The sequence below is a fragment of the Pristis pectinata genome, chromosome 14 (assembly GCF_009764475.1).
Source record: "Pristis pectinata isolate sPriPec2 chromosome 14, sPriPec2.1.pri, whole genome shotgun sequence".
Classification (NCBI taxonomy): domain Eukaryota; kingdom Metazoa; phylum Chordata; class Chondrichthyes; order Rhinopristiformes; family Pristidae; genus Pristis; species Pristis pectinata.
The window spans coordinates 33081759-33212743 of NC_067418.1; the positions used below are offsets into that span (position 1 = coordinate 33081759).

General features: G+C 42.2%; 1 protein-coding gene across 2 annotated transcripts; it reads left to right on the forward strand.

Moving 5' to 3' along the window:
• Positions 1-12661: 12661 nt before the first annotated feature.
• Positions 12662-82130, forward strand: syt8 (synaptotagmin VIII). Of its 2 annotated transcripts, XM_052029518.1 has the most exons (10): positions 12662-12813; positions 15975-16022; positions 36102-36261; positions 43703-43866; positions 48117-48206; positions 49655-49822; positions 55060-55227; positions 59099-59216; positions 70692-70825; positions 77018-82130. In XM_052029518.1, the coding sequence occupies exons 3-10, from the start codon at positions 36138-36140 to the stop codon at positions 77252-77254; spliced, it is 1203 nt and encodes a 400-aa protein (XP_051885478.1). In that variant the 5' UTR covers positions 12662-12813; positions 15975-16022; positions 36102-36137; the 3' UTR covers positions 77255-82130. The 2 variants fall into 2 exon arrangements, with proteins under 2 accessions (XP_051885478.1, XP_051885477.1); XM_052029517.1 differs by lacking the exon at positions 15975-16022.
• Positions 82131-130985: the final 48855 nt, after the last annotated feature.

Here is a 130985-nt window from a genome sequence, read left to right on the forward strand (position 1 = left end):
CAAAGAGAATACCCAGGTGGACAAAGGTTTAAGGATTTGTCAAAGCCTCCTTCTGAAAGCTTAACATTTCCATTGTCTCTGAGGAATCTCTGGCCCATGATTGCTCTAAGTGGATCCGGATGGTGTTGAGAACCATCTTAGCTTTTTCAGGAGTCGTCTCTCTGCAAAAGCAGACATTGATGCTGAAATATACTATTGCCTTCAATGAGCGAGCCTTTGGCCGATCAAGGAAAAGTGAGTTTGAAAATCAAGGTCTATGGAAGAGATTCCCTACCCTCCTGTATATGTCTGACACCTGGGCTATTCACATCAGGCACCTCAAGGCACTAAAAAAGTTCCTCCAACAATGACTCTCCAAAATGCTCCAACAAGAAGGATGTGCACCAACATCAACATCCTATCCCAGGCCAAAATCACCAGCATTGAGACCCTAAATAAACCCAGTCAGATCTGTTGGGTAGGACAAATTATTTGCATCCCTGACACTACTAGACTGCCAAGACAGACACTCTACTCTGGGGTCTGTTGTAGCAAGAGATTATCAGGTGGAAAGAGGAAATGATTCAAAGGTGTGCTCGAAGACTCTGAGAAAATGCAATATCCCGACAGACTCTTGATCTCAGAAGGAGCATTCAGGATGGTAATGAGAACCTCAAGGCCGCGAATCAGGAGCTTATGACCCTGTGTAAGTGGCAGAAGGAGTAGACTACCTCAAAAGCTACCCACCAACCTGCCCTCTCATCTACCACCTGCCTTGCCAGTGGAAGAGTCTGAAGTTTCCACATTGACCTCATTAGTCATTTCATATTCCACAAAATTGCCCTGGAATTAATTCATCCTCGATCCTAAAGGAAAGGACTGTTTAATAAGAAGTGTGTGCCCAGCTGCCTTGGAGCAAGACCTTGCTCTGTCACTGAAGGCCAGTATGCAAAAACAATACACAATTGGGAAGGCAAATAGTATATTAGCCTTTATAATGAGAGGGTTTGATTACAAGAGTAAGGGAGTCTTCATGCAATTGCGTAGCACCTGGTGGGCCATACCTGGAGCACTGCAAACAGTTTTGGTCTCCTCAACTAAAAAAGGATATGCTTTCATAGAGGGTGTGCATTGAAAATTTACTAACTAAAGAGAGTATGACTTTGATGTGTTTTGCTTCACTGCAGCCACTGATGGCTTGGTACAATAGCCTTCAAGACTGGAGAGCCATATATCATACAGCAGAGAGCAAAGGAGGATGAAAGCAATGGTTCAAAGACTATATTCACAGAGGGTGTTCAGCCTTCTCCAATGGCAACTGAAGGATCTGGCTATCCTTACAAACAAAATGAAAAGAAGTTAACAGATGGGCATGGTAAGCAATGGGTAAGGAAAATGGTTGTAATTGCATAGTGCACCATACCTGGAACATTGCACACACTTTTGGTTTTTGTACCTATGTTACGTGTGGCATCAGTTACATTGGTTGGGAATAATCTGAGCTGTTTGAAGGATCTATCAGGTGGCCAACTGTTCTCTGGATTGTTGAAAGATTTCGTAAAGTGTCTGAAGCTGTCTGCCTTTGTGGAAGGAAGCTACTGAAAACTTTCTTTTCATTTAATAGCGTCCCCAAGTGGTTGACTTGAATTACTATTTTCCAGAATCTTAGAAAGAAATACAGAGAGACTGCTAGGGAAGGATATTATTGCCTTAGAAATGATGCAGTAAACATTCACTAGATTTATTCCTGAAGTGGGTGAAGTAGGTTCTCCTATGAAAAGAGGTGGAATAGGATAAGTATTCTCTCACTGGAGTTTGCAAGAATGAGATGTGATTTCCATAAAGCTTGTAAGGTTCAGAGAAGGCATTGACCATTTCGGACTAAAGTGAGGAGAAATTTCTTCTCTCCAAGGGCTGTAAACCTGCGCAGTTCTCCACCACAGTGAGTTGTGGATGCGCAGATATTGAGTGTATTCATAGCTGAGATCAGTAGATCTTTAGTTGAAAGGAATCACAGGCAAGAAACTGTTGACATCAAGGGTCAAACACAAAGACAATTATTTATTAGTTATAGTTGTTTTAAAGTGTGTACTTTTAGTATTATGGTGTAAAAAAATCTTATTTTTAACAAAATTTTTTCTTTATAAATCACAAGTGCTATTGAATGCTTGTAAATCTCAAAGAAATTCACAAGCATTTAGTAACACTGTTAACAATAACAGCTTAGATAGGTAATGAGCTAGGAGACAGACTGCACTGAATGTCAAAGGTGTTCTGTGAATATAGCCGGCTGCCTGTTCCAAGACAGCTGCTATACGGCACTTTGCTGTGCCAAAATATTGTGGGATGGGCTCTCAGCTGAAGAAGGGAACAAACACCATGGCCAAGTGACTTCAGGGCAACAGAAGAGCCTGTCTCGGTATTTCTATAAATAATAAACAAAAGGGTTCAAAGAACATTGTCTTTATGACGTACCTCTTGGGATGCTGGTGGTGGTGTATGAGAGATTAAGCTTTGGTTCAAGGACAGTCCATGCTGAGGATTGGTGGCCCTAGACTTATCACAATAGGCCAGAATGGCTTGCGAGATCAGCCAAATCTACAAACCTTCTTCGCATGTGCAGCAGCTGTAACTTTCAGGACAAAATTGTGGCATAGTAAGTCGAATCATACAAGAACCATAAATTACTCTGTATATAAAACCTTTAAATCAATTCCACTTCAAATGGCTGCCTTAGAAACAGAGAAACATAGAAAACCTACAGCACAATTCAGGCCCTTTGGCCCACAAAGCTGTGCCGAACATGTCCCTACCCTAGAAATTACTAGGCTTACCCATAGCCCTCTATTTTTCTCAGCTCCATGTACCTATCCAACAGTCTCTGAAAAGACCCTGTCATATCCGCCTCCACCACCGTTGCCGGCAGCCCATTCCACACACTCTCCACTCTCTGAGTAAAAAACTTACCCCTGACATCTCCTCTATACCTACTCCCCAACACCTTAAACCTATGTCCTCTTGTGGCTACCATTTCAGCCCTGCGGAAAAGCCTCTGACTATCCACCCGATCAATGCCTCTCATCATCTTATAAACCTCTATCAGGTCCCCCCTCATCCTCCGTTGCTCCAAGGAGAAAAGGCCGAGTTCCCTCAACCTGCTTTCATGCACTGCATTCCAGGCAGCATCCTTGTAAATCTCCTCTGCACCCTCTCTATGGCCTCCACATCCTTCCTGTAGTGAGGCGACCAGAACTGAGCACAGTACTCCAAGTGGGGTCTGAGCAGGGTCCTATATAGCTGCAACAATACCCCTCAGCTCCTAAATTCAGTTCCACTACCATATACACCCTCAGCGTTGTTCTGAGCTGAGGAAATGCTCAAGAAGACGGCACAAATCACAATGATCCCACATTAGTATTTCCTTTAATTTATTTGTGCTCTGAACTTCTGATATTTTTGACAGAGGTATGCACGGTCATCCTCAAACTTTAAAAGAAACTAGGGTGCCTCAAATAACAGTGGAGATCAGGTGAAATTGGCCTCTGTATAATTTTCCACTCTGTTATGCCTCGCCTTGAGCAGAGCAGAAATTGGGACAACTCACAGTGTATGGGACAGACAACAGAAAGACATGTTCTCTCACCATACTAATCCTGGATAATAAGGCATCCCAGTGAGATTTGTCGTATTCTGAAAGTACAATCCTGAAGTGCTTTTAAATCATTATAAACTATCATGGACTGTGTGTGGACTGTTGCAGATTTGGATGAATCATGCATTGGTAAATCCTATTCTGGCTATGTGGTTTGATTGCCATCAAGTGGTCATTCATTGGAACTACATGAGAAGTCAGATGAATAACAAGGTTGTGACAGCAAGGTTTTTAATGAAGAAATTTAAAGTGTGGGGGTTCCAGTCACATGCTGAAATAAATATAATCATTGATCACGTAACTGGCCACGGATGTAGGCATTTTGAGGCAATAATTTTTTTCAGTCCTTCTTAGAAATGGTGGGCTATTTATTGGGAAAATCAAGACAAAGCACTTGAGTCAGAAATGAACTAATAGTGATTGTTCCAGACAGGAAAATATGGAAATTGGCTGTAGGGTAATAGCAGCTGATGTAAATCCTACAGATATTCTACATTTTCTGAATGAAAACACAAATACTCACCTGCAGCAGTTTGAAAGTTATTGATTGTCCTGCATGTTACATTCAGTCTTTTTATCATGGCCATGGGAAGCTGGGGTCTCTAGACTGAAATGTGTAAGTCCTGCCTACAAAAAAGAATGCTAGATACCTCAGAAAACTTCTGGGAATAGATCTTGTATTCTGCACTCCTCAGTGAAATATTAATTTGTCATCGTCCAATGAGAGCACAAATCAGTCAATCAAGGAAGTTTGGATGCATGGGGTCAGTGGAGAATTGTCTGTGTGGATCCAGAACTGGCTTGCCTGTAGGAGACAAAGGGTGTTGTTTGAAGGGACTTATTTGGACTGGAGGCCTGTGAGTAGTAGTGTTCCACAGGGATCTGTGCTGGGATCTCTGATGTTTGTGATGTACATAAATGACCTGGATGAGTATGTTGATGGATGGGTTAGTGAGTTTGCAGATGATAGCAAGATTGGTGGAGTTGTGAATGGTGTAGAAGACTGTCAACAGATACAGCATGATATAGATCAGTTGGAGATGTGGGCAAAGAAATGGCAGGTGGAGTTTAACCCAGATAAATGCGAGGTGTTGCACCTTAATAGCACTAATGTCAAGAGGCAGTACACTTTTAAGGGCAAGACCCTTAATAGTGTTAAAGAGCAGAGAGACCTTGGGGTGTAAGTCCATGACTCATTGAAAGTGGCTGCACAGGTAGACAGGGTGGTTAAGAAGACTTATGGAATGCTTGCTTTTAATAATTGGGGTACTGAGTATAGGAGTCAAGAAGTTGTGATACATCTCTATAGAACTCTGGTTAGGCCGCATTTAGAATATTGAGTGCAATTCTGGTCACCTCACTATAGGAAGGATGTCGAAGCTTTAGAGAGGGTGCAGAGGAGGTTTACTAGGATGCTGCCTGGATTAGAGGGCATGTGCTATCAGGAGAGGCTGGACAAACTTGGGCTCTTTTCTCTGGAGCGGCGGAGGCTGAGGGGTGATCATGTTGGAAGTGTATAAAATTATGAGGGGCATAGATAGGGTGGACAAGCAATATCTTTTTCCATTATTGAGCGATCCGGTACCAGAGGGCATGCATTTAAGGTGATAGGAGGTAGGTTAAGAACAGATGTGAGGGGTACGTTTTTTACCGAGTGAGTGGTGGATGCCTGGAATGCGTTGCCTGATAGGGTGGTGGAGGCAAATTCATTGGGGGCTTTTAAGAGGGGCTTGGATGGACACATGACTGAGAGGAAAATAGAGGGATATGGGCATTCTGTAGTTAGGGGGGAGTAGCTATGTCGGTACAACATTGTGAGCCAAAGGGCCTGTTCTGTGCTGTTCTGTTCTGTTCCAATGTCAGAAATACATATAAATATTTAGCTATCTTACATTAACACTAGGGCTAACCTTCTGAGTAATACATTAATAGTTTAAGCATTCAAAATTCCCACTGGAAAAGTTATCTGTACATTGGGTGTGAGTATGAACAGACTTTAATCTGTTGTGATAGCACCCTCATGTCCGACGTACAAGAACCTTAGAATCTAAACCAGGTGGTCAAGTGATGGTGAGGACTGAATAAATCTGAGAAATGAATGAACGAACTTGTGGAATGAATTTCTGATTTTAATTGAGGAGGCACAGTTAGTATCTCACACCAATGGGAAGAAAGGTGGGCACAATAGACAGTGGAGACAAGGCCTACATCAGACAGAAAATTCTGGTCCTTAACTGATGTTAATGGTCTGAGTTTGAACTACACCATCTCAATTCCATTCTGACCTCTCTGTCTTGGATGTCCTGTACTCTTCCAACAAAGCCCAATGTAAGTTCCAGAAGCAGCATCTGATCTCCTGACCAGGAACGTTACAGCCATCAGGACTCAACATTGAATTCAGATAACCTGCCTTTCACTTTTGTATTAGAACTGACCAGTACTGATGAAAGGTAATCAATTGGTAACATTAACTCAGTTTTTGTTTCTCCACAGACGCTGCCTGATGTTTTGGGTGTTTCCAGTATTAGTTTATATTTCAGATTTCCAGCAACTGAATCTCATAGTTCCAGCATTGCATTCTCCCTCTCCCTCTCCCTCTCCCTCTTCATTCATCTTCTACATCTCCTTCAGTCAGATCATTTGCAGTTAACAAGCCTTCACCACCCCTTCTCAGCTGGCCGTACCACCATTTGCACTGCAGTCTCTCTTGGTCTCCATTCTATCACTGCCACTTCTTTTCTCCACCCCCCAATTCTTTCTGTCTAATTTAAAACAAATTCAGTTTCTATTCTTCCTAATTCTGATGAAAAGTTAATGAATGGAAATGTCCTCCCTGTTTCTCTTTATGTATTCACTCTGGTAAGGGAGGGGTGACCCAGTAAATTACTAGGAGTCATCACCAGGCCATCAGGGGATTAACCACCAAGGCAGCCATTAGTACATAAAGTTAAGCTAGAAAGAAGGATACAAAGAGAGAGGGAGACAAAGAGAGAGAGAGACAGAGAGACAGAGAGACAGAGAGAGACAGAGAGAGAGATTAGCGAATACTGGTATTTTCAGTCCCAGCACTTTGTGAACATAGGTGGTTACAAGGGAAGCACTTGTTCTACATATGTGGTAGCAAGTTCCACAGTATTATCTCTTTCTGAATAAAATTTTTCCTGCTTTCCTTATTGGATTTCTTAGTGGCCATTTTATATTTATGGACCCAAGTTTTAAACTCCTGTACAAGTGGAAAAATCTCTGCTTTTATCCAGTTGAACTCTTTAGGGTGCTTCTTCAGAAACAGCCTTTGATTAAGCTTTGTTTTCATAATCATTCTTTGTTTAGTTCTGTTCAATTTTAATCATAGTCATAAAATCATACAACACAAAACCATTCCTTTGGCCCACTGAGTCTACACTGACCATCAAGCACCCATTCACACCAGTCCTACACTAATCCCATTTTATTCTCCCCACATTCCCGTAAATTCCCCCCAGATTCTACCACCCACCAACACTAAGGGCAATTTACAGTGGCCAATTAGCCAACCAACTAGCCAGTCTTTGGCTTGTGGTAGGAAAATGGAGAACCGGGGGAAAACCCACATGGTCAAAGGGAGAATGTGCAAACTCTACACAGACAGCACCAGAGGTATGGATCAAACCCAGTTTACTGGAGCTATGAGGCAGCATTTCTACTGGTCATTATGCCACCTTATTTTATTTGATGATGCTCCTGTGAAACACCTTGAGATGTTTTACCATGTTAGATTGCTGTTTCATTGTTGGTTCTTCTCAATTTTCTAACACACAAAGGCTCTGGGAATCATCTGCTGCCTCGTATATGTGATCATTTTGCCTTTATATACCTTGATGGCATCTTCAGACAATTCTGTCACTGAGGAGCAGAATTTAGCCCACACCAGTTTTTACAAAAATTCATATTTGAACTTTTATGGTGAGGACCACTGAGTTATGACCAGGAGCCCTGGCTGACTTTAGCCTTTCTAGTCATTGGCTACTGAATTAAATTACAATTTGACATTAATTTAAGGATTGAATCTCTGACCTTGACAGTTACCAAAAGGAGGGTGAGACTGGACAAGGCCAAACAGTGCTATGAAGCCAAAGACGTGGAGATTCTGCCATATTTAACAGGAGATGTGCCAAGAAGAGGAAGAAGGCACAGAAGGCACCACCCAAGAGGCAATGGGCCACAGAATACAAGAGTACTGAGAAGGAAGGGATAATGCAGCAGACGGGCCAGCAACCTCTCTTCATCGGAGGACAAAGGCAACATGGGAAGCTGACGATGGAGGTAGAGGAAGCGTCAAAATGGAGGGGACAGAAAGGAGGAGGAGAGTCAACAGACAAGAACAAACAAGGAATGAAACCCATCCATTGCCCCCCAGCTTTAGGAGACCGAGAGCAGCGCCACCTTCGACACACCCCAGCACTGAGAGATGGAGGGAACAGAATGGTCAGAGACAAGAACAGGAATACAAACTGATCTCCCCCCAGCGACACCACCAGCTTTACCACAAAGGACCCCACACCCAGGGGAGACCGCTCCCAGTATCTGAGCTCAAAATCGGTGATGCAGTTCACCAAAGCTGTGGGCATGAGAGCCCAGGACAACTGACAATGGACTGTGTGATTGTGACTGAATTCCAAAATAGCCTTGGAGATTAAATTGTCATCGCTGAATGTGTGCAGTGTGAAGTGTACCGCGCGATGTGTTAACGCCTTGCAGTTCCTCACCAAGGTCAAAGCAGATATGCCTTTCCTGCAAGAATGTGGACTGCTGCACCTCTGTGGCTATCGGAAATGGTCGTGATGATGGTCCCATGGGTTGACTGTGTGGTAAGGGGGCAATGATGCGCTTCCGGCCTGGGGATTCTGCTGCGGGGAGGCAACTTCTCAATCACCGAAGTCAAAGAGGTGGTTTGTGGGTGTTTCCTTTCAGTAGGCATAATGTACCATAACACTCCGCTCTGGCTGATTAACGTGTATGCTTCGCCCATGCGGAGTGAGTAGCTGGCTGTCCTCCAGCAGCTCCCATTGCTGCTGGTGACGTCCTGGTCAGTTGTTCTGGCTGGTGACTTCAACTGCATCATTGATGTGGCTGGACAATCCGGCAGTGCCGACAGCAGACTGGACAGCACCTCCAGACTCCTGATGGAAACAGTTAAAGATGCCAAGTTGCGCGACGCCTTCAGTCCCCCTGCAGGTGGAGCACAGCCACAACCCACCTGGTTGAGATCAGATTCCTCAGCCCGGTCCTAGATAGACTTCCTCTTATGTCAGAGCCAGTCACGGTCAGATCCATCGACATCATGCCGGTGTTCTTCACTGACCACTGCCTCCTTCGAGCCTCCTGTCAACTACAGGAGGATCAGAATGCAGGCAGGGGGCCGTGGAAGTTGAATGACAAGCTGCGGACCCCAGAGTACTTTGAGGAACTAAAGAGGGATTATATAGGTTGGAGAACCGTGAAAACCCTCTTTGACTCCCCTGTGGACCGGTGGGAAGTGACCAAGGAGAACATCAAGGGGTTCTTCATCCTCAAATAAAGCAACACAGAGTCAGAAGGAATTGTGCCAACCCCAGACAGACTTGCGGCAACTTCTCCTTTTGCAGTCAAAGAGCGTGGATGTGAACTCCGAGAGGTGAAAAGCTGGCAAGCCCAGCTCTTTGCCTCAGAATCCTCCAAGATCATCTTCTGATCCAGAGTCTGCTCCGTGGAGCAGGATGAGATATGCTCACACTTCATCTTCCAAAAGGTACACAGGGGGAGCTCAGTGATCCATAGCCTTAAGGAAGGGGACAGCTCAGTAATATCCTCAAAGATGGACATGTCAGGGATTTGCTGTTCCTTCTATGCTAGTCTGTATGGCAGAAAGGCCACAGACAGCTCAGCCTCCCTGAACTTACTGAGGTGTTAGACAACAGCAAGCAGGAGAGTCTGGACCAACCACTGATCTTGGCTCCATCCATTCCTTTGATTTGAATAAAACTCCCGGAAGCGATGGCTTACTGGCTGGGTTGTGCTCAGCTCTGTGGAACTGGATGGGTTCGGACCTGCTGGAAGTGTACGATGCTATGCTTCTGGCTGGCAGCATGACAGAATCCATGAAGAAGGGCATCATTACCCTCATCTACAAGCAGAAGGGGGAGAGGTATGACATCAGGAATGGACCATAAGACACAGGAGCAGAATTAGGCCATTTGGCCCTTCAAGTCTGCTCTGCCATTCGATCGTGGCTGATTTATTTTTCCCTCTCAACACCATTCTCCTGCCTTCTCCCAGTAACCTTTGACGCCCTTACTAATCAAGAACCTATCAGCCTCTGCTTTAAATATACCCCATTACTTGGCCTCCACAGCCGTCCGTGGCAATGAATTCCACAGGCTCACCACCCTCTGGCTAAAGAGGGTTGGAGACCCATCTCACTGTTGAATGTAGATTATAAGGTCCTGTCCAAGGCCATCGCCAACAGGGTCAAGTCTGCTCTGGGACAGGTGATTCACTCAGACCAAACCTGTGCTGTGCCTGGCAGGAAGATCTTTGACAGCCTTGAGCTGCTTAGGGAGACCGTCACCTATGTGTAGGACAGTGGGGTGGATGCCTGCCTGGTCAGCTTGGACCAGGAGAAGGCCTTCAACAGGATATCACACATGTACACAATAGACGTGCACTCCAAAATGGGGTTTGAGGAGGGAATCAGGAAATGGATCCAACTGCTCTGCACAGACATCCATAGTGCAGTCTAAATCAATGCGTGGGAAACAGATAGCTTCCCTATCAAGTCTGGAGTCAGGAGGGGTTGTCCACTCTCCCCTGTCTTGTTTATGTGTTGTGTAGAAGCCTTTGCCGAATCCATCAGGAAGGACGAGAGCATAAGAGAGGTGATGTTGCCAGGCAGTGGAGGCACCCAGGTGAAAACCTCCCTGTACATGGATGATGTCACCGTTTTCTGCTCAGATCCACGGTCATTTCGCAGATTGATCAGCATCTGCAACCAGTTTGGGTTGGCATCAGGGGCCAGAGTCAACCGCAAGAAGAACAACGCCATGCTCTTCGGCATCTGGCCTGATTGATCTAATGTCCCCTTCATGGTGAGGTCTGACTACCTGAAGGTGCTGGGGATCTGGATCGGAGGGGCCGAGATGTGTAACAAGAATTGGCTGGAGTGGGTTGGGAAGGTTAAGAAGAAACTGGGACTGTGGGAACAGCGCTCCCTCTCAATAACTGGGAAGAAGTTGGTCATCAGGTGTGAGGTGCTCTCGGGGCTGCTGTACTTGGAGCAGGTGTGGCCAGTCTCCGCCCTTCTGGCTTGGAAATTACCCGTGAAATTTTCCGGTTTATCTGGGTATCCAAGTTGGAAAGAGTCCAATGGGCCGTAATGCACAAGTCCCTGGACAATGGGGGCAAAAGTGTACCCAATGTCACCCTCACCCTGATGACCACCTTTGTGTGTGGCTGCATCAGGCTGTGTGTGGAACCAAAGTACGTGGGCCCCAAGTGTCACTGTGTGCTGAGGTTCTACCTGTCCCCGGTGTTGCAAAGGATGGGTCTGACCCTGTTGCCACGCAATGCCTCAGTCAGCTGGACGTTGCCACACTACCTGTCCTTCGGGGAAAAGTTCTTCCAGACCAACACCTTTGACCACAAGTCCATCAGGCAGTGGTCAGCATGGAACATCCTGTGGATACTGCAGGATAAATACTCAATGGAAGTTGTGGGCTGGTTCCCTGAGTAGATTGTCCAGACCATCTGGCAGAACGCATCATCGCCAGAACTCACCAACAAGCACCGAGACCTCGCTCGGCTGGCAGTGAGAGGGGCCCTCCCAGTTAGATCCTTCCTGCATGGTTGGAACATCACTCCCAATGCATGCTGCCCCTGGGATGACTGTGTTGAGGATGAGATGGTCGCCCACCTCTTTACAGACTGTGGGTTTGTGAAGAGGGTGTGGAGAATGATGCAAAAGTCCTTGTCACGGTTCATCCCCAGCAGCTGCATAACAGAGAACACTCTGATGTATAGGCTGTTCCCTGGGACACACACTGAGACCAACATCAACTGCTGCTGGAAGATCATCAACTTGGTGAAAGACGCTCTTTGGTCTGCCCGAAACATGTTGGTCTCCCGGCACAGCAAGATGTCTGTAAGGGAATGCTGCTGTCACGGGGACGCACTGAAGCTCGGTGCAGCCAACGGGCTCAGTGGGGAAAGACCACAGTCTAGGCTCCTTCCGCTACTGCACATGGAGGGCTGAACTGGGTGGGTAAGCCCCTTAAATATTGTAATGGTGTATTTCTCCAGGGCGCCACATGAATGGCAATGGTGCTATTGTTTTAAAAAATAAGTTATCACTACTGAATGCATGGTCCACGAATGTAAAGGTTTTGCATTGTTTATTCCTGTATGTATTTTTTATTTTGAAATTTTAAAAAATGGCACGACACATGACCTATTGCCTTAAAATGGCAGAGGTCATATACACATGGTGGTTGTGTCAGTCTCCACCTCACTGATCTCATGCTCGTTGTGGAGGATAGATTTAATATTAAGGCTTTCCTAGTTTCTAAGAGTATGATCCACATTACAAAAACATTAACTCGGTGAATTATTGGAAAGATATTAAGTACTTCTAAACTAAAACAGAGCTCATTTTCTTCAAATTGTTAATAACAGTTAGATGGGACAGATTGTCAGTGAGAAACTCCATGTTGTGAGACACCAAGTGGTCTTTTAAAGTTATTCCACGGATTTTGCGCATAAATCACCGAGGGGTTGTGTGGACTAAATTTATTTTAAGTACATTTGTGTCTGACCAAATTGCAGAGGTTGCTTTTCCATGTAAGTAAGCCAGTGGAATGTTTCCTGTGACCAGCTGTGTGGGGGCAGGGACAGGAATTCCAAAAGGCCAACATACTTTATGATTGTGGGTGTTCCCTTTGTGGTGCAGGTACATTTTTGTCATATAGGTGTGGCCAGCTTTGAGCATTATACTTCTCCATATTACAAGAAGAAAAGCTAGTCTGGCGTCTTTCACAACCTGTGGTTTTCATAAAAGGGCAGGTGAACTAAAAGATCAGAAACAATGAAGGAACAAGCAGCAGCAAGGTAGAGGTACAAGGATCATATCTGGGTTTAATGACTGATTTCCTGACATCCTCCATGAAAGAAAAGTGAGTTGCTTCAAACTTTGTTTATTACTTCATTTAAGCACTAAGCAACAAAACAGCCAAAATGTTTTTAGTGGTAGTTAGGAGCAATGTCTCATAGTAACCTTGCAGTTAGCGTTGTTTGGTATGTTCTCTTTCTGTTTTTAACCTTAATTTGCTGCCTTTGTGTTTCACTGTGTTCTCATTACTCTGGCGATAGCTGTCTTTCAGGATCATATTGGCCTACATATTCCTGATTGGAGAGCTTTCATAATATTGCTTTTTGATCATGGAGGTCACGACACTGTAGCCCTGTGCAGTTGATAGCTATTGGGAGCGGAAATCCTGCCCATATTTCTCCTCCCTAGCATAGCAGCACTGAATCAAATTGTAGAACTAGCCTGGTCTAACTTTATACAGTCTCCTTTTGTAGTTCCAGGTAGTCTTGTAGAGCTGGTGGCATTTGGGAGATAATTTGTGTGAGCCCAGAGTGTGTATTGACAGCCATTGAAGCTAGGTGTGAATTTTTCTAATGCCAACATATCTGCACACACATCAGGTGAAGGAGGGGGAGAGGATGGAAACTCAGACACCTCTCGCAAAAGCAAAGCCTGTTTTTTGCTGCATACTTAGATCTTATGGTTCTAAGATCCTGAGGGGTTTTGACAGAATGGATGTGGAGAGGATGTTTCCTCTTGTGGAGGATCTTTAACCAGGCATCACTGTTAAAAAATAAACAATTGCCCATTTATGACAGAGGTGAGTTGATTTTGTTTCCTCTCAGAACATCATGAGTCTTTGGAACTTTCAAGGGGCAGAGGAAGCAGAGTCTTTGAATATTTTTAGGGCAGAAGTAGTTAGATTTTTGAAAAGCAAGGGACTGAAAGTTTACTGGAGGTAGACTTGATTGTGAAAATGAGGTTGTAATCAGATCAGCCATCATCTTATTAAACAGTAGAATATGCTCGAGGAGCTAAGTGGACTGTTCCTTCAACTCAAGACCTTAATATGCAATCCATCCTTATCTTTTTTATAACTGCTTTGAAACTTACAGTGTTGTGGTCACTGTCTCCAAAATACTCTTCACTGACACTCCAGCCATTTGCCTAGCTACATCCCCTGAGCTTTGGTCCAGGACTGCCCTTCTCTAATTCTTTTCTACCTACTGTCTCAAAAAGCTCAACTGGAGGCGCTTCAAAAATTCCACCTCACCTAAGCTTTTCACAGTAAAGCCATCCCAGTCAATAGTGGAACAGTTTAAATGCCCTGCTCCTATAACCCTATTAATTTACATTCTCTGTGATTTCCCTACATACTGTATCTGCTCCTCCATCTTCTTCTGACTATTAAGAGGCCTAGCGTATACCACCAGCAAAGTATTTGCCCCCTTTTTGTTTTTAAGGTCTATAACATTTGGCCTTATTTGAAAAGTCTTTTCAGAGATCCTCCCTCATTACTGCAATAATGAATTCCTTAATTAATGTTGCAATGCCACCTCCTCTTTTATACCACCCTCTTGTTATGCCTGAGAATTGTATACTTTGGAATGTTGATTTGTCAGTCCTCCCTCCTTTCCACAATATCTCTGTGATTGCAACAATATTATATTCCCATGTCATAATTAAAACTCTTGGTTCATCTGCCTTACTACACATTCTCCTTGCATGAAAATAAATGCAGTTTGGTTTTGCATATCTCCCACGTGCCTTATCATACCAATGAATGCTTTGCCTAGTGGGTTGACTTAGTTTTCCTTTTAGACTTGATCCCTTTACTGAACATCTACTTTTTGTCCCATTACTTTCCCAACTTAGTTTCAATCCTCTCCAACAACACTAGCAAACCTCCCTGCAAGGACGTTGGGTCCATTCCAGTTCAGGTGCAACCTGTTCACCTTGTACGGGTTCCACCCTCCCCAGAAACAGTCCCAGTTATCCAGAAATCTAAAGCTTTCCCTGCTATACCATTTCTTTGGCCACACATTCATCTGACCTGTTCTCCAGTTTCTATACTCGCTAGCATGTAGCACATGATAACGTTGCAGAGGGAAAGTTGTGACAGAAAATGGGAATAGTGATATCCATAAGTTACTGTGGGGACAGATGCTGGAATCTGGAACAACAAACAGAATGCTGGAAGAAGTCAGTGGGTGAAGCAGCATCTGTGCAGGCAAGAGATGTATGTTGATGTTTCAGGTCAAGACCCTGCATGAGAGGGAAGAGGAAAGATTCTCACACCTTTTGCCTCCACAGATGCTGCTTGACCCACTGACTCCTTCCAGCATTCTGTTTTTTATTATTTTGGGCTCTATATCTGGTTTTGCAAACTGGCAATTAATTTAGATGTATTTGGCAACACAATCTTGTGCCTAGAATGTGCTGCCAGAGGCGGTGGTGGAGGCAAATACGATCGAGGCATTTAAGAGGCTTTTAGATAGGCACATGAATGTGGGGAGAATGGAGCCATATGAACATTGTGTAGGCAGAATGGATTAGTTTAGTTAGATGTTTAATTACTAGTTTAATTAGTTTGGCACAACATCATGGGCTGAAGGGCCTGTTCTTGTACTGTTCTATGTTCTAATCATTTGCTTGGAATGGGTGGATTAATGGTGGACCATACAGGTGAATCTGAATTTTTAATGATGCTGGTATTTAAACCTTTTTTATCTGTGACAAAATTATACCAATCCTTAGACAAAATACTGAATTGAGACACCTTGTCATATGTGTGCTGCAATATCCAATTTTAAAATATTTAACTTTAGGAGATATAAAAGAAAATGCGTCCATTTTCTCCTGGCCTGCTGTGGATATAGGACATCACTCCTATCTTAACTGCGCTAACAGACAATGTGGTGCCACATCTTTTTTGCAATTTGTTCCATTCTCCAATCTTTATCTGTCCGAATGAGTTTCAGATCCATTTGCACTCCCTCTCCACCACATTCAGAGGTGCAGACTGGGTTATGGTAGTATAGGTTGGCTTTAAGTGATACTGTCCACTTTAGAGATACGCATATAAATACATACGGCACTTTCCATTTTTATTTCAGATTTATTGCATTTGCAGTTACTTTTATTTTCAAAGCTGATAGAGGAACTGCAGTAATTCAAAGTGTAAGATTCTTCATCGTTTTCTGTACTAGAAACTACAGTAGTATTCTGGAATTCCTTGTTCCACAGGCCTCACTGAGAATTCTTTTCACAAACATTAGAAGAGAGAGCTCCAAGGTGAGTTCATAGTTCCTGCCACACACTCAACCCAACCCTTCTGTGTACAGTATGATCTGTGCAGATGGTTAGTATGTATTTTGTTAATAATTAAACTTGCCTGATCTACTTCAAACTTTTTCTTGTAAAGTATTCTTCCAGCCTGTGAAAGTTGTAAGATCCAGGCTTTCTTTTGTAACATAACTGCATAATAAATAATTATACAAATATTAGCATGAGAAAATAATCTTGATGTTTTAACAAAACCATAAACAGTGTTTCTAGTTCTATTTTACTAATCAAAGCATTATTACTTAACAGACTCAGTTTTTCATTGAGTTTCAGCATATCAATTATGGCAATTTTGGTTTACCCACTATGTGCAATGGTCACAAGATGGGATATTTACACTTGTAAGACAATTTCAGGGTAGCACAGTGGAGTAGTTAGTAGACCTGCTACTTCACAGCTCCAGCAACCAGGTTCATTCCTGACCTCTGATGCTGTCTGCACAGTTTGGATGTTCTCCCTGTGGCTGCATGGATTTCCTCCAGGGGTTTCAGTTTCCTAAAAATTAATTGGCTGCTGCAACTTACCCCTTGTGAGAATCAGGGAGTGAGTGAGGGCAGAGTTGATGGGAGTGTAGGCAGCATAAAATGGGTTAGGGTAGGAATAACATAGAAGTGTGTACTTGATGCTTAGCGTGGTCAGCGTGGGCAAAAGGCCTATTTCTGTGTTGTACCTTTCTTTGGTTTTATGATATTAGAGAGAGAATGAGAGAACCACGGATACAGACAGAGAGAGAATCACTAATGCATAAAGGAACAGAGAAAGTCACAGATGTACACATGGACATAAAGAGAGAGTGAAGTTCTGAGAGAGAGAGAGAGAGAGAGAGAGAAAATCACTAATACAAACAGGGAAAGAGAGAGCTACAGATATGCATTGGGAAATGAGTAGGAGAGCCACTAATACTAACCACAAAGAGAGCCTGCGATATGCAGAAGAATAAAATTGGTTTTGATTATGGTAAAGACATCTGAATGAGCTGTGTGAAAATATGCTCACCATAATTTCTGCCCTCGGGTTTTAACACTTTATTACAACAAAATTTGACATGCTCACATCTGCAAACCAAGTAAGAGAATAGGTGGCAAAAAATAAACTGCTGGAAGAACTCTGTGGGTCAAGCAACACCTGTGGAGGCAAAAGGGATGTGTTGTCAAAGAGGATAGGTACCACTGAATTCTTCCATCAAAAGATGCTTTTAAGGTTTTTCTATCTGTTGCTTATTGTTATCACTCATTGCTGAATGTATAACATGGTTACGTTTTTAATTTTTTTGTTGAGTGTTAATATTTTCTGAGAAAAGCAGCTGATAGATGAACCAAAGTTCTAACATTCCCGTGAGATATTCAGATCCTGAATAGCCATGTTTAGCTTGTTCCTTTTCAACCACTAAAATAATGTCCACAAAACTTATGAACAGCTGTGGGGTAAATCCCACCATGCACTACATTGATGAGAGCATTAACACAAGCACAGCCAGCATCGACTTGATGCATGCAGAGCAAGTAGATTGTTGCAATCAGTGTGCAACATATATTTGATGCCAGTGTTGCCAGTTTGGAGCTCAAAGCTGTAACTATACATCACACAGTGAGCATGCATTTAACAACAAGGATGATGCCATTTTCCCACTATTCAAAAGGATCATCAATTACTTGCAGATTAATTGCTGGTTGATCTCTCCTGGCTTTTGCTACAATCATACAAGTGTTTGGTGTATCCCCTAGATGGTTTAAGTTGCAAAGGTCTACAGGAAGTGTCATAGGAAATGTTAAAGGACTCTTCACTAAATTTCTATACAAACCGATTACTCCAAAACTTGGGCCATTGGTAGGCATTCCCTTCAAAATACAGCATACCTGTGAGAATGAGCAGAGGGCTTGCAGACCAGGACAGACGGCTGGCAGAGGGAGAAGGAGATGGAGAAAAACATGAGTTCAGGGGCAATTCTTCTACCTGAAGCCTGAGAAAGGAAGGATATGTAAGCTATTTGTATGTCAATAGGGACAACTTTCTGCACCTCCTTAGGTCACATCTGCAACTTTAGCTCAGAGAAAGACCATATTGTCAACTGCTGGAAAGCTGACTTACTGATGAACTTGACGCATTTGGCTCCTTCCAGGCTAAAGCTGGTGATGTTTGGAATCTCTCAAACTTTAACATCCACCTCTATAGCAAAGCACACTGATATTTGATGAATTAGAAGAGAGCTGATTGAAATTCAATCCCTCTTTCCACAGTCAGTGGGTGCAAGGTGCCATTGACTGTATGCCTGCTAATTTGTGCATACTACATGTCAGCTCTAAAATAAAGCACAACTGAAAGAGATTAAACACCCTCAACATCCAGCTGGTGTGTCACCAGATCCATTAGCATCATGCAGGTCAATACTTGCTGCATGATTCTTCAGTGGAACACCACAATGAAACAAAGGGTGGCTACTGAATGAGAATGAATATCTGCTGACCCTATGGCTTAAGACTTTTAAATTTCATGTGTAACCCACATAGTGGGCAACAGGTAGTAGATGCAACTAATGCTGCCAAACAAAATGTCACCACTGGTGTGCTGAAACAATGATTCTACCTCTTCGACCAAATTGGCAGAGCAGGAGTCAAGATTCATGGTGGTTTGTTGCATGACCTTGTCATCGTGCAGCATCAGCTTTTGTCACCCATACAATGAACAGATGAAGAGGAGGAAAGGAGAAAGCAACCGAACCAGCCACCTTCTGACTGCTCCATCCTTGATCAACGCATTCAACCACAATAAACATAGCCCCAATTACCCTTTCACCATCAGTCCACAGCTAACCATCCCCGACTGTCATTATTTTCCCATGCAAAAAAAAAGCCAACACAAAATAAGTATCCTAAACCAAACTTATATATCAAAGCCTGATAAGCTGCATAAGAAAACAAATTAATCAGTTTATATATTCCCTCATTCCACTCTTGCCCTTTCGTGACTCAGTGCCTCCAAAACATCCTCTCCTTGTGGCGGCAGCATGGCTGGAAGATAACTGATTTTCACAGGAGGAGATTGTGGATGGTCTCAGAGGATGATGAGCTGCTTCTGGTTGTAGAATATACCTTATTACCTACCATGAGTGCCAAAGTTTTAGGTTGACTGGTTAACAGGTAACAGCATGTGCACCGGTAAATGGCAGTGCTGAATTGTGAACCTTGTCAACATGAGAGAGGACAGGAAGTTAATGCACCATGATTGCACGACCATTTACCCCATGGCAATGTTTTAGGAAACCTAGTTGTATTTTGGTGAACTGATTGATGGATTGCTCTGTCATTTTGCAAGCCCATTTGCACGCCAATGACTACAGTCCAGATGGCAGTAGCCTGTGTGGTTGCAAGAGCATGTGCAGCTCACATGCTCAATGCAACACTCAAATGTTGGGCGGCTTCTGCTTGGAGGTGAGACATAGTTGAAACTGGAAGTTTTTGCAACCAATTAAGTGTGGGGCATAAATGCTAAATGTACAAGGGTGTGGTGATGCATAACAATGTTAGGTGTAGGTCCTGATTGACAAAGATTGTTGCAGAGAGCTCTGCTGTGCATTGAGAAGTGTCTGACGCTATTAGTGAATTCAGTGGGAAATGGGATTTGAAAATGCATTCACTGAACATTTTATCACGTGTGTGAGGTCATTGAACTTCTTATGATACTTCATCCATGTCCTAGGATTTGACACTTGGCACTGCTGGCCACAACTGTTTTCTCTCACTCCTTTTGCAGATGTAAACTTCCAAGCCTGTTGTGGACACGGGATATCTCTCCTACTTTGCATAACAAGTGCATTACCAGATATCATCGAGCCACTGTTTTGCAAATTGTTCCATTCTTTAATCTTGATCTGTTTGAATGAGTTTCAGAGTCCCCTCTACTCCCACCCTTCCTCCCACCCCTCCGCTATTAAGTGCAGACTGGGTTTTGTAGTGTAGGCTGGCTTTAAGTGATACCGGAAATTGAGCTTTCTGGTGGAGTGAAAAGCCAATGCACAGCATTATTCATGCTGGCTCCACTCAGGAATCAAATAAATAAAAGGCAGCACGGAGTTTGCATGTTTCATACAGAAGAGGCAATGGATGTAGGCTAATTTCATTGCAATCCCCACACTATTTCAGGGGCTATACAACTGAATTCCCTTTGTTTTAGAGATGGGGTAGGAATATATTGTAGCTCATACAAAAGAATTGAATTTCTAAAGCAGAATACAGTGGGCAGAAGCTGCTATAACGTGTACTTAGTGCAAGTGGCCATGATGTTAACATCAATTCTCCTCAGGTCCCACTTAATATAGATCAGATGCAAATTAAAACTACTCCAACAGTGTACAAAAAACAAACTGCTGGAGGAACTCAGCGGGTCGAGCAGAGGGACTACAACCAGAGTGCCTCAACCTCACTTAAGAGGAGTGCCTTCTTGCTGTCCCAGAAGAATACTTTGAACATAGAACATCGAACAATACGGCACAGGAACACTCTCTTCAGCCCACGATATTGTGCAGAACTTTGCATCCTAACTGTTCTGTAGCTTTTTGAGAGTCTGTCAGTACAGGATCGGGAGCAAATTCTGTTTTGAGCTCATGCCCAGCAGAAACTTAATTGGAAATGTAAGACAGTACCCTATAATAAGCACTATGTCATTTTCCATCAATGAAATGTAAGGAGAAAATATTTGCTTAACAGAAGGAAAATGATATTAGAACAATATGATACTGAATAATATCTGATAAGCTTCAATCAGTTGTTTTTTAATATTTTCAAATTATCCTTGGATTTCAAACTTGTATTATTTGGTGGAGGGAGTCACGGAAAGTAAATGGGCTTGGTAAATATAGAGGGAAAACAGGTAGAATCAATTGGAAAATTCAAATTACTGGCTGAGAGAATTGTGCTTAATAGGCTTCCATAAACCACAGCTTTTTGGTGCAGAAATGTGTTTGTTTTTGTAACAAATTATACCACTGTTCAATAAGTCCTGTTTAGAAAGGGCAGGGACATGTTGCTTTTGCGAAAACGAGGTGAGGCTCAAAGTCCACAATGTAAAGACAGAAAGAGTAGAAGCGAAGGTGAAGTTAGTAGTGCTCAGGGTTTAAAAGTTTGCAGCTTGAAGGAAAGAATGTGGGGTCCAGTATTTGTGGTCCTAGGAAAGAATAAATTGAATTCTACTACTTGCTAATTCTCAAATTCCATGCAACATAATTTAAGTGTATGTTTGTGTATCTTGAAATCACTTTTATCTCAGCAGTTAAGTAAACCCCAACCACTCAGTCTGCTGGTACCTCCCTACACTGCTGGCATAGCTGCAGCTTTTACTATTCAATCACAGTGCCTGTTTGAGTTATTTGGTTAGATTGTCTTAGAACCATAGAACCATACGGCACAAAACAGGCCCTTCGGCCCACCATGTTGTGCCATCCATCAAACCACCCTCACACTATCTAACCCTTTCCTCCCGCATATCCCTCTTATCTCACATTCCTCCATGTGCCTATCCAACAAACTCTTGAGCCTGTCCAATGTATCTGCCTCCACCACCACCCCAGGTAGTGCATTCCATGCACCAACCACTCTCTGGGTGAAAAACCTCCCCCTGACATCTCCCCTGAACCTCCCACCCATAACCTTAAAGCCATGCCCTCTTGACTTGAGCTTTGGTGCCCTGGGTAGCCCTGGGATCTTTCATGATCCCACACAATATTATGGGGAACTGGTAGAGATCGAAGGAAAATATCTGCCATATCTCCTAAGCTGCCCACTATTGATGTCCTCATCCCTTTCCTCACTGCTGTTGTAACTTCTTTCCATCTCACACATGTAAATAGTGGGAAGGGGTTGTGGGGAGTGAACTCCCTGGAAGCATGGGGACGTGGCTTCATGTAGGTTTCCTCCATCTTGTTTTACTGCTGCTTCCCAGACCCATCATGGAAAGGGTCATTGTAGGCTCCAGGGAAGTTGCAGTAACAGTCCTAAGATGCACCTGTAGAAAGGGACTTGAGGAACTTGTTTCATATCCTTCCATTTTGCTTCCAATACTTAGCCACAAATACCTTTGACCTTGGCTATGGATTTTAGTGGGACACTTGGTCCGATCGCCAGTGTGAAACTTTAAGAGAGTTACATCACAACTGCTGCTGTGGTCACAGTCCCACAGCAGCACCAGCAGGATTTTGCTCCCTCTGCTGATGAGTCTCATATCCATCTTGCAGCTTTAATGATCCCAACCCAAGTAAATGAGCCAGGATGCTGGTGGTATTATTGGAAGGGGAACTCCACCCCACTGGAATAATAATAACAGCCCCAGGAGCATTAAATTACTGATGTACCAATAGGGACCACCTCATTGCTCTGGATGTACTAAACAAAATACTTGGCTGGTGACAAGACTGAAGTCCTGGGTAAGGGATTTTCCAATGGGTCTTATTTCCCTCTAATAGTGTTGAAATTGAAGCATTTAACCAATCAGGATTTTCAATGTCCAAACTTGGCTCTTGCTTTGGCAAAATCATTTATCTTAAATTCAAGGGTACTGATGAGTTATATCCAATGCTTTATTGGGCCATGTTTCAACATTAGGTGATGCCATGCTAGAGTACAGAGAGAGAAATTGAGTGCTATGGAATGCCTTCCCATGGTAGACCCTAACTGGTAGAGTCATCGAGTCATGCAACACAGAAACAGGCTTCTGCCCACCAGGTCTGTACTGACCATGAAGTACCCAATTCTGCTAATCCTACACTGATCATATTTTCATTCCCCCGCCTCATTCCCATCAACTTCCCCCGGACTCTACTACTCATCTACATACAAGGTCAAGTTACAGCAGACTATTAACCTACCAACCTGCACATCTTTGGGATGTGAAAGGAAACCTGAGCACCTGGCGTTGTTTTTTGGGAGAAGTGCAGGTTGGGAAAAGTTTGGGGCATTGGTCAGTTGGGGGATGGAGAATTTGATGGTTAGGAGATAGGATATAAGCATGAGATGTGCAGGGTCAAGACTAGTGAGTGCGGGTGGTTCTGATTGGATGGGAATCGGTGTTGCAATAGAATGAAGGTGCCCAATATCTAGTTGTGTTGGTACAACCCAGAGGCGAGAAGTTCTACTGCACTAGGAAAGGTGGTTGGATGTGGTTTATGTCAGGTCAGTTCATGCTTCATTATAAGGATCTTTCAATGCAAATTTCTGTTACATGATGATGCCTAAGGGGTCAATTGCAATTGAACAGACTTTGCACATATAACTAGTTCAAGGGCCAAGGAAATGACAGAGTGAGCAGAGGTGAATGGGTGGGCTGCAGGTATGAGTTGCCAGTCATGGGATTTGGGGGAAGGTTGTTTCTGGGTGAAGTGCTGGTTGGGAAAGTGTTAAGGCATCAGTTGGGGAATGAAGAACTTAATGGTTGAGAATCGGGATGTAGCAGGAGGTGTTGGGGGACAAGACTAGTGAGTGGAGGTGGTTGTGATTGGATGTGCATCAGGATTCATATGTGTTGTGGCATCAGATTTGCAACTGAATGAAGGTGATAGAGGGATGAAAGTGAGAAATCCATTTTCTTTTAACCTAAAGGGGCTCTTGCCTGTAATCAGCATCTAACAAAGGTCTATTTCCTCATGATATTCAGTTCATCTGTGGACCAAGCATATGCAATTGAATTTTGGGGAAGAGACATCCCATACCATTGCATGGTAATATAGCTACCTTCACAAGTTGCGGCAATACATACATGGAGGACCCAGACACCTGAACTTTGTGATGGAAAGCTGTAGGTGCCCGATTATGTAAAACAATCAGTTGGCAATGACATTTTAGTGATTTGCTCAGATGGTTGTTACATTATGTGTTAGAACGTCTAGGCCGGGGAGAGAATAATAATATCCCTTATTGTGTTTATGATATAGTCTTCCATGTGACTTCATGTATGTATTCACTGTCTTTAAGAAGAGAACCTGATCTGCACTTCATGAAATTAGTCAGTTTAACTCAGTGAACTGACATTTTGTGTTTGTGTTGTTTTCATTGAAATCCAAACAATTTCCTGCTATCCCATGACAATGTTCCATGACAGCAGCATTCATGCAGGATCTCTAATTCATCTTAATTTACAAAAAAGTAAATTATGTATTTACCATTTATACTATTAGCTCACTGCTTAGTTCATAAAATATATGAAAGTCTAGTGACTGCCTGGAATTGCAGGCAGCTAAAGCAACTCCTGAAGCAGTTGAATAATTTAATTAAATCATGGCATGTCAGAGTTTAATAACATTGTACTATGCCTTTGAATTTATCATACAATACTTTCCCAATATGCATCACATCTGGTTACAATATTATCAGCAATGGAAAGAGTATATGGTGGTTAGTTCAGTAACTGCCATATAATCTATTTCTTGTAGAAGAAACACACCCAGCTGAAGATTTTAGTTGGTGGAATGAGTCATTTTAAAAGAATGCAGAGGTAGACACCGAGAAACTGAAAGAGTCATTCAGAGGATCACACCCTGTCAAGTATGAATTGATGAGCTACTGTGTGATATAATTTAGGAGGGACAAGAAAAACGGCAGGACAAATTTTTGCAATAGAGTAATGGTGTGGGAGGGTTGGGAATGGTGTTTATTTTTATCCAAGTTACAGCTTGTAGAAACCAGCAGGCAATTTTCTTAATAAAAGTTACTTAAAGACGACTCCCATGATGAATGGCTCAGATCGTTGATAAAGTCAATCTACATCAACTAGAAGAGTTCTGGGTGATCCTTGACATGTGCAGAGATAACAAATCCACTAATGGAAGAAGTGTTACCATGGTGTTCAGGATTACTGAGATAAGCTGATGGAAAATTGTTGAGAATCTTCTCTTCTGATCCAATGAACCAATTGGAAAGTTACATGTGAACATTGGGTGGAGGGATCAGGACTGGCTGTGATTCCTTCACCTCAGTCCAGACCAATGTAACTGCATTATTTCTGCATTAGAGTTATCCAATTAGTCCAACAAATGTACTCTTTCCCCAAATTTTACTCAATTTTTCCCTTCAATTATTTATCCAGTTCCTTTTGAAAGTTACAGTGGAATCCAGTTCTACCACTTTTCTCAAGGTGGACTCAGGATCATGGGATCTCATTAAATTATCTTGAGTGTGTTTTTTTGCTCCTTTTGGTTACCAGAGTGACTGGGTAAATCAAGTCCAACATATGTGGATCTCAACAGCCTCTGCAATACCTTGCCTGAATGAGATGTTCAAGACTCTTCTATTTGTCTCCTGAGATAATCTCGTCTTTAAGACTGTCCTTTGAATTCATGATCACTGTTCCAATAAATTACTAAGGGCTAATTTGCTTTGTGGACCCCATGCTAGCCGATTTCGTAACAGTCTTGTTTCCGCTGGACTGTTGCCCAATCCTTTCAAAACCTTTCTCTTCAAAATACCTAACCCTGACTCCTATGTCCTTATAAACTATAATTAATTGGGCAGGCACGGTAGTGTAGCGGTTAGCATAACGCTATTACAGTTCCAGTGACCCGCATTCAATTCCAGCCACTGTCTGTAAGGAGTTTGTACATTCTCCTCGTGTCTGTGTAGTTTTCGTCAGGGTGCTCCGGTTTCCTCCCACATTCCAAAGACGTACAGGTTAGGAAGTTGTGAGCACGCTATGTTGCCTCTGGAAGCACGGTGACACTTGCGGGCTTCCCCCAGAACACTCTATGCAAAAGGTGTATTTCACTGTGTGTTTCAATATACATGTGACTAATAAAGAAATCTTATCTTGTCTTATCTTAATTTTCAACTTCTCCTTCCTTGGTAATGCAATTGTTCTGAAACCTGGGCTCATTGTTTATGTAGCTCCATACTTGAAAGTCTCCAGTTGTTTTCATCCCTGGAACAACTCTAATAAAAGCCACAAACGATATCATCTTCTCCTGTGATACACTTTCTATGCTATTTGCCAGTACCTCAGATTCATAACTTTGCAGTTCTCTTTAACCCAGAAATGAGCTTTCAGCACCAAACCTCCATCACAAGGTACTATGTATTCCCTTCTACAAAACATTCCCATCTCTTTTCATGCCACTCTCATCTGCACTGAAACTTTGATCTGTTCTTCTGTCACTTGTAGGCTTTACAGTTCCAATACCTACCCTCCTAATCTTCAACCTCTGTAAATTTCAGCTCATTCAAAATTCTACAGCTCTTATCCTACACTGTACCAGGTGCCACTCATCCATCTTCCCTGTTATGTTGACCTACATTGGATTTGGCTCCTAAGTCTCAACCCCATGTTCAAATGCCTTTATGGTCTTGGCCTTCCCTATCTTTATAATCTTCTCCATTCATGCACCCTCCAATAACTTAATTCCTCAAACTTTGTTCTGCTGAAACCTACTCATCCAATAATCACAAGTTGAATCTTTATATTACCTTCAACACAGAAGGGTTAGCAAAGAAAATGTGATGGTCCACATTAGGAGGTATTGGAACAGATGACAAAAAGCTTGGTCAAAATCAAGGTTTTAGGGAACCTTCTAAAGGAGAAGGAAGAACAACAGATTCAATTAAGTTTAGAGAGTGAGCTCCAGTGCTGAGGGTCAGGAAAACTGAAGATATCACTGCCAGTGGCACTACAGCTAACACCAGGAATAAGCAAGAGAGCAGAAATGGAGGACCTCAACAAAATGGGAGAATTGAAACCGAGATATGGAGAGGTAAGATCACAGAGTAGTATGAAAACTAATGCATTCTTGGACTAGGAGCTAATGTTGGTCGGTGAGCATTTGACTAAGGGGTAAAGAGGGCAATGGCTAGCAGCATTTTGGATGAAGTCATTTACATCAGGTACAAAATGGGAAGCTGCCAGGAGAAAGTTGAAATAGTCAGGTCTAGAGACAACAAAGGTGTCCTATCATTAGAATGAACTGTTAACCCCTAGAGTCACCTTAGGGCTCAAAAAGGTTTTTTATGATTCTCAGAAATAAAGCATAATTCATCATAAATCAACAAGGTCAACTGAAAAGGTGTTGCTATAATCATTTGTATCACAGCATTATTTAACCGTAATATTTTTAGAACGTGTTACCAATGGTACAGATTGTATTCATGTTACAAACATTATCCAATCTGTACTGTTGGTTACAAGTCCACAGGGATCATCCCACCTCAGCTTCTCTTATATGCTGTTGACGTTAAAGCCTCAGCTGTTGTCTCTTAGGGGGTAAGTTCTTTTACCCTACTCCTTCTAATGCTACTGTTTTCTGTCTTGTTGGTTGAATGCATTCTTCCCCTATGGTATCACTAAACTGCTTGGGAACTTTCTATGAGGAGTGGCTATAGTTGGCACTTACATTCAACTGTATTCTACGACCTTGTTCCCAACATTTGGATTGCAGCCATGATCCAACTGGCAGAGATTTCAGCAATCCTGGCCACTGCCACTGCCACCTCCCCACAATGTAACATCTTACTCAACACTAACCCCTCCCACCCCACCCTCATCCTTACCATCACCACCACTTTCCAAACAGGGCTGCCGTAAGTTCTGTAAACCATAGTTTGAAAAAGACAATGACTCTGGCACTTTTTATTAGCATGTCACAAATCCAAAAGTTCTGAAACAGGCTACATTCCATTGGATCAGAATAAATGTGGTGAAGCTATCAATAGTAAATTCTAACACACCAGTTCAGATGAATAGTCTCGTCCTAAAATGCCAACTGTCCATTTCCCTCCACCGATGCTGCCTGACCCGTTGAGTTCCTCCAGCACTTTGTGTGTTACTCCAGATTCTAGCATCTGCAGTCTCTTGTGTCACCAATAGTAAATTCTAGTTTGCTTTGTTGATGACTATTCCTGGTAGGGCAGCCAACTAAAAGCCTATCAGCTATGCCTATGCTTCATGAAACACAATGTCATGATTATCAAGGTGAGGATCAACTATAAGATGGTAACCTAATTACAGCAGTCAGCATGGATGATCTGATGTGGCCCAACTTCCAAAGCGTTTTTGATTAAGTTGCTGTGAATGAAATACAACTGTGAATTGAACCCAAATATTTGGAGATTCGGGGAACTCCTAGGAATAAGAGACAGTGTGGATTCATTCGGAGTTACATCAGGGTGTGGTTGTTAGAGCTGAGTGCTATTTCTAAGTCATGTATATCACCTGGATTTAGAAATGCAAGGTTGTTACATTTGACTAACAGAAGAAGTGAAAATAGAGGATCAATGTACTATATTAAGGATGAGTTGGACAATAAACTTAATGGATGGAAGAATGGCAGATAACATTTAATGCAGGAAAGTATAAAATTTTAGACATAAGAAGGGAACAGAGACAACTTCATGAATGGAGTTGACATAACGAAGAATGCAGATGATTGTTACCCATAGGTTTCTAATACAAGTATAGGGAAATTCAGTTCTGACAATTACTATCAGTAGGTTCATTGAGGAGGTATTCCCACAAACTCATTTTGCCATCTTGCCTGTCCAGCCTCTGAGACAGTGTTTTTGCCCTAAATGGCTCTTAGCTTCTCTGCTTACTCCAAACATATGCTTGCCCATCTTTCCCTGTTCAGGTCCTTCTCAACAACAGTCATCAAGATCAGTGCCGAATCTTAATACAGGGGAAGTGAATTTCAATATAGTTTTTCATTTCTTATTTTCATGTAACATAGAAGGAGACCATTTGGTTCATCAAGTCTGTGCTAACGTCCAGAGCAATCGGTTTCCTCCGCTAATTTCCCTGTGACCTATTCTCTCACACAAACCCATTACCCAATTTTCTCAGCCTACATTAAGGGTAATTTGCAGACTCCAATTACCCTAACAACCAGCACGTCTCTGGGATGTGGGAAGAAACTGGAGGGTCCGTGGGAGACCCACAGAGTTATAGGGAGAACTTGAAAACTCCACACAGACAGACTGGAACTCAGGATCGAACCTGGGATCCTACAGGTGTGAGACAGCTGCACTACCTCCAGTGTCACAGAGCTGCCCATGTGTTCCATGTGGACAATCTTCTTGTAAGGCATCTAGGTGTTGTTTTCTCTGGGCTTCCATGGATCATGTGCTGAAGATTTGATAGATGATTGGAAGATCTGTTGAAATGACTGATGAGAAATTCTTGGCTTGTGTGTCACTTGCCTCCTCACTTCAAGTGTTTGCGAGCAGCCAGCTCAGCCAATCCTAGTTGCTAAGCTTTCCATAAGAGTTCTCAACCCACTGACACACTGGTTCATTCTAGGTATTTATTAGTACCTCCACTCAAATTCTTTCACACAAATACAACTAAATGCATCCCATCCTACCTATAACCTTCCTGTTTGTCAGCTCACAGTCTGAGAACTTCCCAGTTTGCTTCACCCATCAGTGCTCTGGTGATGCCATTCTACCCACCCTGAGTTGTTGCTGGCCTGTTTGGTAACATTTCTTCGCTAGTTCACTGGAGGAATGCTCTCACCCATCTGCCTGCCAAGTGCATCCTCGCCTGGCTGCTCTTGAAAATCTGAGTTCAGGTGCTTCTGGGCCACCTGTTATCTGTCCATGAATCTTGAGTTCTTCTCAAACCCCTGGTAGCTTGCCCTCACTAAAAACTTCCCCGTCTACTGGGTTATTTGCCTACCAGCCAAGAGTATTGCCTGGTTATCAATTCAGCTGGGCTGTCTGCCCTCTTGACTAGCCAAACAACATGGTCAAAATTTTCAGGTGTTCGTTATGAAAGTTCAATATATGATAGCATGTCACAATGAGAGACTTAAAGTATGAGGAATGAGCTCCCAATGATCTTTTCACAACCGTGATATTTATTATGTTTCTGTGGTGATGCTGAAGTCCAATCAAAAGTGCTTTAACATCTAAGAGCAGTGTTAATTGTAAAAAAAATTAGAATTTTTCAAACTCTAGTTTTAAGTGAAAATTATTAGTCGCACTGTCTATGAATTAGCATTAATGTTAACCAAATCCTTTATCTTTGTGCGGAGGAGGCAGAGCCATGTGCTATTTTTGTTGAAACAACATCAGGAAAATGACCTGATGGTGGGTATTGACGTAGATTATGTCATGATATTTTGGACTTGAAAGCAAAGAAAAACAAGCTTTTTTTTTAATTAATGGAGCTAGCTCTCATTAACTGTTTAGTTCGTATGCTGTAAAAACAGGCATAGGATTGACATATTGCACTTGGATCTGACGTGGATATGAAAGAACTATTAAATGAATGACCAGGCTGCTTGGAGTGGTCAAGTCTAGGCATGCTGACTGCTTCATCAAATTTATGTCAAATTAGGATTTCCCATTTTTCTCTCCGACTCATTTCAAAGTGCTGATTCGTATGGACTCCAGTGTACTCTGCTGCCTCCAATTGACATTCTGCTCATGGATCCAGATAGTGAGCTCTGGCATGTTATTCAACCACTGTGGCATCTTAATTGAATTTAATCCACTTCTCCCATAATATTGATTAATCAACAACTGGAGTCCTGATAGGTTATTTCTGATATTTCTGAATATCTAAATCCAAAATGTCAAATTTTGTTCTCTTAGCAATTGCTGCATGATTTGTTGAATATTTTTGTTTAAGATTAATAGGATTTGTAGAATTTTGTTATGTGCTGATTTTTCCTCACTATCTCATGGGTGCTATGATCAATTGCAGATGTTATAGTGATATGATCAGCAGACAATTATTGATTGGGACTTGAACCTGGATCCATCCAAGTTTATGACTTAATTCTAGACTTGGCAGTTAGATTTGGGGAAGCTGGATTTCTTCTTTAGTTTGAGTTGACTGTCTTAAAACTTACATTGCCCCAAGTGCTCATTTAATCCCTGTGTAGAGTTTAGTGCCAGTTCTCAACAATACCGAGACAACAGGAGGGAGCAATTCAGCTATGACTCATAGCCTTGGAAAGAATTTAGGAAATGTAGCAAACATTGGAAAATCAGTCAGAGAAATATTTAAACCATTTATGAAATGCAAGAGGCAAAGTAATCTGCTTCTCAACTAAACCATGGTAACCATTGGGTGGTGCTCAAATGTACTGGTTACGTCCATGTAATTCCTTGCCCATGTAACATCACAACTATTCTCTGGTTTATTAAATCTTTTCCTGTGGAATCCTGAAGCCGATTTTTGAATTATCTCAAGCTCTGTCAATATCCCAGTTTCAATCTATTTTTATTATCCTTTTTTCTTACCATGTCCCGTGTTGCTCAGCAGTGTTTCAGTATTTGACTGTTCTGGAAACTTTTTTTTATTATGTTAAAGGAATTGCTGGATGTTTAATCAGGTGTGTACAAAGTGGGTGGATATTCAGAAGTCCAGAATGGCTGGAAACAGTGGTAGCTCCACCTATCTCAGTCATTTTAGAATGAATTTGAAGAGCTTCCGTGAAAGCATATGGCAATTCTTTGATACCAAGCCCCACAACATATTAGTAAAGATAAAAGTTTGGTCACAAAAGCAGGTTTGAAGGACCAACATTAAGAAGGGAAGGTAGAGAGATGGAACCGCAGTTCAAGTGATGGCTGCCAGTAGGGGGGGAATTAGATCTGGGGAATGATCAAGAGACTGAGGTTGAAGGAGCACAGATTTATCAGTGGATTGTTGGGAGAGAGGTGGTACCAATAAGATGATAGCAACTGAAGTTTGCCTTAAATCCTTCCCGTTTAGTATCTTAGCAGGTCAGGCAGCATCTATGGAGAGAAATAAACAGTTGACGTTTTGGGTCGAGATTTTGTGTTCCAGATTCCAGTGTCTGCAGAATTTCTTGTGCCTCCGCTTAGTATCTTTCCTGAAATGAGGCAAATATTTGGTCTGTAACTGGTAAAATAGTTAAAGGTCCCAGCCAACTCTTCACCCTCAGTAACAAATTACTTTAGTAATTAATAGTGATCAAAACTGTCGTATCATGAATACTCAGGAGTTCTGAAATCCAGCATACATTTAACCCAGCTCCCGCTGTCATGGCAACAGTTGTCATGAGCAACAACTGTTTTGAGGGTGATTTGCATCCTATTCTAGTTGTATTTTGAATGCTCTGTGTTTATTGTCTAGAGCTCTTGACAAGCTAATTGCCATGTCTGTGAGCTGGACTATTTCTCTATTTCATTAATAATGAAATCAGAACTAGAAGAGGACAGTAATGCAAATGAGCAAAGCCTTTTATTCAATCTTAGCTTTACCTGTCTGCGTTCCTTCACGCATCCCTTAATCGGTCAATCTAGTCTCATTGGAAGCTTCCTCAACACTGAGCCAGAAAATTGTGGGTTCAAGACCTACTCTGAAGAGATGAATACATAATCTAGGCTGACACTTGTGCAGTGCTGAGGGAGTGCTGCAGTGTAAATCTTGTCTTTTGTATAAGATGTTAAGTTGTACACTTTGGAAGCAGAAATAAGCAAGCAGATTATTATCTAGAAGGAGAGAAAATTCGAAGTACGGAAGTACAAAGGGACTTGGGGGTACTCGTGCAGGATACCTTAAAGGTTAACCACCAGGTTGGATTGGTGGTAAAGAAAGCGAATACTATGTTGGCATTCATTTCGAGAGGTATAGTGTATAAAAGTAAGGAAGTGTTGATGAGGCTCTACGGGGCACTAGTGAGGCCTCATTTGGAATATTGTGCGCAGTTTTGGGCCCCACATCTTAGGAAGGATGTGCTGACGTTGGAGAGGGTTCAGAGGAGATTTACGAGGATGATTCCAGGAATGAAAGGGCTTACGTATGTGGAGCATTTGTCGGCTCTTGGACTGTACTCACTGGAGTACAGAAGAATGAGAGGGGACCTCATAGCGACATTTAAAATGTTGATAGGAAAGGACAGAGTAGATGTGGCTAGGCTGTTTCCCTTGGTGGGTGAGTCCAGGACCAGAGGGCACAATCTTAGAATTAGAGGGTACAGTTTCAAAACAGAGATGAAGAGAAATTTCTTTAGCCAGAGGGTGGTGAATTTGTGGAACTCCTTGCCACGTACAGCAGTGGAGGCCAGATCAGTGGGGGCGTTCAAGGAGGAGATAGATAGATATCTAAATAGTCAGGGTATCAAGGGATATGGGGATAAGGTCAGAAATGGGGATTAGAATAGGTTTTTTTTGTTTCCCCCCTCCATTCCCCATTTCTCATTTCTTTTTTTCCCTTTTCCTTGGAGCAGACTCGATGGGCCGAATGGCCTGCTTCTGCTCCCTTGTCTTGTGATTGTTCAAAAAAGACCAGGGGAATCCTGGCTAGTTCTGATGTATAGTTATCTACCTGTAACATTATCTCAAGATTTCTTTCCTCACAAATGTTACCTGATAAGCTATTTCCAGCATTCACTTTAATTTCAGATTTCTAGCAGTTGTTGCGTTCTGCATTTCAGTTCTAGCATTGTTTTTTCTCTCTCCACTGCCCTAAGTCATCTCCTTCTATTTAGGCTCTCCCATGTTGATCAATTGTGATTAACAAACATATGTCACCCTCTCTAAGGCAACGTCAAGAACTTGTGTCACTTGGGATTCTCTTAGTCTCTACCCTATCACAGACATTTCCTTTGTTAACTCCAACCCTCCCCCTCTCTTCAACTTAAAACACGCTTGTTATCTCACTTTTCCAGTTCTGTTGAAAGATCATTGACTTGAAAAATTGTTTTCCTCTCTCTGCTAATGCTTTTGTTCAGAGCTGTTGTAACATACCTCTGATTGAAAGTAGTCCTTCCATTTGTCACTGAGGAATTACCTCAATGCAGCACACAGTCATGATTGAGGGGAAAAATACAAGAAATTGCCAACAAATCAGAAAAGTTCAGAGCAGACTGATATCATAACAACCCTCAATGCTGATGAATCAAGTTCATCTGGCATTATAGCAGAGCTTTACATGCCCACTTGCTTTTAGCTTTCAATAGATTCGGTTTCAAGGGCTTCAGAAGGATAGCTTTACTCACTTTTTGCCAACTGCAAATCAACTATTTGTGATACTTTCTATTTATGATATCTAATATTGCATCTATGCTCTTTGCAGTCTGTAAGAATATACCAAGGCAGTCATAGATATCAATGTCTATTTGTTACTTGCAGGTCAATATTTCCACCAAATTAGTGAAGAAAGGAGTCTCATACTTGCTAGTTATATCAAAATTATAGGTCCCCCCTGCCCTCACATTTCATCCCACCAACCTACGTTTCCCTCTCTCTTATATCAATATTAAATATTACTTGTTATCAAAAAGCAAAAGAACACTGATGCAAATTGAAAAAAAAGGCTGGAAATATTCAGCAGGTCAGAAAGTATATGTGGAAAGCAAAACAGCTGGTTGATGAATCTTTTTAGAACGGCAATCATTTAGGACGCAGGCATATTTTAAGTTGCAGATAAGGGGGAGCAGTGGGGAGAACAAAGGAAATGTCCGTGACAGGATGGGAAACTGAAAGAAAATAGATTTTACAGAGGTATTGATTGAAAGTAGATGAAGAAAGTTTGTTAATGCCAGTTACTCTGTCTAGAGGGAGAATAAGGGAGAAAGGAAAAAAAATTACATGCTCAAACCAAGCCACAGGACACAGCAATTGCTAGAAATCTGAAATAAAGGAAAATAACAGGAAAGCCCAAAAGGTCAGACAGCATCTGAAGAGGGGTATACTGAGTTACATCAGAACTGACTAGGGACTGAAAAGCAAAAGGCGGAAGATGCTGAAAATCTGAAACAAAAACAAAAAATGCTATGAGTGCTCAGCAGGCCAGGCACATCCATGGAGGGAGAAACAACCTCAACACTGAGGCCAACAATCACCTACCATGAAATGTCATTGACCCAAAAACACTAACTTTGCCTCCTCCCAGTTGACACCATGAGACCGGCTTAAGCACCAGCAGTGTTTCCTGTTTTTACACTAAAACTAGCCAGTTCTGAGACAAACTGGAAAGTCTGGTTATCAGAAATTGGTGTTTGCAGAAAATGGAATCTTCCTTGAGCTTATATTGGTCTCTATTGGAACAGTGTAATAGGTCAAAGACAAGGGGATAAGAGTGGGAGTGGATGAAGAATTAAAGTAACAGGCAACATAGTCACCTTTGTGGACTAACAGTACATGACACCACATGCAGTAGACTACACTGCAAATAAATCGCTGCTTCAACAGAGAGAGTGTTTGTGTCCCTAATGGTGGGACGGGAAGTGCAGGTATTGCGTCTCCTGTACCTGCAAAGAAAGGCACTTTCAGAAGGGGAGTGGGTGTTGGTGGAGGTTGAAGAATGAAGCAGAGTTGCAGAGGGAATGGCCCTCTTGAAATGCTGAAAGGGGAGGAGATAATATGTCTGGTGTGGTATTTCAGTGGTGGAAATCTATTGAATATGGAGGCTGCTGGGGTGGAAAGTGAGGAGAAGGGGAACACTACTTTGCTCTGAGTGGGAGAAGATAATATTTGCTTGATAATATTTGCATTTATATCTACCTCATGATAACAACATTTAATTATGTATTATTCTGACGTGCTTAATTTCAGTTTTGTACAGCAGTCAGTCTGGGCCCACAGTGTCCTCAAGTAAACAGGGAGACAAGCGACAGTTTATCCATTCTATCAGTGGGATTGATTGAGAGAATTATGTTGGCCAGGGCTCCAGGACAAACCAAAGATCATCATGCAGTCTGTTATATTAGCATCTACTGCAACACATCTCAACAATGATCTCCATACCAAAGTAATCCATTGCAGAAAGCAAACTGAAGAACATTCACTCAAGCATTAGACACTGGGGATAGGGAGAGCTTTGATTAAATCAGCTTCTCTTTACAGCAATAGTGGGAGACAAGATCCTTATAATTTGAAAAATGTCCTTGGCTTGAGTGGAAGATGTAACAAATTAGACTCTTCTGATTGTTTTTCCCCAGAATGTCTTTTTTTCTTATTCTGGATTATATGTTTATGTGCTGAGGAATAACAAATGGAATGACTTCCTCAAACCTGTTTTGTGAAAAGATTATAATTTATTTTGGTTTATTTAGAAATACTGAACAGCTTTTCTTCTTCCTTATAGGTCATTGCTTTAGATTTTATCCCAGAACAGGAGAAAATGAGTACAGGAAATAACATCACAACTGTAAAGCAAGATGTCACTGTTCATCCAACCAATACCACCCAAATAGCCACAACTGGAAGTGGGAATTTCATTAATAACTTAATTAATAAAATTCCATGTAAGTATATACATTTTAAAAAGTGAACTTATAGAGAGCAAGACAATGAAGATTGTAGACAGAATATGAAATATGTGGACAGGTACAAGTATCTTATTATTCTTTTCTGAATGCTGGAATGCCATTGCTGTGTAACATGATAACTCAATACAGTTGTTCTCAGAGTGAAGAGCAATGAGTAATTAAAGCACAGCAGTCAAAACTAGCTTCCTCTGAAGGATCCTCTTTCCTCCTGTATGAATTGCTTTTTCCTTGCCTATTGGACCTGTGATTCCAGTTTACAGTCATTTCCCATTGTATTAAAAAGCAAGAGTAAAGTAAAAGAAATATTTTGTAAAAAATGTGCGGTGAAATTAATAAAAGAATAACATGAGTCTAAAATTAGCGGTCTAACCAATACCGTAGGTTCACCTTAAGGCAGATCAGGTGAGAACTATCCACAAGGAGACTTTACTCCTTTCTTTACCAGAACTATTGACATTAGATACTTGCAACATGTTTGTTATTCAGACATTAATGATTTAATCATACTATTCAAATATTATTGGTTCTTGGCAAATGTTACAACAGATGGCACTTAAATGATTTACATCAAATATTTTTGAGTTAATACTATACTGAGTAAGTTTGAAGAAATTACAGATAAATAGTCAAAATCTTCAGTCCTCCTTTCCATCAGATATTGATCTATGCAAAAGCAAAAAGTTACAGATGCTGGAAATCAGGAAAAAAGAATTTGTTGGAAATTCAGTAGGTGCAAGGAGAATCTGTGGAGAGAGAAATTGAGTTAATCGTTCAATCTGATGGTCTTTCCTTGGAACTATAATGAGAGATCATCAAACTTAAACCTTCCTTTGGGTGCCTCTCTTTTGTTTTTGAATTTCTCTGTACTTTTTCATTGTTTTAACAAAACATTTATTACTTCAACTTTATGTACATCACTCATGAATTCAAAATTCTGCAATAAGTCTCCTAATCCTTTTCTCCATTAGAACCAAATTGTTACATGTTACACAAACATCCTTCCAGATCTAATGTGACTAAAAAGGGCGGGATTAGCTGTATAGCTATCTTTCAACAGAATCCTTCTGTTCTACCTCCATTGCCCCTAATGCTATCTATAGCCACAACAAAGTAAGTGATATAGTATTGCAGAACTATATATAGTGGCTCCCCTTGTTGCAGAAGACCTGACTTACGGAAATCTGACTTTACACAAACTCTCCCATAAATTTTTAAAGAATGTTTCAATATAGTAATTATAATAATAACATGTTGGTAATAAAATTGGATACAGTATATGTTCCGTTAGATTAATGATGAGTAGTTTTAGGGTGAACACTGATGATATTTCATGAAATGAAAGAATTATAGGAAGTGTAAGCAGAGCAATACGATATGGGTAGATATAAAGAACAGACGTTTCTGACTTAATTAAAAATCAGATTACGGACAATTCTCAGGAACAGAACACTTCTGTGACTTGGGGACTGCCTGGTGTATTTGTTCAACACCAAAACACTCTGGCTTTGCAGCACAGCTCTGGAACAACATTCACCCTATTGCCTGGTGGTGCCCCTGTTGTGTCAAATATTGCATTATTCATAAAATTCCTTATTCCTTAGGAATTTGGCTTGGGTCAAAGAAGCAAATTGCCAGTGTGCTATTGGTGGGGTGAAAAATAAGACTGATGGATTTTTAGCCATTGTTCCCTCTTATTCTTGGGTCCCTCTCTTCCCTGAATATTTTACAATGTTTTCAATTTCCTCTTAAGGTTGGATGTTTGAAAGAGTCTGAAGTGATCTTTTCGGTGGTTTATATGCTGTCAGTTTAATGTATTCAGAATGCATCCTAACACTAGATAATCGTATGATTATTATTTAACATTGCCCAGATAGATTAACCACTTGTAGATATCTTGGCTGCTATTCACCATTGACACATGATGTTTTATAGCAGAAATTCCTTCTGGATTTGCCCCCAGATTAATGAACCGTAAGATCAAAATTGTATTATTTGAGCAGAAATTAGTGCTTAAACAATGGGCTGCAACAAAACCAATTATCGTTCATAACTAGCTGAGTAACTAAATGACAAAATATTGTAGAAATTTTGGAATCCAACCTCTGAGATTTTTACAATGATTGGTTATAGGGTTATCCCATAGTCTTCAGTGTGCCAAAATACCTGCAACTGACAAAATAAGTATATTCATAAACCTGATGAATGGTATATTATGTGCAAAGGAAGACATATGGATGCCAACATGGCTAGATTTGTTGGTTAAGATTCAACTCTATAGCTAAGAAATTGGAGAAAGGCCATTTAATTATAAGACTGGTCCATTGTATTTTATCTTTGTTCCTTGGGGTATTGGTCAGCAATATTGATCTAGGTTTTAATCAACAGTATCTCCCACAAGGATTTTACCAAAATGAAGTTATATATAACCAAATTATGAGGCTGTCACAGACCAGTCAGTTACAGTACAAAGCATTGATTACAGCAATGAGTCAGAAAGAACTGCTTTAGTCAGGAGCAAATGTGCTTAGTTAATATATTCTGGAATGATTCCATCTGATAAGCAATATTAAACTAATTTCAAAGGGAAATGCTTTTGAAAATAAACCCACAATTTGTTCACTCAGGCTCTTGTGGGCAATTAATTAAATTTGGACAAAATAATCAACAACATCTTGACTCTTCCAACAGTGATTAACAATGTCTTTGGGGTTCTTGAATATTGCTTGTTAAACCAATTAAGGTGGAGAAAGCATGTATGTCAGTATTGTTGTTAATTACTAATTGATGCTGCACAAAGGGAATCAACATGTGCACCTGTTTTAAATCTCACTGGACAATATAATACTTAATTATAAGTATTGGTACTGTTGGGAACTGCGACCCATCCATTGTCTGCTGTTCAGTATATCATTTATGTTCACATCTGCATACGATAGCATGGAGGTCAGAGATGTGCTGGAGGTCATGTGCTGGTGCATCTGACCTCTCACTCTGCGACTGGACTCAACTACCTATGTTAATTGCATGCAATTGCTTATAGCTTTTATTAGTCATTGACCTATCCAATAGTCCAGCGGTAGCTGCACAACATTCTGAACTGAGAACCTGGGTGCATTTTGAATTGTGTCTTTTAACTTTATGTGAGCCTTGACTGGTATACGAGCAAAACGACCGATTCATTTGCATGGGTCACGAAACCTCATTGAGGAGGTTGACTTTTTTCTATATTTCACTGTATATATTTTTAAATAATTGCCAGCAATGCAATAGCTTTTTAACTGTTTTACATTTTTAAATATTTTGTAATATTTTAGGTGAACGCACTTCAAGTGTTTTTTGAATGTCTCTCTGATTGTTCGGGCATTTAAAACAGTGACAGATTGTTTGGACAGCCATGAGCCGTCAAAAGCCATCAGGCTAGTTCTCAGGGTAGGACCTTGGGTTCCCACACCTGAAGCCTGGTGACATTTGTAGTCTGCTTGAGTTCACAGAAGGGCTCTGGAATGGATGCATCCAGCATGACTCATCCTGTGGTGCCATGGCAAGTGAAATGGACAGTAGGCATGAGGTGGGGTCTGAGGGCAGGTGGTGAGTCGGATTGAGCGAGATGCGGCTTGTTGTTTTCTGCTGCAAACTGCTTATCACTTTCAGGCTGAACTGAACTGGGTTTATCCAGCTGCTCAGACTCATCACTGACTGTGCCCCCCAATGTGCTTCACTCCTCTGACTTTACTGGGCCATATATGGAGGACTGAACGAGCTGGTTATCCACCCCAAGAGTTGAGTAGCGGAATATAGCAGGGCCTCAGTGATGACCAGGCCTCAGCCAGTGTACCACCGAGGCCCTGCCCCACTGATATTCAGAGATTTTGTAAAACTATTGAAATTGCTACAATTATAAAAGTTAAAAAACTTCTAAACAATTAAAGAAAAACTCCTAAAACAATAAGAAATAATTTTTAAAAATAATTAAAATAAAGTAATATTGTCCTAATCTACAGGTCTGGAATCCCATCTCACATAGATGAGGATTCTAATCCCATGTACTGCAGAGAGATGCTCTCCACTGAAATGGTGGAAAATCCTAGCACATTTGGTTTTTGCCACCAGACTCCAGCAACAGAACGGATTCAGAGGCACCATTCTTACCCATCACCCACTGAACTGTAATGACCCCAATTCCAAGCACAGACTCCATTCCTCTAAATCCAGCCTCATGTATGTCCCCACTTTCTTTTGACCCACAAATGAAACCCAGTCTCTTGTAATGAAATCTCCTTGGAAATCCTTTCCTGAACCATACTGTCCCCCATCTCCTTTCACCCTCTTATTCTTTAAGACCTTCCTTAGAAGTCACCTCTCTGACAAAGATTTTGATTCACTGCACCATAAAACATATGTTATCAGATGATCACTTTTGGATACCTTCAGAACCACCAGCGTTATTGAAGCCAACATGAATACAACCTGACTTCAAACAAAGTGCATCCATAAATTTGCAATCACACCATTAAAATCAAAATTCTGTCCTAAATTATGCACTTTATTATCAGAACAAAGATTAAAATTAAGTGCTAAAAACTCAATGCTCTCTTTGCAAAACATAACATAATTACCAACACCTAGAAGCAAAAATAACATGGGTTTTGATGTTTACTCTCTTTTACTCATTTAAATCCAACTTCTGTGTCTCTTTACCTGTTTATTTCTTTGTGTGTATTTGTCATACCCATATTTGCCAGAAGTTAATTGAATGAAGCTGAAAATGAGAGAGCAAGAGCATAGAGAATAAAGAAGTTGCTTTTATAATTTGTCTTTTGAGTCCATTTTAGGATTTCACAGGGCACAGGCAGTTAATAAGGTCACAATTATAATGGGTGATTGGGTCATACAGTATGGGAAAAAGCCCTTTAGCCCACCAAGTCTGTATTGACCATCGAGCAACCCTTTACACTAATTCTATCTTAATCCCATTTTATTCTCCCCAGATTCCATTCTCCTCTGATTTGTCACTCATCTGCACATTAGGGGTAATTTATACTGGCCAGTTAACCAACCAAACCACACATCTTTTCAATGTTGGAGAAAACTGGAGCATCCAGAGGAAGCCCTTGTGGTCAAAGGGGGAACATTCAAACTCTATACAGACAGCACTGGAAGTCAGGATTGAACCCTGGTCACTATAGCTATCGGGAACAGTTTTCAAAGATGTAGGGTTTATGGAGGGGGATGAAGGGATTTTTCGAGCAAAACATCAGGGTTATAATGTGTAACGCTAATAAGGACTTCATTAGATGAAGATTTCTTTAGATGGGCTGAGATAATGGTGAAAACATACTAACTATGGCAAAATGGAAGCTGACTAAGGGGCAGTTATGGGTTCTGAAAGATTAGTAGATCAGTGCAAGCTCAAATAGGGCACTAAGTCAAACTGGCTGGTTCAGCCTAAGACAGTCCAGAGAGGAGGAAGTGGGATATATGACTTGTAGTGCATGATTGCTATTGTTCACCATGTTTAAAGCAGCTCTCAGGCAAGAATATACAGAGGTCCTTTGATCCAGTTTCCTTAAAAGAATATAAGTTGAGAAAAACTCTACCTGAATAACAAATTTGAAATTTGTCTCACACTTAATATAATTTTGAGAAAACAACCAAAAAGACCAGGGAAAGCCTTTTGCCACGTTTATTTCTGGCAAATTATTTTCATTCAGCTTGGGGAAATGGTGAAAATTATTTTCAATAAGTCTGGTATCTACAAGTACATGGTTAGACCACCTTGACGTGACAGCATGGCATCCTAAGCAAAAATATCTAAAATAATCCTAGCCTTTCTTCAAGGCTAATGCCTCAACCTAAGTTCCAGAGAAAGAGCAAGGGACAGAGTGAACTAAAAGTGAGGTCTGTGATACCAGAGGGATCAGGAGGGATTAAATGAGATAATTGGTGGTAATGCTAGCTGAAGAGGGTTCTAAAGATATACTGGAGGGGTGTAAATAGATGAATGAAATCTGAAATACCAGAAGAGGAGAGGGGAAGGAAAACCGATGTTAGAAATGTGAATTACTAAACTAACTGATTACCTGAAATTATTGAATTAAATGTTGAATCCTCAAGCTGGAGGATGAGTTTTTTTGGTAGTGTAGAAGGCCAGATATCAAGAGACTAGTTCTGATGAAAGGTCTTTGCCCTGAAACATTAACTCTGCGACCTTCTCCATGAATGTGGCTTGACCTGCTGAGTGTTTCCAGCATTTTCTGTTCTTATCAACTGACCAAGTGCTGCTACTTATTTGTTTAGAATGTTGAATCATTTTTATCTATAAAATCCAATACCGGTAGTGGTTTTGCTGGAGCTGCCAGGTCTGTGTGAATCTCTAATAATAACCAGCTATTTGTAGAAAGTGGATACTTAACAAATAATCTCTGACTGTAGAATGACACAGGGGAACATGTGAAAGGTGGCTTTGTGCTTTCGGTCATTGCAAAGCTAATTCAGAGCAAATGTAGGTAGTGTATCTATTGTTAGAATAGGATTGATGCCAGTTGTTAAAGTGGACCAGAGCAGTATTGAATCTCTTAATACCATAACTGACATGAAAAGATAGCTAGCTGAAACCAAACCTATAGTGCCTGATCTTATTATTACTCGGTAATATCATCTGCCCTGTTCCCACACCCCTACCCTGTTGATCCAGATGCAGAGGACCAATCTAGTCAGCCCAAAACCACTTGGACTCCAGCAGGATGTCCTGAATAGTGGCAGGACCTCTGGCAGCCCAGTGAGAAGGTATTGCCCCCAAAACACTCCATCAAGCTTTGCCAGTTGTGAGATTTTCTTTTTATCTCTTTTTACATGTCTGATATTTACAGAAAAGAACTACAAATGTCCACCATGCTAAACAGAAGTGTCTCCAAACTAAATACCAGACAAGGTTGTTTAATTCTCATTGGTCTCAATATCTTATGGTAAGGAACCAGCTTTTCCTATTTTAAGGAAGTTCAAGAAGGCCACCTCCTCAAGGGCAATTGGGGATGGGCAATAAATGGTGACCTTGCAAGTGATGACTGCATCCTGAAAACTGAATAAATTAAAAGAAAGTTAATTGTTAATGGTGAATCTGTGTAACTGAGATTTGTAACCGTTGTGAAGAGGAAGAACGTAACGACAATTAGAATCACGACTGGAGTCAAAGCCACGACAGCTTTTTGGAATCAGGTTTGGGATTATAGTGGAATCAAGTTTGACTTTTAACAAATTCTGGAATTGGATTTAGAAGTCAGATTTCAAAGGTTTGATTTGATTAAAGTTGGGGTCACTGTGTATCTGCTTCAGAATGATATTCACGCTGTTTTTTTTACCTGCTTTCATTTTCATTTCATAGTTCATTCATCATTCTCTTCTCTTGTTTATTACTCAGTACCAAGATGGGCCTTGATTGCCATTGGTGCAGGTGTGGGTTTTGTTATCCTCGTCTGTGTCATCTGTATCTGTGTGAAATGCTGCTGCAAGAAGAAGAAGAAGAAAAAAAAGAAGGAGCAACTTAACTTGCAAAGTCTGAATGGCTCCATCACAGCAAATCTGGTAGGTCTTTCATGACAACGTTCATTCCAGTTCTGCAATTGTGCACTTTGCAGAATGATTCTACTGTAGCAACTTTTAGAAGGGCATTTTCCTGAAACAAATGTTGAGTGATTCTTAAGAATCGCAAAAATATTTTGTCATCTTGTCTGCATGACAAGTCTGCAAAGTCATACTAATAATATCAAAGCATTGATTTAATATAAGCATTGAAAAATGTTTCACAGCACCATACTGAGGTGTAATCAGCCAAAATGGAGGGGAACAGCCTTGAACAGATTAAGCACAGAAACAAGAATTTACAATTAGAAGTGTTTAGAGTCGATGTGGGCCAATGAGAATAAGAACAATGAGTGAATCATACTTGTTGTAGAATAGAACCTGGGCAAGAGAATTTTGGAAGGGGTGATGTCTACAAAACATGGACGACAGTAAGAAGGAGAAGCACCTGATCCAAATGCTGGAGGTGGGCTGATATTCTCAGAATCATTCTCACATGCACATTGGTGCTTTAGGAGAGAAGTGGGGGAAGTTTGAAATAGTGTGTCCTTTATCCACTGTTTGAAACATAGCAGCAAGTTAGCTAAATTGATCTCAGTTTCTTTTGAATTCCATCATACGATTAATTAACCCAAGGGTTGCTCAAGCGATGTTCAGAGAGAGCACAATGTTCTCTAATTGAAAGCACATTTTTGCATACTCACTACAATTATTTATAAAACTGACTCATTGCAAGGAATTATAGCTCACCCTGTTTCTCCCTGCCTCCTCTTCCCACATTTCTAGTTTATACATCAGGCATGATGCTTAATTGTTCCAATATCCAACTTCAGAGAAATAAGGTAATAAACATTCAATTCTGAAGCATACAGATCCATGATCTGCTGTAAAGTTCAAAACAAAATCAATCAACCACAACTAAACTTGCATCTGTATAGTGACTTTTAACAGAGTAACATTTTTCAAAATGCTGCCTAAAACTTTATTGGCAAACAAAATTTGATGTTAAATTATACAAAGAGATAGAATTACTGTAGATGTAAGCCAGAGGCACAACAGGCAATCCAGAGACCTGAGTTCAATCCAGCATGATGGCTTTGGAAATTAAAGTCAATTAATAAGCTATTTTTTAGAAAAAAATAATAAATGGCAATGATGACCAGAAAACTATTAGATTATCATAAAAACCCACCTGGTTCACTTATATCCTTCAGAAGACAAAATCTACCATTGTGATTAGTTTCACCTGTATGTGGCTCTAGAACAATCAAAGTGGTTGACTTTTAAATGCTCTCTGAAATGGCCTAGCAAGTCATTCAATTCAGGGCCACTTAGCAAGTCACTCAGTTCAAGACCAGCATTCATTGATCTTGCCAGCAATGCCCATATTCTAATAAATAAATATTGCTTTTAAAAACATGACCAGAAGCTTGGTTAAAGAAGTGAATTTTAAGAAGCATCTTAAAGGAGGGGAAAGCAATAGAGGGGTGGAGAGATTTACGGAGGAAGTCCTAAACCTTAAGGTATTTTAGGTATAATGCCAGCAATTGTGGAACAACTAAGATTCAGATCAAGCAAGAAACCAGAGTTGCAAGAGTGCTAATGTCTTGTAGAGTTGTGAACTTTACTGAACTATGGAATGCTGAGTGCAAAAGTGGCAATGACCCATCGCTTCCAGAAGAGCTCAATGCCTTTTATCCACGCTTTGATAGGGAGAACTATGACACACCCACATGAGCCCCCACATTACAGGATGACCCTGTAATTTCAGTCTCTGAGGCTGATGTCCGGGCATCCTTCAAGAGGGTGAATCCACAAAAGGCGTCTGGTCCAGACAGCGTACCTGGCAGAGTACTAGAGATCTGTGTGAACCAACTGACTGGAGTATTTACAGACATATTCAGCGTCTCAATGCTGTGGTCTGAGGTTCCCACCTGCTTCAAAAAAACCCAAGAAGAGCGTGGTGACCTGCCTCAATGACTACTGTCTGGTGGCAGTTACATCAACCATAATGAAGTACTTCAAGAGGTTGTTCATGGCATGAATCAACTCCTGCCTCAAAGATGACCTGGATCCACTCCAATTTGCCTACCACCATAACAGGTCAACAGCAGATCCGATTTCTCTGGCTCTTCACTCTGCTCTGGACCATCTAGACAACAGGAACATTTACGTGAGGCTGCTGTTTATCGACTGCAGCTCGGCGTTAAGCACAATCATCCCATCCAAACTCATCATCAAGCCTCAAGACCTGGGCCTCTGTGCCTCCCTCTGTAAATGGATACTCGACTTCCTCATTGGCAGACCTCAGTCAGTGAGGGTTGGTAACAACATCTCCTCCTCACTGATCATCAACACAGTGCACCTCAAGGCTGTGTGCCTGCCCCCCTGCTCTACTCTCTATACACACATGACTGTGTGGCTAAGCACAGCTCCAATGCCATCTTCAAATTTGCCGATGACACTACCGTTGTTGGACGAATCACAATAGGTGATGAGTCAGCTTACTGAAGCGAGATAGGACACCTGGTTGAGTGGTGCCGCAACAACAACCTCTCGCTCAACGTCAGCAAAACTAAAGAGCTGACGAAGGATGGCGAATATGCACCAGTCTGCTTTGGGGGATCGCTGGTGGAGAGTCAGCAGCTTTAAATTCCTGGGTGTTAACATATTGGATGACCTGTCCTGGGCTCAGCACATTGATGCAATCATATGAAAAGCGTGCCAGCGCGTGCCTTCTTAGGAGGTTATGGAGGTTTGGCTTGTCACTGAACACTATAGCAAACTTCTACAGATGTACTGTTGAAAGTATCCTGACTGGTTGCATCATGATCTGGTACGGCAATTCAAATGCACAGGAACTTAAGAAGCTGCAGAGAGTAGTGGACTCTGCCTAATACATCACAGGCACATTCCTGCCCACCATCAGTAGTATCTATAGGAGGCCCTGCCTCAAGAAGGCAACATCCATCATCAAAGATCCCCACCATCCGGGCCATGCCATCTTCTCGCAGCTACCGTTGGGCAGTAGGTACAGAAGCCTGAAGTCCCACACCACCAGCTTCAAGAACAGTTACTTCCCTTCAACCTTTCAGTTCTTGAACCAACCAACAAAACCATAATCACAACAGTTTAGCAATACTTTGACCACTTTGCACTAAAATGGACTTTGTTTTTTTTTGTTCTAATTGTTTTCTTGTAAGAATTGTGTATAATTTATGTTTAATTTATGCTTTTCTTGTGAATGCTGCTTATATGATGCTATGTGCCTGTGATGCTGCTGCAAGTAAGTTTTTCATTGCACCTGGGCATACATGTACTTGTGCAGAAGATAATAAACTTGACGTTGACTTTGTTGGTAGTTATCTGCAGATAGAAGAGTGGAACAGACTAGGGTTACTGGTGATTGAAATGTTATAGAATTGGGAGCCAATGTAGATCAACAAGTACAGGAATAATGAGTTAACAGTACTTGGTCCAAGTTATGATATAGACAAAACAGTTCTGTATGACTTTAAATATATGGGAGATGGAAGATTAGGGACTGTCCAGCAACTACAGGAACAGATTTTAATATTCACATTTTCCATGAAGACAAAAGATGTATGTCTACTTTATGTTCTTCATTTATAGATTAGTGTACTTATTATGAAATAAATGTACAATTTATGCAAGAGTACATTGGTACCAGTATATTGTAAAATGTTTCTGCATTCAACAGAAAAAAACAATGTATTTATAAGAATATAGGAGCACTGGTGGTTTTTAGTGAACTGTTTTCATTATTAAGTAACATCTGAGAGTGCATTTACAGATTATGAAGGCTCCAATACCAAAAGAAATATAATAACACTATGAATAGAAAGTGCAACATTGATACTGCCAGAACACTAGTTTTTTGTTAGACATTATAACTGTGCAACGCAAAATAACATGCTGCTCTCTGCATACAGTAATATTAATTATACATATCACTCAATGATTTCGTGTCAATTCCCTCTTTTATGTGATGTTGCTGTGATGAAGTTTTACTTAAGAAGTTACTTATGTTAACTAGTTAAATTGCATCCAATTGGACTTGGTCACCAGCATCCAAATGTTACATTAAAATTATTAACTCTGCACAAAATTTTCGACAGGTGTTTCTGTCCATCTTGCCATTAGCACACCTAATCAGTTTACACATCTACCTTTAGTTAGGATAGAGAAAGTTAAACCTTTGCTGATGGTTAGCTTTCTATGGTGTTTTAAAGGTGCAGCCAGACATGGATGATTTGGATGGAGCAGTAGAAAACTATGGAAAATTGCAATGTTCCTTGGACTATGATGCTAAGAATGAAAATGTAAGTATAACATTGCAGTAGTTGATTTCATTCATCAGCTACTGTGAACTAAAAGCACATCTTTTGAAGTGAGGGGATAGAAGTATATTCCATCAGGTTTCCTGCTTATCACAGCTCAGAGACTCCCTACTTGGATGTATAATAATATAGGTAAGAATAAAAAAACAAGGTAATATTTGGCAATGATGTTTCCACAATCACTTATCAAGTATGCTTCACACGCAGAATGGCCACTTTGGTTAATAGGTGAAGGAAGTTTGGAGTCTCTCGAACCAAACCACAATATTTCAGGGCAGGAATACAAAAAAAAGTAGAGTGGAAGAAATGGATGTTGCAATAGTTCATTAAATATTATTTTATTCCCAGTAAATCTGTCATTGAGTAGCTCATGGATAATTGGAGGACAGACCGGAGCATTTCCTCAGTTAAAATGCAGCATCAATTTTGGGTGCAGCCGATGACGTGGGTCTGCTCCCACCTTTTGGCTGCCAAAGTTTTGATTGAAAGAGGGAGTGTGTGCTGCTCTCTCCCTTCTATATACAGTATATTGGTTGGGATGGGATGATCTCTCTATATTTACATCAGCTCCCTCTCACGTGCACATGATTAGCTGTGGAACATTACAATAACAACCTACATTTTGTAGTCAGCAGAGAAATGACATTCTTTCCCATTACCTTGAAGAAAACAGTACATAAAGGTAAATAGATCTCTGTGGGGTGGACTTCTTGATGTCACTTGTGGTCAGGCATCAGTTCAAAGGGAATCCTGAGGTCCAGCAATTGGAATTCTACCAACAATCTGGCTAAATAGCCAATTGACACAGACTTGCCAATCGATAAGAATTTTCACAGACAACAAAAGGGACAGCAAAAAGCACAATTTTTAATTTAAATTGCAAACATTTTGCCAACAGTGAAATAAAATTTGCAGACACATAAGAATAAGAATAACTTAATATAAGAATAATTTAATATAAACATAAGAATAATTTCATAAAAATAAATGCTGCAAATACTTTAAAATCTTTTATATTTTGGAATATTTATTTAAGCTCAGAGCTTTTACTGAGCTATAATTTTGGTTTAATAATAAAAACTCTCAGTGCACCTTATGCACAAAGCCCAACATTTTCAGGGTTTCTGAGAGCAGGAATAATCCATAGATCCCTGAAGCTTTTGTCAGGTCAGTGATTCTGGAGATTATGCTGGAGAAGGCTGCAAAATAGCAAACTGTTAGAAGGAGCAATGAATCAATGACAACAACCACTGGATTCCTATGCGTAACTGGGCATGTGTGTATTCCAGAATTAGTCACAGGATTCTTGGTGTAATGATGACGAATCCTGATCATGATTATTTGCAAAATCTGGGCTATTGTATCAATTTGAAAAATTTCAATCCAAGTAATTACTGATTTATATTTGCTATGCCTATGATTCCTTGCAGTTTACTGTTGGAGTTCTACAGGCAACAGACTTAAAGGCTATGGATTTTGGAGGAACGTCTGATCCTTACGTTATTGTGTACATTTCTCCAAAAATGACGGTGAAATTTGAAACTAAGGTGTACAGAAAAACGCTTAATCCTATTTTCAAAGAACAATTCACATTCAAGGTACTTCTTGCATTTATTTTTAAATCAATTAATAGATCGCCACACTGGGATAGGACAGTTGAACACAAATCAAGGATGATTTATTGAAGATAGAACATTATAGCACAGTACAGGCCCTTCGGCCCACAATGATGTGCTGACATTTAATCCTGCTCTAAGATCTATCTAACCCTTCCCTCCCGCATAGCCCTCCATTTTTCTATCATTCACATGCCTATCTAAGAGTCTCTTAAATGTCCCTAATGTATCTGCCTTCACCACCTCTGCTCCATGCACCACCACTCTCTGTGTCAGAAGACTTACATCTGACATCACCCTATACCTGCCACCAATCACCTTAAAATTATGCCCCCCTCGTGTTAGCCATTTTTGCCCTGGGAAAAAGTCTCTTGTACACCTCTATCAAGTCACCTCTCATCCTCCTTCTCTGCAAAGAGAAAAGCCCTAGCTCGCTCAACCTATCCTCATAAGACACGCTCTCCAATCCAGGCAGCCTCCTGGTAAATCTCCTCTGCACCCTCTCTAAAGCTTCCATGTCCTTTCTATAATGACATGACCAGAACTGAACACAGTACTCCAAGTGTGGTCTAACCAGAGTTCTGTAGAGCTGCAACATTACCTTGCGGCTGTTGAACTCAATACACCGACCAATGAAGGGCAACACACCATACGCCTTCTTAACAACTCTATCAACCTGCATGGCAAACTTGAGGGATCTATGGACATGGACCCCAAGATCCCTCTGTTCTTCCACACTGCTAAGAGTCCTGCCAGTAAACTTGTATTCTGCCTTCAAATTCAATCTCCAAAGTGTATCACCACACTTTTCCAGGTTGAAATCCATCTGCCACTTCTCAGCCCAGCTCTGCATCCTATCAGTGTCCTGTTGTAACCTACAGCAACCTTCTACACTATCCACAACACCACCAACATTTGTGTCATAAGCAAACTTACTAACCCGCCCTTCCACATCCTCATCCAAGTCATTCATAGAAATCACAAGGAGCAGGGGTCCCAGAACAGATCCCTGTGGAACACCACTGGTTACCGGCCTCCAGGCAGAATACTTTCCATCTACAACCACCCTCTGTCTTCTATGAACAAGCCAATTCTGAATCCACACAGCCAAGTTTCCCTGGATCCCATGCCTCCTGACTTTTTGAATGAGCCTTCCATGAGGAACCTTATCAAACGCCTTACAAAATCCATGTACACCACATCCACTGCTCTACCTTCATCAATGTGCTCTGTCACATCCTCAAAGAATTCAATCAGGCTTGTGAGGCATGACCTGCCCCTCACAATGTCATGCTAACAGTCCCTAATCTGCCTGTGCTTCTCCAAATCCCCATAAATCCTGTCTCTAAGAATCTTCTCCAATAACTTGCCCACCACTGAATTAAGACTCGCTGGCCTGTAATTCCCTACTCCCTTTCTTGAACAAAGGAACAACATTTGCCACCCTCCAATCATCTGGCACTACTCCTGTGACCAGTGAGGATGCAAAGATCATCACTAAAGGCTCAGCAATCTTTTCCCTTGCTTCCCATAATAACCTTGGATAGACCCCATCTGGCCCCAGTGACTTACCTATCCTAATGTTTTTCAAAAGTTCCAGCACATCCTCTTTCCTCATGTCAACATGCCCTAGCATATCAGCCTGTTGTACACCATCCTCAGAAACATCAAGGTCTCTCTCACTGGTGAATACTGAAGCAAAGTATTCATTAAGGACCTTCCCTACTTCTTCCGACTCCAGGCACATGTTTCCTCTTTTATCCCTGATCAGTCCTACCCTCACTCTAGTCATCCTCCTATTCTTCATATACGTGTAGAACACATTGGGGTTTTCCTTAATCCTACTCACCAAGGCCTTCTCATGCCCCCTTTTAGCTCTCCTAAGTCCATTCTTAAGCTCCCTCCTGGCTACGTTGTAACTCTCCAGAGCCCTGTCTGATCCCTTACTTTCTAAACCTCAGGTAAGCTTCTTTCTTCCTCTTGACGAGATATTCTACGTCTCGTCAACCATGGTTCCTTCACTCGACCATCCTTACCCTGCCTCAATGAGACAAACCTATCCAGAACCCTACGCAAGTACTCCCTAAACAACCTCCACATTTCCATTGTGCACTTTCCCAAGAACATCTGTTTCCAGTTTATGCTCCCAAGTTCCTGCCTAGTAGCATCATAATTCCCCCTCCCCCAACTAAATACTTTCCCATGTTATCTGCTCCTATCCCTCTCCAAGGCTACAGTAAAAGTCAAGGAGCTCTGGTTACTGTCTCCATAATGCTCTCCCATTGAGAAATCTGAAACCTGATCAGGCTCATTGCCTAGTCCCAGGTCCAGTATGGCCTCTCCTCTAGTCGGCCTGTCCACATACTGTGTCAGGTATCCTTCCTGGACACACCTAACAAACTCTGCCCCATCTATCCCCTTTACACTAAGGAGGTGCTAATCAATATTCGGGAAGTTGAAATCACCCATGACAGCAATCTTGTTATTTTTGCACCTTTCCAAAATCTGCCTCCCGATCTGCTCCTCGGTGTCTCAGCTGCTATTGTGGTGTCTGGAGAATACTCCCAGTAGAGTGAGCAACATGCCATCCGGGAGTCTCTTTCACATCCACAGAATCTCCTTTCTGCCCCCCTTACCATTGAATCCCCTATCACTACCGCTGTCCTCTTCTCCCCCCTTCCCTTCTGCACCATACAACCACGCTCAGTGCCGGAGACCTGGTCACTGTGGCTTTCCCCTGGTAGGTCGTTCCCCCAACAGTATCCAAAGTGGTATATCTGTTATTCAGGAGAATGGCCACAGGGGTACTCTGCACTATCTGCCTATTCTCCTTCCTTCTCCTGACGGTCACCCAGCTACCTGCCTCCTGCAGCTTAGGAGTGACTGCCTCCCTGTAACTCTTTTCTATGAACTCCTCGTTCTCCCATAGGAGCTGAAGGATGATTCACAAGTGTCTACTTTTAGGAACATGGTCAAGCTATTTAAATAGACAAATGTTTTGCAAAACTGATCAAAGCTGTCAAAAGTCATTCTGTAAAAAAAAAGTCATCCAATCAGTATCATCACATTAAAATGTTAAAATGTTGCTGAGATTGTTGGCTGAAAATTGTGTGCGTTAACACATCTTCTCTTCACACCAACATGCCATGCTCCAAGGCACTATGGAGTGAAAGGTGAAATATACAAGGGGAATCTGAGGGGGAATGTCTTCACCCAGAGGGTGGTGCAAGTATGGAACGAGCTGCCAGTGGAAGTGGTAGATGCGGGTTCAATTGTAACATTTAAGAGAGGTTTGGATGGGTACATGGATGGGAAGGGTTTGGAGGGATATGGTGCAGGTGCAGGTAGATGGGACTGGGCAGAAGATCAGGTCGACATGGACTAGATGGGCCGAAGGGCCTGTTTCTGTGCTGTAGTACTCTATAACTATTTTGTATTATAAACAGATAAAGGTAAAATTTTAGATAGGTGAGTTAATTTTAGCTGTGATGATGGTGACATAAAATGGTACAATGCTGGCGTGTAGCCGTGATTTTCAATGTTTTTCCAATTTCAATCATGATGATGTGGAGACACAGACAGCAGAGGCTGTAATCTGGAGCATCTTCAATCATGATGGTGTGGAGATTCCATGAAAGGTGGAAAAGTAGGCAACCATGAAGAAGTAATAGAAATCAGTCAGAGGCTAGAAACCCTATGGTAACTAACTCATCTCCTAGCTCCCCAAAACCTATCCATCATCGACAAGGTTCAAATCAGGAGTGTGATGGAATACTCTTCACTTGTCTGGATGAGTGCAGCTTCAAAAACATTAAAGAAGCTTAACAACATACAGAACATTGCAGCCCACTCCATCCACAACTATTCAGTCATTCCACCAGCAAGGCACAGTAGCAGCAGTTTTTACCATCTACAGGATGCATTACAGCAATGCACCAAGACTCCTTTGACAGCATCTTCCAAACCCATAACCTCACTAGCTGGAAGGACAAGGGCAGCAAAGGTATTGGAACACCACTACCTGGAAGTTTCCCTCCAAGCCACAAACCATCACCATTCCTTTACAGTCACTGGGTCAAAATCCTGGAACTCCCTCGCTAATGGCATTATGGGTATGCCCACACCTCAAGGACTTCAGTGGTTCAAGAAGGCAGCTCACCAACACCTTCTCAAGGACAATTCCAGATGGGCAATTAACTGCTGGTTTAGCCTGTGAAGCCCACATACCTTGAATGAATATAAGAAAAAGTCACTTTCTATAACAGACAGTTGATTTGTATTGCCAAATTCACAACTGGGAAACCAGAGGAAAATAAATCCTCTTGTCATTTCTCTTTAAGTATCTCCCTTAGCTATGTTTCTTTTCCATAAAATAATTCCTATAGTAATTATGTGTGAGTCATTCTATTTCAAATTAATAGATTTTGATAATCATCACTTGGTTTAGAGCATTTATTGAACATGTGGATGATTTATCTGAAGTGGCCAGGAGACACTGTCTTTTCTGAAGAGACAAACATAAAACTAGTTCAGGATGTCCATGAGAAAACAGGTCATAACCATTGATCTGGTCATTGTTTAGATAAAGAAATGTTGTCTTACATCCATGGGCTTCTGTTCTACTGGTCCATCATGTCCTTCCTTGCAGATGTCTAGTGTCAGTCCTAGCAGCAGCCACCAGGAGCTGAGCCAGTGTAGTTTCTATGGAAGAGCTAATTGTCTGAAAGTCCAAAGGGGCTTAAGCTTTCACTTTAAATGCACAATGTGCATTGCCTTGATGTATGGAAAGTACTGAGTGATTCTCACATGGCTTTCAATTGAAATTTAAAACTCCAGATCAAATAATGTAGAATCTCTATTCAGCCCATGCCCCCGGTTATTTATGCACTTTCTATATCCTGATCTTGTTAGAAAATTAATAACAGTTTACTGGAAGTGATCATTACAGAAAGGAAGAACTTTCTCTTCATCTGCATGAATCTCTTGCTGCCTTTCATCCCTGACTCTGTGCTTCCTTATTCATTAACTTGACAGGAAGGCCAAAACTTACCTAACTTTTCATTGACATGCTTCTAAAACACCTGGCTGCTCTTTCTCTCCTACAATTAGCATATAGCCTGACCCAAGCTAGTTTGAGAGTATTGAAAATTCCAGTTAATTGGTCTGCTCTAGTTGGACTTTTTTCTAATTCACTCAAGTGCTGTTTTTGCTTACCCCAGGTCAAGCAAGATGAAATGAAGAATAAAGTTGTGGTGATGCAAGTATATGACTTCAACAGATTCTCCAAACATGACATAATTGGTGAAGTGAGAATCCCACTCAGTACAGTTAACCTGAACTATGCAGTGGAAGAATGGCATGACCTAACCAGAGCTCAGAAGGAAGAGGTAAGGTTTTATCATTAAAGACCTAGGAAAATGTGCTTCAGTCAAAACCATGAATGTTGGAAATCTAAAATAAAACAGAAAATGAGTTAATTTTACCACCCCTTCATTGTTATTAATCATTATGCAATGGAACGAAAATTGCCACTCTTTAAAGATTGAGACTATTTGAAATCCATTTTAAAAATACTGCCAGTTAGACAGGTCTCTATATTTGCATTTCAAAATGCACTAATATGTCTCAATTTAGAAAACTACACTGATAAATTTACATGGAAGAGTTAGCTGATTGACATTGAACAGATCCCTAGTGATCGGCACATCTCTGACTTCTGCGTGCATTCAGCCATATGTGGCACCTTCACCACAGGTCTCACTGCTGAGTCCAGCTGTGGAACAACCATGAACTGAGGAGGGGGGCTGGATGCATGTTGCCTCACTTCCTCTGAAGAGGGCTGGCGTACGAAGGGCCACACCATGCATTTGATTGTGGTCACCTACCCTGCGGAGAATGTAACTGTTTGACTTGCATTACTTTATTTTAATATTAATTACTTGTTGATGTTTTAATGTGTTTCAAATTGAACACTTATTTTTAAAAAGTTTTTATAATTTTTAACTGTTTCAATTATTTAAGTCTATTTGAATAGATTTTAAAAGTCTCTATCAGGAACCTTTAAAAACAATGCAGGGAACCGTCTAAGGTCATCAGGGTAAACTGGGAGCAGGACTGCAGGGTGTAACACCTGAAGCCTACTTGCAGCGTGGAACCTATTACACATCATGCAACTCATCTCAGGTGCAAATGGTCAGCCCATCCAGCTCTCCATGTAAATTCCAACGGTTTTAGCCTTGATATTTGTGCTTAATTATATAGATTCACTGCTGAGCACAACAAAGACATGGCTACTCCGACTTACATCCACACTCGTGAGACTGGACATGCTCTGAATTTTGTACTGTGTCATTGAAAAGGAAATAAACACAGTATTTTTAAAACAGGAATTTAATCATATAGCACAGTAAAACCAACATTACACTCTGCATCGAGAAATAATACACACAAGTGGCAGGCAGGCATTGAAGATGGAGGGTCCAGGCAGCAGCTGGATCCCGCACCACCTGGTCCAGTATCAACAGGTCAATCTAATGCAGGGAAATCTGTTTGGGAGGATGTGGTTAAATGCTTCAGTCAGAATATCAATAGACCCTGCACTTTGGATGTTCAGATGAGCAAGCAAACTGACAAGGTCTAACACAAGTTAAAGGATTTAGGAAATAAGAACTACGTTTTTAAATCATACTAAACATTGGAGTGCAAGTCCTGGATTGTTCAAGGTCAAAGGAATCTATTGGACAGATCCAAACAAACTGTACGTTGGGTTTCATTGTTCTATCACTCAGCAACTCTTAATAGCATTTAAAATCATTTTAATGTCATCATCTATTGCTAATAAATACAGATTGTTAAAGACAACTACCTAGAAATTGGATTTCAACTACTTTAAATAAGTGCTGCATTTATTTATCATATTATATTTATAATATTTTCTTATGAATTAAGAAAATAGCCATTCAGCCCATCAAGACTCTCAGAGTAATCCCATCAATCTCATCCTTGGGGGAGCATGGGATTGTATTCAGAGTGCACTGCCACATCTCCTCCTCACAGCACGCCCAGGCAATTGTCATCGTTGATCCTCTCTCATGCAAGGGAGGGGCTCATTGGCCCATAGAGATCACAACATGTTTTCATGCATTATTGTGAGGCCCAGTAATGAGACCCAGTAATGATATTTTTAGTGTATGGTGCAGACTCAACTCAGCCAGGCACATGAATAGACCAAAACAAAAATGTTATGTTTGCTTGTCATCTTTCTTCATGGTTTGTTCCTTACTTTACTCAAAGCTAAAAACACAGGTGATAGCTTACAAAATCTTGTGACAGTTTCTGTCAGAAAGGCACATTATTACATTGTGAAAGATGTCACAATAATCACAACCCATTTTAGTTGAACTGTAGTTGGAAATCCCCGGCCTACTATACTATTGGGCAGGACTTCCACTTGAAAGAGGCACAGACACTTTAAAGGATGTACAAAACAACTTATGTGTAAAATATCAGTGCAAATAGATCCAATTTCTATTCAAATATATGACATCTTTTATTTGTATATAACTCATATTCTATAAGACAGTCTTTTGAAATTATGTGAAGATTATTATTTTAGAAGGATCATGTTACATACATTTCATATTTCTATTCTTTAGAAAGCAGAGGATTTGATCATGTAATTATTAGTAAAATTCAAGGAAATTGTAGAGCTAGAAAAGATATGGAAATATAGAAACATAGAAAATAGGAGAAGGAGTCAGCCATTCAACCCTTCAAGCCTGCTCCACCATTCCAAGTGATTATGGCTGATCATTCAAATTCAGTACCCTGTTCTGGCTTTCTCTCTATTTCCCTTGATCCCTCCAGCCTTAAGAATAATATCTAACTCCTTGAGTATATTTAATGAATTGGCTTCAACTGCTTTCTGTGGTAGAGAATTCCACAGGCTCACTACTCTCTCCAAGAGGTCAGCTTCATATTCCACAACCACACCTTACTGCCACAGTGTTATGAATTAATACCACTAATCTCAGTTGAATGAGACTGGCGTTAAGCCTCTCAAGTAGGTGTGGGGAATATCAATCACTGCTCATTATCCAGTGATCACCCCTGGAAAGTGTGTGCACAGTTGTTACTGCACATTAATATATAGGTGGAGAAATGGAATGACATTGTCTATGATGGCTCCTTGGACTAAATAGACAATGGAATATCAGACTGCTTGGACAGTCTTTTGGAGGACAGCTGGAGGTATGAGACAAGGCTTTGTTAAAGTAGAAAGGTAACACGCGGAGGAAATTAAATTAATGGAGCAAGAAAGAAAACTAATGCTTCCCTTCTGTTTAACGGTTCAGGGCTTCACCATCAAATGTAATGCATGGAAATCTTGACAGGAATTGGGAATGCCTATACATTTTATTCAGTGCCGTTAACCTCAGATCAACTCACTGCTTGATGGATTTGCAGTCCAATAGTTCTTTCTTTCACAGAAACAACCAGTGTGTTCTCAGGAGAAGCATAAGCTGAACAGGTGACATTCTTTGGTATGAAGAGTAATGTCTACTACATCAGAAGTTTTGAGTGACCAGGGAATATTACAATTGTGCTGACATTTTGTTATAAGCAAGAAGCTGTTATGTTCAGTCAAACATAGCTGAATGTTTGAAGCTCCACTTGAGATCAATGGAAATAGCTTCCCAAAACTCTTTGGGAATTATTACATTTGAACATATGAAAAAACACAGAACAGAAAAGTTTATGGTTCTCTCTAATATTGAATATTTCCAAGATAAAATGTAACTGTATCTGAAAGCCCTTAATGTCTGTATCTTGGTTATATAGGTGCTATAGACCACAAATCAAAACCAATTCAGGATTAAAGGCAGATAGACGTGGAATGATGAAAATCTGTAATATTATCAGATACGGATAAGTACTGCAGCAGATACAGTCCTCGTTCAATCAAAGAGGAATGACAGATTTATGTTTCAGGTTGAAATTCTTCACAGGTTTGGATTTATTTTCTCCTGAATGCAGAGGATGATGACAAATTTGAGGAGGAGTTACTCAGCCCAAACCTTGCAAAATTTCACACTAATAAGTGATATTCCATGTCAGAAAATTACAAAAATAAACCAGGCCAGTGGGGGATCTTTGGTTGCTGAATTCTCCCAGTAACAATACTCCCTGTTATTTCATGCACTTGAATGGCATTGCCTGAATATTGACTATTTTTATTTTGCTTGGTTTCTTGATTAGGATGTGGAACATGGTGATATCTGCTTGTCTCTCCGTTATGTCCCTGCTTCAAGCAAGTTAACAGTTGTCATTTTAGAAGCCAAGAACCTGCAGGTGATGGATAAAGATGGTTCATCTGGTAAGAGTTTTGAAACAGAAACACTTATGCTCTATATTTAGTGAAATTGACTCCTGCACAAAGTAAGATGGGAACAATCTGCCAAAGTTACCTGTTCCATTTGTACTATTTGTTAAGAAGTTGCTCTGGGTGATAAGTACTTCCTCCCAAGTAAAAGTCTTTAAAATTAAAATTATGATCCTGGGTGTGAAAATGTTCTTAAGTGTGAATGCAAAATGGATGATAATGAACTGACAACATATTGATCTCTGGCCCATCAAAAACACTGATGGAGAGAAATGAAAAGGAAGTGGAAGAGGCAGAGGAGGGGAAATTGGGGAGAAGTGGGAAGCAGAACAAGGGTAGGGAAGAGAACAAAGAAGTAGACAAGAGGGAGGTGGGAGAACATAGGAAGGGAGAGAAGAAGTGGGTAGCAAAGTAAGTGAGATAGGTGAGAGCAAGAGAGAGTGAGAGATCAAAACGGAAAGGGGAAGGAGTGGCAGAAAGAATGGAGACTGAAAGAGAAGAAGAGGACTAGGAGATAAAGAAATGGAGAGGAGAAGGTTGAAGGAGATTACGTTTCTGATCCTTTAGTGCAACAAATTCCTAATTACCCGCTATTCTCTCTGTAATATATTTATAGCAATCTTCTATCATCAATAAAACATGCTCTGTCCTCTGTATGCTACATATAGATTGGTAAATTGGTTTATTATTGTTGCATGTAGTTCATAGAAATTTTAGTAATTTTATGTTTATGCACTGTACTGCTGCCGCAAAAACAAATTTCACATCATCTATGTCAGTGATAATAAATCTAAATCATGTACCAAGGTAAGGTGAAAAACTTTGTTTTGCATGCCATCCAGATAGATCATGCCATCACATCTGTGCATTGGGGTAGTACAAGGGAAAACAATGACAGAATGCAGAATAAGGTGTTACAGTTACTGAGAAAGTACAGGCAGACAATAAGATGCAAAGCCATAACAAGGTAGACTGTGAGGTCAAGAGTCCACCTTCTCAAACTAGGGAGCCATTCAATAGTCTTATAACAGCAGGATAGAAGCTGTCCTTGAGCCTGGTGGTACATGCTTTCCATAAGATCATAAGACATAGGAGCAGAATTAGGCCATTTGACCCATCAAGTCTGCTCTGCCATTCGATCACGACTGATTTATTTTTCCCACTCAACCCCATTCTCCTGCCTTCTCCCTGTAACAGTTGACACCCTTACTAATCAAGAACTTATCAACCTCTGCTTTAAATATACCCAATGACCTGGCGTCCACAGCCGTCTGTGGCAATGAATTCCACAGATTCACCACCCTCTGGCTAAAGAAATTCTTCCTCATGTCAGTTCTAAAGGGACATCCTTCTATTCTGAGACTGTGCCCTCTGGTCCCAGACTCTCCCACTACGGGAAACATCCTCTCCATGTCCACTCTATCTAGACCCTTCAATATTTGGTAGGTTTCAATGAGATCCCCCCTCATCCTTCTAAACACCAGTGAGTACATGCCCTGAGCCATCAGGTGTTCCTCATATGTTAACTCTTTCATTCCTGGGATCATTCTTGTAAACCTCCTCTGGACCCTCTCCAATGCCAGCATATCCTTCCTTAGATATAGGGCCCAAAACTGCCGACAATACTCCAAATGCGGTCTGACCTACACCTTTTAAAGCCTTGCTTTTATATTCTAGTCCTCTTAAAAAGAATGCTAACATTGCATTTGCCTTCCTTACTACTGACTCAACCTGCAAGTTAACCTTTAGGGAATCCTGCACTACTCTGCACCTCCGATTTCTGAATTCTCTCCCCATTTAGAAAATAGTCTCCGCTTTTATTTCCTCCACCAAAGTGCGTGACCATACACTTCCCAACACTATATTCCATCTACCACTTCTTTTCCCATTCTCCCAACCTGTCCAAGTCCTTTATCAGACCCCCTGCTTCCTCAACACTACCTGCCCCTCCACCTATCTTGGTATCATCTGCAAACTTGGCCACAGAGTCATCAATTCCGTCATAGAGATCATTAATATATAATGTAAAAAGTAGCGCACCCAACACCAACCCCTGCAGAACACCACTAGTCACTGGCAGCCAACCAGAAAGGGCCGTCTTTATTCCCTCCCCTTTGCCTTTTGCCAGTCAGCCAATCTTCTATCCATGCTAGTACCTTTCCTGTAATACCATGGGCTCCTGTCTTGTTTGCAGCCTCATGTGCAGCACCTTGTCAAAGGCCTTTTGAAAATCCAAGAAAACAACATCCACTGACTCTCCTCTGTCTATCCTGCCTGTTACTTCCTCAAAGAATTCCCACAGCTTTGTCAGGCAAGATCTCCCCTTAAGGAAACCACGCTGACTTCAGCCTATTTTATCATGTGCTTCCAAGTACCCTGAAACCTCATCCTTAATAATGGACTCTAAAATCTTACCAACCACTGAAGTCGGGCTAACTGGTCAATAATTTCCTGTTTTTTTGCCTCCCTCTCATCTTAAAGAATGGAGTGATATTTGTGACTTTCCAGTCCTCTGGAACCATTCCGGACTCTAGTGACTCTTGAAAGATTGCTACTAATACCTCCACAATCTCTTCAGCTGCCTCTTTCAGAACCCTAGGGTGTAGTCCATTTGATCCAGGTGACTTATCCACCTTCAGACCTTTCAGCTTCCCAAGCACCTTCTCCTTAGTGATAGCCACTACACTCACTGCTGCCCCCTGATTCTCTTGAATTTCTGGCACGTTGCTGGTGTCTTCCACAGTGAAGACTGATGCAAAATACTTATTTAGTTCATTCACCATTTCTTTGTTCCCCATTACTATCTCTCCAGCGTCATTTTCCAGCGGTCCAATGTCCACTCTTGCCTCTCTTTTACTCTTTATATATCTAAAAATACTTCTATATTGTTGGCTAGCTTACCTTCATATTTCATCTTTTCTCCCCTCATTTTTTTTAGTTGCTTCTGCTGGTTTTTAAAAGCTGCCCAATCCTCTAACTTCCCACTAATTTTTGCAATATTCTATGCCCTCTCTTTTGCTTTTATGCTGTCTTTGACTTCCCCTGTCAGCCACGGTTGCCTCATCCTCCCTTTAGAATGCTTCTTCATTGGGATGAACTGATCCTACATCTCCCAGAAACTCCTGCCATTGCTGTTCCACCATCATCCCTGCTCGGGTCCCCTTCCAATCAACTTTGGCCAGCTCCTCTCTCATGCCTTTGTAGTTACCTTTACTTAACTGTAATACCAATACATCTGATTTTAGCTTCTCCCTCAAAAACTGCAGGGTGAATTCTATCATATTTTGATCACTGCCTCCTAATGGGTTCCCTTACTTAGGCTCCCTAATCAAATCTGGTTCATTGCATAACACCAAATCCAGAACTGCCTTTTCCCTGGTGGGCTCAACCACAAGCTGCTCTAAAAATCCATCTCATTGGCATTCTACAAATTCCTTCTCTTGGGATCCAGTGCTAAACTGATTTTCCCAGTCTATCTACATATTGAAGTTCCCCATGACTACTGCAACGTTGCCCTTTTTACATGCCTTTTCTATCTCCTGTTGTAATTTGTACCCCACATCCTGGCTATTATTCGGAGGCCTGTATATAACTCCCATCAGGGAGTTTCTTAACTCTACCCACAAGGATTCTACATCTTCTGATCCTATTGTCACTTCCTGCTAAGGATTTGATTTCATTTTTTACCAACAGAGCCACCCTCCCCCTCTGCCCACCTGCCTGTCTTTTCGATAGGATGTGTGTCCTTGGATATTTAGGTCCCTGCTGTGATCATCTTTCAGCCAGAACTCTGTGATGCCCACAACGTCGTACCTGCCACTTTCTAACTCCGCTCTGAGCTCATCTGCATTATTTCAGATATAACACCTTCAGTCCTGTATTCACCACCCTTATTCTCAAATTTGTCTCAATTTTGCTTGAAGTTACATTCTTATCCCTTTCTAAACTTTCAGTCTTATTCTTTATTCTGGAGACTTCAGTAACCTCTACTGCGCTCTCCTTCCTCTTTACCTTATCCATACTTTTTCAATCTGTTGAACCCCCCCCCCCCCCCACTATTTAGTTTAAAGCTCTATCCATAGCTCTAGTTATGTGATTCACAAGGACCCTGATCCCAGTGTGGTTCAGGTGAAGCCTGTCCCATCAGAACAGCTCCTTCCTTCCTCAATACTGGTGCCAATGTCCCACAGATTCAAACCCACTTCTCCCACACCAATCTTTGAGCCACGCATTTAACTCTCTGATCTTATTAACCCTGTGCCAATTTGCACGTGGTTCAGGTAGCAATTCAGACATTATTACCTTTTTGGTTCTGCTTTTTAATTTAGTTCCTAGCTGCTCAAATTCCCTTGGCAGAACCTCTTTCCTTGTTCTACCTATGTTGTTGGTACTCACATGGACCATGACAACTGGATCTTTCCCCTCCCATTCCAAATTCCTCTGCAGACCAGATGAGATGTCCTGAACCTGGGCACAGTCAGGCAACCCAGCCTTTGGGATTCTCGATCCTTGTGACAGAGAATTGTGTCTATTCCTCTGACTATACTATCCCCAATTACACCTACGTTTCTTTTCTGTCTCCCCTCTTGAATGGCTCCCTGAACCACGGTGCCACGGTTCAGTTGCTCATCCTTCCTACAGTCCCACTCTCATCCCCACAGGGAGCAAGAATCTGAGACCTGTTGGACAAGCTCAAGGCCTAAGCTCCTCCAGCACTACCTCTTTGATCCCCCACCTGCCTCACTCACAGTCACACCCTCTTGTCCCTGACCACAGACCAAATTTAAAGTAGTTAATCTAATAGGTGTGACTGCCTCCTGAAACTCAGTGTGCAGGTAACTCTTCCCCTCCCTGATGCATTGCAGCGTTTGAAGCTCAGATTCCAGGTCATCAACTTTGAGCCTGAGTTCCTCGAGCAACCAACACTTACTGCAAGTGTGGTCACCAGGAACCACAAATGGGTCCACCAGCTCCCACATTTTGCAGCTACAACACATTACCTGATCCTGCATCCTTATTTTATTTAATTAGTTATAATTTGGTGTCTTTTTATTTAACTAATCTAAAAACTTTACCTGTCCTTACCTGCTACTCACCTGTGCCTCCTCGCTAAAGCCTCAGGTTCCCACTCCTACACTGGCCCCCTCTCACAATAGCCACTCCGCTTGACTCTGCCTTCCTTTTATTGGCTGAGTTGCCACACATTTAGCTAATCAGGCTTTTGTATCTTCTGCATGATGGGAGGGAGGAGAAGAGATCATGCTGAACCTGCCAACCATTTGAAATCATTGCCAATGTTTCTCACCTATGAACATAAGAAAATAGGAGCAGGAATAAGTCACGTGGCTCCTTGGCCCTGCCCCATTATTCAATATGATTGTGTCTGATCTGCTCTGGGCCTCATCTCCCCTTCTGTGCCAGTTCCCCAAACCCCTCAATTCCTTTCTTTAAAAAATATATCCACTTTCTTTTTAAATAGCCCCAATGATTTTACAACCCCTACCACCCTCTGGGGTTGAGATTTTCACCCTCTCTAGCTTATTCACATCATTCCCATAGTAAGGTGATCAGAACTGCACACAATACTTCAAGTGCAGTCTCAGCAATGTCTTGTACAGCTGTAATATGATGTCCCAACATTTGTACTCAATGTCTGACCAACGTAGGCAAGCAGGCCATGACTCCTCCTTCACCACCCTGTCTAACGGTGTCTCCACTTTCAGGGAAATATGCTCCTGTATCTCTAGCTCTCTTTGTTCAACAGTGCTCCCCAGTGCCCTACATTCAACGTGTATGTCCTGCTCTGGTTAAACTTCCCAAAATGCATCACTTTGCACTTGCCTGAGTTAAATTGTATCTGCCATTCCTTTGCCCACTTTTCCAATTGACCTAGATCCTGTTGCAACCTTAGGTAACCTTCTTCACTGTGTACCGCACCACCAATTTTGGTGTCATCTGCAAACTTATTAATCACACCATCCACATTCTCATCCAAATTGTTTATATATGTGACAAACAACAGGAGCCCCAGCATTGGTCACTGCAGCACACCACTGGTCACAGGCCTCCACTCTGAAAAACAACTCTCCAAGACCGCTCCTGACTCTTTCCACCAAGCCAATTTTGCATCCAGTTTGTTAGCTCACCCTGGATCCTATATTATTTATCCTTCTGGACCAGCCTACAACACGGGACCTTGTCAAAGGCTATGCTAAAGTCCATGTAGACAATGTCTATCGACCTGCCCTCATGAACCCTCTTTGGTCACCTTTTTAAAAAAACTCAGTCAAATTCGTGAGACATGATTTCCCACACACAAAGCCATGCTGATTATTCCTAATCAGTGCTTGATTTTCCAAATGCAGATAGATCCTGTCTCTCAGAATTCTCTCCAGTAACTTTCCCACCACTGACGTTAGGTTCACTGGCATGTAGTTCCCTGGCTTGTCCTTACATCCCTTCCTAAATAAAGGCACAACATTAGCTGCCATCCAGTCTTCTAGTACCTCACCCGTGGCTGAGGAAGATCAAAAAATCTCCAGCAGAAAAAAATTTCTTCCCTTGCTTCCCACAGAATTAAAATCAAAACCAAAATCAGACTTATCACCGACTTGTATGATGTAAAGTGTTGTAGCGGTTGCTACCGCGGAATAAAACAAGACTCGACTCGGAGGATTGCCAAACAGAACTGGTTTATTTTCCCGCCTTGTGCGGGCCCTTTAAGGGAGAGAAACTCCCGCCCAAAAAACCGGCAATGATGTAAGTCCTACGTCATCAGGACTTTCCCGCGCGCGGGTTCTCCCCGTCGCTCGGAAAGACGAGGCCCGCCGCCATCTTGGGCCTCGTCGCTCCGACGCCGCGCGACCCGACTGCCGAGCCGGTTCGCCCGACTAGACGGTGAGTTGCCACACAACCCCCCCCAGAACCGGCGAGACAGTCCCCAAGGTCCGTGGGCTGTGCCAGCTGCCGCTTAGGGGGGCGGCCTCTGCGTCGTGGCGTGGCAACCTCGACAGGCTGTTGCAGATCCAAATGGGCCGGTTTGAGGCGGTCCGCCGTGAAAACCTGTTCCCTGCCTCCAATGTCCAAAATAAAAGTGGATCCGTTATTCCGTATGACTCGGAACGGTCCCTCATATGGTCGTTGCAATGGCGCCCGAGGTGTGCCCCTGCGAACGAAAACAAACTTACAGTCCCGTAGTTCCTTGGGCTGGCAGGAAGGGGCTTGACCGTGCCATGAGGTGGGAATCGGGGCCAAGGCGCCGAGCTTCTCGCGCAGTCTTTGTAGAACTGCTGGGGGTTGTTCCCCTTGGTCCTGAAGGGCAGGTATGAAATCCCCGGGGACAACTAGTGGCGCCCCGTATACAAGCTCAGCTGACGAAGTGCGGAGGTCGTCTTTGGGGGCAGTGCGTATGCCGAGCAGGACCCAAGGCAGCTCGTCAACCCAGTTAGGACCCTTCAGGCGGGCCATCAAGGCCGATTTTAGATGGCGGTGAAAACGTTCCACCAACCTGTTTGATTGAGGATGGTAGGCCGTGGTGGTGTGCAGCTGCGTCCCTAGCAGGTTCGCTAATGCAGCCCAGAGACTGGAAGTGAATTGGGTGCCTCTGTCGGAAGTGATGTGGGCCGGAACGCCAAAACGTGAGACCCAAGTCGTGAGCAGCGCTCGGGCGCAGGAATCTGTTGTGATGTCAGTCAGGGGGGTTGCCTCAGGCCACCTCGTGAACCGGTCCACGATGGTAAGGAGGTACCGGGCTCCTCTTGAAACCGGCAGAGGGCCCACGAGGTCGACGTGTATGTGGTCGAACCTCCTACGGGTAGGCTCGAACTGCTGTGGTGGGACCTTGGTGTGTCGCTGGATTTTTGACGTCTGGCAGTGCAGACAAGTCCTGGCCCACTCACTGACCTGTTTGCGCAGGCCATGCCAGACAAACTTGCTGGCGACCAGTCGGACAGTAGATCTGATGGATGGGTGCGCCAACCCATGTACCGAGTCAAAAACGCGTCTCCGCCAGGCTGCAGGGACAATGGGGCGGGGCTGACCAGTCGCAACGTCGCAAAGTAGGGTCCGCTGATCTGGACCAACCAAGAAATCTCGGAGCTGCAGACCCGAGACTGCGGTTCTGTAGCTGGGCAGTTCGTCGTCGGCTTGCTGTGCGTCAGCCAGGGCCGTGTAGTCGACACCCAAGGATAGGTTGTGGATGGTTGGTCTGGAAAGTGCATCAGCAACGACATTATCCTTTCCGGAGACATGTTGGATGTCAGTTGTGAACTCGGAAATGTAGGATAAATGTCTCTGCTGACGAGCTGACCAGGGATCGGAGACTTTGGAGAAGGCAAAGGACAGAGGCTTATGATCGGTGAAAGCGGTGATAGGCCTGCCTTCTAGAAAGTATCGGAAATGCCGGACCGCCAGATACAGCGCTAGAAGTTCCCGATCAAAAGCGCTGTACTTCAGTTCGGGCGGTCTAAGGTGTTTGCTGAAAAACGCCAAGGGTTGCCAGCGGCCTTCGAGTAGCTGTTCCAGTACCCCACCCACCGCGGTGTTGGACGCGTCTACCGTGAGGGCAGTCGGGACGTCAGTCCTAGGGTGTACCAGCATCGTGGCGTCTGCCAGGGCGTCTTTGGCCTTAACGAAAGCAGCCGCAGCCTCGTCAGTCCAGGTGATGTCCTTGCCCTTACCAGCCAGCAGCGAGAACAGAGGGCGCATGATACGGGCTGCTGCAGGGATGAAACGATGGTAAAAGTTGACCATCCCAAGGAATTCCTGTAGGCCTTTGACTGTGTCGGGGCGGGCAAAATGGCGGATAGCATCCACCTTGGCGGGTAGGGGTGTTGCCCGTGTCATCGTCTGCGTTCCTGGGGCGTGGCTGCTCGGTTGCTGGGGCCGGGCGAGGCAGGCATTGGGCTCGCGGCCTGGTGATTTGACTGATGGACGAACCGCTCTCGCGCTTGGCCCTCCACAGGACATCTGCCCGGGCGGCCACCTCACGGGGGTTGCTGAAGTCGGCATCAGCTAACAACAAGTGGATGTCAGTGGGGAGCTGTTCGAGGAAGGCCTGTTCGAACATCAGGCATGGCTTGTGTCCCTCGGCCAATGCCAGCATCTCATTCATTAGGGCGGATGGGGATCTGTCCCCCAGGCCATCCAGATGAAGCAGGCGGGCGGCGCGCTCACAACGGGAGAGGCTGAAGGTCCGGATCAAAAGATCTTTGAAAGCCGGGTACCTATCTTCCTCCGGAGGCGACTGGATGAAGTCTCCAACCTGGGCGGCTGTCTCCTGGTCCAGAGAGCTAACCACATGGTAGTACTTCGTGGAGTCGGAGGTGATCTGCCGAAGGTGGAATTGCGCTTCGGCCTGGTCAAACCAGACGCTGGGCCGAAGTGTCCAAAAGGCGGGCGGCTTGAGGGCCACTGCGTTGGCTGCTGCGCTGTCGTCCATTTCGCGGGTCCAAAAGCCGTTTGGACCGTCGGGGTCACCAATGTAGCGGTTGCTACCGCGGAATAAAACAAGACTCGACTCGGAGGATTGCCAAACAGAACTGGTTTATTTTCCCGCCTTGTGCGGGCCCTTTAAGGGAGAGAAACTCCCGCCCAAAAAACCGGCAATGACGTAAGTCCTACGTCATCAGGACTTTCCCGCGCGCGGGTTCTCCCCGTCGCTCGGAAAGACGAGGCCCGCCGCCATCTTGGGCCTCGTCGCTCCGACGCCGCGCGACCCGACTGCCGAGCCGGTTCGCCCGACTAGACGGTGAGTCGCCACAGTGTGTTATTTTGACACAGCAATACAGTGCAAAGACATAAAATTATTATAAATTACAAAAATAAATAAATAGTGCAAAAAAAGGAATAATGAGGTAGCGTTCGTGGGTTCATCGACCATTCAGACATCTGATGGTGGAAGGGAAGAAACTGTTTTTGAATCATTGAGTGGGAGTCTTCAGGCTCCTATACCTCCTCCCTATTGGTAACAATGAGAAGAGGGCATGTCTTGGATGGTGAGGGTCTTTAGTGATGGATGCCACCTTCTTGAGGCACTGCCTCTTAAGATGTCCTTGATGGTGGGGAGGGTTGTACCCGTGACGGAGCTGGCTGAGTCTAGTATACCCTTGATCAGGCCCTGGATATTTATCCACCTTTATGTACCTCAAGACCACCAGCATCTCCTCTGCAGGAAGAAATTCCTACACACCTCAGTTTTAAATGACTGCCCCCTAATCTTGTAAAATTGTCCACCCATTTGAGATTCTCTCACTAGTGGAAACACCTCAACACCTATCCTGTCATGTCCTATCAGAATCTTATATGGTTCAATAGTATTACCCTTTCTTCTTCTGAACTCAAGAGAATATAAATCTAATTTCTTTAGCCTGTGTGGGGCATGAGATGTGTATAAGTGTTAGACCAATGGCAAGTGTGTGAATGTGGAAATGCTTGTGTTAACAGATGAAATTTGTGATTGTCTCTGCTGATAACCAGACAAATAAGACCATGAAGTATCTTTCACCCTTGGAACAATATCCACAATGCTGCACCTGATATTTACCTCTGGCCTCCTCTTATTTCCACTTCATTTCAGCCTGGAGGGTTGCTTCCTGGGACCCCAGGCACAGAAGGTTTTCTTGTGACTCCTGACTTCTTTGACAAGATGTCAAGGTTTGCTCCAAGAACGTTGGGACCTGTTTTCATCCTGTTCCTGGTCATTGATCAGTCCAGATGAAGGGTCTCGGCCCAAAACACAACTGTCCATCAACAGATACTGCCTGCCCCACTGAGTTCCTCCAGCAGTTTGCTTTTTCTTTGCTCCAGATTCCAGCATCAGCAATCTCTTGTGTCTCCATGAAATTTTGATATTTAAAGTAGTGATTGGATTCAATACTCATTCTCCCCTTTAAGATCTGGATTCCTGATGTCAGTCAGGTTTGGTTGATTTCAACGGGTGTAATTTAATCAATGCGGTAATGTGGAAATTAATGAGATACACAATTCCCTGTGCATGAAATGCACACACAAGAACCATGTACTGACTGAACTGCAATAGACAATCCCATCTTAGCATTCATTGATATGATCTAATTAATTCCTAGCCCATGATGTTTCTCTCACTTTTTCTTTTCCATTGATGGTTAAGGATTGTTTTATAGATGGTTGAACTGATATCACATTTTACACAACTGTCCAAAATTAAAATTATCCCAGCCAATGGAAAAATAGAACCAAATTCACATCACCTTGCTTCTAGCAAATGGCATGTTCTGATTCTGAGTATAAAACATTTGTTAACACACAATTGTCTCAGGAAGCATTATCTAAATAGAAGATTTGTGGTTATTTTATTAAGTCAGTCTCTGCAAAGTTAAAAATGAATATTTACCACTTACTGTTGCAAAGCAAAGATGGAATATAAACCTAAAAGAACTGAGGGATTTTGCTTTTGTCAATAATCGGAAGTATTCTTTGTATTTCTTATAGATCCCTATGTGAAGATTCGCTTGATACTCAATAATAAAAAAATTAAGAAGAGGAAGACAACAGTTAAAAAGAATACCCTAAATCCATATTTCAATGAATCTTTTACATTTGATATAAATTTAGAAGAAATACAGGTGAGGAGTAAATGTGAAATAGTTAAAAGGAAAGTTGTGGTGTGCTGGATCACTGTGTCTCTGTTGACCATGAAATTAACTCATCCAGTAATAAAGCAACTTATTGCCAAATTGATATTCTGACTCAAGCAGACATAAGGAGGGAGTGGATATATTATATCTGGTGACCTTCTCAGAGATGAATTGAACTACTTTCTTAGGGCAGTATGGACGGAGCTTTACTCTGCACCTTAACATGTTCTCGACTTAGAACTGAAGGTGGGAGTGATCCCATTACACAGGTCTTGCATTCTAGAGTTTCACTAGCACAAAACAAATTAGCCATCTGTTTTGTGACAAGTGGGGAGCAATTTGCACTCCTCTCCTTTCTCCCATTTTTATCTCAAATCCATCATGGCTTGTGGCAGCTGGCATTGATTGCTTCCCGACCTCCATTCCAGCGTTTAGCTAACCGGGGCATGTGAAATGTCAACCCAGCAGCATGCTGGTTTTTTCTCCCCCTCTTGTTGGAAGCAGCATGACCTTTATTTAGTTCCTTACCAGGCTGAGTAAATTTGGCTATGTGTACTGCAGGTCTCTGGGGTAAACTGCCATACCTATTTTACTAATCTTGAAAACAACATCATGGGTTCATATGAATACTTAAATTGTAAACCATATTTACCAGGCTGTATTGTGGTCTTTGAGAACAAGTCAACAAATCTTGTGGTAGATCTCACTTGCTTGAAAATCTGCATGACTGTCCTTCCAAGACCCTAGTTTGTACAAATTTACATTGCTATCAGGTGAGATGTCAGTTTGTGCTATTACTATTGGTCTCAGCCGTCCAGGGCTATGAGGGTTTCTGCTACAGTCACTTTTCAGAATATCCAACTGGAAAGTATTCATGTCTGGACACCAACTTAGAGCATGTGTGATCTCAGCTGGAGGACCTTCCGGCCAAACACCCTGCTGATACTTAGTATTTGGACTAACAAAAGATTGTCACTTCAGTAATGTTCTATGGCAGCAGGAAGGCAGTGGCACTTGTGAAATTGTGCTCAGAATAATTTTGCACCTTTAAGTTAGGAATAGAAATGAAGTACTGCTGTGAGTTAGACATAATATTTCACTCCTGTGGGCTGAGTTAGTATTCAGCACAGACTGCATCCCATTAAAGTCTTCACTTGTTTGTTAATAACTTGCCATGCAATATGACTTTGAATAATAATGTAGATCCCATGAACAGAAAATTACGAAAGACATTATATTGTACAATTGCAGTCATGGTCAGAGGATCACCAGCAATATGTTAGCTTCCTCTTCCCACAGCATTCTTCCTGGTGACCCCAGAGGATCTATCCTTGTATCCTCCTATTTATCATCTACATTCTGCCTGTTATCATCTGTAAACAATATCAGTTTCCACAAGTAAATTAGTTTATTATTGTCACATGCAAGGCCATAATGAGGTAGATTGTGAGGTCAAGAGTCCATCTTATCGTACTAGGGGACCATTCAATAGCCCTATAACAGCAGGATAGAAGCTGTCCTTGAGAATGGTGGTACGTGCTTTTAGGATTTTGTATCCTCTGCCCAATGGGAGGGAGGAGAAGAGAGAATGTCCGGGGTAGGTTGGGTCTTTGATTATGTTGGCTGCTTTACAGTCGTGCAGTTTCTTGCAGTCTTGGGCAGAGCAGTTGCTATGCCAAGCTGTGATGCATCCTCTTATGATGCTTTCTATGGCACATCGATAAAAGTTGGTGAGGGTCAAAGGAGACATGCCAGATTTCTTTAGCCTCCTGAGGAAGTAGTAGCGCTGGTGAACTTTCTTGGCCATGGCATCTACATGGTTGGATCAGGACAGGCTATTGGTGATGTTCACTCCTAGGAACTTGAAGCTCTCAACCCTCTCGATCTCAGCACTGTTGATATAAACAGGAGTGTGTGCACCGCCCCACTTCCTGAAGTCAATGACCAGCTCTTTTGTTTTGCTGACATTGAGGGAAATGTTGTCGTGACACCATGCCACTAGGCTCTCTGTCACCTTTCTGTACTCTGACTCATTGCTATTTGAGGTTTGGCACACTATGGTGGTGTCATCTACAAACTTGTAGATGGAATTAGAGCAGAATCTGGCCACCCAGTCATGAGTGTATAGGGAGTGCATTGATGACAACCACTGCCTCCCTTCATCCTCTACTGCACCTCAACTATCAGACTGTTTGTCTGATGTCCAGGACTGGATGAATGGAAACTTCCTCTCAATTAATATTGGGAAGACCATTATCTTTGATCCCTGTCACAAGCTCTATTGCTGATTCCACCTGTCTCATAGTAATCTCTTTGATGCTGTGCCAACAGGTTTGATGATGGAGCTTTGCTCTGGTATAAAATTAATGCCCCACCAGAGCCTGAGGAACTTTAATTGTCTCAAATCTGACACCTGTGGTTGGATCCATCTGCTTTGGGTCAGGCAGCCAGATTTTACATTGAAGTGTAGAATTCTAGTGAGAAATAGGATGCACTTCTTGAACTCTGGGTACTTGTGGGCAGTCCTGCAAATACTACCCCAAACATCCCACAGAAATGAGACTTAATATTCCATTTATATAGAATTGGCCCAAAATGACGTGATCCAGCACAAATATGAGGACTTTTTTGATGCATGGCATGAACCCAGTACATCTGGGTCTGGTTGGGTAACTGGATTCTACTCGGTGATGCATTTGCCCCAACAAGAGCATCCAATCTCATTCCTGAGCCCTGACTCAGACTTACTTCCATTTCCAATGGCATTGCCTGATTGCTTCTCTGGTCTTGCCTTTGCTGCTGAAACCTTCCATGATCTTGTTACATCTAGACCTGACTTTTCCAGTACAACCTTCTCCACTCTTCTTAAGCTTAAAATTACCTTAAATCATCCAAAGTTTTCACCACTCTTGTTCAGCCACCTCATCAGCCCTACATTAGCTCCTGCTTGAACACTGTCAAATTTTAAAAACCTTATCCTAGTTTTCAAATTCTTCCATGGCCTCTCTCCTTTTCAAAGTCTATAATTCCTCATCCTAAAACCCTCCAAAGTATCTGCACTCCTCAATTCTAACCTCTTGTAAAACACTAATTTAAGCACTCAATTAGCTGCTAAATGTTCAAGGGCTTGTCTGGAATTACTTTCCTCAGCCTCTCCATTCTCTAACTCTTTTAAAATTTACCCCTTTACTCCTACTTTTTATTGATAATATTGTTATAATATGTGTCTTGTCAAATTTTATCTGTAAGCACTCCGATGAAATGCCTTTGGATGTTCTACAATGTTAAAGAGGCTATTTATAAATTCAAAATTTTTATTGTGCTGACAATTTCATTCAGAGAGTACTTGATGACTGGGATGAAATAAGGGAAATCAAGAGGTTTTATTTGCAGTAATCTTGGAGCAGACAATGGGTGAGCCCAGACTTAACCTCAATTGTGGAGCATTTCACATTTGAATTATTAATTGATGCATTCTCCTGTCTAATCAGTGGAACCAGGATTTCTTTTAAAATTGGAACATTGCACTTTACTCTGCTGTATCTGAAATGCTTTTGCATTACTTGAAACCCATAAAGGAATAAAGCAAAATGGAGGTAAAATAGTATTCTTAAAGCCTGTATTGAGGGGATGACCTGTTGGTAAAAAATGAAATGAAATCGATAACAAGGAGCGATATAGGATCAGAAGATGTAGAATCTTTGTAAGTAGAGTTGAAGAACCGCAAAGGTAGAAAGACCCTGATGGGAGTTGTGTACAGGCCTTTGAATAGTAGTCAAGATGTGGGGTACAAATACACCAGGAGATAGAAAAGGTATGTGAGAAATGTAATTTTACAGTTATCATGGGGGTGGACTAGAGAAATTAGGTTGGTAGTGGACTGCAAGAAAAGGAGTTTGTGGAATGTCTACGAGATGGCTTTTTAGAGCATCTTGTGGTAGAGCCCACTAGGGAACAGGCAATTCTGGATTTGGTATTGTGTAATAAGGCTTGACCGGGGAGTTTATGGTGGAGGAACCTTGAGGAGGCAGTGGTCATAAGATGATAGAATTCACCTTGCAATTTGAGAGAGAGAAGCTAAAATCTGATGCAATGGTATTACAGTTGAGTAAAGGTAACTACAGAGACATGAGGGAGAAGCTAGCCAGAGCTGATTGGAAGGGACCCTAGCAGGGAAGACAGTGGAGCATCAATGGCAGGAGTTTCTGGGATTAAATTGGGAGACAGAGAAGAATTTCATCCCAAGGAAGAAGAAGCACATTAAGGGGAGGACGAGGCAACCATGAATGACAAGGGAAGTCAGGAACAGCATAACAGCAAAAGAGAAGGCATAAAATATGGCAGAGATTAGAGGGAAACCAGAGGACTGGGAAGCCTTTAAAAGCCAACAGAGGACAACTGAATAGGCTGTAAGGGAGGAGAAGATGAAGTACAAGGGTAAACTAGCCAACTGTATAAAAGAAAATTACAAAAGTTCATTTAGATACATAAAGGGTAAGAGAGAGGCAAGAGTTGACATTGGACCACTTGAAAGTGATGCCGAAGAAGTAGTTATGGGGAACAGAGAAATGGCAGAGGAGGTAATCAAGTACTTTGCATCAGTCTTCACAGTGAAAGGCACCAGTAACATACCAGAAATTCAAGAGAGTCAGGGGGCAGAGTAGAGTGTAGTGGCCATTACTAAGGAGAAGGTGCTGTGGAGGGCCTGTTGGTGAATAAATTACCTGGACCAGATGGACTACACCCCAGGGTTCTGAAAGAGGTAGCTGAAGAGATTGTGGAGGCATTAGTAATGATCTTCCAAGAATTACTGGAGTCAGGGAATGTCCCAGAGGACTGGAAAATTGGAAATGTGACACTGCTGTTTAAGAAGGGAGGAAGGCAAAAGACAGGAAATTATAGGCTGGATAGCCTGACCTTGGTGATTGGTAAGAGTCCATTATTAAGGATGAAATTTCAGAGTACTCGGAAGTATATGATAAAACAGGATGAAGTCAGCATGATTTCATTAAAGGGAGATCTTGCCTGACAAATCTGTTAGAATTCTTTGAGGAGGTAACAAACAGGTTAGACAAAGGAGAGTCAGTGGATGTTATATACTCAGATTTTCAGAAGGCCTTTGACAAGGTGCTGCACACCTTGAGAGTGGGGATAAAGGAGTCCTTTTCAGGATGGCTGCTGGTGATGAGTGAAGTTCTGCAGGGGTCAGTGCTGGGACCAGAACTTTTCACTTTATACATTAATGTCTGGAAGAAGGAAGTGATGGCATTGTGGCCAAGTTTGCAGACGATACCAAGATGAGTGGAGGGGCAAGTTGTGTTGCGGAGGCAGGGAGTCTGCAGAAGGACTTGGACAGGTTTGGAGAGTGGGCAAAGAAAAGGCAGATGGAATACAGTGTAGGGAAGTGTGGGGCTATGCACTTTGGTAGGAAGAATAAAGGTGTTGACTATTTTCTAAATGGAGAGAAAATTCAGAAATCAAAGATACAAAGGCTCTTGGGAGTCTGAGTTCAGGATTCCCTCATGGTTAACTTGCAGGTTGAGTCAGTGGTAAAGAAGGCAAATGCAATGTTAGCATTCATTTCAAGAGGACTAGAATATAAAAGCCAGGATGTACTGCTGAGACTTTATTAGGCACTGATCAGACTTCACTTTGGGCCCTGTATCTAAGGAAGGGTGTGATGGCCCTGGAGAAGGTCCTAGGAGGTTCACAAGAATGATCCCAGGAATGAAATGTTTAACATATGAGGAGTGTTTGATGTCTCTGGGCCTGTACCTGATGGAATTCAGAAGGATGAGTTGGGATCTCATTGAAGCTCACCGGATACTGACAAGCCTGGATAGAATAGATGTGGACAGGATGTTTCCATTAGTAGGAGTCTAGGATATGAGGGCACAGCCTCAGAATAAAGGGCTGTCCCTTATTTTCCTCAGCCAGAAGCTGGTGAATCTGTGGAATTTGTTGGCAGGGAGGGCTGTGGAGACCAAGTCACTGGGTGTATTTAAGGCAGAGGTTGATAGGTTCTTGACTGGTAAGAGTGTTAGGGGTTATGGGGAGAAGGCAGGTGATGGGGTTAAAAATGAATCCATGATTGAATAGTGGAGCAGACTCAATAGGCCGAATGGCCAATGTTCTTACGGTCTTATTATCTATCATTTTTTTTCCTCTTTCATCACACAGAAAGTGCGGTTGGTGATCTCTGTGTGGGATCATGACAAGTTATCAAAGAACGATGCCATTGGAAGACTCTTTCTTGGCTGTGATGCCACCGGAAATCAGTTACGCCATTGGTCCGACATGCTGGCCAATCCCAGACGACCGATTGCACAGTGGCACTCTCTCCAATCCAAAGAGCAAGTAGATAAAGAACTCAAAGAGCTTAAAAAGAATCCTCGTCACAAAGGCAAAAGCCAGTGAAACCAAAATACAGTTCATGAAGAAGTAAACTGAAAGATTATCTGCTTCAGATAGATTTATTCACCCACAATCAGTACCACTCTGCTACGGCATTCTGCGTTCTAGGAATTGAACCAAATTGGAGGAGTTGAAATGTTTTACGTTAAGTTTCTCAAGCAAAATAAATATACAGAACAGAGCATATTTATTAAAGAATGACCAGCTCTGTGATTCTGGTTGTAATTGTAAAGCTGATCTTGGTATAGATTGGAGCATGGTGCTGATCAGAAATGTGGAAAGTTGGGATTTCCATTCTTCTGGAAAATCGTATCACAATGAAAGTAAATAAAACATAATGATTTATTCTGAATAAACTGCAGCATTACCATAATTCAAGAGTTGGGATACTAATCTCCAGGATTGAATTACTATTTTAATGGACCACTATCTTTATGATTGCAGATTTGGTAATAATATGTGAAGCAATGAATTAAAGCACACTCTCACTTTGGTTGCAGATAATAATAGATCAAGAAACTTAGAGGATTGAATCTGCTCCTTGGTTTGTGGTGAGGTGGTTGATCTCCCCCAGGGCAGCAATTGTGAGGAAGAATTGGCCAGGATCTACTTTTGCTCATCATTCATTGACCCCACACTAAATATGCAAGACCCAATGTTGGTAAAAGAATCATGCTCAGTTTTGAAGAACTTCCAATGTGATTACTTCCAGGGACCAAATCTATCAAGTAGCCACATCAACAAGATATAGAAAGCTTTCTGCAGCTTTGGAAATGTACTCTAACTGGCAGATAAAGGCCCTAAGTTCAGATGGCTATAAATCTGTTGGGAGACCAGCAAACCACATAAAGAAGAGTTGGAGCCTTAAGCAGGATTTTGGACATATAGGAGTTGGAGGAGGGGATGGGGTGGGTGTTGACCTTAGGTTGGATTGAGAGGCTGTGGTGATTCGGGCCAGGGCAATAGAATACTGAAATAAGTATGGTGTGTCAAATTCCAAAGCCTAATAAGAAACATCCAGGCCTGCCAGAGAAAATGTTCCTGCTGGGAAGCACCCTTACAAATTAGGTAGCGTGCTTCTCATCCTAAAAAGTGTGCTGAGATCATTGCTAGAGGGAACCAAAACACAGGATCTTGAAGTAAATGCAGGATCACTTCCAAAGAATTTCAGGAGAATGGGGCAAGGTCTGCTCCATTCTCATCCCATATGAATAATATTCATTTACCTCACCACATTTTGCTTGTGAAGATATTCTTTTAAATTTATTATGTTAGATAGTATGTTAAAAATATTTCTTAATTGCTGTGGTGCAAGTTTGCCAATTTGTTATTAATGGGTTAATTGCTTTAACTGCCGATACTATGCGAAAGGGAGCAGGAAATAGTATTGGTTGATGAGCTTAGGAAATCGTGCCAGCCCTGATCTGTATCTGTTCAGGATGTTCTTGCCTACTTATGCTACCAGGAATTTCTCCCTACTAAAAGAAACCAGGCGAGATCTGCAAAGTGGGCCAGGTACACCGGCAAACTATTTTTCAGCCATAACCACAATATTTTCAAGGGCAAACATAATAAAGACTGCATTCACCAATGTACATTCTTTTCATATCTAGAAGGAAATGCTCTGTACTTCCTAAAAAAAATTATCCCATTATTTGCTTACATAAAGATTAAATTTTAAATCCCGTCTTGCTCAATAGTAATTTTGATTGAATCACATTTTAAAGTAACCTAACCTATTTGCAATGCAAAGTAAATTTAAATACTCATCTGATAGACAAATTTTTTTCAGCTCTCACACTCCTTGATGGAAACTTCCTCATTTTTTCACAATTTATCAATGCTACTCTGGGCAATGCTTTCTTAAGAGCTATGTAAACCACACTCTAGGTCTTCCTCTTTTGTAGATTTGGCCTTATTCCAAACTCGAGACTCATTGTATTGCCTTTCACCTCCAATTTAACTTCCTTCTACAATGCACACATTTTTAAAGTCCAATCTTGACACTGTTGCAGGCAATGCTTCACCTTTTTTTTAATATCGGTCACGACTAAGACTATTGCCTGACTCTCGCCCTAGATTGCTCAATACTAAGTGGCTGAGTCAAAACTTGCCCTTCAAGATGTAAGTGAGTTAAAAGCAAAAGTTGTATCCATTGACATCTGGTCTGTTTACTCAAACTAACTAAAAACAATTTAATGTTAATCATATTGTAATGTACATTTATGATAAATGTTAGAATCTTCAGAAAGGTACTTAATCTGTGATTTTTGTATTGAAAGGGGATTACTGTGAAAAAAATCTCCATCATTGACCACATAAGGTGACTAGAAGATGAAACCTTGTTAGAATGCACAACTTCAGTGAGAATATTTCTTGTACGTGGCACAGGATTTAGATGAAAAACAATTCTCCTGATTTATTTAGAGGCAACTATTCTGAAAGAAATGGCTAACAAAGATAAATGTAACAGAAAGCACATTGAATTACATAGATCAAGAGGTCTATAGATTCATTTTCTGACCAGTGTTGAATTGGATAATCCTGAGCATCATATTGCTTCAGCATCCTCAGGCTGGGAAGGAGAAATCCAACAGGAATATGTCTATTGCTGATGACGGAAACTTGAATCGGACTTAACTGGTGCATTTTTCATGTTGTACCTTTTTCTCATAATTTAGCATTGAAGGTAAAGAATATTTTCTGGTAAAAAAAAACTTTAAATTCAGCAGCTCTGCTATCTTGAAGATGATTTCATTCCCTCAAGATTTAATGAGTGAAGAACTCAACATCGCTATAGCAATTACTGGTGTCAAAGAATCTTTGGAAATTACATTTCCAAACCACTAGCACCTATAAATTGCTTTTGGTATGAGGTTTTATGCTGATGATAATTGTGCAGCAATGACTGTGTAGGGATCATTCTTTCATGCATGCTTTTCCTCTTCCCAAACCAACAAAATTGCTGTAATTACAAATTGAAGTGCAAGTGCTAACATGCTCATTGTGTGTGTTACTTTAATTAAGCAGACACATTTATCACTTAAGGGAAAAGTGCTCTGTATTGCTGTAATAATGCATCCCTGGTGCAATGTGTTTACATTGTCCATATGGAAGAGGCGTTACTGCAAAATCTGCAGTGAGGAAACTGGATCCTTAATTTAAATGTGAGTTGCTGAAAACAAATTCCTTACTTTAATGGCTCTTATACATATATCCTGAAAATTTTTTTTATTAAAATGAGCAATCCATTGTCGGCCTCCAGAAACGGATTTAATTTAGCTTTCAGCTGATTAGAAGCAAATTTTTAATTACCTTCATCTGGCATTTAAAATTGGGTGACCTGGAAATTTGCATTATATGTTGTCTTGTTAGCACTGGCACATCTGCTGCTGCCATAGAAGAGTGGGCAGATGGCATTGTTGGATGGTTCAAGGAAGAAGCCACTTTTAATTATGGATATTGGAGTTTGAAAACATACATTGAACCCTTATAGCAAGACTGTGGTATGTTCTGCCCTGATCGGACCATCCATTTTAAAAAGCCCTTTCCTTTCTTCAGGAGGAGGAAGAGGAGTGCTCCTCCCAGGCCAACAGAAAGCCTCTTGCCCATCTTTGAGATAATCCTTTGGATTGGCTTGATTCCCACCCAACATAAGTAGCTGAAAATTTAAATAGCTTCAAAACTGAGATGTACATCTGACCGAACTGCATCCTGTATTGTGAATCTTAACTTTCTGCATTTGATTATGTAGAACACATTTGACAAAAAAACTGTGTTAAAGTGTGCATAAATTGTTTATATCACACAATCTCACTTATTAATACAGGGAACAAATAATATGTTAAAGAAGATATCGCTTAAAATCAGAAAGGAATAAATTATTTTGATATTAAATTGAGCATTTGAGAATTTAATCATTAGGAGGTTTCTTCTCTCTTCCTACCCATCACACCAGTGTTTCTTATTTTTAATCTGGAGCATTTTGCAATCAAGAACTACCCAGTCCTCATCTCCCACTTCTATGCTCTTTTTCTGCCTGTGTTGGGTGGGCAGTGGACTAAAGGTCTCAAACTGAGGCCTTCTGCTGTTTCTGCAGGTGGTGGCTCAATTTACTGAAGCACTTTTCCGATGCAGTTACGGTCTGTTTCCATCTTCTAACATGGTAATTACTCCATACAAGGATTTGTACTTGTAAAATTACTGACTGTTGAAAAGTTATTTTGCAAATTAGAGTATGCAAATATGCAACATCATGGAATTGAAAAAGAGATTAGAAGTTGAGAAAATGAAAAGACCAATTGCATTATTGAACATATTTCCCGATTTGTCAGCCATCTTAATTCTAGCCCTTTCAATCAGCCTTCTTTTCCCAAGTCAATATCCCCAAGTTGTGCCTGGTTTTAAGGGTCAGTGCTCTACACATCTTTGCAGCCACCTGTGCCTGGAATATTGCCTTTATCTAGTTTTATTCAGTTTTTACAATGTATTTGAATTGTGATATATATTATGAAGTTATTATGGTATTCATTACGTGGAAAAATGCAATAAAATAATACAGAGAAAGTGCATTGGAATCTGGATGATAGGAAGCAAAGGGGTGTATATATATATTTATTAACATAATCAGAAATGTTATAAAGATATTTAAATATCATTATTTTGCTTTCTGTCATGTTTTACATGTTTCATATCTGCGAAACTTATAAAATCCTTATGTAATTTAGTAACATAGTAAGATGGTATTGTTAAATTAATGAAATCAGTAAGTCTGCATACTTCATTATTGAGAGAATCAGACAAAATGGGTCCTTAGTGCAGGATAGCAGAAAGGCTGAAAATACCAGGGTCAAAGTTGAGGTGGATGACACATTATTGCTTACGTGATGCCGAAATTAGTAGATGTAATCGTGCCTGAAACAAGAAGTCATACAGTTAATGAACTTCTGGGAGATTATAAGAGCAAGAACCACTGAAGAAGATTTTTACTTCAACTCAATGAGGATGTAAAGACAAGCAAGCAAATATAATTGGTACAATTATTTGGATAACCAAATAACCAGATCATAAAGGTTTCAATAAAAATATATCCTAATTAAAATCTTGAACTCACAGAAATATGTGAATGTTTTCCTGCAACCATTGTGCAAAAGCAAAATACTGCAGATGCAGGAAATCTGAAATATGATAGAATATACTGGAGATACACAGGAGATCAGGTCGCATCTGTGGAGAGAGAAACAAAGTTAATGTTTCATGTCGACCACTCTTCAAAACAAATGCAATTTCATTTTTTTTAAGATGCAGGGAAAGGGTGAAGAGGGAGGGGAGAACGAAAGGAAGGTCTGTGATGGGGGAACACAGAAGAGATTACATTATCAAAAGAAGATGAAAGAGTATAGTATTGGCACAAGTAAGAAGCAAATTGACACATGGAGGTGTTAATGGGAGAAATAATCCACTGTCTGAAAACACCAAAGGAAAGCACTATGACTATGGGAATATGAAATAAAATTGCTGAAAATTGTTGGGTTTGGAAAGCTATAATGCACCTGGTCAGAAGGTAAAGGGCTTGCATTGAAATTCACTGAAACATTCAGAAGTCTGAGCTCAGAGAGATCTGAATGGGAGTGGAATAGAGAATTACACTGGCAAGTGACTGCAAGTCCTTGCAGAAAGAATGGTGTGTTCTTCAAAGCAATGATCCAATCTGCTCTTTGTTTCCACAGTACAGACATGACCAGATCATAAATACACATACTAAACTAAAGGAACACAAGAAAGACATTGCTTCATTTTGTAGGGGCCCTGGATGAAAAATGGAGGGTGAAATTGTTATTCTTCCCAATTGCATGGGTAGATGCCATATTTAAAAGAATGGGCTTTGATGAAAGGGATGGAATATATTCAGGACAGAAATCAATAGATTTTTGGATATTAAGGTGAACAAGGGTATGGGATGAATAAAGGAAAGTGTTGCTGAGGTAAAATGTCAATCGTGATCTTACTGAATGCTGGATCAGACATGAGTGTCAAACGAACTACTCCTGCTTCTGCTTGTTATGAACCAGAGGGCACAGAGGGAATAGTCCCTTTTGAATGCTGAAATCATAGGGGCAGGGAAGATGGGTCTGGTGGTGCCATCATGTTGGAGGTGTTGGGACTCATTGGGGATGATTTACTGAATGTGAAGATGGAGGGTGCATGCATGGAGTGCGAGGACAAATAGAAGCTTATCCTGCTTCTGGAAGGAAGAATAATGGATGGGAGCAGAAGTTCTGGGAATGAAATGGGTGTGGTAGACCCTCTGGTGATGGCATCACTTGAGAGGTGTCACAAAATTGTAGAGAAGGACTTGTTGAATGTGGGACATGTGGGGTGAAGATAAAGGCAAGAAATGCCCTATTCTGGTTTTATGATGGAGGCAATACATGAGTGGCAGAAATTAAGTTACAATGGAACCAGTAAGGTCTCTGTCAGCCAGGGTGAGGGGAGAACCTTGATTGAGGAAAAGGGTAGCCATATCAGAAGCAACGATGTGAGCTCAGCAATGGAATTGGATCAAGCATGATCCACACCATTCTCTCTGTCTGTAGATGCTGTCTGACATGCTGAGTAGTCCCAGTACTTTCTGTTGTGTATCTGACCAGCCAATGATGTATTCGTGTTTCAATCTCTAGTTTCTTTCATGTTAGACAAAAAACATTTTAAAGAACTCAAAAGTAACCAATGTGCTGCTGTAAAATGTATTCTTAGGTAGGCCTCATTGAAGCAAGGAGCAATCTAACTTGCTCTTATCTTCTCCCTCTATCATCCTCAGAAGCTCCAAAGTTAGTGAATTATTTAGGAAGTGTAGTCACTTTATTATGACAGGCATTCACACATTGAAAGTTTCCACACACACTGTTAGATCAATGACCAATTAATTTGTTGGCTGAGGAAGGGAGATTTGGAAGATTCATTTGTATTCTTTGAATTTGGCTGTGGGATCCATTTTGTCAAACAGATGGAGCCTTGGTAGAAAGTGCAGTAAGAATGAGTCATATAGCAGTTTATTTTGATGTATTTGGTTTAAATAAGGTGCATGCTGTATTATTCCATATGTAATTATATTGGGTGCACTAATCTCTTTAATATTAGAGGGTTAACTATTTACTGCGTGGTTTGCTATTGCTCTAGTTAAGGGCAAAATAAGAAATAAAACAAATATATTTAAAACTCAAGAAATTGCTATTAACAGGAAATCAAAAGGTGTATTTCTAAGTTCTGGATTCTGAATTTAATTTTTATTTTTTGGATTTTCCAAAAATGAAGATGATCTGCGGAATGATTTCAAGTCAACACCAGGTTAATAATGGTCTGTTGCCATTTTGGATGGGAAGTGTAATGGTAAAGTCAGTTCCTAAACAATGTTAATGTCAAGAATGAGAGTTTTTTATCTGTTGCGATTCAGGAATAACACTCTGCTGTTTCTGATGATGGTGACCAGGAAGTCCCAAGCCACCTCCAAGGACAGGAGGTGTATGGAGGTGTATGGAAACACCACTGCCTGTAAAATTTCCTCTAAATCAGACCCTGGAAGTATATCACTGATCCTTCATCATTGCGGGTCTAATCCCTAGAATTCTCAAACCAGCACAGTATCAGAGAGAAAGCAACATTTCTAGAAGCGAGGCCATGCACACCTTCTCAAGGGCCTTTTGGAATGGGCAATAAGTTTTGATCTTCACATTCTATAAATGAAAAAAAAAACAAATATTCATTTAATGTGTATGATTTGGTCCTTGTGATAGTTGCTCCCACTGCCCCAATTACAACATAACCTCTACTCAAGACATGAAGACAGGACAGGCCTGTGATTAGCACATTCCTTTTGTATTGATCAACACTATATATCTTGGTATTGGTATTGGTTATTTACTGTCACGTACTGAGGTGCAGTGAAAAACATGTCTTGCATACCGTTCGTACAGATCAATTCATTACACAGTACAGTTACATTGAGTTAGTACAGGTAAAAACAATAGCAGTACAGAGTAAAGTGTAAGTGACATAGAATTTAAATTTAAAAGTGTAGAGCGATTATAGTAAAGGTAATGAGTAGGTCTGTAGTGAGCAGCTTGCAACGAGTCGCCGTCTTTGCAACTTGTGTGCCGCCGTAACACCATAAAGGTGTTTTGAGTGCAGCCTATATGCACAATTCGCTTCTGTTTCGATTTGCAGGGTAGGAGGGGGAAATAGGAGGTGAGGCATCCTATATCCCCCTCACCAGAACATCAAGACACTGGGTAGAAGGAGCAGGAAGAGATGCAGCAGATGGAAATACAGGACCCAAGATGGAGGGGGAGGAAGAGACTGATGAGCATTGTGTATCATTACATCTGTCACCTCGCAGAACCATTTTTGAGACTGGCTGCACTGGGCATGAACAAATTAGTTTAGAGGGAGAGAGGATAGGTCCGTGCATCCATGTTACCCCAGATGAGGACCATATTTGATATACTTTCATCACAAGGCTGACGTGGTTGCACGGTGAGATGGGTAGTGTGTAAACTAGAGATCTGCTTCATGGAATGATAGAGACAATAAGGAACATAAAGCATTTGCAGGAGGTTTGCAGAGCCAGAATCCCATGACCTCCACGCTGCAGATGCTGCACACTTCCTCGCAAGGGCTTGGCCACAATCACCTGGCACCTACCAATAACAACTTTCATGTGGGCTTGGGGAGTGCGGGGGTGGGAGGAAGAGAAGTCACACTCAACACCTTCCTGCCTCTATGCAGCCTCATGTTGATTCAGCCAGAGGTTTGGTCTCTGCACACAAGAGAAACCTAAAGCTCCTCTGGAGCAAGGAGATATGTTTTGTGTGCAGATGGCTGTTCTCAATGGACACAGCGATGTTACTCATATGTAGCTCATAGTCCTCTGGGAGCAAAGGGATACTGCATGTCACCAACAGACGGACACTGCACATCTGCAGAACACTCTCCTGCATGAACAAAGGGATGCTGCAGGTGACTGATCACTCTCTGAAAGAGTCAGGGAAGTAATACACAGGAGCTGAGATGTGGGCCTCCCGACTTCAACATCTCGCCATCGTGAGCGGAGTCCTGCTCAGGTTGTGCCCACAGTAGACTCCAAGGATGGGAGTGAGGACAACAGGGACCAGGCCTCGGTGATGAGGGGCTCTGAAGGTTGAAACAATGGTGGAGCAACCTGGGTTCCACCCAGTCAGCACACCACTGTCTATCCGGTTCTCTGAGAGGTTGGTTGCCTGGTGTGCTTGGTCATTGATGTTCCACCTAACAAGCACACCTCCAGTGAGAGACTCATGGGCAGCAAACTCACCCCAGCCCCACAGCCACTCTTCCCACCCCCCCCCCCCCCCCCCCCCAACACCCCACCCCTAGACTCCGCCTTCAATTGCCGGATCAGCGGCCATCCCACCGAGGGCAAGGGCTTTTTGTGGTTTATCAAGTTTACCAGTGGATTGGTGAAATAGAGCAGCTTTCCAGCAGCCAGACTGAAGCCACAGGATGTTGTGGAGGGCGTTGTGATGTAGAGTAAGTACGTCAAAACCCACAAACAGGGTGGTCAAAAGAAACGCTCTTAGGGTGTTTAACGTGAAAGGCAAATGTCAGTGTTTCCAGCTCAAATCTTATTTCATTTATTTTTGTTATAAATGATTTTCAACACATAAATAGCATTCTCATTCATTCTCATTTAATGCACATCTTTCTGAGTGCAGAGGAGAGTCACAGAGGTGTGTTGCACACCTTGTGATGCCTCACTTAGTAAGGACACCCATGGCATGTCTTTCAGATTAACTGGCTCGAGGTCATACTCGATTGTTGTTAGCCAGAAAGAAGTGCTTTTCAGATAAAAACATTGCCTCACTGCAGCTCATCATGTGTGTTGAATGCACCCAATGGCATGACTACTATAATTTGTGGGCTGATCGTAGGATGATTGATACCATTTGGGGCATCTTTGATGTTGGGAAATTTTTATATCATAGAGTCATAGAACCTAAAGTCATGCAGCATGGAACAGGCCTTCAGCCTACCAAGTGTACTGAGCACCCATTTACATTAATCCTGCACTAATCCCAAAGTACAAACGTGAACCACAAGTGGAAATGCCCAGTCTAATTTTGTGGATGGTGTAATCCCACCTGGTTATGACCTCTGATGTGATATACCTCTGGTTATAATTGATTTGGACTGTATAATTCTAAACAGGGCTTCATGAATCTAATTTATAGGTAACAATACTTTCAGGAGACAAGGATAAAACTTAAGAAAAATAGATTTACAATGTCTGAATCCATGTTAAAAGGAGAACAAACAGTACAGACCACATATGTTTTTGATGTACAGAGAATTTTGAGACTATACAGAGAGCTTTCCTGTACATATTTTATTGTAGGATGAAGCTTCTCTTTTTCTATTGGGTTTCCCCTCTAATCACCTTTTATTCTTCAGATTTTATGAGGCACCACCAATTGAAATAGTAAATATTGAATGCAGCTTTAACGTCATCTCACTCCTGAGGTGAATGATAGATGGCCTGTAAAATGAGGTACTGCATGACTCATCCCCAAAGACATATTCCAAACATCTGCTGCAAAACCTTTAAATGCAGTCTCCATACAGACAGGAGTTTGTTGTGATGCACCCTTGGAAATGCTGCTTAATATGAACAGTTGTATGCTATCATTAAGTCAGTACATTTGCTGTCACGCTGAAGCTTCTTTGCCTTAATAAATACCCAATATTAGACTGGTGACAACCACAGTGCTTACAATGTGCCTATTCTAAGATTCTAAGAGGTTTTCTGCTTTCTTTGTGTTCCTGGAGATGTCAGCAAAATGAATGAGGGGATGCTAATTGATCCCCTATATTGCTACTGGGGTAAAATCAGGCTGTGTGATGGCCTGTGAGATTAACAGTGGCATTAGTTAATCTCATAATTAATCTCAAAAATGGATCTTCTATGAAGCAATATAACTATTTACCAGTCTAGAGACTGTGGTTGATTGCCTTACCAGAATAACAAAGATCCAAGTCCTCATACAGTTGCTGGGCCAAAATAAATTGGGATCTATAAGAATTCCCATGAGAGAAAGCCCTCCCCTTCCTGTGACTAAGTAATGTTGCAGGGCATATGTGGGACATCAATTCTTCTAACAACAACTTGGTACCTGAAGTCCATTCTTCATTTTCCAATCTCCCACTTCAGAATGTTGCAACCTACTCATGATTGACAACCTTATAAAAAAAGATAGACACCCATATCAGGGTGGTATTTTTGACCTGGAGTCAGAAGCACTCATGCCTGTGAAATGAATTTAAGGGTTGAGATGTAAGGAAAGAATGACCTGCTTAAATCACTTTTGCACATGGAAAGCTTGAGTAATGGCTATAGAGGGTTGGGGCTGTATAAAGCTCAATATCACAACTTTGTTCTGCCCTTAGATTTTTAATTATCAATGCCCCAGGAGATCCACTATGCACCACATTAACAGTGAATCTTTGTAGTATGAGAGCACATGGCTGTCATGTGACAGTAACAGTACTGACCCCCCTGGTCGGAGGACAGCATTGCTTATTGGATCGGAAGTGACACCACTGTCAATCAAGGTTTGGCTCCACCCCACCCATCAGGTGTGGGCATAGGGATTGGCCTTGGAGAACACCTTTGTTCCTGAACCTGTCTGACCATTGGCCTTGGTAAACACCCTTGTCCTTGACTTCCAAGCCATTGGCCTGTCTAAATCACCTGGCCAGGCTCCACCCAGCCTCCCAGCACTATAAAAGGTGTTGCACTCCCCTGGCCCTCTCTCTCTCTTGACTGCCCCAGGAATAGTGAGACAACACTGCAGAGACCACTGGTAAGACTGTGCATCACCATGTGGTTTGGGAGCATCTTAGTCAGATTCCAGGGAGTGTTAGAGCCAATGCTTCTTTGGGTCAAGGTATTCAGGCATTGAAGTGTTTATCCCTTGCTAAGCTGTAGATTGTTGATTGTGTGTGTGTATCTCATCCTCATTGTGATTCCCCACTCACGTTCGCATCCCCTGTGTGTGTGTGTGTGTGTGTGTGTATGTGTGTGTGTGTGTGTGCGCGCGCATCTGTTCCCATTCATTCTGTTCCCGCGTTTGCCTTTGTGATTAAACTATTTTTAAAATCCAAAGCCTGTGTCCAGAGCCCTGCATGTTTAAGATTCCAAAAGAACCCTTTTCACACACCAATCTTAAAAATTTTGCATTGCACATTTTGTATGGGTGAAAGAGGGAAGACAAAAATATTGGGACAAAATTGATCAGCCACCCAAAAATTGCTAGGAAGATAGTGATGCATGATTAACCCATCAACATGGCTTCTGATACAGGCAGCACAAAAAACATTATGCTGCTTGCTCAGTTACAAGACTGTTGTGCTGAGCAGTGCTAACTGCACTCTTCATTAGCTACTTCATGGATGGCCAGTGCAACTTAAAAGTACTCTGCGTCTTAAATGGGAGGTGTATTGTGGTTGAAGCAGGTACTGGTCGGTTTTCAGGAAATCATTCTGGCCTGGGAGATAATAGGCATTGAAGAATGCCACATCCTGGGCCTCCACTGAATTCCCAGGCTGCGCTGCCTGATGGAACAAAGTATGAGAATGTTCTGCTCCACAGAGTGGGTGGTGAGGAGTGAGGGTGTAGGAAGTCTTCCAGACACACAGCATGAAAACACAAGAGATTACAGATGCTGTAATTTGGAGCAACACACAAAAAACTGGAGGAACTCAGATGCTGTCTGACTTGCTGAGTTCTTCAAGCTTTTTGTCTGTTGCACAACAGTATGGTAAGATGCTCTCATAGTGAGCTGTGGTAGTCTGCTCCTGAGGAACAATGCAATGTTGCAAGAACTTCAATGATCGTGTGAATGGTGACTGTGAATATGTCTTCAAATCCTGTGTCCCACCAATAGCACCATCAGCCTCAGATACCACTTAACATTCCATAATCCAATCACTCACATACCAACAATCTCCATCATAGCTTAACATCACATTCTTGCACTTGTAATGCTGTAAGCCTCATATCTACATTTTCAAAGATTACACATACAGTTGGCTATTCAAAGATGACAAGCACATCATCTGAACACCTTCACTCTTACACTTTCCCCTCTTTTGGTCAACTAAATCAGAATCACTAGCAGCAACTTAGTAGTGTAGGGTACAATTACATCATGTTAAACCCCTGGAGGATTTAGTTCTCGCTGCTTTTGGAGAGTCATTCCACAGTCAACAGCCAGCGGTGGGGCTGAGAGCACAGAGGATGGCATTGTGCCCATATATAAACCCCCTCACATCCCACTTGCATCTCCCTCACAGTCTCTGCAAAGGACGTAATTATACATCTTTCAGTTTCCACCCTCATCAATCTCCACCCCTCACTGCCACAGACCTACACTTATAGAACATAGAACACTACAGCACAGTACAGGCCCTTCAGCCCACAATGTTGTGCCGACATTTTATCCTGCTCTAAGATCTTTCTAACCCTTCCCTCCCACATAGCCCCCTATTTTTCTATTATTCATGCGTCTATCTAAGAGTCTCTTAAATGTCCCTAATGTATCTGCCCCCACAACCTCTGCTGGCAGTGCGTTCCATGCACCCACCACTCTCTGTGTAAAAAAAAACTTACCCCTGACATCCTCCTTATACCTTCCTCCAATCACCTTAAAATTATGTCCCCTCGTGTTAGCCATTGTTGCACTGGGAAAAAGTCTCTGACTGTCCACTCGATCTATGCCTCTTATCATCTTGTCTTTCTCCTTCTAGATACCAAAATGCTGCAACTCAGCCAGGCAGTGGTAGAAAGGTAAGAAGCCTGTGCTGAAAAATACACACACCTACCCTCGATTTCACATTCATGGCCACTAGTTACTCCTCTTTAGTTTTGAATAAACTTTGGCTTTCTATATTTTAAAATCCCTGATGATTCAATGCTACCCAGGACCTGCGATAGTGGGTGCAGATTGTCAAGTACGTATATCTGGGAAACCTATTGTTCTTCCCCCAGACCATCCACTGTGAAAACACAGAGGCTGCGCTACACACACATGGCCCTCGGGATGTAGTGCAGTCATACATTTGGGACAATTTCATTTCCCATTTCCTTATCCCACATGCTTCAAAGCTATATGGGGCCATGCAACTGTAGTCTGGAAAGCTTTGACTAGACACTGCAAAAGACTGGGCAGAATGCCTGATTACAAAATAGAGTTCAGGCCTCAGCAACTTCAGCATGAACATTTGAGGCATGCTTTGAATGTCAAATTTCTCCCATACATCATGATGTCTTGCATTCACCTCTGGGAATAAGCTATCATTGTTCACTCTGGACAATCATTGTACAAAAAACTCACTGTCTTGCACACATATAAAGGACAGTCACTTTCCTGAAGTGTCAAGTGCCTGCTGGTAGAAGGCAACACAAATGCAGTTTTTTTAAATAGATTCTTTGGACTGTAGAAAAGATAATTCAACCCATAAGATTTAAATCATCACAATTCTTAATAATAGCTGTCTATTCGCCAAATTATTCGAAAGCACAAGATTTTCTGTAACTTCTATTTGATCAACATCAACATAAAATGCAGAACTAATTAGTTGTTAATGAGAAAATGGAAAAGCAACCCATGTACCTGCTGCAAGGTGTACAGCACTTCAACACATCAATTCCTATTCCATCCCCAAAACCACAGTAATTGGACTGGATTTATGAATCTTACAAGAGATCTATTATTGTGCAGTACATATTATGGGCTAAAGTGGACAGCAATGGAAAATGCAATGGTAAATTGGTTTATTGTTGCCCCATGTACCGAGATACAGTGGAAAAACTTGGCTTGCGCACCATTTATACAGATCTATTCATTGTAACAGTGTATTGAGGTAGTACAAAGTAAAACAATAACAGAATGCAGAATAAAGTGTTAGTTACAGAGAAAGTGCAGTGCAGGTAGACAATAAGGTGCAAGGTCATAACGAGATAGATTGTGAGGTCAAGAGTCCATCTTATCGTACTAGGGAACTGTGCAATAGTCTTATAACAGCGGGATAGAGACTGTCCTTGAGTCTGGTGGTACATGCTTGCAGGCTTTTGTATCTTCTGCCTGATGGGAGGGGGGAGAAGAGAAATGTCCATAGTGGGTGAGGTCTTTGATTACCGAGACAGTGAGAAATGTAGTCAGAATCCATGTAGGGGATGCTGGTTTCCGTGATGTGCTGAGCTGTGTCCACAACTCTCTGTAGGTTCTTGCAGTCACGGGTAGAGCAGTTGCCATACCAAGCCATGATACATCCAGATAGGATGCTTTCTATGGTGCATTGATAAAAGTTGATGAGTGTCAAAGGGGACATGCTAAATTTCTTTAGCCTCCTGAGGAAGTAGAGTTGCTGGTGAACTTTCTTGGCAGTGGCATCTACTTGTTGAACCAGGACAGGCTACTGGTGATGTTCACTCCTAGGAACTTGAAGGTCTCAACCCTCTCGACCTCAGCACCGCTGATGTAGACAGGTGCTTGTGCACCACCCCCCTTCCTGAAGTCAATGACAAGCTCTTTTGTTTTGCTGATATTGAGGGAAAGGTTGTTGTCATGACACCATGTCACTAGGTTCTCTATCTTCTTCCTGTACTCCAACTCATCATTATTTGAGATACGGCCCACTACAGTGGTATCATCTGCGAACTTGTAGGTGGCATTAGAGCAGAATCTGGCCACACAGTCATGAGTGTATAGGGAGTAGAGTAGAGGGCTGAGGACACAGCCTTGTGGGGCACCAGTGTTGAGAATAATCGTGCTGGAGGTGTTGCTGCCTATCCTTATGGAATGTGGTCTGTTGGTCAGGAAGTCAAGGATCCATTTGCAGAGTGAGCTGTTGAGTCCCAGGTCTCGGAGTTTGGGGATGAGTTTACTTGGAATTATTGTGTGGAAGGTGGAGCTGTAATCAATAAACGATAGCCTAACGTGGGTGTCTTTACTGTCCAGATGCTCCAGAGCTGAGTACAGGGCCAGGGAGATGGCATCCGCCATAGATCTGTTTTGGCGTAGGCAAATTGCAGTGGGTCGAGGTTGTTTGGGAGGCTGGAGTCCATGACCAGCCTCTTAAAGCACTTCATGATGGTGGATGTCAGAGCCACCGGGCGGTAGTCATTAAGACACATTACCTTGTTTTTCTTAGGTACTGGGGCGATAGTGGTTGTCTTAAAGCAGGTGGGAACCTCAGGTTGAAGCAGGGAGAGGTTAAAAATGTCTGCTAATACCTCCGCCAGCTGCCCTGCACAGGATCTAACGACACGGCCAGGGACACCATCTGGGCCAGATGCTTACTGCAGGTTCACTCTCAAAAGACTGATCTTACGTGGTGACTGTGGGTTCAGGTTCATTGGAGTCTGTCAGGGTGGGTGTGACATTCCAATCCCCTTCTGTTCAAAACATGCATAGAATGCATTAAGCTCATCGGGAAAGGATGCGCTGTTATTGGCGATGCTGCATAACATTGTCTTTTTGCCCGTTATAGCAAGTAAGCCCTGCCACAACTGATGGCTGGTCTAGGACTTAATTTTGGACTGGCAATGCTCAGATTGTGATGTTTGATCTTATATCCAATTGGTTTAGCGTGAGATGCACACAAAATTCCTGCTGTAAGTTCCTTAATGATTTCAGCAACCAGTCAGCTCTAACCCCACAGTACACTATCTTTGTGCACATCAGTAAGAGACTAGCACCACTGAAGTGAGCTTGTGCTGACTGAAGCCACAGCTGAACGTTACATGCCGGAATGGTCACAGGATTTGCAGGTGTGGTAGCAGGCATGGCTGATCATGGCCAAGGATAGGCATCCTGATTTTGTAATATGACTCTGGAGGCTTCCATTGATGAGGTAGAAGCACAAGAAGAGAATCTCTTCTCACAGAGTCTAGGAGGTCCTCGAAGCAGATAGGTGATAGTGTGAGGAGGTGCAAGATGAGGTCCATTCCAGGAGTAAAGCCCCAAGGACATAGAGACAGGGCCTCAAAAACTTCAATGACTTACAGGGGTGGTTAAGGACAACGTTTACCTCAGCAACAGAAAATCATGAACAAGTGCAGGCCCAAAGACACACATTTCTAAGTATTACTCAGGAATTTAAGAGATTAAAGGGATGATTTGAAGTTCCAATAAATTGAGGGGAAACGATAGGGTAGATAATGAGAAACTGTTTGCGGAGTCTACTAGTAGGGAGGATAGTTTAAAAATAGGAATGAAGTTAGGAACCTATTCTACAGTTTGGCCAATTGTTAACTTTAAATTTAATAATAGACATGGACCAAAAATTGGAGTATGGAGTTTGGAGTCATGTGAGAAAGAATGGGCTATAAGGAAGTAGGTTGGGGAATGGGATTGATGGAATTGCTCAGAGACCAAGCATAGACTCGATAGACTGTATGGCCTCTTATGTCATGAGAAATATCAAGTATGAAAGCAAGACTATCAATGTGTGCAAAAAATAGAAGTTGATCACAAATGCAATAAAATCCAACAGACCGACCTTTAACATATCTCTCTTAACATATGCATCTCTAAATGTATAATTGTTTTCTCTTGTATTATACAGTAGATCTGAGAGCTTTCTCATAGTTGTTGTTGGACAAATTGGTCCACAATTGCCAAATTTATCCAATAGTAGCAGTCATATTGGTTTTTTTTTGTGACTCTGTTTATGATTCCAATTGAACGGTACAGCCTGGGGATTGTACCCAGGATCTCTGGTCTATGTTGTCTGCAGTGTATATAACAATAAATAAATGAACTATTTTGGATATTATAGCAGTTTTTTCAAAAATATATATTTAAGGGATGGAGTTCACAAAAATTGAAAACTAGAATTATTCTGGATGGTGGTGATGTGAAATAGCCCGTTACAGAGCTTTGCTCTTTCCTGTTTTGTATTTATTTCATCATTTCCCATATGCTTCCAAAATTCAGCATTGAGGCTTTGCTCAGGCTATGTGCAGAGGGCTGATCACTGATGGGAGAACAGCATATTGATACAATAGACTAAATAAAACCTATTCTGCCTCTTTTCAAGCTCTGTTTAATAGAGTAGGCAGCAGACATCTGGCAGATGATTTATACTTTGTGGGTTACTTCACTGCTGGAGGTGTATATGAGATTTCCTCCTATATCCACCCACAATGTCAGCTAACAGAAAACTTTCCTGTATAAGGACTCTTGAAACCGAAGGAAATAAATGCAGGCTGCTTCTCTTCATAATGTGCACTTAAGCAAGTAGTAGGGGGTTAGTCTTTTGACTAATAACTTAAGAAATAAATAATTAGTATTTCCATTACCCAATATGGTTAAATTAGTGAAGGGGAGATAACCAGTATAAAGATGTGAGGGGAAGGGGTGGGGCAAAATCTGGCAAGTGATGAGCAGATCTAGGTCAGGAGGTGTGGTAGGCAGGTGGAACAGGGAAGAGCAAAAATAGCAATAGAGGATGGGAGGTGATAGTTGGAGGCGGCAAAGGGAGTCTGATAGGAAAGAAAGGTGGAGCATGGAACCATATAAGGGAGATGGGGTGGGGCGATGGGAAGTGTAGGAGGAGGGGACCCAGTGGAAGGGGTGTGTAGTGATGGGCAGATGGGGTAGGTAGAGGAGGGGAAAGAAACAAGGTGATCATCCTCTTGCTGCCTTGTATTTTCAGAATGTAACTCTGCTTTGGTCTAAGCATCATGATTGTGTAAAGTTAACTAATTCCAATTTACCATGCTGCAATCTGACTGCCCGAACGAGTCTGGACAAAAGATGATGTCATCGCCATCTTGGAGCCTAGAAAACAACCAGTGGATCCAAAAATAACCAATCCATCAAAATATCCTCTGTTGTATACAAGCTCATGGAGTGTATAACCCATAAGCTAGAAATATTATTGAAACTCTGCTCCCAAAAGAACCCACTTCAAAAAAGCGATGCACGATTGATCAAATTACATTACTCACAACTGAGGAAAATAATGAATTGGGAATAAGGCAGAAAACAGCCAAGATCATGGTTGATCTTATTGTTACCTCAAGTCCATACTCCCCTCTACCCTCGGTAACCTTTCACCCTTATCAAATATTCAACTACCTCCACATTAAAAATATTCAAAGACCCTGCTTCCACTTCCTCCACTGTGGAAGAGAGTTCTAAAGACTCATAATCCTCCAAGAGGAAAAAGAATCATCTCGTCTGTCTTAAGTGGGTGGGCTTTCATTTTTAAATGATTCTTCCAAAGTGAAGCATTGTCTCAACATCTATCCTGACAAGATCTCCCAGGATCTTATATTTTTCAATCAATCACCCACTCACATTTCTAAACTCCAATGGGTATAAGCCTAGTCTGTCCAATCTTTCTTCCTAAGGCTACCCACCCATTCCAGTATTAATTACTGACCTTATTGACCTTACAGCTGCCTATGATGCTGTATTCCACCATCTTCAAATAGAAATTATACTTTATGCTCCCTGACTTGATATAACACAAACATGATCACTGACAGGATTTGTAAAATCTATGAACAGTCAAGGAGGAAAAAAGCAGATAATGAACACTGAAGAATGGAGACCCACAAGAGTCAGTGCTGGCACAAGGACATTTTATATATCTTCCTCTCACAACATCTAAGTGATACATTAACGCTGTCAAAGGTGCCAGAGCAGCTCGGGGAACAAACAATAGGATTTCAAAAGCATTGACGTGGATTTCACTGTATGCTATCTCCACAAATTACATCTATGACATCATCACTCTTCTATCTGTACAATTAGCATACAGAAGCTCACCGTTTGCCATGAGCACACCTTAACTCAACTAGGTATTGCACTCCTTTATTTAGAAATTTCACGTTCAAATCATAGGCCACAAGAGGCCTAACCAGCATAACGAGCACTGCGGATTTCAATGTACTCAGAACAACCATGTAAGGCACAGCAAAATATTGTTTTCTTGCCTGTCCAAAGTGCGACACTGAAAACTTGACCATCCCTAACAGTGTGCTGGGAGGCATAATAAGTTCCAACATCTGCAGATATACACACAGAATTCTTATATTTTCGGACGTCAGAATAAACAGTATAAGTCAATAAGTCTTAACACCAAAGACAAGAGCTGATAGAAGTCACTTCTTCATCAACTGATAGTAAATGGCTTGCAACTTTTAAGTTTTCTCAGCTCCTCTGGTTCAGCTATAAAATAACATTTGTACATGAAATTCATAAACTCCTGGAGAAGAGTTTAGATGCTGAACTAAAGCTATGGGCAGTGAGGGAGTGGGGCAAACACTGGGAAAACTCAGACTTGTTACTGCAATTTCTCATCACAATATCAAGTGAAGACCACCAATCAACCCCACCTGGTGCCACACTCCCCCCTCTCCCCAACCTCCCACCCCCCCCACCCCCGCTCCCACACACACACCATCAAACCTTCAAACCTGGGTCAAGGTGAACAGACTGAGATCTGGATGCAGTCACTTCACACAATGAACATCTCTCATAACCCCATTGTATGTGGCGTCCATCAACAGGGCAGTGTTTAACTGAAAGCACCAGTCAATACAAATACCGAGACTGAGTTTTCACACTGAGCAATTGGTCCAAACAATGCTCATAGATTTGAATGTTGGGACCTAATGCTGATGCTTGCACTGCACCCCTGTTTGCTGTGCCAGCCAGATGATGCCAGACATCAAACAAGCCCATTGATTTTAATGGTGAAGTACTGCAGGGAAATTTTCAATCTGCTTTGCTGTCTTTAATTGCTTAAAGGGACTTCCTTTTACATTTTAATTTTTAAAACATCTTCACCATTTATCTGTTATAATTTTTGAATGTTGTTCAATGTCAGTGACATTCAAGGAGCACTCAATATCCATGACAGCTTTGAAAGCCTACGAAGCCTTAAAGCTTTTCTTAGCCACCTTATTGGTTGTGCTTGGTCCAGCTCACACACGTGTTGGTGTTATTTTACACAAGATTTTGGATCAGGACAGTGTAACTCCTAGGTAATTACAAGTTTGAAACTGCCACAGCTGTCCAATAATAGTGTTGAGGCTTGTTGATTGATACCATTTATTTTGATGTTGAAGAACACGAGAATGATGTCTATGTATCTGTAAGCTTTGCAACCATAATGAGTCTCAGTGCACTGCTGACGAATTGCAACAAATTTGAAACTGCTAGAGGTTGGAGCTCTGCTGCTGGGCTCCATGACAAAACACAGCCAGGAAATCATCCCTGGATCTCAGCCAAGAAACTTGAAGCTCAGGAGTCCTGTACCTTACTTTATAAATACATTATATAATTATTGATTGAAAGCATTACCTTTAGGTTTACGATTGGTTTGAGACTATTTTATATAATACATGTGGATAAAGCCTTTTTGGGGTGGGATGTATGTCAGTGGAATTGCACAGGTTCTGTTTCCAAGGATGTGTTTTAATATTTGATCCAAACCATAAGAGTTCTAACGGTGTAATACTAAGGGTTTCAACCTTAGTTACATACACTGGTTTGACCTTACTGATTTAGAGGCTGCTCAGACTAAACCAAGGCTGACCCTTTGAATGAACTCTATTTATGAAGCACCTTATACATAAAAGTTCAGCTGATCAGACCTGATTTGTATTTTTGCGTTTAATCTCAAAATTAAAAATCTAGATTTTGAATAAAAAGAAGAAAATGAAAACTTAGGCATCTCTCTAGAACAACACTCAGCAGATGTTTCCAATATGGATAACTGTTTTTATTATAAGACTGTGCAAAGTTTAATTACAAGAAAGTATATATTTTTGGCATGTAGTTAGACAAGAGTGATAAAATTTTGTTTCACTAGTTAACAATATCTTTGATTAATAATTGACTAAAGGTCTGCTAGTATATGAGCTTTTACTGCTGTATTGTTGACACAGGCTTGGTGTGGGATTCATTAAATGGTCTGAAATTTCCAATCAAGGTTGTTAGATTAATAATGCCTGTTATCTGTGCAGTGGACAAGTGTGAGACTGGAGAGATAATGAGGTACCAACAAGGTTTCAGAGTTCAACAGGAGAGGATGATGAGGGAAATCTGAACATTTACTACCTTTTCCTAGAATCTACTGCCAGCATGCATAAACTAGTGCCAGTAAGATACAGAAACTGGTGTGCAAAGATCTAAAATAACTGAAAATCAGGTCCACTCCCTCATAAAGTCATAGAGCAATACAGCACAGATACAGGCCTTTCGGCCCAACAAATCCATGCCAACCATGGTGCCCACCCAGCTAGTCCCAATTTCCTGCATTTGGCCCATATCCCCTGAAGCCCTGCCCCTGCATGAACCTATCCAAGTGCTTCCTAAATGATACTATTGTACCTGCCTCAACCACTTCCTCTGGCAGCTCTTTCCACATACTCACCAACCTCTGCGTGAAAAAATTGCCCCTCAGGTCCCTTTTAAATCTTTCCCCACTCACCCTAAATCTATGCCCCCTAGTTTTGGACTCCCCTACCCTGGGGAAAAGACTGTTGCCGTCCACCTTATCTATGTCTCTTGTAATTTTAAACATTTCTATAAGGTCACCCCTCATTCTCCTATGAACCAAGGAATAAAGACCTAGCCTGGCCGACCACTCCCTATGACTCAGGCCCTGTAGTCCTGCCAACATCCTCGTGAACCTTTTCAACACTCTTTCTTGTTTAACCACATCTTTCCTATAACAGGGTGACCAAAAGCATACACGGTACTCCAATGATGTGGAGCAACGCAGTACTGCCATTTATGAGCAGTGGGTGGTGAAGGAGACCCCAGTAGTGTTCCCTGCAAGGATAAGGGAGGGAAAAACTCTGGTTGGGGCAGTGGTGGCGGTAGTGGACCACACTGCCTGAACATTCTTGGCCAACTGTGCATGGGATTGCAGAGGAGATCATCTCACCTCAGGTCTCAGAGAGGAAAGGAGAAGGACTGGCGCTCATAACCATTCTATACAGATGTAAGATTTCAGTATGTCCTTTAGAAGATCATGGCTGTATCAGAGGCAGTTGAGAATGTTTATTATTTGACAAACAGGAAGAAAAATCGAAGCAGTAAGGTAAAGGGCCAGCAACACGCTTGATAAAACTCCATTAAATGTACAACAGCATTCATGGCCAGAGAAACCAATAAACATCAGATATCTCAGGATCACCACACATCAGGCATGCTTTCTAAGACAGTCATCAGATTAGCAGCTTTGCCCCTTTTCTTTTTTTAGTAAATTCTAACATTCTGTTGTAGGCGGACTGTTTGAGTCATTGAATGCTGTTCAAACTCATTTGCCTAAAAACGTGAATCATCTTCGTACCAAATACTCCACACAGTGAATGCTTTCTGGAGCTGAGAACAGGTGAGAACGCAGCATGCTTTGGCCTAGAATTAAGGAACAGAGCCAGAGGCAGAGAGGGAAAATGTGACCAAGAAAAGCCTGGGGAATGTGGACTCTTTGTGGAATTTTTAACTGTTAATTTTTCTAAAGCCTGTTTGATTTGTTCTTTTTCTGGCACAAGAGAAAAGTAAAAACCGGATATTGGTCATAATTTGTTTCAGAAGAAATTCAAGCCATGAATTTGATTATTTTGGCATTTCTTTTTCTGTAGCTCACATTGATGCCAAAAGGATTATATTATCACATGGTTAACAACATTTAGCAACCTCAGGAACCTAGGCTCCAATGAAGCCCAAACTGATTGAATGGAAGTCTTCCCAATGGTTGTAAAGCTCCCAACTTAATTGGGATTTAAATAATTCGACTCATGTTCCTGGTGCAAATGAAGGCTTTGGACCACGGGCTGGGTGATGGAACTAATACAGAAGGGTGCCCACTGGTTAGCGTGGATGAGTTGGGCTGAATGGCCTGTTTCCGTGCTGTATGATTCTATCCTATGATAAGACTTTATTAAAATATGCCATATTGTTTAGTACAGTTGTGCACAACCATAGAGTCAAAGATTCATAGAGTTAGAGTTATACAGCTCAGAACCAGGCCCTTCAGCCCAACTTGTCCATGCCAACCAAGGGATCTTCCTGAGCTAGTCCCATTTGCTTGCATTCGGCCCATATCCCTCTAAATCTTCCCTATCCATGTACCTGGTGAATGGTTACTGTCTTTTCGCTAAGATAGGGGAGTCGTAAACTAGAGGGTACAGGCTTAAGGTGAGAGGGGAAAAATTTAAAGGGGATTTGAGAGGTAATTTTTTTCACACAGAGCGGTGGGTATATGGAATGAGCTGCCAGTGGTAGAGGCGGGCACAATTACAACATTTAAAAGATACTTGGACCAGTGGACACCTTCTGTATTAATCCCATTGCCCCCCCCACCATTGTTAAAAAAGCCCTTGACTGCATTTCATCCATTTCCTGTGCCCCACATCCCACCCCCCTCCTCCAGGACAGCACAAGGATAGATTTTCCTGGTCCTCATCCTCCACTCCGTCAGCCTCTATGATTAACAGATCATTTTCCATCATCTTCAAAGATATTCCATCATCAGACACGCCTTCCCTTCTTCTCCCCTTTCAGCAATTCACAGAGACTGTTCCCTTCATGACTCCCTGGTTCACTGTTCCATTCCCACCAATCAGCCCCTTCTAATGACACTTTCCCTTGCAACCACAAGCGATGCAACACATGTCCTTTCACCATTTCCCTTCCCACCGTCCAGGGACCCAAACAGTCCTTCCATGTAAAGCCATGAATCACTTGCACTTCTTCCACTTCAGTGCACTGCATTCAGTGTTCACAATGTAGTCTCCTCAGCACTGAAGAAACCAAACACAGATCGGGTGACTGCTTCATGGAAAACCTGTGTTCAATCTCAGATGTAACCCTGAGCTTCCCGTTGCCTGGCACTTTAATTCTCCAACCCAATCCCAGTCTGACCTATCAGTCTATGGTCTCCTGTATTGTTAAAATGGGGCCCAATGCAAGCTTGAGGAGCAGCACCTCATCTTCCATCTGGGCATGTTGTAGCTTTCTGGATTTAATGTTGAATTCTACAATTGCAGGTAACTTGATTTCCGTCTGTATCAGTCATCCATCTGCGATATTGGCCCAGCTTTTGTGTTTTAGTCTCTGCCTGCCTCTTCGTTGGCTGCGTTGAACAGTCTCTGTCCCAAGCCTACTCCGGCCCCATTCCTCAAATCTTTCTCCGCTATATCGATGACTACATTGGTTCTACCTCTTGTACCTGTTGTATTGTGGAGGGCCAGGGCTGTCATGTGACAGCACTGCCAAGTACCTGGTTGAAGGCACACCATTGTTAATCACAGTTCCACCCCACCCATCAGTGCACATCTGACCATTAGCCCCTTTCAGCACATTTGTACCTGGCCTCAGGCCATTGGTCTCCGGTGATCGATTAGTCCTTGCTGGCACCGGGCCATTGGCCCTTTTGAACTACCTGGGCTGGACCCCCCCCCCCCCCAGCCCTCCAGCACTATAAAGAGTGCCCTATGTGCTGGGTCAGGTCTCTTTGTTGCCCCAGAGGAATTGTGAAACAATGCTAGAGAGACTGCTGGTAAACTGTGCACTTCAACAGGGTTAGAAGTGTCTTAAGTTAGTATTCCCAGTGGTGTGGAGCCATGCCTGCACTGAGTCAGGGGGTGGCAGGTAGCGTATTGCTTATCCTTGATTGTTTGTACCCAGTTTGTTTTGTGTGTGTGTGTGTATGTTTTACCCTTGTTGCGATTATCCCATGCTCGCTATCGCTGGTGCGTGTGTGTGTTGCCCCGTTACCCTTTCCCTGTGTTTACCTTTGTAAATAAATTATTTAACTTTAAGGCTGTGTTCAGAGTCCCTGTCCTTTGAGACCTCAAACTTGTTTAACAACACCTGTGTGGAACTCGACAGTTTCATAAATTTCGTCACAAATTTTCACCCTGCTCTCCAATTCACTTGGACTATCTCTGACACCTCTCTCTCCTTACTTGATCTTTCCACCTCCATCCCAGGAGATTCCTTATCCACTGACATCTTCTCCAAACCCACTGACGCCAACAGCTACCTCGATTACAGCTCCTCTCACCCTGTCTCTTGCGAGGACTATCCCCTTTTCTCAATTTCTCCACCTCCACCATATCTGCTCTCATAATAAGGTTTTCCACTCCAGGACATCCGAGATGTCCAACTTCTTTACTAACCTTTGCTTTCCCCCTACTGTGGTCAAGAGAACTTGCAACTGCATCTTTGCCATTTCCTGCACCTCCACTCTCACCCCCACCCCTCCCAGACCCAACAGGTCCATATTGTCTACACATTTCATTCCACCAGTCTAGGTATCCAACACATCATTCTCCATCACCTCTGCCATCTCCAATGGGACCCCACCACCAAGCATATCTTCCCCTCTCCACCCCTTTCTGCCTTTTGCAGGGACCGCTCTCTCCGTGACTCCCTAGTTCGCTCCTCCCTCCCTACCCATCCTGCTCCCACTCTGGAAACTTTCCCACTGCCCCTGCCATAGGTGTAACACCTGCCCCTATACCACCTCCATCCAGGGACCCAAACAGTCCTTTCAGGTGAGACAAAGATTTACCTGCACCTCCCTTAATATCATCTACAGTATTTGGTGCTCAAAGTGTGGCCTCCTCTACATTGATGAGACCAAACACAGACTAGGTGACCATTTTGAAGAACACCAGCGCTCCATCCGTAACCACGATCTGCATCTCCCTGTTGCCAGTCACTTCAACTCACCCTCCCACTCCAGAAGAATTCCAAGCCCAAATTGGAGGAACAGCACCTCATTTTCCATCTTGGAACCTTGCAGCCTAACGGCATGAATGTTGAATTCTCCCACTTTAAGTAATCCCCTCAATCAAGCCTCTTCTCTTCTTCACTTTCCTAGCCTCTCTCTCTTTTTTTCTATCCTTTTTCCTCCTTACCTTTGACCCATCACCCGGTGGATCTGCTCTCCCCTCCTCCCCCGTACCTGCCTATCATTATCTCTTACCTGCATCTACCTATCACCACCTTGTGCCCACCCCGCCTCCCCTCTTTTGTCCACCTATCACTGCTCTGCTTTTCCCTCCTATATATTGGGCTTCTCCTTTTCCTATCTTCAGTTCTGAAGAAGGGTTCTGACCTGAAACGATGACTGCCTTTTCTCCATGGATGCTGCCTGGCCTGCTGAGTTCTTCCAGCATTATGATGTTTTTCATCTAGATTCCAGCATCTGCAGTCCTTTGTTTCTTTAATCTATATTCTTGTGTCTATATTCTCACACACTAACTGCTTCCATTCACTCACTGACCAGATAGCCTTGTTTACAGCTCATTTTCATGGTCACCCCAGTTTTACCTGTCAGGGTCCTGCCCCCTTCCCAACCCTCCCTGCAGCTTAACAAGCTTCTTTTGTCTCCTTCACTGTTCTGAGGAAGGATCTTTGACCCGAAGCATCAACTGTTTCTCTTCTCATACCTACTGAGTATTTCCAGCGTTTTCTGTTTCTCATTTAGATTTCAAGCATTTGATTTTTTTTCAGTAAAGGACAGCCCTCCCTCTGCTAATTTCCTCAAGCAATAGATAAAATATATATTAGCAGTTCAACTGTTCAATTAGGATTGGGCATCCTGGGACACTGGGCACACTGCACATGTGCAGAATGCACTTTCATTCAGCTGACAAATCAGAATTCTGAGAAGAATCAGGTCGGTAATGCTGTTCGAGAGTTCCTTCTATCAGACTGCAGAACTGGAGAGCACTCTCCTCAACAAAATCATATCATCCCAAAGTGCAGAATACCATCCAGTAGCAAATTAGATGTGCCTGCCATACTTTCATTTCATATGTTATTTGCCCATTTCATTCTGAATCTATTGCTCTTCATGATAAGAATATCCTTTATTATCATGAATAGTAATAGAATCACAATACTTTATTAAATTTTTTGAATTTGTCTAAAGCATATCCTCAGCTGAGGTCTGTCCCATAAGGGATCTATATATGCACTTCAAATTATGTTCATAAATATTCAGCCAACAAATTGATAATAACTCTAAATATTTTCATTTTAAACAGTTAGTTCAATCAGTGTCTGAATAATAGTCACAAGAAATAGGTGTACAAAGCAAGTGGACATATGATAATTTATCTCCTTTTAGTTTGTTTAATGTTACTTGTGGCAAAAGGATTTGGGGAACACTTAAGTGATTAAAATAGATAACAGTACATATATATTGAGGGGAATGTTGACTATCATCTGAAATCATTAAGCATTTATTAGTAAGAATTTCTGATTGGCTGGTCACGGTTTCTATGGCAACAGCCACAGAGCCCATTGCAGTTGGCAGTCACCATGGAAAATGTTGAATTAGCCAATGAGAAAACATGGACGACACATAGATTTTAGATGTAAAATATGTAGTTACACAATATATTTATACCTTATACAGAAATGCTGCTGGAGGCTTAAGGTTCAGAAGGAGGAGGAATAGAAAATGCAAAGCAGCAGGATGTTTAGACCAAAGGATTTCTGTTTACACACATGAAATTATTCCTGTAGAAATGCCTTTTTCTTTAAATTGTTAAAGTTTTAAATTATTGGGGTTTTTTTGTTTCATTTTGCCCTCTTTCCTTACCCATCCTCTTTCTTAGTATGGTCTAGTGCAGAATCTTGAGGCCTGATTTTAACTCTGGATGTAATCAGGAGGGAGATAGGAGCTGAGGCAGCCATCAAACCATTTTAACTTCTGCAACATTAGAATGGGAAACTGTAGTGAACAGGGATACAGTGGGGGAAGAGACTGTTGGTGAGGACAGCAGAATGGCCTCCGGCTCCTGCTCAACATATACCCACAAGGAAAGTATAAAAATGCTTTTGTTTTAAATGTTCTTCTTTAGGCCTTCTGGCCACGGCACTATTTCTGAACGGTGCACCTGACATGAAAGTAACAACTGCATCCAGCCTCAGCCCTTTTCTTTAACAGACCCCAATGATGCCATGGAAGCCCGATCTGAACACTTAAAGAAAAACACAGCAAATCCCTGGCAGATCTCTCACACCAAGTCATGAGAGCATCTTAAAATCAGCCTGTGGTGTGAGTTTCAATATATGTATTCCTTGAAAGTCTTCAGCTGTCCACCAAGTGAGCAGGGTTAAGATCAGCCTGCTTCATTCTGCAGTTGCTCTGCTACTGATGGTTGTCTTTTCAGCTGCTTAGGTCCAAAGTTCTCTCATAAATCTTTCTGCCTCACTACTTCTCCATTAACATGCCCCTTAAAGCTTACTTGATTCCCTTATGTGGTCTGCTGTCAGAATTTGTTTAGAGATGCTCATGTGAAGTGCCTTTGAAATCATTACCATATTGAAGGTGTTACATAAATGCAAGTATCACTGCTATGGCTGAGATCAGTCTGGAGACCAAGGATGCTCCTCACTAAACATTACCTAGCTTCAAAACTTGGGCCTCTGTACCTCCCTCTGTAACTGGATCCTTGACTTCCTTATCAGGAGCCCACAGTCAGTGCAGATCGATAATAACATCTCCTCCTCACTGACAATCAACATGGACACACCTCAAGGATGTGTGCTTAGCCCACTGCTCTACTCTCGCTACACTTATGCCTGTGTGGCTAGGCACAGCTCAAACGCCATCTATAAATTTGCTGATGACACCACATGGTGATCTCAGATGGTGATGAGGAGGCGTAGAGGAGTGAGATAGATCGGCTGGTTGAGCGGTGTCGCAACAACAACCTCGCACTCAACATCAGCAAGACTAAGGTATTGAATGTGCACTTCAGGAAGGGGAGGTCAGGAGAACACACACCAGTCCTCATTGAAGGGTCAGTGGTGGAAAGGGTGAGCAGCTTTAAGTTTCTGGGTGTTAACACCTTAGAGGACCTATCCTGGGCCCAACACATCAATGCAATCATGAAGGCACGCCTGTGGCTCTACTTCATGAGGAGTTTGAGGATATTTGGTTTGTCACCAAAGACTCTTGTAAATTTCTACAGATGTACGGTGGAGAGCATCCTGGCTGGTTGCATCACAGTCTGGTTTAGGGCTCCAACGCACAGGATCACAAGAGTCTGCAGAGGGTTATAGACTCAGCCAGCTCCATCACAGACACAACCCTCCCCACCATTGAGGACATCTTCAAGAGGCGGTACCTCAAGAATGTGGCATCCATCACTAAGGACCCTCACCATCCGGGACATACCCTATTCTCATTACTACCATCAAGGAGGAGGTACAGGAGTCTGAAGACCTACCCTCAGTGATTCAGGAAGAGCTTCTTCCCCCCTCCATCAGATTTCGTAATGGTCCATGAACCCATGAACACTACCTTGTTATTTTTTTGCACTATTTATTTATTTTTGTAATTTATAGTAATTTTATGTCTTTGCACTGAACTACTGCCGCAAAACAACACATTTCACGTCATCTAAGTCAGTGATAATAAATCTGATTCTGATTCAATGAGTCGTGTGAGCATGGCAGAGCATCAGTGGCCCATTGATTTTTTTTCTGCCTTCCCATCACTGATACGACCAACTGTCAACCGAATGACTCATATTTTCGTGGTCATTTCTGTCAGGTTTTTTTCAGTGACTTATCTTAGAATTATATTTTTCCTCTTTGGTTGTTAATTTAAAGCCACCATAGCACTGGATATCAGCTCTATGAAATATTTCCTACAGGTTCATCTGGTGTCATCAGTAGGTGGTTTAAATCAGATGTTATTTGTTTTAATGTAGGATAAAACTGTCACCTTGGTAATTATTGCACTTTTTTGAGACTATCCAAATATAATTCTATTTAGCTATTTACAGTCATCAGAGCAATGGACTTTCTTTCTATTATAGGTTATTGTAATTTAACCCATGGTCCATGTCACTATTTTATTTAGTACACTACTCAATCTTTGCAAACTGTATGCACTGGTGTAAAATAGTTTATATCTTGTCAGAACATAGATCTTGAGACAAGAGATTCACAATGATTTATAACTTCTGGACAATCCTGCTGTTAGCATTTTCTAAGGTAAATTAAAGATTAATTTGAATTAATTGGACCACCATCCTCCAGACAGATCTATTATAAGAAGCAAGGTTAGGGTGGAAAAAACATTGTGGACTGTGTTTAATTTGGATTCAATTCTGAACTGATCATTTCTGATTCATAGTGCACAAAACTTGTCTGTGTTTTTACAAATTAATCCTTCCAGGATCAAGTTTCCTAATGCCTATTCAATATGTTTAATATCTAATTCAAACTCACTTTGTTTAATAGGTGCTGCAAATATCTTTGTATCCCACCATCCCAACCCATTTATTGTCATCTTTCCACCTGTTTAAGCTCACAGCAACAGAAAAACTATATCCCAGTCAGTACAATGGAGACATCAGGATAGTTGGAGAATCACAGAGCTCCACAGTTCTCTGCAAGACTAAAGGAACAGAGAAATCAGTGTCGATTGCATGGACAAGAGTTAGAATAAGACCTGATGGCTGGGAGAAGAATTGAAGACATGAAGAGGAAAGAAATGCCTGAGAACTGGAATACAAATTGACTTTAGATTAATAGAAAATGGGACAGAGACAGGTGAAGTTCCATTTAACACACAGGGGATCCACACCAGTGCACATTGGCAGTTATCAGATGGTTTTCTATTTGTACCTTGGTACATGAATTGTTTCAGTGAGCTGCAGGAATACAAGGAAAACAATGAAGATATAAGCATACACAAATGACAGGCAGGAAAAGACAAGATTGTCCATAAATGTGCCAGATAGTGGAGAACTAATACCATAGGTCATAACAACTGACAAAAAAAAGACATTGCAGAATAAGCTCAACTGTAATTACTCATTAATATTTACAATGCACTTAGTAAACTCTCAATCAGGTAAGCTTGCCAATGTGTGCTCAGAGGTAAAGTACACTCACTGAATGCATCATTTTCTTTCTGCAAAATACCGTATAAAGTATATGATGAAAGACACATGGGGAGTGGGATTCAACAGCCCAGAACAATACCATTTCCAGAAGGAGATCATGTGAATGAGCTTCAGCAGGTGGAAGTAACCTCTGATATTTGTGAAGCAACAATGTATAACACTGCATTAATTTTATCACCAGCCTACAGTGAAGAGTGGAAAGAGTTAAAAGCTACAACAGCCTAGTATTCAATGAGTTGCCTGTGATTTTTACCTCATAGGATCAGCTATGAAATGAAACAACAAACAGCTGCAGCAGCAACTTGACCTTGCAGAAGGTGCCAGAAGATATAGTTTGGTATTTTTGCTGTCCATTTGTGTGGAACTATTGCTCTTCACTCCAGATCCGTTCATTCCTCCAAGAATTCTGTTTCTCCACTTCTGGTCTCTTCAGTAGCAATAGCCTTCAGCTGTCTCAGATCTGGAAAATCCCCTCTAAATCTCTCCAATGTTTGCCTTTTTCTCATCCTTTAAAATGCTCCTTAGAACCTACCGCTTGCTTTTGGTCACCTGTTGTAATACCTTTTTAATGCACTCAGAATTGTTGTTTTAATTCATTTTTCAGGGTCTGAGCATGACTGGCAAGGCTAGCATTTAATGCCCAGTCCCAGTTGCCCTTGAGAAGATGATGGTGAGCTGCCTTCTGGCACTGCTGCAGTCCTTCTGGTGAAAGTACTCCTACAATGTTCATGGGGAGGCAGTTGTAAGACTTGTATCCAGTGATGATGAAGGACCAGTGTGCAACTAGGAGAGGAATCTGCAGGTAGTTTCCCAAACACATGCTGCCCTTATCCTCCTTGATGGTGTAGGCTGCAGGCTTGAGAGGTGCTGCTACAATGGGTGAGTAACTGTAGCACCTTTTATAGATGGGCAACACTGCAGACATTGTGGTGGATGAAGGGAAAGAACAGTTAGGGAGATTGATGAGGCGCTAATCAAGCAGGCTGCTTTGTCCTGGATGGTGTTGAGTTTCTCAAGAGTTATTGGCACTGCACTCATGCAGACAAGTGGGAAGTACGCCATCACACTTCTGACTTGTGCCTTGAAGATGGAGGGAAGGTGTTGGGATGGCAGGGGGTGAGTCACTCACTGCAAGATACGTAGCCTGATCTTGCGGCCATTGGATTTATATGACTGGTCCAACTGAGCTTCTGATCAATGTGATCCTGCAAGATGTCAGTACTGGGGGACTCAGCAATGGTAATCCCATTGGAGAGTGAACCCATGGTAAGCATCTGGCTCAGATGAGGTCCCTGGCTGTGTCCTCAGATCCTGTGCAGATCAGCTGGCGGGGGTATATGCAGACATACTTAACCTCTCCCTGCTTCAATCTGAGGTTCCCACCTGCATTAAGAAGACCACTATCATCCCGGTACCTAAGAAAAACAAGGTAACGTGCCTTAATGACTACCACCCGGTGGCTCTGACATCCACCATCATGAAGTGCTTCAAGGGGCTGGTCATGGCACTCATTAAGTCCAGGCTCCCAGGAAACCTCAACTCACTCAATTTGCCTACCATTGAAACATGTCTACGGCAGACGCCATCTCTCTGGCCCTACACTCATCCCTGGAGCATCTGGACAGTAATGACACTTATGTTAGACTATTGTTCATTGAATACAGCTCTGCCTTCAATACTATAATTCCAAGCAAATACATCACCAAACTCTGAGACCTGGGCTCAACACCTCCCTCTGCAATGGATCCTTGACTTCCTGACCAACAGACTGCAATCAGTGAGGATAGGCAGCAACACCTCCAGCGCGATTATTCTCAACACTGGTGCCCTACAAGGCTGCGTCCTCAGCCCCCTACTCTACTCCAGATACACTCATGACTGTGTGGCCAGATTCTGCTCTAAAGTCATCTACAAGTTTGCAGATGTTACCACAGTAGTGGGCCATATCTCAAATAATGACAGGAAGGAGATAGAGAGCTCAGTAACATGGTATCATGACAACAACCTTTCCCTCAATGTCAGCCAAACAAAAGAGCTGGTCATTGCCTTCAGGAAGGGGGGTGGTGCACATGTACCTGTCTACATCAAAGGTGCCGAGATTGGAGAGCTTCAAGTTCCTAGGAGTGAACATCACCAGTAGCCTGTCCTGGGCCAACCACATAGACGCCACGGCCAAGAAAGCTCATCAGCGCCTCTGTTTCCTCAGGAGGCTAAGAAATTTGGCATGTCCCCCTTGACACTTATCGATGCACCGTAGAAAGCATCCTCTCCGGATGCATCATGGCTTGCTATGGCATTTGCTCTGCCCGTGACCACAAGAAACTGCAGAGAGTGTGGACACAGCTCAGTATATCACGGAAGCCAGCCTCCCCTCAACGAACTCTGTCTACATTTCTCGCTGCCTCTGTCAAGCAGCCAGCATAATCAAAGACCCCACCCACCCAGGTTATTCTCACCTCTCCCATCACGCCGAAGATACAAAATCCTGAAAGCAACATACCACCAGGCTCAAGAATAGCTTCTATCCTGCTGTTATAAGACTATTGAACAGTTCCCTAGTACGATAAGATGGACTCTTGACCTCACAATCTACTTTGTTATGACTTTTCACCTTATTGTGTACCTGCACTGCACTTTCTCTGTAGCTGTGACACTTTACTCTGCATTATGTTTTTTTCACCCTGTACTACCTCAATGCACTATAATTAATTGATGTGTATGCAGGACAAATTTTTCACTGTACCAAGGTACAAGTGACAATAATAAAGCAATTTCAATTCCAATTCCTATTCCATTGATTGTCAAGGGTAAATGGTTTGATGCTCTCTTGTTCAGAATATTCAATGCCTGGTACTTATATTTCATGACTGTTATTGCCATTCACTTTTCAGTCTATGTCTGAATGTTTTCTAGTCTTGCTACATGTAGATATGGACTGCTTCATTTGCTGAGCAGTTGAGAATGGAATTGAACACGGAACAATCATTGACAAATGTCCACTTCAAATCATATGATGGAAGAAAGGTCATTGATGAAACAGTGAGGATGATTTAGACCATAACACCATAAGACATAGGAGCAGAATCAGGCCATTCGGCCAATCGAGTCTGCTCTGCCATTCGATCATGGCTGATTTATTTTTCCCTCTCAACCCCACTCTCCTGCCTGCTCCCTGTAACCTTTGATGCCCTTACTAATCAGGAACATATCAACCTCTGCTTTAAATATACCCAATGACTTGGCCTCCACAGCCGCCTGTGGCAATGAATTCCACAGGCTCACCACCCTCTGGCTAAAGAAATTCCTCCTCATCTCTGATCTGAAGGGACATTCTTCTATTCTGAGGCTGTGCCCTCTGGTCCTGGACTCTCCCACTACTGGAAACATCTTCTCCACGTCCACTCTATCCAGGCCTTTCAATATTCGGTAGGTTTCAATGAGATCCCCCCCTCATCCTTCTAAACTCTAGTCAGTACAGGCTCAGAGCCATCAAACACTCCTCATACATTAACCCTTTCATTCTCAGGATCATTCTTGTAAACCTCCTCTGGACCCTCTCCATTGCCAGCACATTCTTCCTTAGATATGGGGCCCAAAACTGCTGACAATACTCCAAATGTGACCTGACCAATGCCTTATAAAGCCTCAGCAGTACATCCTTGCTTTTATATTACAGGCCTGTCGAAATGAATGCTAACATTGCATTTGACTTCCTTACTACTGACTCAACCTGCAAGTTAACCTTTAGGAAATCCTGCATGAGGACTCCCAAGTCCCTTTGCACCTCAAATTTCTAAATTTGCTCTCCATTTAGAAAATAGTCTACACCTTTATTCCTTCTACCAAAGTGCATGACTGTAAACTTCCCTACACTGTATTCCATCTGCCACTTCTTTGCCCATTATCCCAACCTAACCAAGTCCTTCTGCAGTCTCCCTGCTTCCTCAACACTACCTGCCCCTCCGCCTATCTTTGTATCATCTGCAAACTTGGCCACAAAGCCTTCAATTCTGTCATCCTGATCATTAACATATAATATGAAAAGTAGCGGACCCAACACCCACCACTGCGGAACACCACTAGTCACCAGCAGCCAACCAGAAAAGGGCCCTTTTATTCCCACTCTTTTCCTTCTGCCAGTCAGCCAATCTTCCATCCATGCTAGTACCTTTCCTGTAATACCATGTGCTCTGATCTTGTTTAGCAGCCTCATGTGTGGCACCTTGTCAAAGGCCTTCTGAAAGTCCAAGCAAGCAACATCCACTGACTCTCCTTCGTCTATCGTGCATGTTACTTCCTCAAAGAATTCCAACAAATTTGTCAGGCAAAATCTCCCCTTAAGGAAACCATGCTAACTTTGGCCTATTTTATCATGAACTCCAAGTACCCCAAACCTCATCCTTAATAATGGACACTAACATCTTACCAACCATTGAAGTCAGGCTAACTGGCCAATAACTTCCTGTATTTTGCCTCCTTTCATTCTTAAAGATTGGAGTGACATTTGCGATTTTCCAGTCCTCCAGAACCATTCCTGACTAGTGCATCTTGAAAGATCACTACTATTGCCTCCAAAATCTCTTTAGCTACCTCCTTCTGAACCGTGGGGTGTAGTCCATCTATTCCAGGTGACATAGCTATCTTTAGACCTTTCAGTTTCCCAAGCACCTTCTCCTCAGTAACAGCAACTACATTCACTTCAGCTCCCTGACTGTCTCGAATTTCTGGCATGTTGCTGGTGTCTTCCACAGTGAAGACTGACGCAAAACACTTATTCAGTTTGTCTGCCATTTCTTTGTCATCTCCATTACTACCTCTCCAGTGTCATTTTCCAGCGGTCCAATGTCCACTCCTGCCTCTCTGTTACCCTGTATATATCTGAAAAAACTTTTGGTATCCTCTTTTATATTATTGACTAGCTTACCTTCATATTTCATCTTTTTTCCCCTTATTGGTTTTTTCAGTTGCCTTCTGTTGTTTTTAAAAGCTTCCCAATCCTCTAGCTTCCCACTAATTTTTGCAATATTGTATGCCTTCTCTTTTGCTTTTATACTGTCTTTGACTTCCTTTGTCAGCCATGGTGCCTCATCCTCCCTTTAGAATGCTGCTTCTTCTTTGGGATGAACTGATCCTGTGTCTTCCAAATTTCTCCCAGAAACTCCTGCCATTGCTGCTCTACCGTCATCCCTGCTCGGGTTCCCTTCCAATCAACTTTGGCCAGCTCCTCTCTCATGCTTCTGTAGTTACCTTTTCTCAACCGCAATACTGACACATCCGATTTTAGCTTCTCCCTCTCAAACTGCAGGGTGAATTCTATCATATTCTGATCACAGCCTCCAAAGGGTTCTTTTACCTTAAGCTCCCTAATCAAATCTGGTTCATTGTACAACATCAAATCCAGGATTGCCTTTTCCCTAGTAGGCTCAACCACAAGCTGCTCTAAAAAGCCATCTTGTAGGCATTCTACAAATTTCCTTCTCTTGGAATTCAGACCAACCTGATTTTCCCAATCTACCTGCATATTGAAATCCCCCGTGACCACCATAACATTGCCTCTTTTACATGTCTTTTCTATCTCCTGTTGTAATTTGTACCCCACATCCTGGCTACTATTTGGAGACCTGTATATAACTCCCATTAGGGTCATTTTTACCCTTGTAGTTTCTTAACTCTACCCACAAGGATACTACATGTTCTGATCCTATGTCACTTCCTGCTAAGGATTTGATTTCATTTTTTTTACCAACAGAGCCACCCCACCCTCTTTGCCCATCTGCCTGTCTTTTCTACAGGATGTGTATCCTTGGATCAGCTGTGATCTTCGTTCAACAATTCTCTGTGATGCCCATAATGTCATATCTGCCAATTGCTAACTGCACTATGAGCTCATCTACGTTGTTTTGTATACTGTGTGCATTCAAATATAACACCTTCAGTCCTGTATTCACCACCCTTCTTCTTAAATTTGTCTCCACGTTGCCTCAAGTTAAATTCTTATCCCTTTCTAAACTTTCTGCCTTATTCTTTATTCTGGAGACTTCAGTAACCTCTCCTGTACTCTCCCTCCCTTTTACTTTATCCATACCTTCCCAATCTGTTGAACCCCCCCACCCCCCCACCCCACTATTTAGTTTAAAGCTCTATCCAGAGCTCTAGTTATGTGATTCACAAGGACCCTGATCCCAGTGTGGTTCAGGTGAAGCTCATCCCAGCGGAACAGCTTCCTCCTTCCCCAATACTGCTGCCAATGTCCCACGAGTTCAAACCCACCTCTCCCACACCAACCTTTGAGCCACCAATATTAACCCTGTGCCAATTTGCACGTGGTTCAGGTAGCAATCCAGACATTATTACCTTTTTGGTTCTGCTTTTTAATTTAGTCCCTAGCTGCTCAAATTCCCTCAGCAGAACCTCTTTCCTTGTTCTACCTATGTCATTGGTCCCACATAGATCAACTGGATCTTTCCCTTCCCATTCTAAATTCCTCTGCAGGTCAGTTGAGATGTCCCAAACCTGGGCACAGGCAGGCAACCCAGCCTTCAGGTCTGTTGATCCTTGCAACAGAGAATTGAGTCTATTCCCCTGACTATGCTATCCCCAATCACTCTTCTCTTCCCCCTCTTGAAAGGCTCCCTGAACCACAGTGGCATGGTTTGGTTGCTCATCCTTTCTATAGCCCCCACTCTCATCCACACAGAGAGCAAGAATCTCAGACCTGTTGGACAAGCTCAAGTGCTGAGGCTCCTCCAGCACTACCTCTTGGATCCCCCTACCTGCCTCACTCGCAGTCACACCCTCTTGTCCCTGACCACAGACCGAATTTGAAGTAGTTAATCTAATGGGTATGACTGCCTCCTGGAACACAGCGTCCAGGTAACTCGTCCCCTCCCTGATGTGTCACAGTGTTTGAAGCTCAGATTCCAGGTCATCAACTTTGAGCCTGAGTTCCTCAAGCAACCGACACTTGCTGCAGATGTGGTCACCAGGAACCATTTTGTCTGATATGCTCCTGTGAACCACCATGTATTATTCTGTTATGTTGTTTTGAAAGTTATTCTTGTTGTTTTTGTTTGCTAGTATATGTGGCAATCTTAGAACAGACCGGTTGTGCAGGTTGTGTGGTGGAATTTTTTTCATGGGAACACACCCCCTGATGAGTCAACTCTGTATTCTATGTCTTACCAATTGCCCAATTGTTTATAATCTGGGCTTGACCTCTTTATATCTTACAGCTACCCAATATTCTGCACTTGAAGGGGCAGTAGCCACTGCGACGATTGAACCTCGGGGTTTCCATTCAGCCAAAAGCAGAGCGTAGATGGCTCTCATCTTATTCCCCACATGTACACTAGGGTAAGCAACAGGTCATGCTCTCCAAAGCAAGCCAACAACTGAAGTGGTATGATAGGTTATTCCTGACGCACAAGTGTGGCCACCTGGGTCTACAAAGCCGAACGAGGCAACCAGTTGAATCACAAGCAGATATACAGCAGGCTGCAGGAGATCTCCAATGTACTTCTTCTAGTAATACATTATTTAAGAATAGTGCAAGAAAAAGAACAAGATGCTCTAGCATGTGGAGCACAGGGGAGAGCACAGTGGCACATCAAGGTAAACACAAATTACACAGGCACTCTTTTTGCACCACCTTAAACCATCTGTCAGTGTTCCCTTCAAAAATTATGTATTTTAGTTAAAACTTGGGGAAAAGAAGTGGAAACTAAAAACCAGGGCGGCATGGTAGTGTAGCGGTTAGCACAACGCTATTACAGCGCCAGCGATCGGGGTTCGATTCCCGTTGCTGTCTGTAAGGAGTTTGTACATTCTCCCATGTCTGCATGGGTTTCCTCCGGGTGCTCCAGTTTCCTCCCACATTCCAAAGACATACGGGTAGGTTAATTGGGTTTAAAATGGGCGGCGCGGACTCGTTGGGCTGGAAGGGCCTGTTACCACGCTGTAAATAACATTTAAATTCAAAAATTTACAGAGAACATGCAAACCAAACCATAAAGATATATGTCAGAAAAGGTACTTCTTTTGAGCCATGAGTTCTCATTGCCTTTTTTTTTCATAACCAGGTCTATAATTTTTTAATTTCAGTTATCATCATCTTAGAATATGAGAGAAGCCATTATTCCCTTCATAAATAAACATTGTGGAACCACCTGAAAATGACTCATTCATTTACAGGTCATCTGAATTTGTCACTGATAATTCTGATGTTCACAGAAGGGAATTATTTTCTATTGGTGACCCCAAGGGTACTTGAATAGTTAAATGGACACACTGATGCAATTAACAGTGCACTATGTCATGGGAATCCATTAACTTTTAAAAAATTCTCTCATTATTTCCTGTTACAGTTCAGTACTGAATTTAATTTATTCATTACCATGACATCTGGGCACTGGATAACTTAGTTATAAGATGCAAACTGGATGATGTTTATTGGGACTCCTGCCATAAATTCGAAGGAGCTTTAACCTCAATTGCCTGGTACGACCTATTATACCACTTCAACTTTGCTTGCTTTGGAGAACTTAATCTGTCACATATCCTGATATAGGTTATGGAGAATATGTTGAGAGTTGTCTCTCTCTTCCTGTACTCCTACCTGAATGACCTCTACTGAGTCCTGGCCCAGGTTTGCCTGCTGCGTTTCCTTCTCAGGCTGCCCAGCAGAGTTAGATTTCCTGCAGCTATGTAGAATAAGAATCTATACTTGCACTGCTTCTCTATGTTTACATTCTTTGCCCTCCTGGTTTAATGCCATCTTTTCAGTGACCATCACATTGCATGTGAGGTTAAAGATAAAAAGAGACAGATTTCCAGTTGTTTCTTCAACTGGTGCTTAACAAAATCTTATCAAACTTCTAAAAAGCACAATTAACAATATGCCCATACATCAACATTGAACTAACTAAGGACATTTTTTAAAAATGAACAAAAATAACTACAATGTTAATATTAACGTATGAAGTTACAACCCTTAGCAACCACTCAGACTATGCTCATTTTAAGAACTTGCTTTTCATGACCTCAGGATATCACAAAGAATTTGGTGCCCAATGAACTTTTTTTTTGGTGTATAGCTGTCAGTGTTATGTGGGGAAACATGGCAGCTAATTTGTCTCCAATGCTCTCCTATAATCAGCAATGTACTTATATCCAAATCATCAATTTTCAAATGATGGTAAGGCCCAAGGGACCTCCCCTGGTACTCTTTGAACTAATGCTCATGGGATCTATTATATCCATATGACAGGGCAAATAGGATCTTGGTTTAACATTACATTTGAATGGTGCCACCTTCAACCGTACACAATTCTCTCAGTATTGCATCTGAAAGGTCTGCCAGGATTCTGTATCAAGTTTTTGGAATGAATCCATAATTTCCTGAGTCAAAATGAGATGCTTCCCACTGAGCCACAGTTGGTACTGGCAAAAAAAAATTAGCTGTAGGGGGCCTTGAGACATGGTACAACTCATACAAAGTGCCATTAATTGTATGTGTTTTTGAAATGCTGAACAAACATCAACAGTTCCTAAGGCATTTCGTATGATTTTCCCAATATTTCTATTAATCATTTTTAGACAGTGGTTTCAACCATTTTTGATATATCGGTTATGTATTGCAATAATTATTGCTGTGAAATTAGGTAATTCTTGGACATCACATTGTGTGATAAGAAGTGTTCATAATATTCCTGGACCTAATGTAGGTGTGTAATGTTTAAATCAAAAACAGCAGATTATTCATTCTAAGCATACCCCGTAGCACCTAATACAGTACATACAATGGAAGAAACTTAAAGAACTGAAGCAAAAGTGTTTCTTCTCCAATATACTTCCAACTCCGTTGAAGTCCTGCTTCATGCTGGTGAAACTTATTTGGTGTTAACCTTTGCCAGCTACATTAGACAATGTGAGAGAATATTACTGTGTCATGGAAATGAATAACAGTTAAAGCAAATGCCACCCTTATTGGACATCCACTCACACATACCTTCCATTGAATAAGAATATTTGCTAACTTTCAGTTCTCTACACCAGAGACACTGGGTCAAGTATAGCATTACTATTATTCTGACTGAGTAAATGATATTTGGGACTACCCCTACATTGCTCTAAGTCATATTATTTAGCAGAAATGAAGCATTCATTTAGTTTCAAGCTTAGTCATCAGGTGCATGATTAACCTCGAATTAATCTTGATGTCATTTTCTTTGTGTTGTTGAGAAGTGTGTCATGCCTTAGTCTCAGAAGATAGATGACACTGTAAGTTTCAATTAGAATCAGGCCAGAATTAAAGAGAAGAATTCCTTTCTCTTACACAGTTGAAAGTTTGAGGTTAAAATAAATTAAATAATCTCAGAAGGCAAAAACTTCTCACTGCTCAAATTACCAGATAATCTCATTAGCAGTGTCTATAAAGATGAGTAGTGTGGAAAATGGAAAGGGCATACAGCTGGAGAATGTATTTCTAGGATAGTGTTGGGCAGAAGATAGGCAGTTTCAATCTCTATTTGATCATGGACATCTCCTTATAAAAGAAAAATCTGCCTTCCTTACCTGGTCTAGCCTCAGTAACTCTACCTACAACTTCTATCTGAAATGGGCTAACAAGACACAAGATTGCATCAAACTGCTGTGCTGAATTACTATAAGAGTAGAACCCAATGAACCAAATGGCATCATCGTAGACATTGGACTGGACAGAGAGAAAACACAGCCAGCCCAGTCAACCCTGTAAAGTCCTCCTCGTTAGCATCTATCAATGTTCCAAAATTGGAAGGACTGTCTTACTAACTAATCAAGCAAGTGACTGATATAGCCTACGATGGTTACCCTGAGCTTCAAGTTACCTCTTAATTTCATTCTCCATCCCATTCTGACTCTGTCCTCTCTGTTTTTGGTCTTTTACACTATCCCAATGAAATAGTAGTAAGCTTGAGGAAATGTACCTCATCATCAGATCTGGCACACTGCAACCCTTGGGACTTCATATGGAATTCAACTCTTTCAGATAACGTCCTCAGTTAGTATTGGGACTGATTGGTTTTGAGGAAAGGTCATTAGCCTGAAACATTAATCTGATTTCTCTCTTCACAGATGCCATCTGATCTACTGAATATTGCTCGCTTCTGCAGTCTTTTTCTTTTTCAACGTGTCTCTTACTGTTCCATCATTGTTGCACTTATTTGTTTCCTTCATTTCTCTTTATTTTCACTCATCTCCATCTATTTACATTTGCTCCAAGCAGATCATCCCATCACCCTATCTCTGCTGATACCAACGTCACTGGTCTCATTCAGTCTCTCTTGATTCCACCCCAATCACAAACACTCCTATTGTTCTTTCCATCTCTCTTCACAATTTAAAGCATTTCTGAGCTTTCTCAATTGTGATGAAAAGTCAAACATTAACTTTGTTTCTCTTTCCACAGATGCTGCATGCCCATTGAGTATTCCAAGCATATTTTTATAACAGACGCATGATTTTCACAGGTCTGTCCTGCCACTGATACACCCATCAGTCACTTTCTGAGTGACCGATGGCTGTATCACTGGCAGGACAGACCAGCTCATCAGTGGTATCACCAAGGAGCACAAGGGGAATAGCAATATTCAAAACTGACTCCAGATACCATAAAATCTCAAACCATGTTGTTACCTTCTGCCTTCTTCAGCTGATACTCCTATATGTTGAACACCATTAGGAAGAAGCGTTAAGAGCAGGAGGAGTGTACTATTGGCATTAGAGTTCAAGGCCCACCACCAAGAGCTCATTGGTATCATCACCACTGACTGAGCAGGCCGAATCCCCAAGGATACATTTGATAGAGTGGGCAGATTGGATTTGGTGAATCGACTTGACGGAAAAACCTTTTGTAATTCATCCTTACTGATCTCTCCATTGCAATTGAATGATACTATGACACTATTGGTAAGACTGATGATAGAACAGTTTTCCAAACAGATAAAGTCCAATCTTTGCTTTGCAGATTCTCCATTGTGTTGTGTCGCAATGACATTGTGCTCAATGGGATAGAGTCTGAGTAGATTTAGCTGCTCAAAATGGGATGTCCTCATTTTGAATTGTATTCTACCACTGTATGCAGCCTCATGGTTTACAGTTTTTCTGTCATTGCCACAGAATTAGAGGAGCAATGAGAATGGAAGAGACTGGCAGAAGCAACTTCGTGTGTATTTTTTAAAAAATGGTATAAATGTGGAGAAGCTGCAACATATGACCGTATCCATGCTCAACTGTGGAAGCAGCATGCTGTGGACAGAGTTTGTGAATCAATGCATCAAATGAAAGCTCTGCAGCACTACTGCTCTGAAGCAGGAATACTGGTGGACATTTAAACAATTAACAGGAGATGGGGGTGTTTGAACACATTCATCCACAAAAAAGTTGAAGACCAGCACATGATCGTTGAAGACAAGACTAAAGCATTTGCAACTATCTTCAGCCTGAAGTGCTAAATGGGCAGTTGTCTTCCTTTGGTCATCCCAACTGTTGCAGAAGGGAGGTTTCAGCCAATTCACTCCGCAGATATCAAGAAAGCTGAAAGCACTAAATATAGAAAAACAGCTATGAGCTCTGACAATGTCCAAAGGTACAGTGCTGCAGAGTTGTACTCCAGAGCTAATTGTACTTTGAGCCAAACTATTTCACTATATGTGCAGCCAGCATCCAACAAACAGAGGAGAACATTTTTCAGTTAGATGCAGTCCAACGCAGCTCTTTAAAGAAGAGGAAGTATTAGATGTCTTAGCAGGCTTAAAGGTGCCTAAGGGCCAAATGAGATATAACCCAGGCAAGGGAGGAAATTGTTCAATCTTTGCTGGCCACATGTGAGGTGCCAGATAACTAGAGGACCGCAAATGCTACACCTGTATTCAGGAAAGGCAGTAGAGATTCACCAAATAGCTACAGACCTGTGAATCTAACATCGGTGGCTGGAAAGTTATTGCAAAATCTCTGGATGACAGGATTAATCTACCCTTGAGAAGGTAGAGATTAATCAAGGATAGTCAGCATGGCTTAGTTAGGGGGAGATCCTGCCTGATCAAATTCATTTAATTTTCTAAAGAGATTACAAAACCTATTGATGAGGGCAGTAAGGCTAATCTCATCTGCGTGGATTTCCGCAAGGTCTTTCACAAGGTCCCACATGGAAGACTGGTCCAAAAGGTTAAAGCCCATGGGTTCCAGATAAATTGGAAAATTGGATCCAAAACTGGCTTGGTATTAGGAGTTAGATGGTAGAGGGTTGTTTTTGTGATTGGAGGCTTGTGATCAGTAGTTCACAGATACAGGGACCCTAACTGTTTGTGATATACATTAATATTTGTTATTCAAGTATAAGTGTAGGAGGTATGACAATTAAGTTTGCAGATGACATGAAAAGTGATATTGATAGTGATGGGGACAATTGTAAGCTCAGGATAACATTGATCATTTAGTAAGATATTCAGAGTAATGGAAGATGGAATTTAATCCTGATAAGAGTGAGGTGATCCACTTTGGGAGGACGAATAAGGGTGGAACATACAAATGAACTGGAGGGCCCTTGGGAGTACGAAGGAAGAGGGACCTTGGTGTACAAGTCCAAGGATCCCTGAAGGTGGCAGCACAGGTTAATAAAGCAGTGAAGGTGGCATATGGGGTACTTGCCTTCTGTAGCTAGGGCAAAGGATATAAGCGCAGGGAGGTTACAAAATGCTGGAGAAACTCAGCAGGTCGAGCAGCATCTGTAGGACAGGAACTATCAACATTTCAGGTCAAAACCCTGCATCAGGACTGAGAGTGGAGAGGCAGGCTGACTAGTATAAAGAGGAGGAGGGGAGAGCTGAAAAAGAAGTCCCAGGTGACTGGTGGACTGAGGAGGATTGTAAGATGACAGGCAGGTTGTGCCAGGTTGGGGAGGGGAGCGGGGGTGGAGTTGGGAGACATTGGCAGAGTTGGGAGACAGTGGCGGGTGAATGACAGATGGATGGAGGCAGACAAAAAGAGAGAGAGAATATATTATATATATTGAGAGGCAGATGGAGCAGGATGGGATGGGGGGGGGGGGAATGTGAAGGTTGGAGACAGCTGAGGGAGATAAGCAGGAACACAAAGGGCTCCCAGTGCTGGAAAGAGGTGAGAATGAGAACCATTAGGGGAGAAGTGAAGGGCAGACAGAACCAGAGCGAGGGGAGGGGGGTTGGGTGTGTGTGAACTGTGTGTGGAACCAGGAGGGGGAACAGGTGAGGTTAGGTGATGGTGGGGGGGGGGGGGGGGGGCTGGGATGGGGTGGTGTGAGGGAAAGGAGACAAAAATGGGAGGATCAGAAAAGGATCTTTTAAATCTTCGTACAGGGCTGGCGATCTTCTAACCTCCAGGAACAACTGATCAACTGACCCGACTCCTGGACCCAGATGGGAACTATCACTTACCAGGTGGCTCCACTCCAGGACTTCCAAGACCGATGAGTCACAGCCACTTACCTTGGAAGCGTGGTAAGAGAGCTGGGCTGCAGGTGAGGCTGAAACAGCGTGGGTACAGGAACCCCCCCCCCCCCACCAGCATACTACTAGCTAATGTCCAGGCCACTGAGAACAAAGTTGATGAACTAAGGGCAAGACTGACCTACCAAAGAGAACTGAGGGACTGCTGTGTGCTCTGTCTCACTGAAATGTGGCTTACACCTGCTTCACCTGACAGGGCCATTCCACCTGAGGGCTTCTCAATCCACCGAATCGACCGTACAGTGTCCTCAGGCAAAGTTAGAGATGGAGGGGTCTGCTTCTTAATCAATAACTTGTGGTGGTTGGATGTGACGATCCTGGTGAGCTCCTGCTTACCCAGCCTGGAATATCTAACGGTAAAGTGTCGCCCATACTGCCTGCCACGGGAGTTCACTTCAGCTATCCTGATGGAAGTTTACATTCCAACGCAGATGGACATGACACCTGCACTCAATGAACTACACTCTGTGGTTAACAGCCTTGAAACAGGATACCCTGAGGCCCTCTTCATTATTGCAGGTGACTTCAACCAGACCACCCTCAAGAGTGTGTTACCAAAATACTACCAGCACATCTCCTGTCCCACCGGGGGCCCAAACACCCTTGACCATTGCTCTACACCATCAAAGATGCCTTCCGGGCCACCCCGACCCTCACTTTGGTAAATCAGACTACCAGGTTATGCTCCTTCTCCCTGCAAACAAACAGAAACTGAAATGGGAGGATCCAGTACAGAGAGTCATACAGTGCTGGTCTGAGGAAACAGATGAGCTCCTATACGACTGCTTTGAGTCAATGGACTGGTCCATGTTCAAAGACTCAGCTGCCAGCCTTGATGAGTATGTCACCACTGTCACGGACTTTATCAGCAAGCGTGTTGAGAACTGTGTACCAAAGAGGACAATCCGGGTGTTCCCAAACTGGAAATCATGGATCAACCGGGAGGTCCACTCCCTAGTGAAGTCGAGGACCGCAGCATTCAAATCAGGTGATCCTGATCTTTACAAGAAATTGAGATATGACCTCCGTAAAGCTATCAGAGATGTCAAGAGACAATACCAGTCCAAAATTGAGTCCCAGACCAGCTGTCAGTTGTGGCAGGGCTTACGTGCTATAATGGGCTACATAATGAAATTGGGCAACATCGCCAACAACAGTGCATCCCTTCCCACATGAGCTTAATGCATTCTATACACGTTTTGAACAGAAGGGGATTGGTTTGTCACCACTCACCCCAACAGCCTCCAATAAACCAGAACCCACGGTCACCACTGAGGACATGAGATCAGTCTTCCAGAGAGTGAACCCATGTAAAGCATCTGGCCTGGATGGTGTCCCTGGCTGTGTCCTCAGATGTTGTGCTGATCAGCTGATGGGAGTATTTGCAGACATAACCTCTCCCTGCTTCAATCTGAGGTTCCCACCTGCATTAAGAAGACCAATATTGCTTCAGTACCTAAGAAAAACAAGGTAACCTGCCTTAGTGACTACCGCCCGGTGTCTCTGACATCCACCATCATGGAGTGCTTTGAGAGGCTGGTCAAGGCACACATTAAGTCCAGCCTCCTGGAAAACCATGACCCACTGCAATTTGCCTACCTCAAAACAGGTCTACAGTGGATGCCATCTCCATGGTCCTACATTTATCTCTGGAGCATCTGGACAGTAAAGACACCTACATTGGACTATTGTTTATTGACTACAGCTCTGCCTTAAGTTCTATAATTCCAAGCAAACCCATCACCAAACTCCGAGACCTGGGACTCAACACCTCCCTCTGCAACTGGATCCTTGACTTTCTGACCAACAGACCGCAATCAGTGAGGATAGGCAGCAAAACCTCCAGCAGGATTATTCTCAACACTGGTGCCCCACAAGGCTCCATCCTCAACCCCCTACTCTACAAGAATATCATGACTGTGTGGTCAGATTCTGCTCTAACTCCATCTACAAGTTTGCAGATGATGCCACTGTAGAGGGCCGTATCTCAAACAACAATGAGTTGGAGTACAAGAAGGAGATAGAGAGCTTAGTGACATGCTGTTATGACAACAACCTTTCTCTCATTGTCAGCAAAACAAAAGAGCTTAATCATTGATTTCAGGGAGCCGGGGGGGCAGGGAGGTGGTGCACATGCACCTGTCTGCATCAATGGTGCTGATGTCGAGAGGGTTGAGAGCTTCAAGTTCCTAGGAGTAAACATCACCAGTATCCTGTTCTGGTCCAACCACATAGACACCACGGCCAAGAAAGCTCATCAGCACCTCTACTTCCTGAGGAGGCTAAAGAAATTTGGCATGTCCCCTTTGACACTCACTAACTTTTATCGATGCACCACAGAAAACATCCTATCTGGATGCATCACAGCTTGGTATGGTAACTGGTCTGCCTAGGACCGTAAGAAACTGCAGAGAGTTGTGGACGTAGCCCAGCACATCACGGAAACTAACCTCTCCTCCATGGACTTTGTCTATACTTCTTGCTGCCTCAATGAAGCAGCCAGCATAAACAAAGACCCCACCCATCCGGGACATTCTCTCTTCTCTCCTCTCCCATTAGGCAGAAGATACAGGAGCCTTAGGGCACATACCACCAGGCTCAAGGACAGCTTCTATCCCATTGTTATATGAATATTGAATGGTTTCCTTATATGATGAGATGGACTTTTGACCTCACAAGCTACCTTGTTTAGACCTTGCAACGTATTGTCTACCTGCATTGCACTTCCTCTGTAGCTGTGACACTTTACCCTGTGTTCGGTTATTGTTTTACCCTGTACTACCTCAATGCACTGTGTAATGAATTGATCTGTATGAAAGGTATGCAAGACAAGTTTTTCATTGTACCTCAGTACAAGTGATAATAATAAACCAATACCAATACCAACACTTAAAAAATATCTAAGCAAGTAATTGAATTACCAAGGCATAGCAGGCTACAGATCAAATGCTAGCAAATGGGATATAAAAAGATGAGTACTTGATGGTCAGCGTGGACATGGTGGGCCAACGAGCCTGTTTCTGTGCTTTATGACTCTATGACCCTGAAACAAAATATACATAAAAATATGTACTGTCAATGAAAAAGTCATTAAAACGAATCCTGAAAATCAGAGAAAAAAAAACAAAATACAAAAAAAATCTAATCAAGAGATTAGATTTTTACTGTGATTAGATGTTACTGTGTGTATACTAGTCATTATGCCCAAAAGACTAGAGACAGCATATGATATTAGGATAAAGGAGAAATAAAGGACTGCAGATGCTGAAATCTAGATGAAAAACACGATGATGCTGGAGGGACTCAGCAGGCCAGGCAGCATCTGTGGAGAAAAGCAGGCAGTCAACGTTTTGGGTCAGGACGTTGTGTTTTTGATATTAGGATAAAAGTATTTCAGGTGTTTGAATGAAACTCCTTAGTTTAACAGAGATGATAAACCACTTGTTTTAAGATTTCCAATAACACAGCAGAGAGATCTGTTCACATAAATGCCCATTTGTATGTTAAACAGAATAATTTCAGTTCTTGTATTGTTACTGGAAAGTAATGTAAATCAATGAAATTGATAATTCATAAATATTCTTCACTTTTAAAAAATCCACAGCTGGATAGAAAAGCCAAGTAAAAACGAATTATAATTCTATTTACGTGAGATTCTTCTTTATTAGCCAGCTGTTTCATATGGCAAAAAAAAATTCCTAGAACTAAGAGCTCCCAAACTAAGCAAATGAAAACCAGAAACAGGTTGTTTCTGCAAATTTGATTTGGAATGCTCATACAGTCCAAATCAGCCACCACATCAATTTATGTCAGCCCTGACGATCTAGCAGCCAGTCAGCAAGCGCACAGAGACGCCTAAATCTGCAGCAAATTGTCACTGAGATATAAATAAATAAAATCAAACTATTATAAGCACATTGCAATTGTAATCCTCCGCTGCTTGTCCAGTCACGACCACTCTCTCTATAAGGGGGCATTGTCTTCCCTTCTGATTGAATGCATAATTCCTGAAAAATGTTTGCATTTCCAATTCCTCTCAATGGGCCAAGCTGGCCAGTTAATCAACAGTGTCTTCCAGTACTGTGTCTTAATGACAACAGCAATTTGCATGTACCTTTAATGTAGTAAAATGGTTCATAGAATTGATTCAAATGAAATTTGACACCAAACAACATAAGGAGATGTTAGGACCCATGATCTAAAACTTCACTGAGCTTCATTTTAAGGATAATTTTAGAGACAAAGCAAGGCAGTGGGTTCGAGAAAAAGAATTCCACAAATTAGTGCCTGGATAGTGTAAAATCAAGAAGATGTAAGAGGCTTGATTTGGAATGGTAATTAGAGGATTTTCTGGCTGAGGTTAAAGAAATAACATTACAGACAAGGATGTGACATTTTAAATAAAATCAGAAAATACTGGAAATATTCAGGAGGTTAGGCAGTGTCTATGGCAAAAGAAATGGTTAATATGTCAGGTTGATGATAGTTCTCTTTCTATTTCAGATTTCCAGCACTAACAGTATTAAGTCAATCTTTTGTTGGATCAGAGTAAGTCAACCAAGTGTGGAGGAACAGAGGGAGTTTATATCCACAGGACAGATAGATAAGGTGGTTAAAAAGGGTAACAACACCCAAAGCACTGGAGGAACTCAGCAATTCAGGCAGCATCTGCAGAGGGAAGTGTACAGTTGATGTTACGGGTTGAGATCCTTCATCTGGATTGTAAGACAGAAGGGAGATGGCAGGTCTAAAAAGGTGGAGGGAAGGGATAGAGCAGGTGATAGGTGGATCCAGGTGAGGAGGTGTGATCGGCAGATGAGGGAGGGGAGAGCAGGAATAGCGCCAGAAGCTGGGAGGTGATAGGTGGAAGAGACAAAGGGCTGAAGATGGTGGAGTCTGGTAGGAGAGGAAGGTGGAGCATGGAATCATGGGAGGGGGGCTGGGGAGGGCAGATGGGAACAGTGGGGGAGGGGAACCGGTGGGAAGAGTGTGTGGGTGATGGGCACTTGGAAAGGGTGGAGGAGGGGAGAGAAACATGATGATGGGGGCCAGGAAGATTAGAAGGAGAGAGAAAAGGGACAGAGGGGAAGCAGTTACCGGAAGTTGGAGAATTCAATGATAATGCCATCAAGTTGAAGGCAACCCAGGCGGAATATGAGGTGCTGTTCCTCTAGTTTGCATTTAGTCTCATCTTGGCAGTAGAGGAGGCTAAGGAAAGACATGCCGGTGTGAGAATGGGGAGGACAATTGAAATAGCTGGCAACTGGGAGGTCCAGACACCCATGGCGAACGGAGCGCAGGTGCTCGGTAAAGCGGTCGGCCCGTCTGGTTAGAAAGGTATACAGGATACTTTCTTTTATTAGATGAGGCACAGAATCAAAAACAAAAGAAGTTATGATTGAGTTGTATATTGCACGAGTTAGGTCACAGCTTGAGTCTTGATTACAGTGTTGATCATGATGTTACAGAAAAGATGTGGTTGCACTGGAATGGGTGCAGAGGAGATAGAAGAGGTTATACCCAGCACTGGAGAATTTTAGCAATGATGAATGATGAATGAATGATGAATCTTTGGAACAGAGGGGACTGGGAAATTAATTGAACTGTATGATATCATGAGGAATCTAGACCAAGTAAGTAGCGATGACCTATGTCCCTGGGTAAAGAAGTCAAAAACCAGAGGACATTGATTTAAAGTAATTATAGAAAGAGGAATATGTTTTCATGATGAGGGAGGTGAGGTTCTTCCTAAAATGGTGGTAGGGTCTGAAACCTTCATCACAGTTAAAAAGTGCCTGTAAAAAGTACTTGTAAAGCTAGGAGCTGCAGTACTGAGGATCCAGTGCTGGAAGGTGGAATTAGGATGACAAGATCTTTCTGGACTGTCACAAAGGACCAGAAGTTCTGTATGGTTCTATGAAGACAGGGTGATGACTAAACGGGATCTGAGTGATTAAGGATATGAGCATTAGAGTTGTGAATGAAAATCAAAAACCTGCAGATGCTGGAAACCTGAAATAAACAGTTTATACTGGAAACACTCACCAAGTTAGGCAGCATCTGTGGAAAAAGAAACAGGGTCAATGTTTCAGGTTGAGGAGACCTTCATCGGAATTTGATAAGTGTTTTCCAGTTCTGATGAAGGATCTTCTACCTGAAACATTAACTCTTTCTCTTTCCACAGATACTGCTGAAAATCTTGAGTGTTTTCAGCATTTTGTGGTTTTATCCCAGAGTTGAAGATGAGGTTAATGGAGGAAGGAGAGTGAATGAGGGCAGGGAATCAGCAAAGGATAAATTGAGGTGGTGGTATGAAGATGGAATTAAGTGATGAAGAGGATATAGGATCAGAAGTTCAGCTTGGGAACAAAGCTTGTGAACTATCTTATTCAGCTTCAAGTAGTGGCCAGCCAATGAAAGCACTTAAGCCGGAATGAAGATTTTGATGAGGACTGAAGAAAATAGCTTTGGTGTTCCCAATGGTTATCTTCTGTTCTTCCAGTATTGGACGTTATATAAACTGCTGGAGAGTTCAGAGGTAGTGGAGGAGCTGAGAGAGGAGATGATGAGGGAGATTGGGCTGTTGTCAGCATATGTAGAATTTAGCATTCCACAGGTTTTTGTATAATATGGAGAGACAGTACATAGATGAGAAATGGTGGGAGCAGGTAGATTAGAGAAACAAAGGACTGCAGATGTTGGAATCTAGACGAAAAACACGATAATGCTGGAGGAACGCAGCAGTGGGGATTTCTGATGCCAAGCATATGATTCTCTGCATATACTTGGGGAAACAGGAATCCAAACTCCACCTTACTGGCGGAAAGGCATCAGAGGAGGACAGCATGGTATCAAGAGCTGCAAGTCGGTTGAGAACCATGAGGAGAAATAGCGGGCTCTCAGTTGTGACCATTGATAAGTGACCGTTCAGTACCAAAAGAGGAATGGAAGTTAGTTTGAAGCATGGAGCTGTGGGACAGATATGTTTTGATTTGGGTTGCAGAAGCATGTTCAAGGACTTCCAAAGAAGAGGGACTTTGCAGAGTATCAATATGGAGAGACAGTACATAGATGAGAAATGGTGGGAGCAGGTAGATTAGAGAAACAAAGGACTGCAGATGTTGGAATCTAGACGAAAAACACGATAATGCTGGAGGAACGCAGCAGTGGGGATTTCTGATGCCAAGCATATGATTCTCTGCAT

Coding starts and splice junctions, on each gene's coding strand:
- syt8 (XM_052029518.1), top strand. CDS start 36,138: ATGAGTACAGGAAATAACATCACAACTGTAAAGCAAGATGTCACTGTT. Junction 49,823..55,059: donor AAGAACAATTCACATTCAAG/GTACTTCTTGCA, acceptor TGCTTACCCCAG/GTCAAGCAAGATGAAATGAA. Junction 59,217..70,691: donor GGATAAAGATGGTTCATCTG/GTAAGAGTTTTG, acceptor TATTTCTTATAG/ATCCCTATGTGAAGATTCGC.